At 46.3% G+C, this 117346-nt stretch overlaps 3 protein-coding genes, 1 long non-coding RNA gene and 5 pseudogenes across 7 annotated transcripts; 3 read left to right on the forward strand and 6 right to left on the reverse strand.

The window, feature by feature from the left end:
- Positions 1-5455: 5455 nt before the first annotated feature.
- Positions 5456-9454, reverse strand: LOC117724200 (H-2 class I histocompatibility antigen, D-B alpha chain-like). Of its 2 annotated transcripts, XM_034523887.2 has the most exons (7): positions 9335-9454; positions 8866-9135; positions 8454-8729; positions 6627-6902; positions 6383-6499; positions 6171-6203; positions 5456-5779 (listed from the first exon to the last, which is right to left on the reverse strand). In XM_034523887.2, exons 1-7 carry the CDS (start codon positions 9396-9398, stop codon positions 5775-5777), a joined length of 1041 nt encoding a protein of 346 aa, XP_034379778.1. In that variant the 5' UTR covers positions 9399-9454; the 3' UTR covers positions 5456-5774. The 2 variants fall into 2 exon arrangements, with proteins under 2 accessions (XP_034379778.1, XP_076772959.1); XM_076916844.1 differs by lacking the exons at positions 5456-5779; positions 6171-6203; positions 6383-6499 and having other exon boundaries at positions 6831-8295.
- A 6348-nt stretch (positions 9455-15802) lies between these two features.
- On the reverse strand, positions 15803-19626 carry LOC117724274 (H-2 class I histocompatibility antigen, TLA(B) alpha chain-like; annotated as a pseudogene).
- Positions 19627-29324: 9698 nt separating this feature from the next.
- LOC117724209 (H-2 class I histocompatibility antigen, L-D alpha chain-like) lies at positions 29325-45732 on the reverse strand. 2 transcript variants are annotated; one of them, XM_076916850.1, is made up of 10 exons: positions 44138-44612; positions 43682-43951; positions 43214-43489; positions 41340-41615; positions 41096-41212; positions 40883-40915; positions 39612-40511; positions 38729-39001; positions 34621-34668; positions 32238-34142 (listed from the first exon to the last, which is right to left on the reverse strand). In XM_076916850.1, the coding sequence occupies exons 1-7, from the start codon at positions 44199-44201 to the stop codon at positions 40507-40509; spliced, it is 1041 nt and encodes a 346-aa protein (XP_076772965.1). In that variant the 5' UTR covers positions 44202-44612; the 3' UTR covers positions 32238-34142; positions 34621-34668; positions 38729-39001; positions 39612-40506. The 2 variants fall into 2 exon arrangements, with proteins under 2 accessions (XP_076772966.1, XP_076772965.1); XM_076916851.1 differs by lacking the exons at positions 32238-34142; positions 34621-34668; positions 38729-39001; ... (1 more) ...; positions 40883-40915; positions 41096-41212 and adding an exon at positions 29325-30456 and having other exon boundaries at positions 41331-41615; positions 44138-45732.
- Positions 44760-80727, forward strand: LOC143435256 (uncharacterized). Of its 2 annotated transcripts, none has more exons than XR_013105392.1 (2): positions 44760-44899; positions 75505-80727. It is a non-coding gene; the product is annotated as an uncharacterized LOC143435256 (long non-coding RNA). The 2 variants fall into 2 exon arrangements; XR_013105393.1 differs by lacking the exon at positions 44760-44899 and adding an exon at positions 74368-74603.
- LOC117724205 (H-2 class I histocompatibility antigen, D-B alpha chain-like) lies at positions 63281-67354 on the reverse strand (annotated as a pseudogene).
- Positions 80728-82403: 1676 nt separating the features above from the next.
- On the forward strand, positions 82404-86307 carry LOC117724224 (GSK-3-binding protein FRAT2-like; annotated as a pseudogene).
- Positions 86308-94009: 7702 nt separating this feature from the next.
- Positions 94010-98096, reverse strand: LOC117724217 (H-2 class I histocompatibility antigen, D-B alpha chain-like). Its single transcript, XM_034523924.2, has 7 exons — positions 97968-98096; positions 97495-97764; positions 96994-97269; positions 95178-95453; positions 94939-95056; positions 94727-94759; positions 94010-94388 (listed from the first exon to the last, which is right to left on the reverse strand). Exons 1-6 carry the CDS (start codon positions 98038-98040, stop codon positions 94756-94758), a joined length of 1017 nt encoding a protein of 338 aa, XP_034379815.1. The 5' UTR covers positions 98041-98096; the 3' UTR covers positions 94010-94388; positions 94727-94755.
- Positions 98097-101133: 3037 nt separating this feature from the next.
- Positions 101134-104860, forward strand: LOC117724275 (GSK-3-binding protein FRAT2-like; annotated as a pseudogene).
- Positions 104861-106930: 2070 nt separating this feature from the next.
- LOC117724276 (H-2 class I histocompatibility antigen, D-D alpha chain-like) lies at positions 106931-114365 on the reverse strand (annotated as a pseudogene).
- Between the last annotated feature and the right edge of the window lie 2981 nt (positions 114366-117346).

Here is a 117346-nt window from a genome sequence, read left to right on the forward strand (position 1 = left end):
TGCTCCCTCTTAGCACGGATCTTTGAGAGGTGTCCCGTGATTGTGGAATCCCCAACATTTGAGGTCTCCAGTGAAATCCAGGCTTTATTTTCATAGCTTCATACAGAGGCCTCTCTGAGCCTCCATGCAGGGACACTCTAGCCCTACACTTGACCTCAGTGGCAATTCTTAGCTGGGGAGGGAGATTTCATAATCTTTTTCTTGTATTTTTGACTCTAAAGATACCAGAACCCTGTGGCTGAAGCTGCCAAGTTCTGCTGCTTGCTGGAGCTGAAACTTGACCGCTGGTTCAAATATGTTTTCAACTGCCTGCTGTTTTTGATAGTTTCGTTCACTGCTTAAACTTTAATTTCTTTTCACAAGTTGGAATCTGAGCTGGTGTGGTCTTGTCCTGGAGTATGCACTCCCTGTGTTCTGTTTATAACTTGAGATTTTTATTAAAATTTATCTCCTTGAGCACTGGTCTTAGCTTCATTACATTTCTCTGTGCTTCGTTTTTTTTTTCCTCTAACAGTACACATTGTGTTTTTCCTTGATTAACTGGTCCTTTTCATTATATATCTGCATAACAGTAACCACTGATAACCACAGGGCAGACTCAGTACTAGGCTGTCTTCAAATCTCCTCTGCCAATTCCATAAACTCTTCAATTTATTAGCCTTGGCAGTTTTTTTTTTTTCTTCAGACAAGGGAAAATGAAGTCACATTTTTTTTTGTCAAAATATCACAAGAATTGTCTGTGTGCTACTAACTACTATTTGTCCCCTCTGACACTGCTTGAGCTCGCCCCTCCTCCCACAGTTCAAATCACCCTGAGCTGTGACTTTCTCCCTCCTGCTCTCAGCTATTCTAACCTGACAAATACTGGTGTAAGTTCTGCCATGTGACCTTTACCTCTCTCTCACACAGCCCTGGTAATCTGTCCTTCCCCATTTGATGCTCGTGAATCCTCCTGCCTCTGATCCTTTCCTCAGAGGCCCAGAAGTCCCACCTTTACTCTCCTATTTAGACATTACCATTCAGGCTAAGCAAGGGTCATAGGAGGGGTGATGGATGGAGAGCACTAAGAGGAAATTTGATTGCATCTCCAGAATGGGGGTGTTATAGTTTGTATATACTCAGCCCAATGAGTGGCACTATTAGAAGGTGTGGCCCTGTTGGAGTAGGTGTGTCACTGTGGTGTGGGCTTTAAGACCTTTATCCTAGCTGCCTGGAAGCCAGTATTCTCCTAACAACCTTCAAATGAAGATGTAGAACTCTCAGCTCCTCCTGCAGGGTGTCTGCCTGGATGCTGCCATGCTCCAACCTTGATGAGAAAGGACTAAACTTCTGAATCTGTAAGCCAGCCTCAATTAAATGTTGTCCTTATAAGAATTGTCTTGGTCATGGTGTCTGCTCACAGTGGCAAAACTCTAACTATGACATGGGGTAAGAAGGATTATGTCTGGAGTGTGGGAGATCCTTTAGGGCTTCTCTTAGTATACCATGTCCTGTGATTAAAGTCAATGGAAAACTACAACAGCCTAATCCAGGCAGAATAACAAAGGACACAGACTCTTCAGGAATGGCAGTAAGGTCACTCCTCCAAGAAAGGAGGTAAGTCCTGCTTGCTAGAAGAAGGGAAATGCAGAATGGGTAGTTGAGGAAGGTATTTATAAATATCATCAGGAGAGTGGGAGTTTCACCTCAGGACACTGCAGAGGACAGATACATGAAGCAGAGGAGCACTAATTAGCCATGTGGCAGAAAATAGTGTCAAATAAATGGGATTATATAAATTATGAGCTAGCCAGGGAACCATCCAAAGCTATTTGACCAAGGCCTTAGCAAATAAGATAAGTCTCAGAGTCCTTATTTCTGGAACTAAAGAGCTCGGGGAGTGGGGGACACATGGTTACAGTTGTAAACACAAGCTAAAGCCATGTGACCAGTTGTAGAAATGAGGATTATGCTTGACATGCACATTTCTGTTATATTTGATTAAGAATGTGTTTGTACAGATAGTGGTGGTTTCTGTTTATCATATAATGTAGCATCAATTAAGAGAATTATAAATGGTTATGATATTTAAATTTGAGATACTACAAGAATGTCCCTCAAGAGACATTGTTATTTTTTCTAATTTTATAATGCATTTGTGATTGTATGTGGGAACAGTTATGTCATGTTTCAGCATTATTATGACCTGGTTATTGACTTCATTTGGAAGTTAACCAACACACAAGTAGATATAGTTGTGTGTCAAGTTATATATCATGAAAATAGTAAGTGGAGGTTTTTCTCTAACCCAGCTTGCTCCAAATAATTGGCACAGAGAGACTATGGTTTATTCACTTAGCTTTAAAGCACAATAACTAGGCATTACTGTTCTGTTCTAATCCTCTAAGCTAACCTAGCTTCCTCCAGCCTAAGTCCCAGTCATACTTTTAATGTAGACATGGTTCTGTCTGTGGCTCAGCTGTTTTCTCATGGTGGCTTCCCTACCTCTCCTCATGGCTAAAATCCCCCTCTCCCTTTCTCTCCTCCCCTCTATGGAATCAGAAGTCCCACCCTGTTCTCTCTGTTGCTCAGTTATTGACTGATCAGCTGTATTGACAAAGCAAACAATAGACGGGGAGCAATGTTTGCACACACTTGAGACAGGAGGTTCTTAGAGTAAGCATTACTTATAACACCATGCCTGGTTTAAAACAAGACATGCAGAATAGAGAAATCATCATTTGAATAACACAAAGGTAATCTTTGTAAGGGAGCCAGTGGAGATAAATAAGAGAGTTAAAAACAGCTGTAGCACAGTACAGGCCTGCTGCCCCTTGTACACAAGCTTTATTGGATGTTTTAAATGTGGAGGTTTGGGTCATTTTAGAAATGATTGTCCCAGGAGCAAGGGCACTAGCAGACTGTTTTAGGCCCATATTAAGAACATTTACATTTGAGTTAATGCAAAGCTCAGAGTGGGCTCAGCAGAAGCTTGTGTGGCCTTCCTTTTGTCTTGGTCATCCTGACTAGCTCCTAAATCCCCTAGAAAGGTGTAAATTGTTCCTTTTTTAGATACCGCTAATTCTCAAATTTTAGTTATTTATACAAATACAGCTTAATTTAAGAAACATGTGCTGTTTCTTAACTTTATAAGACATTTAAGAGCTCATACTGAATTGCCTGGACTCTAGGGCAATGCCACAGCAGATTTGTACATCAGGCAGATCACAGGCCATCCAGGAACAATTGGCCATACAATCTCATTCCTTTATCATCAAAATAGTAACAGCTTGAGACAACAATTTGGTATTTCTAGAGAATGTTCATGTCAGTTGTAAAAACTTGTTCTCGGTGTCCTCAATTTCTTCATAATGGTGTTAATCCTTGAGGATTTATACCTAATTAGTTATGGCAAATGGATGTTACTCATTTCTGATTTTGAAAAATTAAAATATATACATGTAACTTGACACCTTTTCAGGCTTTCTAGTTGCAACTGCTTTAAGAGGAGAAGCAACTAAAAGTGTAATTAGTTATTGCTTACATTATTTTTTTTATGCTGGTTGTTCCATATTAGATTAAGACAGATAATAGAACTGGCTGTTGCTGGCGTGCATTTGAGAGTTTCTGTTGACAATTTAATACCCATATTACTGGGATTCCTTATAATCCTCAAGGTATTGTGAAATGGGTATTGTGGAACTTTAAAATAGCATCTTTAAAAACTAAAGGGGGGTAATACCCTCCAAGGTCTGTGAAAGCACACCTTGCCTTTGTTTTATTTGTTTTAAAGTTTTTGCAAACTGATGTTAAAGGTCAGTCTGCAGTGGATCGTCACTGGCATCCAGTCACTTCCAGCTCATTTGCCAGAGTCAAATGGAGAGACCCCCCCCAACAAATTCATGGAATATTCCTGACCCTGTTTTAATTTGGGGCAGAGGTTCTGTCTGTGTTTCTTCACAAAAAGACAATGGAGCCTGATGGCTGCCTGAGAGAATTGTCCATCAAGTGGACACAGATCCTGAGCCCAATGGTTATGATACTAACGATAAAGGTGGCTCAAAATCTCTATCAGTCAGCTGAATTAACCTGGCGTGTAGTCTCCACTCTTACTGGAGAGCAAGTGTTTTTTTTTTTTTTTTTTTTTTTTAATCAATACTCAAAACCACCCCCATATACCTGGTGGCCAGACTTTGTGTTTGAGCCTTGCCAATTAGCAGTGGGAATAGATACCTGGGACATTCCCACTTACAACTTTAATTTCTACACTGCTTGGACCATTAATTATAATTCTGTTGCCTTTAACTTTTGGACCTTGTATATTAAGCAGACTGGTTGCCTTCATACAGGATTGATTTCAGCCAGCTCAGCTATTCACCATGACAGTTATCCATCTCTATGAAGAAATGCATTGAGTGCATATTCATCTGTCCTTCGTGGCTTTGGTCTGAATGGGAAAGAGTTTGCTATAGAAGGCCTGTAGTCAGAGACGGGTAAGAGTGTTCTTGAGTTCCTACAGACCTAAGGCAGAGGCAAACATCAATACTGCTATGTTTGTCCTCCTGAAAGGAGCTAAGACCTGCTGAGGTCCTTGCGGAAAGGGAAGAAATGCAGAATGGGTAATAGAGGAAGGTAGTTATAAATATTGGTCAGGAAAGCAGAAAATCTGTCCCAGGACACTGAAGAAGACAGACACATGAAGCAGAGGAGCAGTAGCTATCCACATGGCAGAAAATAGTGTCAAATAAATGGGATTATATATTGTGACCTAGCCAGGGAGCCAGCCTGAGGTATTTGACCAAAGCATTAGCATATATAAGTCTCAGAGTCCTTATTTCCCTAAATAAGGATTGGCAGAAGACTGGCAGAGCCATCTCCCACACTGGCGTATCGTTGAACTGAGCAGCGGCGATATGCCGCCTCTGCTAGTGGCCACAACCTAGGCTAGTCAGGAACATGGCTGCTGATTAAGAAAAGCCCAATTGAATGCCACCGCTTTAAATATCCCCCCGCAACAGAAAACCACATCCTAGACCTGAGAACCCTGGAAAAGATACTGGAAAGAAAGAGAAGCAGAAGTCACCACAGTAGCATGGCTACAGGGAGTACCCAGGGCAGCTTCAAGACTGCATCATTAGTGTAGGATGTGATCTGTCTGTTCATCTCTCATCCCTGTGTCCTTGTGATCACAGACTCTCAGCATGTGCTTCATAGTGATGGAGAGAGCAGAGCCAGAGGTGACACAGCCCAGGAGTGACCCCATCAAACATAACAGTGGACTGAACCCACCTGGGCACAGTCCTGATCACACTCAGCTCCCACAGCCTCATCCTGTCCCAAGAGATACACACAGCTTAGGGACACAGACTCTGGAAGGTTCTCCAACTGCTATTTATTTCTTAAAAAAAAAAAAAAAAAACCTCTAAGTATTCTTAATCCATGAAATCAACAAACAATCAACTCTCAAGTCAAGATGTTAACAATAAAGTTCACATTCAGATTTTTATTCTCAGTGTGGAAGTGAGAAGCTGCAGCTCAGGGCAGCATGGAGCTGACAGGATGCAGGTGTCCCCCAGTGCTTGGCTAAATCAGGAAGGTTGGCTGTGGAAAGGAACACAGGCAGTGCAGGAACAGAGTCTTTTGCAGGGGTGGACTGGGCTCCACAGTTCTTCACATTGAGCCCAGAGGATCACAGGGAACACTTGACACTGTTGTCTAAAGAAAACTGAGGGCTCTGGACACAGGAAAGACCTGAACACACTGTCTGTCACATAGTCCATTCCAGGCTGCTTTCTTCATGCTAGAGAATGAGAGTCATGAACCATCACTGTGAAGTCAACATACCAAGAACCCACCACTCACAAGAGATTCTGGGAGTCCCTAAAACTCAATCATGTCTACATTGCCCCTCCCCAGTCAGGCCCCAGAGTGTCACCTTTACAATCTGGGAGAGACATATCAGAGATCTCAGAGCTGTCCCTGCCTAGGGTAAATCAAAACAAATGTATGTGTATGTGTATGTGTATGTGTATGTGTATGTGTATGTGTATGTGTATGTGTATGTATTCAAATCAAAGGTACAAATGAAACCTACAGATTTCTCTAGAGGAGCTATTATGGATTCCCAGAGCTCCCGGTTTCACTCCAATGGCCTCAGGACATTCCCGATTCCTCCCCCTCCCCCCACTAACCTGGAGCTGGGGCATAGTCTCCTCCTCTTCCACCTGTGAGAAGAAAAGCTGTGAGAGTTCAAGGAAGATCTTGACACTAGGAAGTTCCCAGAACTGACAGTAGACCCAGTTGGAGACAGCAGCAATGCCCAGTGTGGACGTGTTTCCCATTAATGAGCAGAGCACACTTCTAAAGGAGGCTGAGAGAAAACTCAGACCCTGCTATTTCCTACCTCCGTTTCTCATCCTTATCATCACAAAAGCCACCACAGCTCCAATGATGGCCACAGCTCCAAGGACAACCAGAACAGCAATGATCACCATGTTAGAGTCAGTGGATGGAGGAGGCTCTGGGAAGGACAGGGACAGGAAATGAAGGTGAGAGTCATGACCCCAGCTCTCAGCCCTGACCAGCTCAGGGTCTGCAGAAGCCTCTAGCTTTCCCTAATCCCAACTCTGAAGCCATATTCTCCTTACCCCATCTCAGGGTGAGGGGCTCAGGCAGCCCCTCATGTTGCACATGGCATGTGTAATTCTGCTTCTTCCCAAGAGGTACCACCACAGATGCCCACTTCTGGAAGGTTCCATCTCCTGAAGGCCTGGTCTCTACAAACTCCATGTCCTGGGTCATGTCCTCCCCATTCAACTGCCAGGTCAGGGTGATGTCAGCAGGGTAGAAGCCCATAGCCCAGCACCTCAGAGTGACTTCACCTTCAGATCTGGGGTGATGGGCTACATGTGCCTTTGGGGGATCTGTGTGGGGAAGATTCAAGAAATCCCACAATTAACAAGGCAAACAAATGTACACAAGACACAGTTAAATCAATGATGACACTGAACTATGTGTCTACTTGACACTTCAACTGTCACTAATGACCAATAGGTAAAACTCGTCTCCTCAGCACAGAACTGCACATTTTTCTGGGAGACTCAGAAGCTAAAAGTGAGTCCACATGAGCCAGTGGGTCAACATGGCCGTCCTTATGTGATGTTCTACAGCATGAGATAGGAAGTCAAAGAATGGAACACAGAATGGGAAATAAGTAGTTTAATATGTACTTGAGTTCATATCAAAATCAGAAATTAGAGCTATGTGCTGCTGGTAGTCTGCCACCACTGAGACTCAACCACTGTGGTCATCTTGCTGACCAGCATAACTGTCAGTCCTAGTGAACAGCCATCACAAAGTGTGTAGCAGAAATGTGGTGAACCTCTGACACTCAGCCAGAGAAAATGACTCCCAGACCCTGCCTCTGAGAGACAAGGTACAGGTGTGTTACACAGGATCCCTGGAGTGTGCTGTGGACCCCAGTGCAGCACTCACAGGAACACAGCAGGCTCACAGGGTGTGTGGATCTTCCCTCTCACTCCAGCCCTGGATTGCAGAAGACCCTGTCTCTCAGAAAGTCCAATTCCTGATTCACTAGGGGGAGCACTGTAACTTGTGGGGCAGAGGAAGAACAGGAGGCTTCTGGATGTTTAGTTCTGACAGGAAATAGTGTAAGCTCACAAGAATCTCTCCTTTAATGAGAACCCCGATTTAACTTGTCTAATTATCCACGTTAGCAGTCTCCCTTGGCACCTGTGGAGACTGATACAAATGATAATACAAGGGCATGGAGAAACAGGATCACTCCAGTGCAGACAAAAACTGACCAGAAGCAAAATAATGCCTTTTAAAAACAGAAAGAGAAGAAAAGAAGAAAGAAACAGAGAAAAAAACCCCTCACAATTTCTATTCCTCCAGGGTACCCCATCAGGGCTTATGTGACCATTCACCACTGTAGGAATAGATAGAATTGTGTTGTTGAAGCCATGCAAACACCACAGACAGGGAGGGATCTGCGAGATTGTGTTCTTTGGAAAGTTCTAGAAATTTGGTGAACCATCCTAATGTAGGAGAGCCCATGACTCCAATCAGGTAAATGAGACTTCCGGTCCTGAGGTGTACACTTCCGGTCTTGAGGTGTAAGTGCTGACACACTCAGCTTCACAGGATTCGGTGTCCACAGACAGTGGGTGTGGGCGGAGAACCAGGCCTGGGAGAGGCCATGGCTGACAGCAGGGAGCCCCTGCTGTTCTGTCAGGAAATTCTCTCCTTCCCTCCTGAGACAGACTGGGAACTGTCCAGGGAGAAGGCTGAGCCCTGGGAGAGTCAGTGCAGTCATTGTGATGAGGATCAGGAGACCCAGGGACACTCTCTCCCCTCTGAGACAGGGGCATCACCCCAGCTGAGGGTTTCTTCTTCCCCAGAACTGAGCCCCAGCCCGAGGGCAGAGGGAGGAGCTGCCCGCGGCCCTGCACCTGTGCGCAGCAGCGTCTCCTTCCCGCGCTCCAGGTGTCTGAAGAGTGACTCCACGCACTCGCCCTCCAGGTAGGCCCTGTCTCTCTCTGCTTCACCAGTCAGCTCCCACTTGCGTCCCTTGATCTGCGCCGCCATGTCCGCCGCTGTCCACGTTTTCAGGTCTTCATTCAGGGCGATGTAATCACGGCCGTCGTAGGCGACCTGCCAGTACCCACGGAGGAGGCTCCCGTCCGACCCCACTTCACAGCCTTTCATCACCTGTATGGTGTGAGAGTCTGCGGGACCCCGCGGTCAGCCCCGCCCACCCGGTACCACCCACACGGCCCTGCCCCGTCCACCCGCGAACTTCTCCAAATTGAAAGGAAAACCTGTCCAGGGTCGGTTCTGCCCCCCGGGTCGAGGGTCACTCACCGCCCTCGCTCTGGTTGTAGTTGCCAAGCAGGATCCTCAGGTTCCCTTGTAAAGTCTGCTCATCATTCTTGGAGATCTGTGTCTCCCGCTCCCAATACTCCAGCCCCTCCTGCTCCATCCATGGCGCGCGCGGCTCCATCCTCGGATTCTCCGCGTCGCTGTCGAAGCGCACGAACTGTGTGTCGTCCACGTAGCCGACAGCGATGAACCGGGGCTTCTCGAGACCGGGCGGGGACACCGCGGTTTTGAAAAACCGCAGCGAGTGTGAGCCTGGGGGAGGAGGTCTTGCAGTGAGACTCCGAACTTCTCCCGGGACGCCGGGCGGGTGCGCGGGCCGGGAGGGGAGCAGGGCGCCTGAGCTCGGGACGCGGGTGGAGAAGGGGTTGAGGGTCCGGTGGGCGACGCGGCTTCCCCAGTGCCACCCCCGCCCTCCGCGCAGAGCCCTTTTCCCTCCCGACCCTGCACTCACCCGCGCGGGTCTGGGTCGGGGCCAGGGCGGCAGCCAGCAGCAGGAGCAGCGTGCGCGGCCCCATCGCCCCATCTGGGATCCGGGGCCTCCGAGTCCCACAGGCTCCTTGGACTTTATAACCAGTGCCCGTAGCGACGCTGATTGGTTCCTCGGGATCGCTCCACCCAATGGGGGTGAGACCTGCCCGCGCGTCATCAGTGTCCGGGCAGAAGAACCTGACCCAGGTTAAACATAGAAGTGAAACTGGGGCGATGGGGACACCCCAGCCCTGGGCTTCCCTACCCCTGACCTCACCGACTGGAGACTAAGACTTTGCCTAAACCCTGTGCTGAGGACAGAGTGGTGTTTTGTCATGGTGTCTCCGAGTTCTGACCCAGGAGCTGTCTGGACACCAGGAGAGACCTGCAGGCCAGACTCTGTGTCCTCTCCTCCACCCTTCCTCTTCCTTCTTCTCTTCAGATGTCAGACCCTGGAGTATTCTAGAAGAAAATCCACTTCCGGGAATACAATTTCAACACAAGAAGTTGGGGATGCCCTGGGGAGATTCTTCACCTGAAAGCAGAGGCACTGGGCTGCAAGTCCCACATGGACCCCACAGAGACCTGGTCCAGTGTTCACTTGCAGAGAGTGGCTCACTCTGTCAAGTCTGAGTGCAGGAATCTTATCCATAAAGAGGAAATATTGCCTTGTGCCCCAGGATCTGTCTTCTCAGCCTCAGCCTTAGACTCCTCCAGTTTATTCACAGATGAAGCATCTATGGCTCCAGGCGTCCCTGTTTTACAGGATCTACGTTCCAAGTCCTGAAATTGCCCATGTGGATCTGGGTCATTGTCTCAGTACAGTAGACCCCCTTGTCCACTGAGGAGAGACCCCTGTGGAGACCACAAACAGCAGGGCCCTGATCCCTGTCTACACTGCACTTGCCCTGTGTCCCCACTTCCATGGTACAGTGGTTTTAGTGACTCAGTCACAGTAGAAAAGAAACCGTAATTAACTGTGATACAGAATAATGATGACAGTGTGGTAGAAGTTATGTAATCTGTGACTCTCTCACTCCCTCTCTGACCTTCACTTATACTTATGAGCTGATGACGTGAGGGACATGAATGTGACAGGTGTGTGGGACAGTGGATCTGATAACCGAGTTGGCTCCAGAGTTCCTCAGGCCTGTGCAGTGTGGACACTGGAAGAAAGATGATTCTGCTGCCAGAGAGTACACACTGGTGATGTGAGAGTTCTTTCCGGATCAGTGGTGTGGGGAAAAATTAAATTTATACATTTCTTTATTCTGTAGATCTCTTCAAATCTCAGCCACAGAACTGAATAGGAAAGAAGAACAAAGATGGGTGGGGACTCCTGGTGAGAGTCACTCATCACACAGAGCAAAAAATGTGCGTGACCACAGGTGTGAACTCCAGTCACCTCCCCATGCAGGTCTCCACAACAGCCCAGCAGCTTCACCAGGATTCAGCATAATCTGTTTCCTTGAACCACTCTAATCAGGTGCTGTAAGTATTTTGGAACTTGATGCTCTTAGGTTTCATCCTGACCAACCTAAGGTTGCTGTTAGGGATAGGCAGCTCCTCAGAAAGGATCTGTATCAGTTACTTTTCTTCTCATTTATTCTGTTTTATGAGACAAGGTGTGTCTGCACAGCTCTGGCTGTCCTGGAGCTTACTCTGTAGACCAAGCTGGCCATGAACTCACAGAGATAAATCTGCCTTCGAATCCGGAGTGCTGGGTGTCTTAGTTTGGGTTTCATTGCTCTGAAGAGACACCATGAGCAAAGCAACACTTTTAGAGGAAACATTTAATAGGGGCTGGCTTGCAGTTTCAGGGATGTAGTCCATTCTAACAGGAAGCATGCCAGTGTGCAGGTAGACATAGTGCTGGAGGAGCAGAGACTTCTACATCTTGATCCAAAGGCAGCCAGGAAGAAGCTCTCATTCCACAGTGGACAGAGCATGAGCATAGAGACCTCAGAGCCCGCCCCCACAGTGACACACTTCCTCCAACAAGGCCACGCCCACCCACTCCCACAAGGCCACACCTCCTAATAGTGCCACTCTTTGTGGGCCAAGCTTTCAAGCACATGAGTCTATGGGGGCCACCTTTTCAATCCACCACACTGGGATTGAAGGCATGTGTCACCACGATATTTTTAGCTAGTTTTTCTATTACTGTGATACGACACTGTGAACAAAACAACTTATAAAAGAATGTGTTCAATCTGCTCACTAGTCTCAGACGGTTTGAGTCCATGATGACAGAGGAGAGGTGTGGTGGAGGAACAGCTGAGAGCTCAGGACTTGATTTGCAAGCAACAGGCTGAGACACTGGGAATAGTGAAAGTCTGTTAAAACCTCAGTGCCAACCCAGTGGCACACAGCCTCCAACCATGCCACACATCCCAGTCCTTTCTGAACAGTCCCATCAGCTGGATATGAAGTATTCATTCCTATGAGCCTGTGTGGCTGTTCTCATTCAAATCAACACAACATTCACTATGAAATGTAAGATACCAGCAGGGTTCTGCAGATGTGTCCATTGCAGTCTGACAGAAAAACCGTCAAACAGAAGACTCGGCTGAGTGAGCATCTCCCCCTTTGCCTCTGTCTCCTCCTGCTCAGCCCCTCTCTGTCTCTGTCTCTCAGGCCTCACCCCATCAGTGCCCAGCACCCCTCCCTCCTGAGCTCTGCAGTGACCCTGTCTCTTCCTGTGCATCTAGTTTCTCTCAGTGCTCAGCCAGCATGCTATGAATCAGCTGTGTGGTTTCCTTATGTAAACATTCCAATAGTGGCTGGAGAGATGGCTCAGCAGCTGAGAGCACTTGTTGCTGTTGCAGAGGATCCAGGGTGAGTTCCATCAGCACATGGTGGCTGTCAACCATCTGTAATGGGATCCCGAGGGATCCAATGTTAGTGGATCTACATACTCATACACGAAAAACAAATACATCTAATAAAAATGAAATTTTAAAAAATATTATTTGAAAAACACTCCCTCTTTCTCTCTCTCCTCCCCATCTAAAGTGTGGGGCCAGGGGCTGAGGACACAGGCCTGTTTACACTGTACCACCAGGCAATGAAGCCAGCTCTGAACATGGACTGGAACAGATGACTAAAATACACTGTACTGAAAAACAATTTGTAAAAAGGCAAAAAAATTAAAAAATACAGAGTATATTTCATTTTTTGGACCTACTGTGCACAGTGAATCACAGCCTCGTTCCAGGAAAAAGACACAGTGTGTGCTCATCTTTGCACTTGAGCCAATGTCAGTTTTTGATTCCCCATGAACAAGATAAATCACACTCAGAAGTTTGGATGCTAATTTATAACGGGCCATGACATCCCAACATCCAGAGCATTCCTGCAGACAAAGGTATCCCCTTTTTCCATCTTCCCTCCCACTGCAGACCCTCCAGGGTCTCACCTGTTGAAGATGAAAGAGAAGCATCATATTCTTGGGCAACTCCGCCTGTCTGCACTTCTCCAGGGGTCTCAGGTCTCATGCTGCCCTGCTCTTATCAAACTGACATCCAGAGGAACTTTCCACGCTTTTCCACCCATGGGAAGAAAAAAAACTCCCTGTAAGAGAGGAGTCAGAAGGCAGAGCCATGAGTGCTAAAAGGAACAGCAATGCCCCAAACAGGGCAGTTCCAGAACTCTGACAAGGACTGTGATGTTGATTCTTGGATGTCAGCTAGATGTAGGATTAACTAAGACCTCAAAATGGAGGGGAACATTTGTGAAGCATTTTCCTGAATTTGAAGTGGGAAGACCAATTTCTGATCCTTTTCTTTGAGGTAGGAAGACACACCTGTAATCCCGAATATTTGAGCTGAAGCCCCTTTGTAATCTGGGACACACCTTCTGCTGAAAGCCTACATGAAGACATGGAAGAAGGAAAGGCTTGCTCTTTGTCTGCTTGTTCTTGCTCCTGGTCTTGCTCTTGCTGCATCTGTGGGACAGTCCTGCTTTCCTGTCATTGCTCTGAATAATGACAGCACACATTTCATGACTCAGCCAGCTCAGAGCTGTTTTTCTAGAGGGATGAGAATTTTGCTTTGTTTTGTTTTGTTGTTCCAGTTGTTTTCTTCCTTCATTTTTGCAGCCAAGATTTTCAGGAGGTCTCACTTGGTCAAATCTAATCTTAATTAATTTTGAAGGAATTCACAGCTTTCTTTCTGTTGTTGAAACAAAGGCAAAACACCTCCCTGAACTCCACACATTTCCTTCCTTCCATTCTGAGGTTCTCACATACATATGCTGATCTGATCCAGCAGTCCTTTCTCAACTCCAGTGTTTGTCAGCAGCTGTGTTTCATGTCTCTAGATCTATAACCAGACTTCAGACAAAGTAGATTCCAGGAGGGGAGGTAGAGTGTGTAGTCCATGAGGAGGAGCCCTGCACTTCTGTGCTCACATGTAAGGAGCTTGACGAGTTTGCTAATTCATTCAGCAGAAGTCTGGGGAATGTGTGTGAGGATGGATTTTGAGGGTGAGGGATAATGGTGGAAGGAACATAAAACTGGGTCGGGCTGATTTTTTTGTTATAGGAACACTGACTGGAGATTGTAGCTTTACTGTGAAAGATTTCACATTTTAAAAAGGTGTCAAGACTATGTTTGAAATGTTTATCAAAAGATGGTCTACAGAAAATGAGTTGAAGATGCCTAATATCTCTTGGCTTAGTGTTGCTGGAGGGATTTTAGTCTCAGGGAACTTGCAATGGTAGAGTGGTTATGCTGTGTAAAACCTAATTATTTGCCATGGGACAGCCCAGAAGACATGCCCTTCACTGATCCTGTCAGACACATAACATCGAGAGGGGCACCAGCACATGTGAAGAGCTTTGTCGTTGTTCTTCTCCTTGTGCCAGACCTTAGGGTTGGAGATGCTGCTGCTGAGTTGGATGAATTACATGCAGTGGGTTTAATTGTTAACAGAGGCCAGATATCAACACCCAATTTTTTTATTTTCGAGACAGGGTTTCTCTGAGTAGCCCTGGCTGTGCTGGAACTCACTCTGTAGGCCAGACTGGCCTTGAACTCAGAAATCTGCCTGCCTCTGCCTCCCAAGTTCTGGGATTAAAGGCATGTGCCACCACTGCCCAGCGCACCCAGTTTCTAAAGGCAGGGTGTTGTAACTATCATCATGGGGAAGCACAGACAAAGTAACGTCCACAGTGGACTACCCCACTCGGTAATGGTCGTCACAGGCAGAGTGAAGTTTACGGTGTCTTGACTCACATGGAAGTTTGGTTGTGGCTGATCAATCCTGGTGTTTCTCTGCATGAAATACAAAAGGAAATGTCTTACTCAGAGTTTATTACTGTGAAGAGGCCTCACGAACACAGCAAACCTTATAAAAGAAAGCATTTAATTGGAGCTTGCTTACAGTGTCAAAGGTAAGTTCATTCTCTTTATGGCAGGAAGCATGGCTGCACACAGGCAGCTATGGTGCTGGGGAAGGAGCTGAGAGTTCTACATATGGATCCACAGGTGAGAGAGACAGGGAGACAGGGAGACAGAGAGAGAGAGAGAGAGAGAGAGAGAGAGAGAGAGAGAGAGAGAGAGAGAGAGACTAGGCATGGCTTGGCATTTTGAAAACCAAAGCCTTCCCTCTTTCTCATGTCATCAAACAAGGCCACATTACTCTAACAAGGCCACACCTTCCACACCCTTGCCCAGCAGTGCTATTCCTTGGTGATCAAGATTTCAAAGTATGAGCCTAGGGGGCTTTCAGATTTAAATCACAACAATCTACTTCCAGGTCCCCATAAGCTTGTAGCAAAATCATAAGACAAAAATGCCTTCAGGCCAACCTTAAAAGTCTCCATAGTCTAATGGTCTATAACAATCTCAATATATTATAAACTTCAAAGTTCTGAGTTTCTTCTGAGACACATGCAATCCCTTAGCTGTAACCTCCTGTAAAATCAAAATAAAAAAGCAGAGAGGTCACATTCTTTCCCCACACCGTGGTACATGATGTACACCACCATTCCAAAATGAAGGAAAGGGACCATAGTGGGGAAATATTGAACCAAAGCAAACACCAGAAACCAGCTGGACAAACTCCAAACTCTGCATCTCCATGTCTGATGTGAAAGCACTCTTCAGACCTCCAACTCCTGTCAGCTTTGTTGACTGCGACACACTTCTTTCTCTTGGGCTGGTTCCTCTCCCTCTTAGCACTGATCTTTGAGAGGTGTCCCATAACTGTGCATCCCCAACATGTGAGGTCTCCAGTGCAATCCAGGCTTCACTTTCATAGCTTCACACAGAGGCCTCTGTGTACTTCCATGCATGGACACCCCTGCGCTATACCTGACCTCAGTGGTAATTCTTAGCTGCAAAAGAGATTCCATGATTTCTTTCCTGTATTTCTAACTCTGAAGACACCAGAATCCTGTGGCTGAAGCTGCAAAGTTCTGCTGCTTGCTGGAGCTTCAGCTTCACCACTTATTCAAATATGTTTTCATGGCATGTGTATTTCTGCTCCTCCCCAGAAGGTACCACCAGAGCCGTCCACTTCTGGAAGGTTCCATCCCCTGAAGGCCTGGTCTCCATAAGCTCCACCTCCTGGATCAGTTCCTCCTCCTCCTCCTGCCAGGTCAGGGTCATGTCAGCAGGGTAGAAGCCCAGGGCCCAGCACCTCAGGGTGACATCACCTTCAGGTCTGGGGTGATGGGTCACATGTGTCTTTGGAGGATCTGAGAAGAAGAGCTGGAAAGTTTGGGAATCATGCATTCTTCCTTGGACTCCAGAAGTCCCTGTGAGACCAGCTGGGAAGGAAATGCCTGGAGCAAAGGTCAAAATTTCCTAGAGGGTTGGATCCAGTGTTCTGGAAATTCTAGATCTTGTGCCCAAGGTCAGCTATGAGTCCCAACAGGGAAAAAGGTACCTAAGCTCCTGACTGGGAGGAGCTCAGAGAGTCAGCATCACTGATGTCAGACTTCAGAGGTTGGGTGTGGACAGAGAACACGGCCTGAGAGAGGCCATGGCTCAAAAGGACTGCAGACTCAAGGGAGCAGCTTTCTGTTATGTCAGGAACCTTCTCCCATTTCATCCTGAAGAGACTCTGAGCCCTCCTGAAACAAGGGTGCTCCCTTGGGAGAGCCAGTCTCTGATACAGTCAGGAAACACAGGAGTGCTCTCCTGACCCATACTGAAGAGAGAGGAAAAGGCTGGAACATTATGTCAAAGGAAGAGACACCCAGCGTTTCTGTTAAGATCAGGGATAAGAAGCGACTGTCCACTCTTCACTCTCTTCCTTGATATGGTGCTTGAAGTCTTAGCTGCTGCATTAAGGAAACCCAGGTGCACCAACACTTAAGTGAATAATGAAAACCAGGTATACACATAAAACAATCTGCTCAGCTCTACACAATGTAATCACAAATTTATTTAGGAAAATGGATGGACTTTGAATATACAATATGAAACGAAGTCACACAATCTCAGAACAACAGGAACTAAAGACCACATTGTTTTTGCTCATATAGGTGGATTAGCAAAAAAGAAAGTATACTTGCTAACAAATGCAGTTGTTACTTGTAACATGAAATAATGGAATCAGGAAAGGGTAATATTCGGAGATGAGCAAGGCCTAAATGTAGGTCAAAGACATCATGGACAATGGAAGGGAATAATTGATAGTTACTTCTAATTCTCTGTCTCTGTCTCTGTCTCTGTCTCTGTCTCTGTCTCCCCTCCCACTCTGGGGTAGGTGCTGGATAGCTATGAGTATATTTAGTGGAAAACATGTAAAATCCAATGAGAACCTCTACTGGGTTCATAATGGCGACTCTAATGTATCCAAGTTCACTGAGCTGGGTCTAGCCTTTGGTTTGCATAATTTCCATATGTTATTTTTCTGTGGTTGTTTTTTAAAATAAAGAAAAACCAGTAGGAGAGGTGGCATTTTCCCAGCTAATGGGTTTCTTCTTTCTCTGGACTGAGCCCAGCACAAAGGCAAAGGAAGATGGAGTTGCCTGCAGCCACGCACCTGCTCACTCCTGTGTCTTTTTTTATTCTCCAGGTATCTGAGCAGGGAATCCTTGCACGGGTCCTCTAAGTAGGTCCTAAGGAGCTCTGCATAACCAGCTTGCTCCCACTTTCCTCTGTTGATCTGCGCCGCCATTCAGGTCTTCGTTCAGGGCGATGTAATCGCAGCCAGCAGCCATCGTAGGTGTACCCATGGAGGAGGCTCCCATCTGATCCCATGTCATAGCCATAGGTCAGCTGGATGATGTGAGAGCCTGAGGGACGCCCCCCCCGTCAACCCCGCCCACCTGCCCATCGACCCGCCCCCAGGCCCGACCCGCCCCCAGGCCCCACCCACCCGCGGACTCCACCAAACTGAAAGGGTCCCTTTGTATCCTGTGCTTAGGTGGCCTAGGTAAGAGGGAGAGGAGTGGGCACAGATTGAGGTTCAGGACCCTCAGATTTGGAGGATTACTCACCATCGTGGCTCAGGTTGCAGAAGTCAAACATGATCTGCAGGTTCCCTCAGAAAAACTGTGCATTGCTTGTGATGATCTCAATCTCTCTCTGCCAGTACTCGGTCCCCTCCTGCTTCATCCGTGACGCACATAGCTTGTATCTCACAGTCTTCCCTGCGCTGTCGAAGCACATGAATTGTGTATTGTCCACGTAGCCCAAAGCGATGTACCAGGGCTCTCAGAGTGCACACTGGGACGAGGCAGTATAGAAATACCACAGAGTGTGAGCCTGGGGGCGGCACTTGGTGAGACCCCGATCTCCTCCTGGGACCCCCGGCAGGTGTGCGGACCTAAAGGGGAGCAGGGCACCACCAAGAGGAGCAAGAGGACACCAGACATCACGGCTCCCATCCTCAGGTTAGGGACATCCAAATGCAGTTGTATTAAGTCCTGGACTTTGTAACTTGCAACCACATCGAGATTCATCACATTCTCTATGCACCTGCTCTCAACAGGAATGTGAGGCCTTGAGAACAATCTGACAATGACACAGACAGCAAGAAGTAAAATTTCAGGTCTGCACTGCCCAACCCAAGCCCCACCTTTAGCCCTCAGACCCTGAAAGCCACTACTGGGGACTTGGGACTTTGTCCTGACTCCTTCCTCTGCACTGAGTCCTGTGTACAGATAGCATCCTCTACCTGAGCCTGGCTCAGGATGTCAGACAGTAATCAGAGTGGAAACCTTCAGGTTAAGAACAGTTGTTTTGCTCCTTCCTACCTCCACACCAACCCCACTGTGACGCCCTCAGGTGGTCTGGAATGCAGTGGACAGATGTTCTCTTTAAAGCAGGAGGCTTTGACCTGCAATCACTACAGTTTCCCACAGAGACCAGGGGGCTGTGTTCACCTGTAGTAGCTTAGGTTAGGATTAACTCACACTGCCAAGCCAGGGGGCTCAGGAATCTGTGTTCTAAATTCATTCCAAGGTCCCCAAGGTCTACATCTAACAGAATCTAAGGAACTGGGAGAAGTATTTTCTGGTTTATGCAAACCAGTCACTAGGAGACCCTCAGCTCCTCTAGATGGCAATGGTGGCTGTGTCAAACTCCTTCCTGGAGCAGGCAATGCTAAGTGGCCATGATCCTCTGTGACCATGAGGTGCTGGCTCTACAAGATGTAGGCCAAGCTGGAGCCCCAGCAGCAGGTGTGGTTCTCAGGGTCTTGTGCAACTGCCTTGATCGAGCCTGCATCCGGTATATAAGGTGGCAGTTTAGGCATCAGATGCAGCTGGTGCTTCCCAAGCACCTGGGAGGGCGGTGAGTGGGGACTCAGAATGGAGTTCTGGCTCATTTCCAGACTGAATGTCAGGCTGGGTCAGCTTCTGGCAGAGTGGAGGGTAGGTATTGCCTGTGCAGTGATGTGCTATTGTGCAGGAACCGGAGACTTGGATTGGTTCTCAAGGTCCAAGGAAGAGCAGGATCCCAGGGACTTTGAGCACTCTATCAGGTGGCTGTTCTGCTGCTGTAACTGGTGTGATTGGTGCATTGAGAAGGCTCAGGACTCCAAACTGGGAATTTGAGGCAAATCTTGTCTTCTCCCACCAGGAAACATGGAGGTCATCTCTTTTCTGTTCAACCTCAGAGTTTTGTGGACAGCTCTGACTGCATCAAATATCTCCATGCCAGGATGGCAGGTTGGCCTGCCAGGGATCAAGCTCAGCTCCTAGAAAGCTCACAAACTCAGAGCTCTCAGCGCCCCCTGCTGGTGCTTCTGTGTGCTTGCGGATCCCATTCCCACCAGAGCCACCTGCACCCAGTTTTTCTTTCCTCCATGACTTCATGGTGGATCACTAAAGCAGTGTTTGGTCTTGCTCCAGGGCCCCCAGTATGAGTCCTGCAGGTCTAAGTGTCTGGTGGCAGGACATGCCATGCCAACCCCTCCCCGTTCTTTGCCCTGTGTGTTCCAACCCTAGTAGCCAAGTGTTCCCTGTGTGAGTCACCAGGAGCCTCAGTGAATTTGAGAACCTGCAGGAAGACACTGGACAAAAGGATGGTTCACTGTCTGCCCTGAGCCTCCTCCACCTTCTGGATTTCTGTCTGTCTGTTTGTTTCAAATTTTTGAGACTGGGTTTTTTTTGTGTAACAATCTTGGTTGTTCCTGAATTCAGTGTGTACACCAGCTTGGTCTCAAACTCAAAAGTTCTGCTTGCCTCTGTCTCCCAAGTGGTGGGATTACAGGCATGCGCCTCCAGCACCTGTCACCTCCTGGGTTTCTGATCTGCCTCAGGCTGCCCATTCTCCTCCTGCAGTGAATACACTAGGAGCTGTTGTCTTTGCATGGGCTGACTGGAGTGCCAAGGAGGGTCTGGATTGGGTGGGCTCTGTTGGAAGACAGTAAGCTCTTTATTGAAGCTCCCAGCCCCCATCACATTTGACCTGGCCCACAGGTCACTCAACGTTGTCTGCAAGGGATAGATTGGGGATGGAGGGGGAAGAGACACGAAGAATGGAGACAAGACAGTTGTCTGATCAAGTCTCATTTATTAAAAGGTATTGAAATGGGTATATAAGCACAAGCAGGGGAGTGCAGCTGGAGACACTTAACCATGAGAACCTTGCAGCTGGGGGCACTAAACTTCAAGTCCAGGACATGCCTGAGAAAAACAAGATGTTTTTCAGAGTGTGCTTAGCTGTTGTAGGCTGCTTGCAAAAACATCATGCTAGAAAAACAAGTCTCTTGTCAGGGTGGAAAAGTATCAACATGCAAATACATGGTCTGAGATGGCTGCAAAGGTGATAGCTGCTTTCTGCTAGGAGTTGGCTCCCAACACACAGTTTTGTTTCTCTCTCTCTCTTTTTAGACAGTATTTCTCAGTGTAGACATCACCCTGGAATCACTTTATAGACCAGGCTGGCCTTGAACTCACAATTCTGCCTATGTGTCCTGAGTGCTGGGGATCAAAGTTATGTACAACTATACCAGGCTTTCAAGTTCTTTTTTAGCTGTTGCATAAAAAAGAGTTGTCCATATTTGTGGGCTATCCTGTGAGAGTTCCGCACCTGTATACACAGTATCAGGTCTGAATGGGAATTAAATACAGCTCCTCAAAGGTGTAATTTCTGCAGTGAAGACATTTAGAGTCTTGCCTTCCAGCTTTCTGAAAGCTTGGTTTTCCAGTTTCCCAGCCTTGCAGCTGCCCCTCACCTCCTCCGTCCTAACTGTAGCCCCTTCTCAGCCACCATCCCCCCACAGTCCCCTCTAGGTCTGTCAATGTGGCCTACTTATGTCACTTCACAAGCCTCACAGAGGTGGAGCTGTGGAGACCTCTGCAAGATTTCCTGCAGGTCTGTGGGGTTTTGTTGTTGTTGGGGCTTTTTGTTTGTTTTGTTTTGGCTTTTTTGTTTGTTTGTTTGAAACACAACCTTTCTATGTATCTCTGGTAGTTTTTTACCTCAGTATGACCATACTGGCCTAGAAATTAGAGAATCACCTGCCTCTGCTTCTAATGTGATTGATGTTGAGCAGTGGCTTTTGTTACAGCTTTCCTCTCAGATCAGCAGAAAGAGCCTCCTTTTCCACCCACCCTAGACAGTGTTTCTGGGTCCTGAGTTCTAGGCTATCACATGCTGGGACCCCAAAGAAGGATACCAGCATCATCTGAACAAGACCAGGCCTAGTCCTTCACAGAAAAGCCCACAACCAACTGAGCCCCAGCTGGGATGGGCCCTGTTCACATTCAGGGGCTGAGGGGCTTCTTTTTCCTTGGACTGAGCCCCAGCCTAAGGGCAGAGTGAAGAGTTCCCTGGCTCCTGAGACCTGTGAGCTGCAGTTCTTCCTTCCCATGCTCCAAGTGTCCATGCACTGGCTCTCCAGGTAGGTTCTGTATCTTTCTGCCTCACCAGCCTGCATCAACTTTCTCTGGATGATCTGTGCCTCTGTTTCCATCGCTGTCAGTGTTTTCAGATCTTTGTTCAGGGCGATGTAATCGCGACAATCATTGTGGACCAGCTTATACCCGCGGAGGAGACCACTGTCCCACCCAATGTCACAGCCAGACTTCAGGCAGATGATGTGAGAGCCTGTCCAAGTCCTGTAAGGTCAGCCTCATTCTCTGACCCCACCCACCCATGTCCTCCCTTAAAATAAATGGGAGACCAGTCATGGTTCCAGTTTCTGCAGAACCTAAGAAGCCTTGGAGACTTGGCTTCTGACCCTCGGAAACTTACCCTCTTGACTATGATGTAGTGGCTAGGCAGAGCCCGAAGGTTCCCTGGCTGTCCTTGACTCTCTTTGCATATCCATCTCTCAACAATCCCGGCCCACCTGTTTCATCCACCTTGCGCACAGCTCTTATCTCAGAGTCCCCACGTCTTAGTCGCCCATGTAGCAATTTTCATGTAGCCGATTACCATACACCCGGGATCCCTGAGACCGGGCAAGGACATCGCTGTGTGGAAATACCGCATAGAGTGTGAGCCTGGGTGGCACGCGGTGAGACCCCGACCTTCTCCTGGGACTCCGAGCTGGTGAGGAGAGAGAGAGAGAGAGAGAGAGAGAGAGAGAGAGAGAGAGAGAGAGAACGAGAACAGAAGGTAAAGTTAAAGAGGTGAGAAGAAAAATATTTTAGATGAAAATTTGAACGTTTAGGCTTATTAGTTGGGAGTGGGCCATCCCAAGACCAACAGAAAGGAAGAGAAGACCCCACCCTTAGGAATAAGCTGAATAGGCGGGAGCTGAAACAGGCTGTTGATTGACAGCACTTATCTGGAGTCCACTTGACCCGTGAGAGGTAGATTACAGTAGATTCTTTGAAGCTTAAAAGAATGTTTTAAGTTACAAAATGAGATAAATTTTAGACGTGTAAACATACCACTGTGTAATCTGTACTGAACTTCACATTGTAGAAAAGGCAGCAGACTCCTGCCTTTGAGTCATAGTGAAAACTGGGGGACCCCAAAATGATCTGGAGATAAAAGCATGAACACCCTTTCCTTTATCGAAAACACTGGGTATATACAGACTGGACAGGTGTTTTTAGCTCATGGAGAAGCACTTTTAAGTCAATACTTAGAAGACAACCAAAGAAAATTCATAATCTTGAGCTTGTGACGATGATAATAACAATAACTGTTTGTCATAGTTAGATAAATAATTCATCAGAACTCCATTGATTAATGTTAAAACTCTGAATTTTTTAGATCTTAATATAAGAATAGCATACAGAGGGAAGAAATCTGAAACATTCTTCATTTTTACATACACCTTAAATCACTTTCTTATACCTCTTGCATTTACACACCTTAAAACATCTCCTCAGACCTTTATAAATTGCAGTTAAACCACTCTTCTAGTCCTTTATAAGTCACATTCACAGATCTCAAAGCACGTTTTTTAAGATCCCTGCAGCTTACTTAAACTTTCATATCCTTAGAAGTTACATAAACGTTACAGTTTTTTTCTCCAGTTATTTACCACAAGACACAGGTGTTTGGTAACTATGAACAGTCCTGGTAAAACAACTTCCTTTTTGTAAAGGAATAGTAAAAAGTTACATTGAATTATGTTGTGGGAGTTTATCTCTTCTTAGAATCTGGTAACAATGTGATCAGTGTCTAGACCTAGTAGCAACTGTAGGAAAGTGTCCCCTGAGTTTTACACATGAAGAGACCTGAGAAGCACCTGAAACCTGTGTTGTTGTTTGCTGTTCAACTGACAAGCTCTCCCTAGTCAACACCATCAGAGATCTGCAAAGGATGAATTTCACCCGAGTAAGCAGGAAGTGCAGACCAAACAGCTTCCAAATCTATTAAAAATGACAGACTTATCCGTTACCTAGACAATCACTGAAGGTTCCACTGTGGTAGCCTTGATTTCATTGGGGACAGAGGACCTAGGGCAGCATCAGTCTTCCCTGCCCAGTCCAGAAGGTCCAAAAACTGTTCAGTGGATGAGGTCCCTGAAGGATCAGCCTGCCTTGTCTAAGCAAAGTAAGGTAATCAACTCCCCAGTGTCCTGCTTGTCCACAGTTCGGACAGGGTCCTGGTGACATACAAGATGAAGGGCAGATTTTCACCCAGTGGCTGGCTTTGCCACATTTAAATTAAGCTCAAGGTGGAGTTCTTCTCTACCCCTTCATTGTCTGTGAAGACCTGGGGGTCACTTCTAGTAATTGGTGGTCACGGTCTGTCACAGTAAGCTTTATCCATTAAACATTTTAAATGCCACATTCAGTAGATCTCTAAAAAGTTTTGAGGACTGTTAGCTACTAAGGATATCTACACTGAACAAACTTTCCTAGTTTCTAGCAACTTGTTTTAGGCTTAACTTTGGAAACATATACAGGAGGCTAAATGCACCTTGTTCTTGTTCTTAACCTGCATGTGTTAATTGTCTTCAACAGTTTACAACAAGTCAATAACTTTCATAATATTAAGATTTTATAACTTTATCTTTGTTATGTTTGAGCCTTAGTAATTTGAGGTAAAGATCCTTTATCATCGACATAAACCATAAATGCCTTAAACTTTAGTCTGTAGTAGCCTGGAATCTCTCTTTTATCATTTACCTTTATAGAATAGCATAGATTTGTATGACTCTGTTTCTCCAATTAGCTAAAGCTCAAGACATTGAGCAAGGACTACAGCTAGACAAATATCACTGTGAAGCTGAGTAGGCATTAGAAATATATAACTTATTAATCTGTATTCCTTATTAATCAATATAACTGGCTGGAGAGATGGCTCAGAAGTGAAGAGCACCAGCTGTTCTTCCAGAAGATCCAGGTTCAATTCCCAGCAACTACACCACAGATCACAATGGTCTGTAACAATAGTTCCAGGGATCTGACACAATCACACATATATGAATGTATATAATGCTCACATGCTCATAACATGAAATTTCACAATAAAATGCACTCTTTATTCATCTAACATATGTTGTGTTTATCTACATTTTATAGCACCTGGGTGCTGAACACTTAGCAAAGACATAGGAGGATAGACATACATCTTATACCAGCTTTTGCTAATCCAAGTAGATCTTTACAACCTTAAAAGTTTATCATCACATGTCGGGACCTCTCTGCCAAATGTTGGAACCCACACTGCTAAAAGCTTGGGGGCCAAAATTGTTAGAGCCCACACTGCCCCAAGCTTTAGGGGCTAAATTGTCCCGGCTCCTACTGCTGTTCCAGTCTGCAGGTCAGGGTTCAGCAAGAGAGAGAGTGAAGGCTGACATGAAGAATGGAGACCAGACAGAGTGTGATTCAATCCCATTTATTCTCAAGTCTCTCTTCTCTCTTTCCAAGTCCCTTGTTCCTAGTCCAAGTCCCAAGTCTCGGGTTCCTAGTCCCTAGTTCCTAGTCCCTAGTGCCTCCAAGTTCCACATTTCCAGTCCCTTCTGTCTGCCTCTCGCCTTTTATAAGTCTCACTTCTTAAGTCATGCCTTTAAGTCACACACACCCAAGGGAAAATCCTGGGTATATAAAACAAGATGTTATCAGAGTGAGCTCAGCTGTTGTAGGCTGTTGAAAACAAGTCTCTTGCCAGGGTATATGGCTCAAGATGGCTGCAAGGATGATAGCCACCTTCTGTCGACTCCCCACAATCACATACAGTCTATTCTAAACCAGAGTTGAATCACATATGCAGTATGTTGTAGCAAATATAACCTTAAATTTTTATCTTCATACAAAAATTTATGCCAATCAGAAATACTTGAGACTTGTTGATACTTCTTTAATCTACTAAGAGATATTATGATATACAGAAAACTCATTAAGTCAAAGAGGTTTTACAGTCATTGTTTTGTGACATGTGGTCAAGTGATGATATTAGTTAACTCACATGGCATGTACTCTTTAACCTTAGTAAAGATGGCTGCCAGTCATATGGGAACTTCTATTTTGATGAGGTCATCAGCCAGGATGGAGGAGAGCCACATAGTTGCTATTTCAAGATATCTGTTTTCATGGTATGTTGTTTTTAAAATCAAAATTCAAGTCATTTAATTTTACCAGTGAAGAAGAAGGGCCATATGTTGGGGTGAAAACCCACTGGCTCAATGAGGCAGGGAAAACACTCTCTACTCTACCAAGGTCTCAGAAGGAAAAAGCTCCTTCTCCACACTGTCTTCAGTTCCCTCCAACTCAATCTCCCTCCTCTCTACTTCCTGTGTTTTCCTATTTTCACCTCTGTGAACTGATTGCATGATCTGCCTCTTGTCCTATTGTTGATTTTAATTAATATTGTTTACAGAAAGCTCTTGAAAAAACAATGTGTGTAAGGTCTGAACCACACCACAACAGCCTGTTTACAATGAACTGAAAGCTCTTGGCTCAAAGGTGTCTTTTAAGACTGTGCCACTCCACAGCAGAAACAGGATTTTCTTCTTCCAAGTTCAGAATCTTGTGCTACACAATGTGATCAAATATCTTGCAATACGTCCCTTCTTTTGTCTGAATAATATCTATTTCTCTAATATAAATACACTATATACTACTATCTGCCAAGAATTATATTCATAGTGTCCAGTCCATTTGTATTTGGCAACCCTGGAGAAAGTATTGCACTATCTGTCTAATCTTGGCGAGTCCAATGGTGTGTATTCAAATCACTTTCTTTTATAACTTATGTTTTTCAACCTAAAAATCTCCCTTTAAACCTTAAAGCATTTTCTTATGTCCTAATCACTTAGTCTTAACTGTGAAAGTATAAATATCTAGTCTTGAGCCCCATCAGAGACCTGAGGAGAATGATTGTTATCAACATAGACAGGATGTGCAGAACAAGCAGCTTCCAGTTCTACAGAAAAGACAGAGACTGCTGGCTGCCTGGACATTCCACCCAGGGTTTCTCTGGAAGTTTGGGACATCCACATCTTCCTGCTGCTGGCCCAGAACATCTGACAGATTGTTTCATGAAGGAGGCATCATGAATGACTTCTCTACCTTGTCCTGGCAGAGTTCAGCATCTGACTTCCTGTGCTTTCTTTGTCCAGTTGGGACAGTATTTTGCCAGCAGTTGAAGCAAGGGCAGTTTCTTGCCCAGTGGCAGCTTGCCCCATGTGAAGCAAACTCCATAAGGAGGTTCTTCAGTGCTCATCATCTTCCTTGAAGCAGTATGGGGTGCTGACAGGAGCTGACACCTCTCATTATAAAAAAAAAATTCTTAAATTAATAAAACATCTTTAAATGACTCATTCTGAAGATCTCTGAGGTTTTTGAAGACTAGTACCAAACAAAACCAAAACAAACAAAAGTTTTGTTAACTGACTATTAACTTGCATTTAAAAATTTTTCTTAAACAGTTTGTAATAGGAGCTTTCAAAAGAGCTAGTACTTCCTATTGCAGTTTTAAGAATTACATAGGTATCTTAATACCACAGAGTATGTATGTTGTAACCAAAAATATAACCTTACTTTTGTATCAATATACAAGGATCTATACCAACGTAACCAACTGTAACCTTAATTTGAATCAATATACAAAGATCTATATTAATGTAACCAAATAAACCTCAATTTTGTATAAATATACAAAGATCTATACCAATGTAAACAAATATAACTTTAATCTGTATCAATATACAAAGATCTCTATTAATGTAAGTAATATATTTTTGTAAACATATACAATAATTTTGTATCACTCTATAAAGTTATATGTGAGAACAGATTAACTAATTTACCCATGTTTCCTATTATTCCTATGTTATTCCTATATCCACCTTTTTGTCTATGTAAAAAAGAAAGATTTAAGTGTAACACAGTAAAAGTGTTTTCAATAATGAAGCTATTTCTGCCAAGCTTTCCTCAGTGTCGAGCTTGGTTGTATTTGTCAGTCTTCAGATTCAGTATTTTGAGTTCAGAGGTTTATACAACATTCATGTCAGTTTCCTATGAACTCGGGAATTTGAATGTCCTGAGCAGTTTGTAGTCTGGAGCTGCTCATTGGGTGATGTTTGCCACTTTAGCAGCTACCCTGTCTATGTAGAGCATAGCAGTCAACCCAAAGATGTCCACTGTTTGCACAGGACCTGGCAGCAGAAGAGGAATGGGGCAGTTTATCCCAGTAGTTAGTGTTAACATAATCCAGGTCAGTCTGCCCTTGGTGGCCAGTGTCATCCTTCTTGCTCTTCCAGTCTAACATATTTAAATCTTGAGACCACATATGAACAAACGTGTGCAGCCACACATTCCTTCAATACCATTGTCTCCTTCTCTGCTGGGAAAAAGACTTTTAGTCTGAGCCCCTGTCTGAACCCTGCACAGCAGCAAACCCTGTCTGCATTGTGTGTTACTGTGTGCACACTCCTATGAAAAGGTTGCTACATCGACTGCAGTAAGAGATGAATAACAGTTGCCTGCAGAATGCTGACAACAGGGTAATGGAATAGATGTGATTCAGTTCCTCTTCCTCCCCACTGCCCTGTGCTCACCCCTGTGTTGGTGGGAGATGACAGATGAACTGAACTGAGGTGATGAATGCCTGAGGCATTAGGACAGTGAATGTATGCATCTGACAGATGATTTGGCCACTGAGAACCTCAGCCTTGTGCATTGTGAACACTGTGGACACTGGACAGAGGAGGCAAAGGTCTCACACCAGCTGCGACAGGATCTTCACCCCATGGAAAGAAAGATAAAACATATAAAAACATGTGTGCCACTTATTTTTTACCATGGTTGTCTTATTATTTTCAGATCATACCCCATTTCAGTAAAACTGTGGATGGTGATACCCCCTGATAAGAGTCACAGGTCAGTACAGTTTGTATCTGCCTTGGGCCATCACTCCAGTCCCTGGACTAGCTTTTAAAATAAACATAAATCTAAAGTAGACTCATTCATTCAACCACGGAATCTTCTCTAAAGTTAGCACTAGGATCCTCAGAGCCAGGGAAGGACAGGAGCCATGGGCACAGCACAGGTCCAACAGGACCAGATCTGAGATGACAGCCTGTGGATTTCTCCTCTGTGGGGATCCTACAATCCAGGGTTAGCTGGGGAAAGATGGGAAAGATGGGCAGAACTCCATGGAGGGCCCTGGAAGGAGGCAGGAGCTCAGGAGAGTTTAGTTCATCAGTGTAGCCCACAGTGTCCTGAGAGTAGAGCCATTGTTGTGTCTATTGTGACAAGAACATGAAAAACACTTCCTACTGGTGTCACTCTTGGGCATCAATGAGGACAGCAAAACAGGAAGCACTCACAGAAACAAGAATAGGCCCAGTCCTCCATACAAACTAAGAACATGAGAAATAAACACAGAAGACAACGTAAAGAACCACAGACTAGACAGCAGCCTGGGCTGCTCATAATCCCGGGGACAGGACAAGGCTCTGGCCATTCTGTGTCCCTGTGATCACAGACTCTCAGCATGTGCACCACAGTAATGAAGAGAGCAGAGCCAGGAGGAGACAGAGCTGGGGTGACCTCATTTTAGTTAACAGTGATCTCATCTGGGCACATCTTCACTTACACTCAGCTCCCACAGCCTCATCCTGTCCCTCCAGATACACACAGAATAGTGACACAGATTCTGGAAGGTTCTCCATCTGCCATTTATTTCCTCCACAAACTCTAAGTATTCTCAATTCCTTATTTACCTGTCAATCAACCCTCAGGTCAAGGATGTGAACAATCAAGTTCACATTCAGATTCTTATTCTCAATGTGGAAGTGAGGAGCTGCAGCTCAGGGCAGCATGAAGCTGACAGGATGCAGATGCCACCTAGACCAGAAGGTTGGCTGTGGAAGGGAACACAGGCAGTGCAGGGACAGGGCTCTGGTGTGCAGGGCAGACTGGGCCCCACAGTTCTTCACACTGAGCCCACAGGCTCACAGGAAACATCAGACACTGTTGTCTAAAGAGAACTGAGGGCTCTCGACATCACAGGAGAAAGAAACCTGAACACATTTTCTGTTACTCAGTCCACTCCAGGCTGCTGTCTTCATGCTAGAGAACAAGAGTCATGAGTGATCACTATGAAGACAACATTCCAACAACCCACCACTCACAGGGGATTCTGAGGTCCCTGAAACCCAATCATGTCCACATTTCCTCTTCCCAAACTGGATTCCTGGTGTCACCTTTACAATCTCAGTGAGACATATCAGACCTCTGGGAGCTTTCCCTGACTAGGATAAAACCAAACAAATGTATATGTAAATATACATTTATGTTTACATATGAATATGTATTTGTATATGTACATGTATTCATACCACTGTACAACTTAAGGCCCCAGAAGACTTCTCTGGAGGAGCTATTATGGATTCCCAGAGCTCCCAACATCCTAGCTTCACTCCAATGGCCCCAGGACAATCCCGCACCCTCACTAAAGTGGAACTGGAGCATAGTCCCCTTCTTTTCCACCCATGAGAAGAAAATCTGTGAGAGTTCAAGAAAGATCTTAACACTAGGAAGTTTCCAGAACTGACAGCAGACCCAGTTGCAGACAGCAGCAATGGATTGTGGCTGTGTTTCCCATTAATGAGCAGAGCACACTTCTAAAGGAGGCTGAGAGAAAACTCAGACCCTGTCCTTTCCTACCTGTGTTTCTCCTCCTCTTCATCACAAAAGCCACCACAGCTCCAATGATGGCCACAGCTCCAAGGACAACCAGAAAAGCAATGATCACCACGTTAGAATCAGTGGATGGAGGAGGCTCTGGGAAGGACAGGTGCAGGAAATAAAGGTCATGACCCCAGCTCTCAGCCCAGCTAAGTGTCTGCAGAAGGTTCCAGCTTTCCCTGACCCAAGCTCTGCACCCACACCCTCCTTACCCCATCTCAGGGTGAGGGGCTCAGACAGCCCCTCATGTTGCACATGGCATGTGTAATTCTGCTCCTTCCCAAGAGGCACCACCACAGATGCCCACTTCTGGAAGGTTCCATCCCCTGCAGGCCTGGTCTCCACAAGCTCCATGTCCTGGGTCAAGTCCTCCCCATTCAACTGCCAGGTCAGGGTCATGTCAGCAGGATAGAAGCCCAGCGCTCAGCACCTCAGGGTGACATCACTTTATGTTCTGGGATGATGGGCTACATTTGCTTTTGGGGATTCTGTTTGGAAGATTTAAGAAATTCTACAATTAACAAAGCAAATTGAAATCTACAGTAGGCACAGTTAAATCAATGATGACACTGAAATATGTGTCTGTTTGAATACTTCAACTTTCATTACACTAGTGACTAGTAGGTAGAACTGGTCCCCTGAGTACAGAACTGCACATGTTCCTGGGGGACTCAGAAGCTAAGAGGGAATCCACATGAGCCAGTGGGTCAACATGGCACGGGGGCTGCTGGTGAAGAAGGGGCGGAGGGTCCGGTGAGCTATGTGGGAACGCTGCTTCCCCCGTGCCGCCCCCGCCCCTCCCGGCAGAGGCCGTTTCCCTCCTGACCCCGCACTCACCCGTGCAGGTCTGGGTCGGAGCCAGGGCGGCCGCCAGCAGCCAGAGAAGCCTGCGTGGTGCTATCGCCCCCATCTGGGATCCAGGATGTCTGAGTCCCACGGGCTGCATGGACTTTATAACCAGTGCCCGCGAAGATGCTCATTGGTTCTTCAGGATCACGTTACCAGGAGAGACTTGCCAGCGCATCATCAGTGTCCCAGCAGAAGGACCTGACCCAGGTTAAGAGCAGAAGTGAAACTGGGGAGATGGGGAATCCCCAGCCCTGGGCTTCCCCACCCCTGACCTCACCGCCTGGAGACTAAGACTTTGCCTGTCCACAAAGGCACTGTGGACAAAGCACTGTTTTTCATGGTGTCTCTGAGTTCTGACCCAGAAGCTGTCTGGACTCCAGGAGAGACCCGCAGGCCAGACTCTCTGTGTCCTCTCCTCCACCCTTCCTTTTTCTTCTCCTCAGAAGTCAGACCCTGGAGTCTTCTAGAAGAAAAGCCACTTCTGAGAATATGATGGCAACACAAGCAGTTGGGGATGCAGAGGAGAGATGCTTCTTTTTAAAGCAGAGACTCTGTCCTGAAAGCCCCACATGATCCCCACAGACACCAGGCTGTGTTCACCTGCAGTGTTGAGCTCACACTGCCAAGGCTGAATGCAGGACTCTCACCTGTAAAGAGGAGACTCTGCCTCTTCCCTCAAAATCTGTCTTCTCAGCCTCAGACTTAGACTCAAACTCCTCGTGTATCTTCCCATATGAAGTCTTTCTAGTTCCAGATGGGTGTGTTTTATTTACAAGGATCTTCATTCCCAGTCCTGAGATTGATCGTGTAGACCTGAGTCATTGTCTCAGCACAGGAGACCCCCATGTCCACTGAAGAGAGATCCCTGTGGAGACTCCAGAGAGCAGGGCGCTGATCTCTGTCTACACTGCACTTGCCCTGTGTACACACATACAAGACACAGTTACTGTAATGACTCAGTCACAGTAGGAGAGCAACTGTCATCGACTATAACACAGAATAATGATGACAGAGATCCCTGTGGAGACTCCAGAGAGCAGGGCGCTGATCTCTGTCTACACTGCACTTGCCCTGTGTACACACATACAAGACACAGTTACTGTAATGACTCAGTCACAGTAGGAGAGCAACTGTCATCGACTATAACACAGAATAATGATGACAGTGTGGCAGAAGTTATGTAATCTCTGACCCTCTCACTCTCTGTCTGACCTTCACTCACACTTATGAGCTGAAGAAGTGAGGGACATGAATGTCACAGGTGTGGGGGACACCGGATGTGATCATCCTCAGGCCTGTGCAGTGTGGACACTGGAAGAAAGATGATTCTCATGCCAGAGAGTACACACTGGTGATGTGAGGTATCATCCCTGATCAGTAGTGTGAGGAAAGAGTAAATTTATACATTTTTTGATTCTGTGGATCTCTTCAAATCCAAGCCATATAGAATTGAATAGGAAAAAAGAGCAGAGATGGGCGGGGACTCCTGAGGAGAGTCACTCACCACACAGAGTGACAAATGTGCAAGAGCACAGGTGTGAACTCCAGTCACCTCCCCATGCAGGTCTCCACAGCAGCCCAGCAGCCCAGCAGCCTCACCAGGATTCAGCAGAACCTGTTTCTGGGAACCACTCTTATTAGGTGCTGTGAATATTTTCCCTGGGAACTTGATGCTCTTAGGTTTCATCCTGACCAACCTAAGGATGCTGTTGGGGTCAGGCAGCTCCACAGAAAGGATCTGTCTCTATTTCTTTTCTTCTTCTTTTATTCTGTTTTGAAACAAGGTGTGTCTGCACAGCTCTGGCTGTCCTGGAACTTACTATGTAAACCAAGCTGGCCTTGAACTCACAGAGATACATCTGCCTTTGCATCCGGAGTGCTGGGTATCTTAGTTTGGGTTTCATTGTTGTGAAGAAACATCATGAGCAAGGCAACACTTCTAAGAGAAACATGTAATAGGGGTTTGCTTACAGTTTCAGGAATTTAGTTCATTATAACAGGAAGCATGCCGGTGTGCAGGTGGACATGGTGCTGGAGGAGCAGAGACTTCTACATTTTTATCCAAAGGCAGCCAGGAAGAGGCTCTCATTCCACACTGGGCAGAGCATGAGCATGGAGACCTCAGAGCCCAACCATACATTTCCTCCAACAAGGACTCGCCTCCTGATAGAGCCACTCCTTGTGGGCTAAGGTTTCAAACACTTGAGTCTGTTGGGGCCACCTGTTCAGTCCACCACACTGAGATTGAAGGTATGTGTCACTGCACTGCCGTTAGTTAGTTTTTAATGGGTATGATAAGACACTGTGACCAAGGCAACTTATAAAAGAATGTGTTTAATCTGTTCTCTAGTCTCAGAGGATTTGAGTCCATGATGGCAGAGGAGAGGTGTGGTGGAGGAACAGCTGAGAGCTCAGGACTTGATTTGCAAGCAAAAGGCTGAGACACTGGAAATAGTTGAAGTCTGTTAAAACCTCAGTGCCTAGCTGGGCAGTGGTGGCAAATGCCTTTAATCCCAGCACTTGGGAGGCAGAGGCAGGTGGATTTCTGAGTTCAAGGCCAGCCTAGTCTACAGAGTGAGTTCCAGGACAGCCAGGGCTACACAGAGAAACCCTGTCTCAAACAAAACAAAACAAAACAAAACAAAACAAAACAAAACAAAACAAAAAACAACAAACAAACAAAAAACCCTCAGTGTCCAACCCAGTGGCACACAACCTCCAACAAGCCACACAGCATGCTGGGAATCAGCTGTGTGGTCTCCTTATGTAAACATTCCAACAGTGGCTGGAGAGATGGCTCAGCAGCTGAGAGCACTTGTTGCTGTTACAGAGGATCCAGGGTGAGTTCCATCCGCACATGGCGGCTGTCAACCATCTGTAACGTTTGTTCCATGGACCCAATGGTTGTGTACCTATACTCATCAAAAATACATCTAAAAAACAAATTTTAAAAATATGATTTGAAAAATACCCCCTCTCTTTCTCTTACACATCTAGAGTGTGAGGTCAGGGGCTGAGGGCTCAGGGCTCTTTAGACAACACTGTATCACCAGGCAATGAAGCCAGCTCTGGAGCAATACAGGAATAGACCACTAGAATACACTGTACTGAAAGACAATTTGCAAAAAAATAAAAAATAAAATTAAACTAGAAATAAAAAGTATATTTCATTTTATGGACCTACTGTGCAAAGTGGATCACAGTCTCATCACTGGAGGAAGACACAGTGTGTCCTCATCTTTGCACTTGAAAGGTTGTTTTTTATTCCAGATGAACAAGATAAATTCCATTCAAATGTTTGAATGCTAATTTATAACAGTCCATGAAATCCCAACATCCAGAGTGTTCCTGCAGAGAAAGTTGTCCCCTTTCCCCATCTTTCCTCCCACTGCAGACCCTCCAGAGTCTCACCTGTTGAAGAGAAAAGAGAAGCATCACAGTCTTGGGCAACAGCGCCACCTTGTGGAGGCAACAGGGAGCAATGAGTTTGAGCCCACAGAGCTGAGGGTAAAGGGGATCCAGGCTGGCTGAGCTGCCCCAGGGCCTCCTTCCTGTCTGCACTTCTCCAGGGGTCTCAGGTCTCATGCTGCCCTGCTCTCATCAAACTTACATCCAGAAGAACTTTCTATGTTTTTCCACTCGTGGGAAAGCCTACATGAAGACATGGAAGAAGGAAGGGCTTGCTCTTTGTCTGCTTGCTCTTGCTGCATCTGTGGGACATTCCTGCTTGCCCTCCTTGCTCTGAGTAATGACAGCAGACTTACATTTATTTATGAATGCCTAGGCTTTATGCTAGGCCTGTTCCCAGCTATCTCATATTCAGTTATCCCATTTATACTATTCTAGTTCTGTCATGTGGCTGGTCACCTCTCCTCAGTTTCACACATCCGGCTTCCTCAGAGTCTGGATGGTGAATCCCCCATGCTTCTCTCTTCCCAGAGTTCTTCTCTCTGACCAGAATCCTGCCTTCTACTCTCCTTTGTACATAGGCCTTTTATCACTCTAAAGGTGCTTTAGGTAGGCAAGGTAGGACAGAGACTCATCTTCACACAGTGTACATCAACATTACTTCAACATTGCCCCCTTTAGTCCTAAAAAATGCTCTTTCTCTGACATCATAAACTATATGCAATGAGAACAAGTATAAAAACTTAACTTGCGGGCTGGAGAGATGGCTCAATGTTTAAGAGCAGTGACTGCTCTTCTAGAGGTTCTGAGTTCCATTCCCAGCAACCACATGGTGGCTCACAACCATCTGTAACGGGATCCGATGCCCTCCTGTGGTGTGTCTGAAGACAGCTATAATGTGCGCATCATATATGTGTGTATGTGAGTGTGTGTATAATAAAGAACTAAAATCTTTTTTAAAAAACTTAACTTTAAAAAATTAGGAATTTAATTAATTAGGAATCCCTAATTCTTTATTAAGAATTATTATGGGCTGTTGGAATGGCTAAGAATTATTATTAATTCTTTAGTTATTTAATTATTTATTTAATTAGGAAGAATTAATTTTTAAAATTGAGTTTAATCAAGTTATAATATAAAAGTATAAGAATTACATTCATAATGTCTGGTTCATTTGTGTTTAGGAACCATTGAGAAATTACTCTATTATCTATCCTATGAATCCAAAGTTCTAGCTATCTTATTAGTTCAATGTTCTGTGCCTAATTACCTTTGTAATGTATCTTGAAATTATCCACCTAAAATAAATCTTCCTAGACCTAAATATTTCTCTTAGATCCTAAATATCTTAAGCTTAGTATGAGACTGTAACTCTCTCATCTTCTCCTGCATCAGGGACCTGAGAAGGATAAATATTCCCTGAGAAAACAGGAAGTGCAGAGCAAGCAGCTTCCAAAGCTACAGAAATGGCAGAGATCACTGGCTGCCTGGACCAAGTCACCCAAGATTCTGCTTCAATGTTAGGGCATACATCTTCAGGCCACTGGCCCAGTAAATGACAGACTTTTTTGTGAAGCAGGAATATTGAAGGACTTCCCCAACTTGTCTTGGCAAAGCTCACCAGTCAGCTTCCTCTGTGTCCTGCTTGTCACTGTTAGGACAGCATGCTGTCTGCAGCTGAAGCAAGGGCAGGTGTTTGGCTGGTGTCTAGCTTTGCCACATTTGAAGCAAACTCCATATGGAGGTTCTTCACTGCCCGTCATCCTCTCTGAAGTAAAATGGGGGTTGTCTTAGGGCATTACTGCTGTGAACAGACACCATGACCAAGGCAAGTCTTATAAATGACAACATTTAAGTGAGGCTGAATTATAGATTCAGAGGTTCAGTCCATTATCATCAAGGCAGGAACATGGCAGCATGCAGTCAGGCATGGTGTAGGCAGAGCCTGGAGTTCTACATCTTCATCTGAATGCTGCTAGCAGAATACTGACTTCCAGGCAACTAGGATGAGGGTCTTATAGGCTGCACACACAGTGACACACCTACTCTAACAGGGCCACACCTTCTGACAGTGCCTCTCCCTGGTCTGAGCATATGCAAACCATCACATTTCACTCCATGGCCCCCATAGGCTTGTTCAAACATGAGTCTATGGGGCCATACCTAAACATACCATAATGCAAAATACATTTAGTCTAACTTGAAAAGTCCCTGTATTCTATAGCAGTCTCAACAGTGTTAAAAGTCCAAAGTTCACAGTCTCTTCTGAGATTCATCCAATCACTTAATTGTAATCCCCAAAGCAAGACAGGAAACCAGCTGCGCAAACCCCAAACTCTGCATCTCTATGTCTGATGTCAAAGTGGTCTTCAGATCTCCAACTCCTCTTTTTCATCTTTGTTGACTGCAACAAACTTCTTTCACCTGGGCTGGTTCCACTCCCTGTTAGCAGCTTTTCTCAGCAGATAGACCAGGGCTCTAGCATCTTGAACATCTTGGGGTCTCCAAGGCAGCTTCAGTGTTATAGCTTCTCCTTTTAATGTCTGAGATCCACACATGATCTTCTGGGCTCCTCCAAAGGTCTAGCATCCAGCTCTGCCCTCTGTAGAACTCTAAGCTCAGGTTGATCTGTTCCACTGCTGCTGCTGTTCTTGGTGATCATCCTATGATACTGGCATCTCCAATACGCTGGGGTCTTCTGCTGCAAGTAGGCTTCACCAACAGCCTCTCATAGGCTCTCTTCATGGTGCCAAGCCTCAAATCCTTTGCATGAAGCCTTCAGTCCTAGGGTGTCAACTGCAACTGGGGCTGCACCTTCACCAAAGGCCTCTCACAGTGCTAAGCCTCAGCCGTTCACGACACCTTCATCCCTTCAACACCAGGATGCCTGGGTGACTCTTACACATTACCAAGTATAGCTGCAGCAGAAGGTACAACCCTGACTATCTCGGGAACACAGCTTTTTGTGCTCTCAGAAAACACTTTGTAGAAGATTTCACTGCAGTTATGCTGGTCTCTACATAATCACTACTAGTTTCTTAACTCCAGTTAATCAACATGAATTGTCCCAGTAGTTCCTTCTATTCTGGGCTCAAAAGCAAGAGCCACGTGATCACAGCTGCCAAGTTCTGCTGCTTGCTGGGGATGAAACATGGCCCCTTGTTCTATCACATTTATCATCAGCTTTCTGTTTTCCTATTTCTTCTCTACCTAAGCTAGGCTGTCCTGGAACTTGCCTTGTAGATTGACCTTGAACTCAAGAGATCTACATGCCTGTCTCCAGGGATTAAAGGTGTGGGCCACCAAACCTGGATATAACTTTTTTTTTTTTTTAAACCTAGAATTGCTCTGTTCTAGGCTGGCCTTGAACTCAGAGATTTGCTTGTCTTTGCTTGCTGAGATTAAACAATTGTAGTACTGAGCTTAGGTCTAAATTAACTGTGTGAAATCTTTCCATGTCTTTACTCCCTTATTTTTGCCACAAGGTCAAAACTCCCTTAATTCAATTTAATATTCTTGAACACAGGAGTCAGCTTCATTTCAGTTCCTGGGGCCCCTTTAATATTGGAACCATATATTTTATATTATTCCTTTCTCACCTTGCCTCGCTTGTTTAAAATGATCCTCATGAGATTTAACCAGAGAAGAAAGTCTATGATGGGCATTTCTGAGACGTCCTTTGTCAATGTAATTAATCCAAGTCTCTTTACCTTAGCCTCAGGCAGACTCTTCCAACAAGAGAAAAAAGTAACCACATTCTTCACCAAAATACCACAGAAACAGTCTCTAGGTCACATACTGAAATTCTCCACTGAAACCCCTTGGGCCAGGTCTGCACAATTCAAATCACTCTCAGTAAGAAAGTCTTCCATAATCCTACTAGGTTAGCCCATTAAGCCCCATTTAAAACATTTAAAACATTCCACTGCTTTCCAAATCCAAAGTCCCCAAATCCACATTCTTCCAAACAAAAGCATGGTCAGGCCTATCACAGAAATACCCCCAGTCACTGGTACCAATTTCTGTCTTAGTTAGGGTTTTACTGCTGTGAATAGACACCATGACCAAGGCAAATCTTATAAATGACAACATTTAATTGGGTCTGACTTACAGGTTCAGAGGTTCAGTCCATTATCAAGGAAGGAACATGGTGGCATCCAGGCAGGCATGAGAGCTGAGAGTTCTACATCTTCATCTGAAGGCTGCTAGCAGAATACTGACTTCCAAGCAGCTAGGATGAGAGTCTTAAAGCCCACACTCACAGTGACACACCTACTCCAACAGGGCCACACCTTCTAATAGGGCCTCTCCCTGGGTGAGCAGAGGGAAACCTTCACAGGGGTGCTGCCAGGCACAGTCCTGTCTCATTGTTGTGGAAAGCCTCCTGTTAATAAAACATTTTTAAATGCCATATCCTGTAGATCTCGGAGATTTTCAAAGACCACCTATCTCTCCACAGTATATCAGAATAGGCAGATGTCACTTGTTTCCAGCTATCTACTATCTGTTCAACTTTGGAAACAGCTACAAGAGGCCAAAGAAAGCTTAGTTTTGTAATTAACATAACTAGTACCTGACATGTCCATGAATTTGGTTGACTGACTACCCACTTGCATTTCTTAATTATCTTGAATTCTTTGCAATAGTGACTTTCAAGGACTAGAACTTTGCATTACATTATAAAATGAGTCACATAGGTACAATACTGTAAACAAGAGATGAAGCACATATACAGTATGTTGTAGCAAATATAAGCATAAATTCCTCTCAATATACAAAAATCCAAACCAATGTAAAATATTTGAGACTAGACTCTTTAGTCTAAATTATATCCAACAATCTACCCTTTTATCCTCTTATTCCAGTGTGACTTTAATTTTTTCAAATCCTATTTTTAATGATGGTTCTTAAAAACATTAACTTTCCTTGTAACCCACCACACACCAGAAATAGTGGAAAAGAAAGAATACAGGGGGTTGGGAGGATAAGTGGACCTGTTTAGAAAGGTTCTTCGGAGCAACTCCCATCTGTGTTGTCTGGAAATCAGCAGTTCAGTTCACAGGTCAGCAGTGGCAGCTCCATCCACTCACAAACGCCTCATGGATACACCAGCAGTCTGGTTTGATAGACTCTGGTTTGCCACATCTGTGACACAATCTAGCAGAGACAGCCAAGCCTTGGCTCCAGTCAGCAGGAGGGCCCAACAGGAACAGCAGGAGAAGTTCTCAGCTGTGCCTCTCTCAGAAAAGGGAAGATCAGTGAAGAGGCAAGACCCACAAGTGTTGCACAGCCAGCAGTACCAGGAAGCCAAGCTCTGTCCCTGTCACTCCATGGAGTCCTGTTTAAACCCTCCAAACATCACGTGATCTCCACGGGTCTTGCCTCAGCACAAGCATTCAATCAGCCTGAGTCCTTGGAGGTAGCAGCAGACTGCAGCACACCTCCAGAAGGTTTTTGGTGCGCTTCTCTCTATGACACTCCGGCAAATGAAGTTCAACTACACAATGTAAGGCAGACCAATATAAGTGTGTCCTTACCAAAGAATCCTTCATCCCCTGTCCTTTCATGTGCTTGCTTTAGCAGAACATCCTCTCTCCTGCTTCAGCAAAATGTTCCTTCACGAATCAGGCTTAGCCTTTCACACCTGTATCCACTTTAATATTTCACATGTCTGCATGAGCAAAACACCATCCAACCAACGTTATAAAGAATCCTTAGTTTCTACTTCAGCCCAGGAAGGTTGGCTGAGGAAGGGAACATAGGGCAGTGCAGCCACAGGGTTGTGGTGTGCAGGGCAGACTGGGCTCCACAGTTCTTTACATTGAGCCCATAAAATCACAGGGAACATCAAACACCATCTGTCACTCAGTCCACGCCAGGCTGCTGTCTTCATGCTAGAGAATGAGAGTCAAGACCATCAATGTGAAGAAAACATTCCAACAACCACGAATCACTCACAGGAGATTCTGGGACCTCCTGAAACCCAATCATGTCCACATTGCCCCTCCCCAATCAGGCCCCAGAGTGTCACCTTTACAATCTGGGGAACATATCAGAGGTCTGGGAGTTGTCCCTGTATAGGGTAAAACAAAACATGCACACAAAAACACACACACACACACACACACACACACACACACACATATCAAGGTACAGCACAGGCCCCCAGAGATTTCTCTAAAGAAGCTATCATGGGTTACCAGAACTCCCCACCATCTCAAGCTTCACTCTAATCACCTCAGGACAATCCGGCCCCCACACTTACCTGGAGCCAGAGCATAGACTCCTCCTGTTCCACCTGTGAGAAGGAAAGCTGTGAGAGTTCAAGGAAGAGTCAAACTCTAGGAAGTTTCCAGAACTGAGAGAGGACCCACACTGGAGACAGTAGCAATGTGGGGTGTGGGTGTGTTTCCCATTAATGAGCAGAGCACACTTCTAAAGGAAGCTGAGAGAAAACACAGATCCTGCCCTGTCCTACCTGTGTTTCTCTTTCTCTTCATCAAAAAAGCCATCACACCCCCAATGATGGCCACAGCTCCAAGGACAACCAGAACAGCAATGATCCCCATGTAAGAGTCAGTGGATGGAGGAGGCTCTGGGAAGGACAGGGACAGGAAATGAAGGTGAGAGTCATGACCCCAGCTCTCAGCCCTGACCAGCTCAGGGTCTGCAGAAGGCTCCAGCTTTCCCTGACCCCAGCTCTGTACCCACACCCTCCTTACCCCATCTCAGGGTGAGGGGCTCAGGCAGCCCCTCATGTTGCACATGGCATGTGTAACTCTGCTCGTTCCCAAGAGGCACCACCACAGATGCCCACTTCTGGAAGGTTCCATCCCCTGAAGGCCTGGTCTCCACAAGCTCCATGTCCTGGGTCAGGTCCTCCCCATTCAACTGCCAGGTCAAGGTGATGTCAGCAGGGTAGAAGCCCAGGGCCCAGCACCTCAGAGTGACTTCACCTTCAGATCTGGGGTGATGGGTCACATGTGCCTTTGGGGGATCTGTGTAGAAGATGTAAGCCATTCCACAATTAACAAGACAAACTGAAAACTGTAGAAGACACAGTTAAATCAATGATGACACTGAACTATGTGTCTGTCTGACACTTCAACTGTCATTGCACTAGTGACCTGCAGGTGGAGCTGGTCACCTCATGACAGAACTGCACATTTTCCTGGGGACTCAGGAGCTAAGAGGGAATCACACATGCCCATGCGCCAACATGGCCGTCCTTGTGTGATGTTCTATAGCATGAAATAGGTAGTCATGGCATGGACAATGGAATGCAAAATAAGTAACTTTATGTGTTTGAGTTCATGTCTAAATTATAAATTATGGTCATGTGCTACTGGTAGGTTGCCACCACTGAAACTCAACCACTGTGGTCATCTTGCTGACCAGCATAGCTGTCAGTCCAAGTGAACAGCCATCACAAAGTATGTAGCAGAAATGTAGTGAATCTCTGACACTCAGCCAGAGAAAATGATTCCCTGGCCCTGCCTATGGGGTGACAAGATACATTACACAGGATCCCTGGAGTGTGCTGTGGACCCCAGTGCAGCACTCACTGGAACTCAGAGGGCTCACAGGGTGTGTGGATCTTCCCTCTCATTCCAGCCCTGGATTGCAGAAGACCCTGTCTCCCAGAGAGTCCAATTCCTGATTCACTTGGGAGAGCACTGTAACTTGTGGGGGCAGAGGAAGAGCAGGAGGGATCTGGATGTTTAGTTCTGACTGGAAACAATGTAAGCTCACAAGAATCTCTCCTTTAATGAGAACCCTGATTTAACTTGTCTAATTATCCAGATTAGCAGTTTCCACTGGCACCTGTGGAGACTGATACAAATGATAATAAAAGGGCATAGAGAAACAGGATCACTCCAGTGCAGACAAAAACTGACTAGAAACAAAATAATGCCTTCAAAAAAAAGGTAAATAAAAAAGAAAGGAAGGAAGGAAGGAAGGAAGGAAGGAAGGAAGAAAGAAAGAAAGAAAGAAAGAAAGAAAGAAAAGGGAAAACAAAAGAGAAAAAAAGAAAAAAATCCACAGTTTATATTCCTCCAGGGTACCCCATAAGGGCTCCTGTGACCATGCAGCACTGTAGGAATAGATGGAATTGGGTTGTTGAAGGGATGCAAACCCCACAGAGAGCAGGGATCTGCGAGAATGTATTATTTGGAAAGTTCTAGAAACTGGAGAACCAGCCTTTGTGTAGAGGAGTCCATGTCTCCCATCAGGTAAAGGAGACTTCCAGTCCTGAGGTGTAAGGGTTGACACACTCAGCTACACAGGAGTCAGTGTCCACAGACAGTGGGTGTGGGCAGAAAACCAGGCCCGGGAGAAGCCATGGCTGACAACAGGGATCCACTATTATTATATTATGAAATTCTCTCCCTCCCTCCTGAGACAGACTGGGGACTGTCCAGGGAGAAGGCTGAGACCTGGGAGAGTCAGTGCAGTGACTGTGATGAGGGTCAGGAGACCAGGGACACTCTCTCCCCTCTGAGACAGGGGCATGACCCCAGCTGAGGGTTTCTTCTTCCCCAGGACTGAGCCCCAGCCCGAGGGCAAAGGGAGGAGCTGCCCGGGGCCCCAGAACCTGTGCTCAGCAGCGTCTCCTTCCCGAGCTCCAGGTATCTGAGGAGCGACTCCACGCACTCGCCCTCCAGGTAGGCCCTGTGTATCTCTGCTTCAGCAGTCTGCTCCCACTTGCGTCGGGTGATTTGTGCTGCCATGTCCGCCGCCGTCCACGTTTTCAGGTCTTTGTTCAGGGCGATGTAATCGCGGCCATCGTAGGCGAGCTGCATGTACCCGCGGAGGAGCCTCCCGTCCGACCCCACGTCACAGCCATACATGTGCTGGACCGCATGAGAACCTGCGGGACCTTGTGTTCAGCCCAGTCCAACAGCCCCGGCTCCGCCCTCCCCCAGACTCTTCCAAACTGGAAGGGAAACCGGTTCCGGGTTGGTTCTGCTACTGAACCTTGGACCTGTGACCTGGGATTTCTGCAGCCCCTGTGTCGGACGGGACTTGGAAGAGTCGTGATCTCCGACCTGGGGTCACTCACCGTCCTCGCTCTGGTTGTAGTAGCGGAAGAGGGTCCTCAGGCTCACTCGGAAAATCTTCTCTGCGTTCTTGGCTCTCCGTGTGTTCCGGTCCCAATACTCCGGCCCCTCCTGCTCCACCCACGGCTCGCGCGGCTCATATCTTGGATTCTCCGAGTCGCTGTCGAAGCACAGGAACTGCGTGTCGTCCACGTAGCCGACAGAGATGAACCGTGGTTTCCCGAGGCCGGGCCGGGACACAAAGGTCTCAAAATACAGCAGCGAGTGTGAGCCTGGGGGCGGCTCGCGGTGAGACCCCGACCTCCTCCTGGGACCCCGAGCCGGTCAGCAGGCCAGGAGAAAGCAGGGCGCAGGGCTCCGGATGCGGGTGGAGAAGGGGCAGAGGGTGGGGTGGGCTTCCCTGGTGCCGCCCCCGCTCCTCCCCGCAGAGCCCGTTTCCCTCCCGACCCCGCACTCACCCGCGCGGGTCTGGGTCAGGGCCAGGGCAGCCGCCAGCAGCAGGATCAGTGTGCGCGGCGCCATCGCCCCCAACTGAGATCCGGTGTGTCTGAGTCCCTAGGGCTGCATGGACTCTTAACCAGTGCCAGAGGTGACACTGATTGGTTCCCCGGATTTGCTTCACACAATGGGGGTGAGAACTCCCAGCATGTCGTCAGTGTCTGGGCAGAAGAACCTGACCCAGTAGGAGCAGAAGTGAAACTGGGGAGATGGGGAATCCCCAGCCCTGGGCTTCCCCACCCCTGACCTCACTGCCTGGAGACTAAGACTTTGCCCAAACCCTGTGCTGTGTACAGAGAGCTGTTTGTCATGGTGTCTCTGAGTTCTGACCAAAAGCTGTCTGGACACCAGGAGAGACCTGCAGGCCAGACTCTCTGTGTCCTCTCTTTCATCCTTTCTCCTCCTTCTCTTCAGAAGTGAGACCCTGGAGTCTTCTAGAAGAAAGGACATTTCTGGAAATACAATGGTGACACAAGTGGTTGAGGATACAGTGGAGAGATGCTTCTCCTTAAAGCAGAAGCTCTGGCCTGCAAGTCCCACAGGGACCCCACAGAGACCAGGCTCTGTTCATCTGGAGAGAGTGGCTCACACTTCCAGGCCTGAGTGACTCTCATCTGTAAAGAGGAGGCTTTGCCTCTTCCCTCAGGATCCTGTCTCCTTAACCTTGGACTGAGACTCAGACTCCTCCTGTTTCCTCACAGATGAAATATCTGTAGCTCCAGGTGGGTGTGTTTTACAAAGATCCCCATTCCTAGTCCTGGGTTTTTCCATGTGGACCTTTGTCTTAGCAAAGCAGACCCCCTTGTCCACTGGAATGAAACCCCTGTGGAGACCACAGACAGCAGGCATTGGTCCTTGTCTACAGTGCACTTGCCCTGTGTCTGCACTACCATGGTACAGTTGCTTTAGTGACTCAGTCACTGTAGGAGAGAAACTGTAACTATAACACAGAATAATGATGATAGTGTGGTAGAAGTTATGTAATCTCTGACCCTCTCACTCTCTCTCTGACCTTCACTCACACTATGAGCTGAAGAGGTGAGGGACATGAATGTCACAGCTGTGTGGGAGAATGGATCTGATAACCGAGTTGGCTCCACAGTTCCTCAGGCCTGTGCAGTGTGGACACTGGAAGAAAGATGATTCTCATGCCAGAGAGTACACACTGGTGATGTGAGGTATCAGCCCTGATCAGCAGTGTGGGGAAAGATTAAATTTATACAGGTTTTGATTGTGTGGAGTTTGACCTGACCTCTTCTCTGTTTCCCTGGGAACTTAATGCTCTTAGGTTTCACCCTGACTAACCTAAGGATGCAGCTGGCCTTAGGCAGCTCCACAGAAAGCATCTGTCTCTGTTACTTTGCTTCTTATTTTAGTCTGTTTTGAGACAAGGTCTGTCTGCATGGCTCTGGCTGTCTTGGAACTCACCATGTAGACAAGGCTGGCCTTGAACTCACAGAGTTCCACCTGAATCCTGAATGCTGCATCTCTGCATCCTGAATGCTGGGATTAAAGACCTGTGTCATCACACCTGACTTCAGTGACATTTTAATGACTATGATAAGACACTGTGACCCACAGCAACTTATAAATATGTTTAATCTGTTCTCTAGTCTCAGAGGGTTTGAGTCCAAGATGGCAGAGGAAAGGTGTGGTGGAGGAACAGTGGGAGCTCACACCTCTATCTGCACACCAAGGGAGAGACACTGGGAACAGTGGGAGTGCCCCATCGCCCACCCCTCCCAGCAGGGATTTACTGGCCTGCTATCCTGAGGTCACAGTTCAGTGGAGGCAGCCAGATCCCTGCACCCACACTGGTTCTTGGTCTCTTCTGAGTGTCCTGAGGCACAGGTCTTGGTCACATGTTGTCTTATTACCTCTGCATTCGAGAGTTGTAGGCATAGTTCACAGTGTTCAAGGCACATGTAGTGGTCTATGCACATAGTGATACATTTCTGCTCCAAGTTATCCAAAATGCCCCAGGATTCCAGATGCATTTCCTGAAACACCTGTCAATCATTTTCTTCACCAGGTCCTATGCATTGGCTATTAAAAAGAAAAAGACAATTAGATAACATTATAACATGACTGCAGCCAGTGCTGAGGCTGAAGCAGCTTTATTTTTCTCCAGCCTGCTTTTATATCATCACAGGTACATCCAAAAACACATGGTCAGTTCTTAGGTCAAAGCCAAAGGAATCAAGCAAATTAGTAAGCCAAGAGATGACACAAGGTAATAATTAAGCAAATTAGTAAGCAAAGCTCCATGGTCACTGTTTCTAATGTTCTTACCTGAGCCTACATAGTTGTCTGAGCCCAGTGACAAATGCCAAATTCCTAGAAGTGGCACCAAGGCTCTCAATACCATGGCCTCCTTCTGTGTATTTCAGGCCACATTCCTTACACTTGGCCTTGGCATTCATGTTGGCATGGCAACCGCACCATCTCAGTTCCCAGCAGTGGGTTTAGGACCAATGATGTGCCACTCCAGAGTCTTCACAAACAAGATGTGGGCTGATCTCCCACACAGATGCTTTCAGAGTCTCATTTGTGGAATTCCCACAGGGGCAGCCATAACCATGGCATTGGTCCTGTCTTTTTGACTCCAGCTTGCAAGGACACCTGAGAGTGAGCTTCCATGACTCCCTGCTTTTGCCTGTGTTCCAACCACAAGGATGCTGACCCAGGATCCTGGGAAGCCATGGGCAGGACTATTCCGCGCCCCCTCCGAGTCCCCTTCGCCCGCGAAAGAGACACGTGAGGCAGTGTTCGGGTAGTTACTACAACAAGGCTTTATTCTTGTATCAGCAGAAGCAGAAGACCCCAAGCCCGGGAAAGGCACTGCTATATGTACCCTAGAGTGGTGTGTTCACTTATGATTGGCTGTTCACTCATCACCCCCTATTACGCCCCGGGATGGGCAGTGGCGTGGCGCGCTTTTGCCTTTTGCACCTGCGCAGTTAGTTGTTTACTTGTGGGAGCACAGGATGCCCGTGCCATCTTGTAATGGCGAATGCTGTCACGCTCACCTCGGCTCCTAACATCTCCCCCTTTCAATTTTATTAAGATGGAACAGCCTTTTGTCTATCAAGCGCGGCACCAACTCAGTGAGGGAAAGCAGAGGCCTGATACCTTGTGCAAAATGAGATATTGTAGTGGGTTTCTTCTCTTGTCGTCGTGCAATGAGTAATACTTCCCATACCCATCTCGATGCCTTTTTGTTGGGGAAAGGGAGCCTCCACTCTGGAGTGCCCGTCGGCCGTCCGTGCACAGAGAGGAGGTTTTGGCATCAAACCTTTGTGCAATCAGGCATACTTTTGGGAAATCTATCCACACTCGTGGAACATTCCCTGTCGAGTACCCACTCACAAACACCTCTAAATATTCAAGTACCACAGTTATTCAGGCAAGGGCTGGCTAGACTTAGACCTCTCATCGACCCAGTGCAATGGGCTGAACCCTTGGGGTGCATCGACTGAGGGTCTCAGTCATCAGAAACTTTCTTAGCATTGATAGCCAAATTTCAGGGGAAGATCCTTGCTCAAGCCTATGAGTGCTTGGGCAATAGCAACCTTGTCACGTTTTTGTTGGGCTCTGAGCTTGCAGACCAACCATAACATGAACACTAATCCACAACATAGGGCTGCACCAAACAGACCTATCCCCACCCTTTAAGAAAGAAAGAAAAGGCAGAGGTAAGCCAAGAAGTAAAATCGCCAGGGGTAACAGGGTCCACTCATGTTCCATTAAGGCTCAAAATCCGGATCTGCAATCGCTGCTGTATCTGGTCCAGCTCCTTAGTCCAATTCCCTTGTAAATAAGCAGAAAGATTATGGCTTTGAATAAATGTATCATTCATAAATCTCAGAGGTGTAATACATAGATGTGGGGCTGCTGACACGCAGCTCATTTGAACCACATCTGTGAGTTGTTCTACATGGGCTTGGAGCAAATCAACTCTCTGATTGACCAACAGAATGTCTGATGCCAAGTGTGCATCCACTTTCTGTAGAGTGGTCAAAGCCTCAGAAGTCTTTTCTGAAATTTGATTAACAACAGTAGCTGCTGTAACTTGATTAGCCAAGGCTATGCCGGCTGTCACAGCTATAGCTGCAGAGATGGTAATAGCAGTGATAATGGCTGCGGTTATATCAAAATCTCTCTTCTGTCGAAATAAAATCAAGGTTCCAGACGTCTGAACGGGGATAGGGATCCATAGTGGTATACTGGCTATTAGGGCCTGCTTATAGACAAGAGCAGACCGGCATTGGGACATAAAGCAAGTTACATAGGTAGAAGTATTTAAGGAGTTGTTGGATAAGATGAAAAGAAATGGAGGATACACACAAACTGGAGTGAGGCACTACAGTTAAGGGTATAGGAGAAATACTGTTTAGCAGAAGCAGCACCTTTTAAGAAGGCAAGGGCATAGGTTTTGGAAAAGCAGATAGGATAGCCATCTAAATTCACTATATATACTAGGAACCCAATTTAGGAGAGTCCAAATGAGAACTGAGAGCGTCTGTAGATGAATCCTTCGGGGGGTCATTTTCAGGAACCACGAGTCGCCGCGTCAGTCACTCTGGCAGCCAAAATGGGATGTCTTCTTCCTGTGGAAAAACACAAACCACTCCCCTGGATCTTATTAAAATAGGATCCGGGCCTTTCCATTGACCAGTCAAAACATCTTTCCATTTTATCATTTCTTTTGGCCTAGTTGGTTCCAGGCAATGGCGATCAGCTGCCATGTTGCCCCGACTGTCCAAATTCAAAAAGTTGAGAGTAAAAAGTGCCAGAGAAACAGTAACCCGTGGCACCGTGGGCAGAGCTTCCTCAACTTCTCCTTTTTGTTTTATCAAATAAGTTTTAAGGGTACGATGAGCACGCTCAATGATGCCCTGTCCCTGAGGGTTGTAAGGAAGACCCGTCAGGTGTGTCACCTCCATTTGGCGACAAAAATAGTTGAAATTTTTGAGAAGTGTAGGCTGGTCCATTGTCAGTTTTAAGGATTTTAGGCTTTCCCCAGGCACTTCAAGGCTCGAGACAATGTTGAATAACATGGGCCGCCTTTTCTCTGGTCAATGGAGAGGCAAACATAACTCCAGAACAGGTATCAATGGAGACATGCAAATATTGTAATTTGCCAAAGGATGGGATGTGAGTAACATCCATTTGCCAGATCTGTAATGGCCTAATTCCCCGAGGGTTAATTCCGGTATGGGGAACAGGTAGGAATTGACAGCAATTTTGGCATTGAGTCACGATATCTTTAGCCTCCTTTCTAGTGATGTTAAATCGACATCATAGCGTCTCAGCTGTCACATGAAACCTTTTATGAAAGGCTTTAGCCAAATCCAATTTTGGCGAAAGGGCAATTGCAATCAACTTTGTGGCTCGATCTGCCAGGTCATTTCCACGGGACATAAGTCCCGGTAAGCCTGAGTGAGCCCTAATATGAGTTATAAAGACAGGGAATCTTCGCTCAGCCAGGGCAAGCTGAATCTTTTGAAAAACTTCTACAAGTCTGCTAGATGTCTTAATTAACCCAGCAACTTCTAATGCTTTTACTGCATTAACCACATAGAAGGAATCTGAAACAATATTTAAGGGACCTGGAAAGATTTCCAGAACCTCTGACACCACTAGGCATTCCACAATTTGAGGTGAGGTTTCATGGTATTGTTTGGATGTAACCTTATCATTAACCACATAGGCACCCACTCCTGTTTTTAACCCGTCTGTATAAACTACCATTCCATCTGGGAGTGGCTCCTGAGACACAATATGTGGAAATATGATAGCTTGAGTTAAGGCAAATTGTAAGATGGGATGCTTAGGATAATGATTATCTATTTGACCATTGAAGGAAGTAACCAGCACTGCCCAAACATCAGAGGTCGCCATTAATATTTGGACTTGATGGGCAGTATAAGGCACTATCAAAACCTTAGGCTCCCTTCCAAAATGGGTAATGGCTGCTTTTAGTCCACGAAGGGCAAGCTGAGCGACTGAATCTGGATACCTTTCAATAATCTTTGTGGGAGAAGCATTGGGATGAATCCATAACAAAGGCCCTTCTTGCCATAATACAGCGGTGGGTAAGCATCTAGTTTTAAAAACACATAAGTCAAAGGTTTTGGTTTCATCTATGTGTTTCAACTGGGCATCTTGTAAAGCATTTTCTACTACTTGTAGAGCACGGCTCGCAGCCGGTGTTAAGGCCCTTGGTGAGGAAATATGAGCATCCCCTTCCAAAATATCAAATAAAGGTTTCAGCTCGGTCGAGGGAATTTTTAAAAATGGTCTTAACCAATTTATATCACCTAATAATTTCTGAAAATCATTCGAAGTATGTAAATGGTCTCTACGAATCTCCAATTTCTGAGGAATTATCTTTTCTGGATAGATAACCGTCCCTAAAAAGGAGCCAATTTCTGAAAATTGAACTTTCTCAGTAGCAACATGCAGACCCCACTGTTCCAAGGTGTTTAATAATAAGGGGTATGAGGTCTGTAAAGTACTTAAATCCTTATGACACATAATAATGTCATCTATGTAATGGGCCAGTAGCAGAGAGGGAAATTGTCTCTTAATTGGCTCGAGGGCCATTTGTACATACAGCTGACATATAGTGGGGCTGTTGGCCATGCCCTGAGGCAGAACTTTCCACTGATATCTTTTATCAGGTTCAAAATAGTAGGTAGTGTAAATGCAAATCTTGGTCTATCTTTGAACACAAAGGAATTGAGAAAAAACAATCTTTAATATCTATAATTATGATTTTCCACTGTTTAGGCAAGGCAGAGAGTAAAGGCAAGCCTCATTGCACAGAGCCAAATAGTCGCATCTGTGCATTGATGGCTCTTAAATCATGTAAAAGTCTCCACTTTCCGGATTTCTTTTTAATGACAAATATGGGTGTATTCCAGGGAGAGGTAGAAGGTTCTAGATGACCGAACTGCACTTGTTCTTTAATTAGTTTTGTAGCAGCTTCCAATTTTTCAGAGGATAGGGACCACTGAGGAACCCACACGGCCTCCTCTGTGAGCCAGGGTATGGGCATAGAACCCTCAATGGCAACTAGGGAAAACCCAGGCCTCGTCTTCCTGTGTTTGATTCTTGTGAGACGGGATCTAACCTTCCTTGTTTGTTCCTGCCAAGACCCTTCCCTTCTTTGAATCCCATTCTCTTTATAATGTTTATAGCTTGTGGGGAGTACTCACTGGTCAGAACTAGCCCTAGGTCTTGTAAGATGTCTCTTCCCCAGAGATTGACAGGGAGAGGAGGCACATAAGGTATAAAACTTCCTGCTTGACCTTCTGGTGCCTGCCAAGTCAACGAGCAAGAACTGACTGCGGGGTTGGCCTCATATCCCAATCCTTGTAGGGAGTGGGACGATCGTGTAACTGGCCATGCCTTAGGCCACCAATTAGAAGAAATAATACTTTTATCCACTCCCGAGTCCAGAATTCCAGTAAAGTTCTTCCCCTCTATTGCTAGCTGTAAGGTGGGTCTAGTTTTAAGGTCAACCACCAGATGAGCGAAGTCAGTTCCTGAGGAACCAAGCCTGTGAGCACCTCTAAGCTTCTCGGTGGATGGAAAACAATCATGCAAGCTTGGAAGGACAACCAATTGAGCAATCCTGTCCCCAGGGGAGATGGAGAATACGCCTTGTGGGCTAGAACAGAGAACTTGAAGTTCTCCGGTATAATCCTGGTCTATTACACCGGGGTGTACCACGCGCACTTTTAAAGTAAGAGAGGAGTGGCCTAAAATAAGGCCGACACTTCCCCCTGGCAGGGGGCCTCTATAATCAACCGGGATCGGCTGCACCCCCATGTGTGGCATTAGTAGGACTCGGGAGGTGGAACGGAGGTCCATTCCTGCGGAACCCCTTGTGGCTCTGCAGCGAAAAGAGTCCCCTGAGTGTTCAGCAGTGTCCCATATCTTTTGGGGCCCTGGGATCTTGGGCCCGTATATCCGTTTTTTGAAAAATTTTCTTCCTTAATGGCTGAGGGATTTGGAGGGAGGATCTGACCTCTTATATCTCTAACAGAGCGGCAATCCCGAGCCAGATGATAGCCCTTTCCACACCTGGTGCACAGTTTTGATGGTATTTGATTATTTGGGCACTCTTTCTTCATATGTCCCGCCTTCCCACAGGCAAAGCATCAGGCCATATGTTTTGAAGGGAATTTCCATGATTCTGACCCTTAAGGAAGACTTCAGCCATTTCTAAGTTTGCCGCTGCAAGTCCGGCATTAGTAAGGGGACCTCCCAAGCCGCAACAGACTCTTAACCAGTCTTGTAGCCCCTTGGCTCTCCGAGGAGCTATGGCTGCACGGCATTCAGCTGTGGCATTTTCAAAGATCATCTGTTCAATTAATGGCATTGCTTGCTCTGGTTCCCCAAAGATTCTGCTAGCTGCCTCAGTCATGAGGGCCACAAAGTCAGAGAAGGACTCACTGGTCCCCTGAGTTATTTTGGACAAATAAAGATTACTGCTTTCCTTCCTAGGGAGAGACTTCCATGCCTTTATTGCAGCTGATGCTATCTGTGCGTAGACCTGCCCGGGATGAGTGGTCTGGTTGTTCGTGTATACGCCAACTCCAGCCAGCATGTCAAAAGTCCATAATTGTTGTCCCTCAGTGTTTGCATTAATCCTGGCTTGTGCTTGCAGTGCCTCGTGCCACAAGGCCTTCCACTCTAGGTATTGGCCCATATTGTTAAGTACCGCCTTCACTGTGTCCTGCCAGTCTCCTGGCATCATAGCAGCTGCAGTTAACCTCTCCACTTGGGATACAGTAAAATTAGCCCCAATTCCATATGCGTGTACTGCCTCAGCTAATTCTTTGACCTGCCTATACTCTACTGGGACACGAACACGGGCTCCCTCTGCCCCTTCAAAGACCGGAAATGCCAGCTGTAGCTGTCTCTGATCTCCTGGGCTGAGAAATGAATTAGAGACGCTGCCCAGGGCATAGGCCGGAGGCAAGGGCAGGGCCGAGGGACTCAAGGTCTTTCTTAGTCTTATCTCAGAACGGTTATTTTTTGCATAGGCGGCTGCCTCCTCCTCTAGGCTTTCTTCTTCGGAGCTGCTAAGGTCTATGGCGGCAAGCTCCTTAATGGGGTATAGGAGGGTCCTTTTGACCTCCACTCTCTCTTCACCAGCCGGTGAAGGGTCCTTAACCTTAACAGGCCCTGCAGTGGCCCCTGTTCCTTTTGAGTACTCTTTTCTTTGACCAGGCTCCTTGGCCTATCTCTGTTGCCCAGGCTTTTTTGCCTGCTTCTCCTTTCCAGGCTCCTTGGCCCTATCTTTTTCCCCAGGCTCCTTGGCCTGATGCCGGCTAACACGCTCTGTTTCTGATACACTGGAGTGGACCTCTCCTGAAACCTCTTGACTTGCACTAATAGCTGTGCTGCGAGCTGGATCCCCACAACACAAATAAGCTAAAAGCAAAAGCAACACAAGCAAGAGGCCAACTAGTGCAGTGGTGGCAATGGGTTAGAATCCGCCCGCAATGAAGGCTTCCACCTCAAACATATCTCTCAGAGATGTACCTTGATCCTGTAGTCTTTTAACATGCCCCGAATCTTGGGGGGTTTCCGTGGTGCCTTGAAATTCCCGGGTTTCGGCACCAGATATTCCGCGCCCCCTCCGAGTCCCCTTCGCCCTCAAAAGAGACATGTGAGGCAGTGTTTGGGTAGTTACTACAACGAGGCTTTATTCTTGTATCAGCAGAAGCAGAAGACCCCAAGCCCAGGAAAGGCACTGCTATATGTACCCTAGAGTGGTGTGTTCACTTCTGATTGGCTGTTCACTCATCACCCCATATTACGCCCCGAGATGGGCAGTGACTTGGCGCGCTTTTGCCTTTTGCAAAACTAACTAACTGCGCAGTTAGTTGTTTACTTGTGGGAGCACAGGATGCCCGTGCCATCTTGTAATGGCGACTGTTGTCACGCTCACCGCGGCTCCTAACACAGGACAAAGCACTGAGCCTGTCTTTCCCCTGACAGTGAGTCCATATTGCCTTCTGCCTCAGAGCTGCTGTTTGTCCTCCATAATCAATCCATTTGCACAGAGTCCAGCTGTGGCTTACATAGGCCCTAGAAGGCTGCTGTTTGTTCTGAAAACCTTATAGAGAAACAGGCTGTTGGAGTCCTTGCAGACAGGCCCTGAAATGCAGTGGAGGGGTGACACACATGGCACTGTTGTCCCTTCAGACTCAACAGTGCTGAGCACTGGGACAACCCTTCTGTACCCTCACTGTCTGGTGTGCCATGTTTGCGCAGTCCTGCTCAGGTCCATCAGTCAGGATTCATGTGGCTTTCACTCTCTCACCCTGACCTGTGCCTCTGCTCCATGTCATCACTGCAGTGGGGACTTGCTTAGGTGTCCCTGGTGGCAGGCAGAAAGGCAGTGGTCTGAGAAAAGGAGCGAGATGTTCCTTCCTGTGGAATGCGATCCTTGTCTCCCACTCTCAGCTCTCCAACGCTATCCTTTTTATTTTATATTTTAATATTTACTTTGTATGTTTGACTGGAGCCCTTGATAATCAGAAGGGGTGCCAGACCCCCTGGGGCTGGAGGTATGGGTGTTTGTGAGACAGCATGTGGGTGCTGAGAACCCAACCCAGTCCTCTATAAGAGCAGCAAGTGCTCTGAATCACTGAGCCAGCTCTCCAGATTCTCCAAATTACTCTGTAAATAATTATCTTATTGTGAGTAAACAGAGTCAGTATTTTGTTTGAGAAATCAATTCAGAATCAAACAACAGTGTGAAGTGTGGATCTTTTTACACTTCACGTTTCTCATGTCCTCTTCTTGCCGTTTTGTTAGAAGATCACTGGATTTTTCTTGTCTTCTTTATTTAACCATGTTTTTGGCTGAAATATATGCATACATAAATAATTTAAAAATAATCAAGAAAAAGCAACTGTTATGTCTAATGTCTTCAGATATTATGGACACTCAGGCTTGCTATCAGAGACCCTACAAATATACTTTAAAGCTTTCAGAAATATTTATGAATTTTATTTTCTGCATGTGAGCGTGTGTTTTGCCTGCGTGTAGGTGTGTGCAGCACATGGTGCCTGCTGCCCTTGGAGGTCAGAGAAGGCACCAGGAGCTGTACAGGTCAACATTAGCAGCCTTGTAGTGCTTCTCCAGGGCAAGGGAAGAACCTGAGGTGAGCTGCAGGAGAGGGTGGTGTCTGCAGGGAGCAGAGTGAGGCCCTTGTGCACCTCTGTCTTAGTGACGGTTTCTATTGCTGTGTTAAGACCCCATGAACAAAAGTAACTTGAGGAAGAAAGGGTTTATTTCAGTTTACAATTCTACACCACAGTCTGTCATTGAAGAAATTTAGGGCAAGACCTTGAGGCAGGAATCTAGAGGTAGGAACTGAAGCAGAGACCATGAGGACCAGTGCTAACTGGCTTGTATCTCATGGCTCTCTCAGGCTGCTTTACTTATGCAATCTATGACTACCAGTGAAGACCACCTTCAGGGAGCTGGGATCTTCCATATTAAATGATGATGATGATGATGATGATGATGATGGTGGTGGTGGTGGTGGTGGTGGTGGTGGTGGTGGTGGTGATATTTTAGAGACTTTCCTAAAGGCATCTTGGATGGCGGCATTTTCTCAATTCAGGATCCTCTCCCCAAATATGTCTCAGTTTGTATCAATTTGACAAAATGCAGACAGCACATCTTTCTGGTGCTAGGTCACTCAGTGAGAGCTGAGGGAAGAGGATGTGTCCCCCGACCTGGAGTCAGAGACCTGCCCTGTGGATGGAGGACCCCTGATAAAATAGTTGGAATGCAAGGAATGGGACCAGAGTGGTTTCCAACTCCATTCCTGTCCCTCAGTCTTAAGAACCTGTTCCTCTCCTGCCAGTTGGGTGCTGCTGCTGCTATAATCACAAGAAAGACTGATTAAGTCAGAGCAAGAAGAGAGGGAGAGAGAAATAGGGACATTTCCTTTACCTCAGAGCAGGATAATTTGATTTTGGAAAGAATGAGGTGAGGTAGGTAGGTAGGTTGGTTGGTTGGTTGGTTGGTAGGTAGATAGGTAGGTGATTGATATACAGACAGAGAGACTGACAGACATAGAATTAAAAAGGAATGAGAAGAAGCACTCTTCCACTCTTTGGACATTACAATTTTCCTTCTTGCTCTGACTTCACACAGCTTCAGGTCCTGCTCCAACAGACACCTGCCCAGCTGGGGAAACATTCAGGGCTGACCCTGTGGGGCTTGTTGGGGTTCTCACATGGATCTGAGGGCTAAGGGATGATAAATGAGCAGTCATGGTAAATCAACTTCCTTTACACGAGGGAATCATCAAAAGTTACATTGAACCTGCTGTGGGAGTGTATCTCTTCTCAGATCTGGTAACAATGTGATCAGTGTCTAAACCTAGTAGCAACTCTAGGAAAGTGGCCCCTGATTCTTACACATGAAGAGACCTGAGAAGCACCTGAAGCCTGTGTTGTTGCTTGCTGTTAAACTGACAAAAGCTCTCTCTAGTCAACACCATCAGAGATCTGCAAAGGATGAATTTCACCTGAGTAAGCAGGAAGTACAGACCATGCAGCTTCCAAATCTATTAAAAATGACAGACTTATCTGTTACCTAGACAATCACTGAAGATTCTGCTGTGGTAGTCTTGATTTCATTGAGGACAGAGGACCCAGGGCAGCATCAGTCTTTTCTGCCCGGTCCAGAAGGTCCAAAGACTGTCCAGTGGAGGAGGGCCCTAGGGGATCAGCCTGCCTTGTCTAAGTAAAGCAAGGAAAGCAACTCCCCAGTGTCTTGCTTGTCCACAGTTTGGACAGGGTCCTGGTGACACACAAGATGAAGGGCAGATTTTCACCCAGTGGCTGGCTTTGTCACATTTAAAGCAAGCTCAAGGTAGAGTTTTTCTCTATTTCCTCATTGTCTGTGAAGACCTGGGGGTCACTTTTAGTAGCTGGGATTCTGTCTGTCATAGTAAGCTTTTTCCATTAAACATCTTAAATGCCATATTCAGTAGATCTCTGAAAAGTTTTGAGGACTGTTAGCTACTAAGGATATCTACACTGAACAAACTTTCCTTATTTCTAGTAACTTGTTTTAGGCTTAACTTTGGAAACATACACAGGAGACTAAATACACCTTGTTCCTGTTCTTAACTCGCATGTGTTAATTGCCTTCAACATGTTGAGAACCGCACTAGCCCCACGTTCGGGCGGCCAAAAAATATCTCGGCCCGAGCAAAATGTTGAGGCCCGGGCTGCCCTGCGTTTGGCGGCCACTGTATCCCAGTCCAAGCTGCCGCTCCAGTCCGAGGGTCGGGGTTCAGCAAGAGAGAGAGAGTGAGGACGGACTCGAAGAATGAGAACCAGACAGAGTGTGTTTCAATCCCTTTTATTCTTCAGTCTCTCTTCCTCTAAGTGTCTCCTAAAAGTGTCTGATTCTCTGCTGTCTGCCTCTGCCTTTTATATGTCTCACTTCTAAGCCATGCCTTTTGGTCACACCTTTAATCATGCCCTTAGGTCTTGTCTCTAAATCTGATCTCTACACTTCTAAGTCAAACTCTTAAGTTATGCATCTTTAATCTCACACACCTTTAATCTCACACACCTTTAATCTCACACACCTTTAATCTCACACACCTTTAATCTCACACGCACCTTTAATCTCAAGGTATCTAAACTAAGATTATCGGAGTGTGCTCAGCTGTTGTAGGCTATTGTAATTCAAGTCTCATGTCAGGGTATATGGCTCAAGATGGCTGCAAAGCTGATAGCTGCTTTCTGCTAAAAGTCGGCCCCCAACATCAACAGTTTACAATAACTCAATAACTTTCATAAGATTGAGATTTTGTAACTTTATTTCTGTTATGTTTGAGCCTTAGTAATTTGAGGTAAAGCTCCTTTATCATCGACATAAACCATAAATGCCTTAAACTTTAGTCTATATGAGGCTGGTATCTTTTATAGTTTACCATTATAGAATAGCACAGATTTGTATGACTCTGTTTCTCCAAATAGCTAAAGCTTAACAAGGTGAGCAAGGACTAAAGCTAAACAAATATCACTGTGAAGCTGAGTAGGCATTAGAAATATATAACTTATTAATCTGTATTCCTTATTAATCAATATAACTGGCTGGAGAGATTGCTCACAAGTGAAGAGCACCAGCTGCTCTTCCAGAAGATCCAGGTTCAATTCCCAGCAACCACACCACAGCTCACAACAGTCTGTAACAATAGTTCCAGGGCCATGACACAATCACAAAGACATGAATTCATATAATGCTCACATGTTCATTACATAAAATTTTACAATAAAATACCTACCTTGTTCATCAAACCTGTGTTGTCCTTATCTACATTTTATAGCAGCTTGGTGCTGAGCAGTTAGAAAGACATAGGAGGTTAGACATACATCTTATATCAGCTGTTGCTAATCCAAGTAGATCCTTATAACCTTAAAATTTTATGATCACATACAGTCTATTCTAAACCAGAGTTTAATCACATATGCAGTATGTTGTAACAAATATAACCTTAAATTTTTATCTTCATACAAAAATTTATGTCAATCAGAGATACTTGAGACTTGTTGATACTTCTTTAGTCTACAAAGAGATACAATGATATACAGGAAACTCATTAGGACAAAGAGGTTTTCCTGTCACTGTTTTGTGACATGTGGTCAAGTGATGATGTTAGTGAACTCACATGGCATGTACTCTTTAACCTGAGTAAAGATGGCTGCCAGTCAGTCATAAAGTAACTTCTATTTTGATGAGGTCATCAGCCAAGATGGAGGAGAGCCATATAGTTGCTATTTTAAAACATCTCTTTTCATGGTATATTGTTTTTAAAATCAAAATCCAAGTCATTCAATTTTACTAATGGACATGAAGGGGCCATATGCTGGGGTGAAAACCCACTGGCTCAATGAGGCAGGGAAAAGTCTTTCCTCCTCTAGCAAGGTCTCAGAAGGAAAAAGGTCCTTCTTCTCCACACTGTCTCCAATTCCCTCCAACTTAATTTCATTCCTTTCTACTTCCTGTGTTTTCTTATGTTCACCTCTGTCAACTGGTTGCATGCTCTGCTTCTTGTCCTATTGTTGAGTTTAATTAATATTGTTTACAGAACGCTCTTGGAAAAATGGTGTGTGTAAGGTCTGAGCCACACCACAACAACCTGTTTACAATGAACAGAAAGCTCTTGGCTTAAAGGTGTCTGTTAGGGCTGTGCCACTCCACAGCAGAAACAGGATTTTCCTGTTCCAAGTTCAGAATCTTTGGCTACACAATGTGATCAAATATCCTGCCACATTTCTTCCCTCTTTTTCTGAATAATATCTATTTCTCTAATATCAATAAACTATACACTACTATCTGCTAAGAATTACATTCAGAGAGTCCAGTCCATTTCTTTTAACGACCTTGGAGAAAGAATTCCACTATCTATCTAATCATGGCGAGTCTGTACTTAAATCACTTTTCAAAGCAGACCAGCCTTGTTGGTAACCTAGAACCACCCACATTCTGTGCTATGGGTGAGAGGCAAGGAAACTCACAATGTGCAGGCTCAAGGAGAACAAAGAGAGACAGCAGGTAGCAGAAAAATATAGCTCAAAATAAAACCTAACCTAGGGGAAAATGTCCAGAGCAGGGATGGGTATGTTGGCCTCCAAGAGTATGGAAGGGAAGCACTGGGGCCACAGAGAGGGATCACTGACCCATTGCTGGTGATGGATAAAGGGACAGGAGGTGGGTCTGTTGTGGGTGGACTGGAGATAAGATACAAAGTCCCCATGTAGCTTCAGTCTTCCATGGGGTGCACAGGGCTGAGGATAGCCTGCAGAACCATGACACCAATGTTAGGTTATGGGTTTTGGAGTGTGTGTGTGTGTGTGTGTGTGTGTGTGTGGCAACCAGGGAGCTAAGGAATGCCTCAAAGATCACACACACACCCCCAACAGAGCTCAGGAGTGAGACTGTGTGTGGAGGGGCATATAAAATGGCTGCCTCTGAACAAGAATGGAAGAGAAAGTGTTTGTGGGTGCAGTGGTAATGTGTCCCACTTGTGGCTGGTGAAGACTTGGCTGCTGGCGCTGAGTGTCTGAGGGCAGGCTGGGCCAGCCTCTAGTTCTGGGATGTGGGTGGTTCTAGGTTTACCACAAGGCTGGTCTGCTCTGAGGAGGTGACATCAGCAGAGAGGCAGGGATGGTGCCTTGGGTTTGGTCTTAATGAGCATTAGGGGCCATACTGTTTCTAGCTTTGGTGACTGCTGGCTGAATGGGGACAAAGATGACAGAGACTAGAAAATGATAAGATGTGCTTAGACACTGTTCTATTGTTGTGCAGAGCCACCATGACCAAGGCAGTTCTTAAAAAGAAAGGCTTTAATTGGGGCTTGCTCATGGTTTCAGTGGCTCAGTCCATTCTCATCATGGTGGGGAGCATGGCAGCAAGCAGGCAGGCAGGCATGGGGCTGGAGCAGCAGCTGAGAGACTGATTTACAGGCAGCAGACAGACAAACACTGGCCTTGGCATGAGATTTTGAAACTTCAAAGCCTGCTCCCAGTAACACTCTTCCTGCTATAAGGTCACCCCCTGTCATTCTACTAGTCTTTTCAAAGTGCCCCACTCCCTAGTGACTAAGTCTTCAAATATATGAGCCCACGGGGGCATTCTTATGCAAAGGATCACAGAATGTTCAAAACTTAACCACAGCATCTGCCACCATCAGTGCAGACTGAAGTGGAAAAGTGTGAAGGGGACCCCATGTCTCTGTCCTTTGGGACTCGCCATCTTGTGGTACACAGAAGGAAGTGCTCTTCTTGCTCAGTGATCTCAGATCATCCTGGGAAGGCAGTGGTGGCAGCAGGTGACAGGACTCCTGTGACAATGCCTGAGCCATTTTCCAGTGTTCTCAGTGGCAGGAGTGGACATGGGGTGCCCTGCAAGGAGAATATAAGACACTAAGGTATCCGGTTCCCTCCATATGTGGGTCCCTGGTAGAGTTGGCAAACGTTTATCCATAAGATCTCTGTCCTGTAAACCTTGTGCACACACAAAACTCCTGTGTAATAATCTGGGTGAGCTGTGAGTCTCAGCTCAGGTGCCAGTTCTCTTCTTCCAACCACTTCTCACATGGTGCTCCTCTGTGTCTGCATGTTCCCAGGCAGGGCCCTAGGTGTCCTAGGAGTGTGGTCTCACAGCAGCAGGGACTGCAGGAAACAAGCTTTGAACCTCTAATATTCTGGATTTCCCTATAGGGTTCCCGGGTCAGCAGCACAACTCTATGCTCAGCTAGTTTGTGGCATTTACACACATGTAAATCATGGCCCTCTAGTCTCCCTGTCCTGCCTCTCCTGCTGCCCCTCCCCAAGTGCTTCCCTTGCTCTTCCAGTCTAACATATTTAAATCTTGAGACCACTTATCAACCAACATGTGTGCAGCCACACATTCCTTCAATACAGTTGTCCCCTTCTTTGCTGGGAAAAAGATTCTTTCTGGGAGCCTGGGTCTGAACCCTGCACAGCAGTGACCCTGTCTGCATTGTGTGTTACTGTGTACACACTCCTATGAAAAGGTTGCTGCATCAACTGCAGTAAGAGATGAATAACAGTTGCCTGCAGAATTCTGAGAACAGAATAATGGAATAGGTGTGATTTAGTTCCTCCCCTACCAGCTGCCCTGTGCTCACCTCTGTGTTGGTGAAGACAGATGAGTGTATCTGAGCATCTGACAGCTGAGTCTGCCCTGGAGCCCCTCAGCCCTGTGCATCATGAACAGTGTGGACACTGGACAGAGGAGGCCAAGGTCTCACACCAGGTGTGACAGAGTCTTCATCCCATGGAAGAAAGATAAATGATGTCAAAACATGTGTGTCGGGCTAGAGAGATGGCTCAGCGGTTAAGAGCACAGACTGGTCTTCCAGAGGTCCTGAGTTCAATTCCCAGCAACCACATGGTGGCTCACAACCATCTGTAATGGGATCTGATGCCCTCTTCTAGTGTCTGAAGACATCAACAACAGTGTACATATAATAAATAAATAAATTTATAAAAAACATGTGTGTCACTTATTTCTACCATGTTTGCCTTATTACTTTCAGATCATAGTTAACCTGAGTCAGTAAAACTGTGGAAGGTGAAACTCCCTGGTAAGAGTCACAGGACAGCCCAGTTTGTCTCTGCCCTGGGCCATCTGTCTAGTCCCTGGATCAGCTTTTAAAATAAACATAAATCTAAAGTAGACTCATTCCATCAACCCTCGAATCTTCTCTGAAGTCAGCATCAGGATCCTCAGAGCCTAGGAAAGAAGAGGGGCCATGGGCACAGCATAGGTCCAACAGGACCAGATCTTTGATGAGAGCCTGTGGATCACTCCTCTGTGTGGATCCTGCAATCCAGGGTTAGCTGGGGAAGACGGGAAAGAGGAGAAAGATGGGGAGAACTCCACAAAGGCATCTGGAAGGAGGCAGGAGATCAAAAGAGTTTACTTCATCTGTGTAGGCACAGTGTCCTGAGACCAGAGCCCTTGTTGTGTCTGCTGGGGACAAAAATGGGAAAAACACCTCCTACTGCTGTCACACTTGGACATCTATGAGGAGAACCAGACAGGAAGCACTCACAGGAACAAGAATAGGCCCTGTCCTCCATACAAACTAAAAACACAAGAAATAAACACAGAAGACAAAGTAAAGAACCACAGACTAGACAGCAGCCTGGGCTGCTTGTAATCCTCGTGACAGGATAAGGCTCTGGCCATCCTGTGTCCCTGTGATCACAAACTCTCAGCATGTGCTTCACAGTGATGAAGAGGACAGAGCCAGGAGGAGACAGAGATGAGGGTGACCTTGTCTCAGATAACAAGAATCTCATCTGGGCACATTTTTATTTACACTCAGCTCCCACAGCCTTATCCTGTCCCACCAGATAAACACAGCATAGTGACACAATTTTGGAAGGTTCTTCATCTGCCATTTATTTCCTCTACAAACACAAAGTATTTTCAATCCCTTATTCACCTGTCAATCAACCCTCAGGTCAAGGATGTGAACAATCAAGTTCACATTCAGATTCTTATTCTCAATGTGGAAGTGAGGAGCTGCAGCTCAGGGCATGGCGCTGACAGGAGGCAGATGCCCCCTCGACCAGAAGGTTGGCTGTGGAAGGAAACACAGGCAATGCAGGGACAGGCTCCTGGTGTGTAAGGGCAGACTGGGCTCAACACTTCTTCACATTGAGCCCACAGGCTTACAGGGAACATCAGACACTGTTTCTGAAGAGAACTGAGGGTGTTCGACATCACAGGAGAAACCTGAACACATCTATTGTTACTTAGTTCACTCCAGGCTTCTGTCTTCATGCTAGAGAACAAGATAAATGAACAATCCCTCTGAAGACAACATTCCAACTACCCAGCACTCACAGGGGATTCTGGGAGTCTCTGAAACCCAATCATGACCACATTGTCCCTCCCCAGTCAGGACACAGAGTGTCACATTTACAATCTGGAAGAGACATATCAGAGCTTTGGGAGCTGTCTCTGCCTAGGGTAAAACACAGCAAATGTATATGTTTATGTATATGTTTGTATATGTACATATATATGTATTCATATTACGGTACAACTCAGGACCCCAGATGATTTCTCTGGAGGAGCTATTATGGATTCCCTGAGCTCCCCAACATAGCTAGGTTCACTCCAATGACCTTGGGACAATCTCGCCCCTCAAACTAAGTGGACCTGGAGGATAGTTCCCTCATTTTCCACCAATAAGAAGAAAAGCTGTGAGAGTTCAAGGAATACCTTGACACTAGGAAGTTCCCAGAACTGACAGCAGACCCAATTGGAGACAACAGCAATGCAGTGTATGGATGTGTTTCCCATTAATGAGCAGAGCACATTTCTAACAGAAAACTTAGACCCTGCCCTTTCCTACCTGTGTTTCTCCTCTTCTTCATTATAAAAGTCACCACAGCTCCAATGATGGCCACAGCTCCAAGGACAATCAGAACAGCAATGATTGCCATGTTAGAGTCAGTGGATGGAGAAGGCTCTGGGAAGGACAGGTACAGGAAATGAAGGTGAGGGTCATGACCCCAGCTCTCAGCCCTGACCAGCTCAGGATCTGCAGAAGGCTCCAGCTTTCCCTGACCCCAGCCCTGCACCCACACCCTCCTTACCCCATCTCAGGGTGAGGGGCTGGGACAGCCCCTCATGTTGCACATGGCATGTGTAATTCTGCTCCTTCCCAAGAGGCACCACCACAGATGCCCACTTCTGGAAGGTTCCATCCCCTGAAGGCTTGGTTTCCACAAGCTCCATGTCCTGGGTCAGGTCCTCCCCATTCAACTGCCAGGTCAGGGAGATGTCAGCAGGGTAGAAGCCCATGGCCCAGCACCTCAGGGTGACATCGCCTTGTTTTCTGAGGTGATAGACTACATGTGCTTTTGGTGGTTCTGTTTGGAGGATTTAAGAAATTCTACAATTAACAAGGCAAACTGAAATGTACACTAGGCACAGTTAAATCAGTGATGACACTGAACTATGTGTCTGTTTGAACACTTCAACTTTCATTGCACTAGTTACTAGTAGGTAGAGCTTGTCCCCTCCACACAGAACTGCACATGTTTCTGAGGACTCAGAAGCTAAGACGGAATCCAAGTGCATCAATGGATCAACATGTCTTCCTTACTTCATGTTGTATAGCATGAGACAGGTAGTCAAAGAATAAAAGAACGAAAAATAATTTAATGTGTCCTTGAGTTCATATCTATATTAGAAATTAGAGCTATATGCTACTGGTAGGTTGTCACCACTGAGACCCAATCACTGTGGTCATCTTGCTGAGTAGCATAACTGTCAGTCCAAGCGAACAGCCATCAAAAAGTGTATAGCAGAAATGTGGTGAACCTCTGACACTCAGGCAAAAAAAAATGACTCCCAGCCCCTGCCTGTGGGGTGACAAACTACAGGTATGTTATACAGGATTTCAGGAGTGTGCTGTGGACCCCGGTGCACCTCTTTCTGGACCACAGCATGCTCACAGGGTGTGTGGATCTTCCCCCTCACTCCAGCCCTGGATTGCAGAAGACCCTGTCTCTCAGAAAGTCCAATTCCTGATCCACTAGGGGGAGCACTGTAACTTGTGGGTCAGAGGAAGACCAGGAGGCTTCTGGATGTTTAGTTCTGACAGGAAACAGTCTAAGTTCACAAGAACTTCTCCTTTAGAGGGACCCCTGAATTAACTTATCGAATCATCCAGTCTGTGGAGATACAAATGATCTGATACAAATGATAATACAATGACTTGGAGAAATAGCATCATTGCAGTGCAGACAAAACCTGACCAGAAGCAAAATAATGCTTTAAAAAAAAAAAAAGTAAGAAATAAGAAAAAGAAAAGAGAGAGAGAGAGAAAAAAAGAAATTCCATAGATTATATTCCTCCAGGTTACCCCATAAGGGCTCCTATGAACATTCCCCACTGTAGGATTAGATAGAACTGGGTTGTCTAAGAGATGCAAACCCAGTGGCGGGGGTGGGGGTGGGGGTGGGGGTGGGGGGGTGGGGGTGGGGGTGGGGGTGGGGGGGGGTGGGGGGGGGGGGGGGGGTGGGGGGGTGGGGGGTGGGGGGTGGGGGGGAGATCTGTGAAAATGTATTTTTAGGAAAGTTCTAGAAACTCGGGGAACCAGCCTTGTGTAGGGTGTCCATGTCTCCCATCAGGTAAAGGAGACTTTCTGTCGTGAAATGTAAGGGCTGACACACTCAGCATGACAGGAGTCAGTGTCCACAGACCATAGCTGTGGGCAGAGAACCTGGCCTGGGAGAGGCCATGGCTGACCGCAGGGAGCTCCTGCTGTTCAGTCAGGAAATTCTCTCCTTCCCTCCTGAGACAGACTGGGAACTATGTAGGGAGAAGGCTGAGCCCTGGGAGAGTCAGTGCAGTCATTGTGATGAGGATCAGGAGACCCAGGGACACTCTCTCCCCTCTGAGACAGGGGCATCACCCCAGCTGAGGGTTTCTTCTTCCCCAGGACTGAGCCCCAGCCCGAGGGCAGAGGGAGGAGCTGCCCGGGGCCCCTGCACCTGTGCACAGCAGCGTCTCCTTCCCGAGCTCCAGGTGTCTGCAGAGAGCCACCACACACTTGTCCTCCAAGTAGGCCCTACATCTCTCTGCAGCACCAGTCTGCTCCCACTTGTGTCGGGTGATCTGTGCCTCCATGTTCGCTGCTGTCCACGTTTTCAGGTCTTCGTTCAGGGCTATGTAATCATGACCTTCGTAGGCGAGTTGCAGGTACCCGCGGAGGAGGCTTCCGTCGGACCCCACATCACAGCCAGATATCCCCTGGAGTGTGTGATAGCCTGCAGGACCTGCTGTCAGTCCGGCCCACCCGACCCTCCCTGGGAAGGCCACGCCACACCACGCTACACCCACCCTCGATTCCTCCAAACTGAGGGGAAACTGGTCCTGGGTCAGTTCTGTTCCTGAGCCTAGGACTTGGGACCCTGGATGTCTCTGGCCTCTGTGTCTGGTTGTGGAGGGGTCCTGATCTCCGACCCGGGGTCACTCACCGCCCTCGCTCTGGTTGAAGTAGCCCATAATGTTCCTCAGGGTCACTTGGAACCACTGCTTGTTGCCCTTTGCTCTCTGTGTCTCCAGCTTCCAACACTCAGGCCCTTCCTGCTCCACCCACGCTGCTCGCGGCTCCATCCTCGGATTCTCCGCGTCGCTGTCGAAGCACACGAACTGCATGTCATCCACTTCCATGTACCGGGGGCTCCCCGAGGCCGGGCCGGGACACGGAGGTGTAGAAATACCACATCGAGTGTGAGCCTGGGGGCGGCACGCGGTGAGACCCCGACCTCCTCACAGGACCCCAGGCGAGTGCGCAGTGGTCGACGCGGGGAAGCGGCTTCCTCAGTGCCGCCCCCGCCCCTCCCCGCAGAGGCCGTTTTCCTCTCGACCCCGCACTCACCCCGGTGGGACTGGGTTGGGGCCAGGGCGGCCTCCAGCAGCAGGAGCAGCATGTGCAGCTCCAAAGACCCCATCTGTGATCGGGGCATCTGAGTCCCATGGGCTGCTTGAACTGTATTACCAGTGCCTGCTGAGATTCTGGTCGGTTCCCCCAGGATCCAGTCATCCAATGGGTGTGAGACCTGGCTCTGCATGACCAGTGTTCAGGCAGAAGGATCTAACACAGTAGGAGCAGAAAGAAAGTTGAGGATATGGGGAATCCCCAGCCCTGGGCTTCCCCACCTTTGACCTCAGGGCCTGGGGACTAAGACTTTTCATGAACTCTGTGCTGCATGACAGAGTGCTGTTTGTCATGGTGTCTCTGAGTTCTGATCCAGGAGCTGTCTGGACACCAGGAAAGACCCGCAGGTCAGACTCTGTGTGTCCTCTCCTCCACCCTTCCTCTTTCTTCTTCTCTTCAGAAGTCAGACACTGGACTCTTCTAGAAGAAAAGCCACTTCCGGGAATACAATGAAAAACAAAACAAAACGTTGAGGATACAGTGGAGAGATGCTTCTCCTTAAACCTGAGGCGCTGTCCTACAAGCCCCACATGGACCCCACAAACCAGCCTTTGTTCACCTGCAGTGTTGGGCTCACACTGGAAGCCTGAGTGCAGGACTCTTATCTGTAAAGAGGAGACATTGCATTTTCTCCTAGGATCTGCCTTCTTAGCTTCAGGCCTAGACTCAGATTCCTCCTGTTTCTTCCCAGATGAAGTGTCTGTACTTCTAGATGGGCGTGTCTTATTTACAAGGATCTTCATTCCAGGTCTTGAGATTTTCTGTGTGGACCTGGGACATTGTCTCTGCACTGTAGACTGTCTTGTCTACTGGGAAAAGGGTTTAATATCAAAGGGAACACAAATCACCCCATTCTCCATGGTTTGTTCCAAGGTTCTCCAATGATTGTCCAAAAGTGGTTAACCTTAGAAACTGTGGAGTAGTGTATATCTGTAGTGTGGGGTGTCCCATGCATTCATTTTAACTTACAAGACCAATAGGGAAATTCTTCATAAGTCTTAACGTCCTTAAGGCATGATGGGTCTGATTGTCAAGGAAAGCAAGCAAAGGAATCAGCACTGGAAGTGGCATTTGTGTGTATAGGAATCATAATGGGTTTCTGACATCCTGGTCGTGAGCAGTCTCCTGTCCTGAATATCTGATTCTTCCCATGTTATGTTTCCATGACATAAAATAAGGAAAGCATATGTTAGCAGGAGTGGGGCTTGCCCCAGTATGGTGTTAATCCGGGTAAAATCAGCCATGAGACTAACAGAAGGAGTCATATTTGGTTGGGTCTGGGGGGAACAGCTGCTTTGAGCTGTGTCCATGAGGACATGAGTGTCCTTCCAGGTGATCTGGTTTTGTGTGTTCAGGTGCCTGCCTGGTCTCCTCTTTGTTTTCTCAGTGACCATCAGGTGCGCCATATTTCTGACTGGAGAGGTCTCATCAGACATTGAAGGCTCATAGGCAGATAGGGTGAGGTTGGTCCTCCAGAAAGATACAAACAAATCCCGTTCCTACTGTTAATAGGGAATCAGGTTCCTTGCAACACCTGTCAAATGGTCTTACCATTTGACCAGGATGGGTGGCATACTTGATGGTTGACTCTAGAGGGTTTGTCTTACATTCAGTGTGAATAATGCCATGTCTTCTTTTGTATTTTGTGGTAGACAGCCTTGTGTTTAATTAATTTTTTTTAAGTGTTTGACTTGTTTTTTTCAATGACAGCTTATCCCTGAGAGTTGTGAGGGACACCAGTGTGGTGGACAATTTTCCAAGTCTTGCAGAAATTTTTGAATTGATGGCTCTCCAATGCTGGTCCAGTGTCAGCGTTGACATGGAGAGGGACCCCCATAACAGCAAAATTGGAGAACATGAGATTAATTAAGGTTTCTTTTTATGGGAATTGATATCAGTGATAACGAATACAAATTTTTATGGACTGAATGATGATATGTAGTGACATCATACTGGCAAGAAGGCAATGCTAGCCTTAGGGCTCTGAGGTTGGTGCCCAATTGTTGTATAGCAGGGATTCGAATTAGGGAGGGACAGAAGGAGCAAGTTCTGAGGATGTGTTTGAGGTATTTTAGGGGGGCATTGAGGAATTTGAGCTTTAGCCCTTTGAGATTAATATGGTTGTCTTATGGGAGTTCTTTAGCAGTGAGGGGTGACAGAGTAAAGGCCTCATTTGTGACAATCTTACTGGCTGAAGTGTTGCCATCACAGGCATATCTGGTGAGGGATGAGTGTGACCACACATGGCTGACTAAAAATGGATATGTTCTAGTTTAAAATATTTTTGAAATCTTAATAGGTGGGAAAGAGGATTGCCACCAAGTCTGAAATAGGAACAGACTAGCAACAGGAGTGAGCTGACCATATAAGTGCTGTCTGAACATAGACTACCTGTTTGTTTGTTTTTCAGGTACGTTAAAACCAGAAAGATAGAATACAGTTCTTTAAATCAGGGAAGTTTTTCTGTGAGAGGGAAAAAATGTAACTCAGAGCTGGTGTCTTTTTGGTATACTGTGTAGACACCATCCTGTGGCTCTCCATCTGTAAAAGCTGTGGGCCTTGGGATAGAAGACCAAGAGAACAGTGGAGAAGGAAGTAACCTAAAGACTGGTGGGGCTGCAAGAATTTATCTTTGAGGTAATGATTGTCTGTCTATCCTGGGAATCAAATGAGGCTGTTAGCAAAGGAGGTGTGGTTTCTCAGGAGCCATTGGATGTCTGAGATGGGGAAGGAAAACAGTTAGATCAGGTTCTTTACCTACAATTTATAAGGTATGTTCTCTTCCTGTCCTTATAGTGGATAAAGTGTCAACCTCGGTTAGTAGTTGAGGAACTACCCCTGTTGGAGCATGGAGCCATTCTAGGACCCCCTGAGGTTGATGTAAGGCTCCAAACACTGTGGGGAAGAACTGAATGTAAAGACCTGGATTGGGTGTTGTGGATCATAACACGCCAGGTGTTTCTAATGTGGTGTTTAATAGAACAAAGGGCCCCTCTGGCTGCTGGCATCAGGGAGAGAGGAGAGAAGGGGGTCCTTGTCACCTTTAAGAAAAGCAAATAAAGGCTGTGATTGCCTGTTTGGTATGGTGAGCCAAGACCTAACCAATTAATATTGCCTAAGAAGCTTTGAAGGGTATTCAGGGTGAATGCACTGGGGAAGTCACTGACAGGTGTAGCTGGCCAAACTGAGGGTATACTGATTTCTCTCCCTAGGAATGTGATGTGTCTGATAAGTTGAATCTTTCATTTTTAAAGATTTATTCTCTTTTATGTATATGAGTACACTGTAACTTTCTTCAGATATACCAGAATAGAGTATTGGAACCCATGACATGGTTTTTAGCCACCATGTGGTTGCAGGTAATTAAACTCAGGACCTCTGGAAGAGCAGTCAGTGCTCTTAACTGCCAATCCATCTCTTCAGAGACACCAGAATAAAGTATTGGAACCCATGACATGAGCTCATGCTGAACCCATGCTGAGCCATCTCTCCAGCCTGAACAAGTTGAATCTTATCTTTGGATAATATAAAGCCTCTTTCTTTTAGGGCTTTTATGGCTTCCTGTTTAAGATTCTCTGAGGTTAGTTTTTAATTTTGCCTTTTAGCTTGTCATATTAACAGGTCATCCAAATAATGAAATATACAGAGGCCTGAGTTTAAAACTGGTTTTAATGCACCAGCTACAGCTTCTTAACAAATGGTGGGTCTGTTGGTCATGCTTGAGAGAGTTCCCTCCACTCAACCCTATCAGCTGGTCCTGAGGTATTGACTTTAGGTATGAGAAGGCAGTTAGGGGGTTAAATGGTCCCAGGCTTGGAATGTACATAAACAGATGGACTGAAAGCAGCCAGCAGGGAGTAAGGCTTACTGAATACCTGTGGAGAAGTTACACTGGCCAAACAATTGGTCATAGTTCCAATTTATTAATGGAGGGAGGTTGTCCTTGTTAGAGTCCTATTTCTTGTTTATGTGTGTCACTTTTTCTAGCCTGCACCTGACATTCATCTCCAAAACAATACTTCCCACTGTGCAAACAGGAGACTAAGGAAGGTAGCTAGGCACATATCTCTCCAGTCTTGGGAGTTAAAGGTCGCTCCTGAAGCTTAGTATAATAGATTTCATGTATGGGGCATGAATTCCACCCTCACAGATGGCTTTGCATTGTTTTTTTAAGTCCATTATTGGGAGGAGACACCAAGCCAGTGGAAATTGTCTTGAAACCTGTAGATTAACAGGGGAGGTCCCTGTGGATGGAGGTTGTTCCCAGTGTTTCTGAGATTACAGAGCTGCTCTGGCTGATTGGGGGTTTGGGGGAGGTGCTGTAGATGTGTTTCTGCTCAGATGAAAGGGGATCTTGAGACTTGAAAGCCCAGGAACCACAGAGCTCTGAGGTGGGACAGTGTCCCAGTGGAAGGGCATCCTGAGACACAGGGCCCAGGAACCACACAGCACTGAGAGGAAGCCTCCTCAGCAGAGGCATTGTAACTCCTGGGAGAGGGTCTCCACAGCTGAGCTAGGATCTCAGGAGCCTCAGTCAGCTCCTTCTTTTCTTTTCTTCACTGCTGCCTTTCTTCTTGGCTTCTTCTGATGAGAGAGTCAAACCAGGCAGCAAATCTCATGAAAGAGGTTTATTGGAAGATCCAGGGTGTGGAGGGATGGATCCAGGAATGGCTGCCCTTGGCTCTTGGGAACAAACAGCAGGGAATCAGACAAAGGGCAGTGTTTATATAGGATTTATGAGGGTAGAAAGCTTCTTGGGGCAGAGATTTCCAGAGTAGAGATTGGTAAAATTTCAAGTCCTGAGCTTGGGGGTGGAGGGATGCTCAGAGATTGGTGGGTTTTCCTGCCCAGGAAATGGTGCTTTCTTTTCACACCCTGTTTTCTCTGCATTGAGGCCAAGGCTTAGGCTGGAATGTCCTTTCCAACTGTAGCTGTTTTTTTCTGAGGCTCCATCTCTGTGGGGCCACTCAGGGAGTCTAGAGAGGAGGCACTAACACTGTGGACAGCTCCTGCAGTGTTTAACCAAGGCAGTAGGCTGAGGCAGGAAAGAAGGTGTCATCACCATGGACTGCTCCTGAGAGACATTTTACTCCTTTGGGTTGAGAAGGAGGGGCCTGTTGCTGCTTTGATGGCTTTTGTGGTACAGAAGCTTTTGAGGTGAGCCCCTCAGGGACTATTGCTTCAATGTAGTTCCTGCATGTCTCCACTGGGAAAAAGACTCCCAGTGGTAGCTTGTGTATTAATCCAGGACAGCAGGGAATCTCTCCTGTCTCTGTCTCTGTCTCTGTCTCTGTCTCTGTCTCTGTCTCTGTCTCTGTCTCTGTCTCTCTCTCTCTCTCTCTCTCTCTCTTTCTTTCTCTCTCTCAGCTTTGAAAAGCCTTCATGGCAGAAGCTCCAAGTAAGTCATAGGCATTTTCTCTTTGGCCTTTCAGGAACAAAAGAGAAGCATCTGGCAAGATATAAATGAAAAAAAAAATCTAGGAAAGAGAGCTAAGGACCCTTCTTGGGTTTGGAGGAGCTCAAGAGAAAGGTAGACAGGCTAGCTTGGTAGAATGACACACAGAGAGATTTCTGAAGAGCTGGCATTTTAGTTGTAGAACCAGGCTTGTAATAGATATCTCATATATAGTTTAGAAAATAAAGTTTCCTCGCTGCAGTCGCAAGTTATTGCCTCAGTTTATTCCTCCTGTGTTTTTAGTATTACAAATATTAGTTAATTTAAATGGTTACAGGCCTATGAGGAGGAATTTGGTCTCCTGCAATGCAGAGCCATCCACAGTGCAGAGCAACAACAGGCTTATGAACAGGACTTTAAGACAGACTATGCTGAATACCGCATCCTGCATGCCCAAGGCTGGGCTGCAAGTCACAGGTCCATAGAGCTGGCAGTGGAGATTAAGATTTTAAATATAAGACAGTTCATATTCAAATATCTGCATCCAAGTTTCAGGAGAGAGAAGCACCGATGTTAGGTCTTATCTCAGCTGTGGATGTGCTCCTGAGAGAAGAACAGACAGATCACACCAGACACCTAAGATCCCTGGAAAAGACACTGGAAAGAAGGAGAAGCAGAAACTACCACAGTAGCATTAAAGTGTGGAGTCCCAGGTCTGCCCCAGCATGGGGCTAGGGCCACTGCTCCAGAGGCAGGAGGCAGGACTTGGTAAGTTTGACCATGCTCTTGCCCCATGTAGGCGCCAGGCAGTTGTCCGGCTGTGAGAAACCACTGTGGGGACACTGCTCCGGGGGTGGACAAGTGCTGTCTGAAGTCTCAGGGGAGCCTCTGGGCCTGCAGGACTGCTGGCGACTGTCTGGATCTCAGGCTCTTGGGTACCCAGGTGCCACTAGAAGCTGAAGAAGAGCCGAGAATGAAGTGGGGGGCAACGTTCTGGACTGGCCCATGGCTGAAGGTGAGAGGTGGAGAGAAACACTGGCTGTGCCCCACAGGGAGAGTCCTTGGCTTGGCTTAGTCGTGGGCAGCTGGCTTGCTTGGGTTGGTGGTCACTGTGGTTGGGAACACATAGAGGTTTTCTGCAGGAGATTAGATGAGACTCTTTAGACAAATGCCTGTTCCACTGTTGCCATGGTGGATCCCAATGCAAGAGAAACAGTCCATGGTTTTAAGAAGTTTATTGTCATGGCAGAAAGTAGATGAGAAACTATTCCCTGTTTTCTCAGGGCAGGCCTGACGTTAGATGCATTTTGTAGGGAGGAATATCTGGGGAGGAAACCATAATTGGCTAAGCTCTTCTGTCCTTTAGGTACCTCATTAATATGGAGATCTGGCTTGAGACTATGTGACCTGTGGTCACCCCTTCTACCTGTGGTGGCGCTAGTAGGGGCAGGTTAGGAGCAGAAGTGGCACTGGGGAGATAGCCAATCCCCAGCCCTGGGCTTCCCCACCCCTGACCTCTCTGCCTGGAGACTAAGTCTTTGCCTGAACCCTGTGCTGTGGACAGAGCTCTGTCATGGTGTCTCCGAGTTCTGACCCAGGAGCCATCTGGACACCAGGAGAGACCAGCAGGCCAGACTCTCTGTGTCCTCTCCTCCACCCTTCCTCTTATTGTCTTCAGAAGTCAGATCCTGAAGTCTTCCAGAAGAAAAGCCACTTTCAGGAATATAATGGTGACACAAGCGATTGGGGACACAGTAGAAGGTTCTTCTCCTTAAAGCAGAGGCACTGGCCTGCAAGCCCTACACAGACCTGACATAGACCAAGCTCTGTTTTCCCTGCAGTGGGTGCCTCACACAGCCAAGCCTGACTGCAGGACTTTCATTGCCTCTTCCCTCAGTGTCCACCTTGTCAGCCTTGGGCTGAGACACAGATTCCTGGTGTTACTTCCTAGATGAAGAGTCTGTGGCTCCAGGTCAGTATTTTTTTTTTTTTACAAGGATCTTTATTCTGAGTCCTGGGTTTGTCCATGTGGACCTGGATCATTGCATCAGCACAGTAGACCCTCTTGTCCACTGGGAAGAGAGACCCCTTTGGAGACAACATAGAACAGGGGGAACTGGTTTCTGTCTACAGTGTACTTGTCCTGTGTCTACACTTCCATTGCTTTAGTGACTCAGTCACAGTAGGAGAGGAACTGTCACTGACTATAACACAGAATAATGATGATAGTGTGGTAGAAGTTATGTAATCTCTGACCCTCTCACTCCCTCTCTGACCTTCACTCACACTATGAACTGATGAGGTGAGGGACATGAATGTCACAGGTGTGGGGGACAGTGGATCTGATAACCAAGTTGACCCCAGAGTTCCTCAGGCCTGTGCAGTGTGGACACTTGCCAGGAGCCAAACCCAGGAAATTACCTGCTGTTTTAGAAAGTCTAGTCAGTACAAGGTTAAGAAAGGACATTCACAGGTCTCAGGTCCCAGAAACCTAAAGAACGTCTGGCATTTCCTTGGAGCTGGTTATGACAGTGGGATGGTCTAGGGTGATAAGGTTATGACAGTGGGATGGTCTAGGGAAATAAGGTTATGACAGTGGGAAGGTCTAGGGCGATAAGGATTCCATAGTAGGATAGCCCTAAGCAATGACCCTCACCCAAACTTCCGGGTTTGCTGTGTCTTTATAACCTGCTCCCAAAATTAAAGTTTCAGAGCTTGATCAGAACCCAGACTTGCTCTCATTCTTTGTGTCTCTTGTCCTTTCATTCGTTCGCCCCCTTCCCTAAGGTCTCGTCGAATCCCCTGGGCCGGGGCACTTGGCGCCCGACGTGTGGCCTATGGGTCAGGGGTCTGATCGAACGTTGCTTCCACAGGGACGTCCCGAAAGCATAGGATCGATGCTTCTCTGGAGAGAAAAGAGAAGATCCGCATTGTGATCGCCGCAGAGTCACCCGCCTGTGAGATTGATCCGGTGAAGGTAAGAAAAAGCAACGCAATTCTGGGACAAGCATTGAGCAAACATGATTTGTTCTTAAAGGGTCTCAAGGAGTCCCTCAAGGCATGAGGAGTAAGGGTTAAGAAAAAAGGATCTTAAAAAATTCTTTGGAATTTTGGTGTGAACTTGTGATGAACCTTGTAACATGTGACCATGTACTCTGAAAGATGTACAAATAGAATAGAGTTAGTTAGAATAGTGAGTTAGGTTAGTTAGAATAGAGTTAGAATAGAAGACAGAAATAGAGATAGAATAGAATTTTTCCCTTTTCCCAAATAGAAAAGATTTCATTGGTGATGTTTGTCGATGTTTCCCCAAGAGGAGACTATTGATGAAAAAAAAATGCTACACCTCCTAAGGAGGAGATAAAAACGTTAAACCTTGGAGATGAGGGAGAGAAAGAGCTAATGCAGTTGTCCGATCTCCGGCCTTCAGCCGTGTTAACAAAAGAAAAGAAAAAGGCCATTTTAGAGCCCTCCTGGGAGCAGGAGAAAATCAGGAGCCTGTCCTGCCTTTTCTCTGGCTCCTCCAGGAGAGACCCTCAGTACTGCTCTCTATGTCTATTTTTTGTCCTTGGTTCACCAAATCTGTCCTTGTCTGTCAGTTTATGTCTGTGTTTTTGTTTTGTTGCTTGAATGTTGTTCCATGTTTCATGTTTAAAAGAAAATAGTTAAAACTTTATCTGCTGGTTGTTCAACCCTTGATTTAGTTTTTAACTAAAGAGAGAGAGGAGAAAAAGTAAAAATAAAAAGCAGTTTCAATTGGCCTTTGGAGTCCTGTACCTGTGGTTAGGAGTCTAGCACAGATGGAGGAGCCCTGCCATGGTCTCATTGATGTAAAAGCTGCTCTTAAAGTGACCCACAGGTTTTTATGGCTTTATGGTAAGGAGCTAATGGATGTTTCTCCTACAAAAATCTGTGACTATGATTATTGGGTTCAACAGGTGGCAAGGTGCTTCTCTTGAAATTACAGCTAGAAAAAGCAAGAAAAATTTGTTTAGTTCAAATAGATGTAAATATATGTACACTTCATTTTTGTTTCAGACTGGTTTCAGAAGTATAAAATGTTCTGCATGTCTTGGATATAGATTATTTGCTTATAAGTTATTGGGTATGATTAAAAATATTTTTTGCAACTTTGGTAACAGAAAGTTGGCTTAAAACTGGTAACTCAGGATTGGAGTCATTCAGAAACCAGATGTATAAAGATAGGATTTAAAACGATGTCTCTTTAAGAGGTATTAAAAGCTGCACTATCATGCATTCATACATAAGAACTGACAGCCAAACTTAGTAACATGAAAGTAATGTACTTGATGTTGATTTTAGAGAAAATAAATTGTTTACATTGTTAAAAATCGGTTTTGTTTCCCAAAATTATGGTTACGCTCTAATATTGCAAAAGAAACTAAAAAATATAGTTAAACTGAGATCTCAGTGGGAGTTTTATCTAGAACACACACGGCTCTGATAAATCATTTTAGGAATTTGTAGGTTGGCTGCTAAAAGGGCTGGTAGAATTTTTAGAGACCCCAGGCAGGAGTTGTTTTTTACACAATTGGCTTGTGAGAATGCTAACTTCAGTCCAAGCCATGCTTTCACAGCACTGAGGTGATAAGGAATGTTCTAGGTATGAGGACATGGGTCATTTTCGGAAAGACTGTCCAAAAAATAGAGGCATAGACAGACAGCAGAATCACTCCCCTGGAATTTGTCCTCAGTACAGGAAGGATAATCGTTGGGCCAGGCCTCAAGAAATAGGCCCAGATTAAGAACTCTCACACTTGAGTTAAGACAAAGCTCAGAATGGGCTCAGCAAAAGCTTGTGTGACATTCCTTTTGTCATGGTCACTCTGACCAGCCCCTAGAAAGATGTTTTCCGAAATTAGTTTATTACATTGCTTCTTCCTTGGGGAAGAAAGGTTAGCCTCAGACCCAAAGACATTCATAACAATTTATGGGCCAAGAGTTATATAATGATCATGCTGGAGAAATTAAAGTTATGCCTGCTTTCCTCTATAGCATAGCTGTGCCTGCTAATAAAAGAATTGCTTAAAACAAAGAATTAACTCAAAACAAAGTTCAAACTTAAGATTTATGAAACTTGTGGGATATTGCAGCCTGATTTGCCTACTCTAACTGCCATTCCAAAAAATGCATATAGAATTATTATAAATTTAGAACAGTGTTTTTATACCATTTCTTTACATCCTAGTAAAGGTGAGGGGTTTGCACTCAGTAAGTATGCTTATAATTTTTGAGAGCCCATGAAGTGATATCATTAGAAAGTTTTGCCTCGAGGAATGACTAATAGCCTTACATTATGTACAAAATTTGTTGTTGCTTTAATACAAAAAGTTAAGAGTTTGAATCTTTCAGTGTATATTGTTCATTGCATGGTATTTTATTCGTTGATCTCTCTGAAGGAGTTTTAATGCAAGCCTTCACACTCATACAACGAGCTTTAAATTTTTGGGGAGTGCTTGTTGCTCCAGAAAATATTCAAAGGCAGAAAATATTTACAGACAGCTCACCTAGTGGGAAGACTATATATATATAATTGGATCACATGTTCATTTTCTTAAGTTTCCCCTGCTTCAGCAGAAATAATTGAATTATGTGCTATAGCCACTGTTTGAAATGTTTAAAAAAATCTAGCTTTCAATTTGTATACTCATAGCCAGTATATTATAGCTCATGGTTTATAATTGCTTAAAATTGTTCCTTTTTAAAGATATTGCTAATTCTCAAATTTTACAAATACAGCTTAATTGAAGAAATATGTACTTTTCCTTAACTTTATAAGACATTTAAGAGCTCATGTTGGATTGCCTGGACCCCAGGACAATGCCACAGCAGATTTGTATACCAGGCACATTATAAGCCTTACAGAAACAATTGGCCATACAATCTTATTCTTTATATCATCAAAATAATAATAGCTTGAGACAATAATTTAATATTTCTAGAGAGTGCAAGTTGGTGCAAGTCAAATTGCAAAAACTTGTTCTCTGTGTCCTCGATTTTTTGATAATGGTGTTAATCCTTGAGGACTTATACATAATCAATTATAGCAACTGGATGTTACTCATTTCTAATTTTGGAAAATAAAAACATGTACATGTAAATTGACACCTTTTCAGGCTTTCTAGTTGCAACTGCTTTAAGAGGAGAAGCAACTAAAAATGTAATTAGTTACTGCCTACATTATCTTTCTATGCTTGGTGTTCCATATCAGATTAAGAGAGAATATGGAACTGGCTATTGCAGTCAGACATTTGAGATGTTTTGTTGACAATGTAATATTACCCATATTACTGGGATTCCTTATAATCTTCAAGGACAAGGTTTTGTGAAACAGGTATCGTGGAACTTTAAAATAATGTCTTCATAACACTCTGAGTGTGGGAGGAGCAGCTACTGGTGGTTTTGGCCTGGTTTTGCAAAAAAAAAAAAAAAAAAAAAAAAAAAAATTGGCTTTTAAAAAATAAAGATTGGGAGTTATACCCCCAGAAGGGGTCTCCTAGAAATATCTCCATCATGCCTTGTTGTTCTCAATTTTCTAAATCTGGACGCTCATGGCAAATCTGCTGCCGATCACCTCTGGCACCCTGAGACTAATAAAAATTATGCCACAGTTATGTGGAAGGACCTCCTTACCTTTAAATGGAACGGCCTAGATTCAGTTCTCATATGGGGCCCGAGGATCGATACGTCTGTTTGATATCAAAGAAGGCGTGGCTAAATGGCTGCCAGAAAGATTGTCGAAACAGATACCTCCACAAAGCCAGACCCAACTGTAGATAAAATGGATAACAATTGAAATCCAGGGAAGAGAAATCTCCCTGAGAATTCCCTTCTTTTTCCTTTCCAGATAAAAATGAGCCACCCATGGTATCCGCTGTTGGAAGTTCTGATCCTGATGCAAGCCTCGGGACTTGTACTACTCAGAACCTAGACGGGCCATTGACAAGGACATCGAACAGCTAGAGATTGGCATCAGAGAAAAATCTCTCATCTGCTTTTTATTCAGCAAAGGGGGCTCTGTGCCGCCCCCAAGGAGGAAAGCTGTTTTTATACTGACTACACTGGGGTAGTTAGAGATAGTGTGGTCAAGATCAGAAAGAGATTAGAATGTCAAAAGAAACAGCGAGAACAAGAAAAAGTAGTTTTCTGCCTCTCCTTGGCTTACTACCCTTCTCCCTTCCATCCCGGGCCCTGTGATCAGTCCCCTTCACCTTTTGTCTTTCTACCCGTGGGCCTTTAACAGACTCACTGGCTTTATAAAACAACAAATTGACTCCTTGGCATCTACAACTACATTATCATAGACTTGATTCGGCTGATAGAGGCTTGGCTGAGCCTTGCGATGACACATCTCCTTTAGGAGCTGCATAGAACTCAGATCTATGCACGTTGGTTCGGCATGGCACGGACACAATGTGGGTACCTGCAAGGGGTGCATGACGAGGTACCGCAGGGGGAGGACCCAAATTGTCTGCTTCTGAGTCCCCTGAAAAGCAAACCTGATTGCATAGAGGTTGGTGTTGATTTCTTGTGTCTCAAAGGAGCCGACTAAGACCCTCGATATCCTACATGGCCCATGAGATAAATAACCCTCTCCTCCCCAAAAAGACACCATTACAAATGATACTGGGAGGATCAGGTCAATGCTTTCCCCCTCTGGTCAATGCCCATTATCTGCCAATGAGATTTCTTAATGTCCGAATTTGCCTGCCAGCCTCGTTTAAAATTGCTAAAAGGGAGCAGATGCCAGGAGCCAAACCCAGGAAATTACCTGCTGTTTTAGAAAGTCTAGTCAGTACAAGGTTAAGAAAGGACATTCACAGGTCTCAGGTCCCAGGAACCTAAAGAAGGTCTGGCATTTCCTTGGAACTGGTTATGACAGTGGGATGGTCTAGGGCAATAAAGTTATGACAGTGGGATGGTCTAGGGCGATAAGATATTGACAGTGGGAAGGTCTAGGGCGATAAGGATTCCATAGTAGGATAGCCCTAAGCAATGACCCTCACCCAAACTTCCGGGTTTGCTGTGTCTTTATAACCTGCTCCCAAAATTAAAGTTTCAGAGCTTGATCAGAACCCCAGACTTGCTCTCATTCTTTGTGTCTCTTGTCTTTTCATTCGTTCGCCCCCTTCCCTAAGGTCTCGTCGAATCCCCCAGGCCGGGGCAGACATTGGAAGAAAGATGATTCTCATTCCAGAGAGTACACACTGGAGATGAGAGGCATCATCCCTGATCAGTAGTGTGAGGAAAGTAAATCTATACAGGCTTTGATTCTGTCGAACTTGACCTGATCTCTTCCCAGTTTCCCTGGGAACTTCATGCTCTTAGGTTTCACCCTGACTAACCTAAGGAAGCAGCTGGCCTTAGGCAGCTCCACAAAAAGGCTCTGCCTCTGTTACTTTTCTTCTTATTTTATTCTGTTTTGAGACAAGGTCTGTCTCCACAGCTCTGGCTGTCTTAGAACTCACCATGTAGACAAGGCTGGCCTTGAACTCACAGACTTCCACCTGTCTTTGCATCCTGATGCTGGGATTAAAAGCCTGTGTCATCACACCTGGCTTTAGTTATATTTCTATGACTATAATAAGACACTGTGACCCTCAGCAACTTATAAATATGTGTTTAATCTGTTCTCTAGTCTCAGAGGGTTTAAGTCCATGATGGTAGAGAAAAGGTGTGGTGGAGGAACAGTGTGAGCTCACACCTCTATCTGCACACCAAGGGAGAGACACTGGGAACAATGGCAGTCTCCCCTCCCCAACCCTCCAAACAGAAATTTATTGGCCTGTTCTCATGAGGTCACAGCACAATGGGGGCACCCAGATCCCTGCACCCACAGTGGACATTGCTCTCTTCTGAGAACAATGTCAAGAGACACAGGTCTAGGTCACATGTCCCTAGGCTTGTTCCCTCTGCAGTCTAGAGTTGTAGGCATAGAACACAGTGTGTAAGCAGACACGTCATTGAATTTAGAGAATTAAGACAAAACTTACAGAGCAGAAATGAGGAGCAATAGTCCCTACTGTGAATGGTCTGTGCCTTTATTTATCTCTTCTTTTTCTGTTCCATACTTAAGTGGATCGCCTGATATGGGACAGAGATTTTGGAGGAAACATTTATACTAAGATGCTTGGGTGTAGAGGAGGGGGAGCCATACCCCAAATGCAGAGCCAGCTTTTACTTGAAGTAGGAGAGCTTAAAACAGTCTAATGCCACTCATACCTAAAAGATACCTGGATTCCTGTAAAACAGAATCCAGTGAGATGAGAACACAGAAGGCTTGGAGACAGGGGGATTATGAGATCTGACTATGGACAGAGGACACTGCAGGAGGGAGCTGAGAGATTCACCAGCCAGGAGGAGTGTGTGCTGGAAGTGCACCTGCTGCAGCTGGCCTGCTCCTTTGCTTTCTCCCATGTTGAGGTCCACACTCTGCCTCAACGCTTAGTTGCTTAGTCGCTAAGTGCTCTGGTCAAGAGAGAGAGAGTGGTGCTAGAGGGGCAATCAACGCGAAGAATGGAGACAAGACAGGGTGTGTGGTCAGGTCTCAAGTCTCTAGTCTCTAGTCTCTTTTCTCCTTTATTGAAGGGAAATCTGGGATATTTATACGCTTTTGCCACATGCAATGTAGGTGCGTGGATACCACGTGCCTTGTAGGTGTTGATATGACGTAAGCCTTACAGGCGTGGATACCACCTGCACCTTACAGGCATGTATGGCATGGATAGCACGTGGACAGCACGTGAACTGCATGCCTTGCAGGCGTGGCTACCACGAGTGCCTTGTAGCTGGGGGCAGTAAACAGCAAAACAAAATATGTTGGATATCAGAGTGTGCTTCAGCTGTTGAAAACAAGTCTCACGTCAGGGTATATGGCTCAAGATGGCTGTAAAACTGATAGCCGCTTTCTGCTAAAAGTCGGCTCCCAACACTCCCATTCCTGTTAGGTTGACTTCTGGCTCCCAAACTGCAACAAACTTACAGAGCCATGGATGTTACTTAGAGGACAGCATGGTTACATTGTGTGAGGGTGGGGGAGAGACAAATGGGGTTTCCAGAAAAGATCAATTGGGAATGGAGGAATCTCTCTGCACTTCCCTGAGTGCTTGTAGTATTTGTAAAGATGCTTAATAACATCAGGATCAGAGGTGCCCTTGAGTGGACATTCATGTTATTTATCTAAGGGATATTGAGGCCAATTTTGACTGGACAGGTGAGTAAATGTTGTGCTCTTCAGGTTTGGTTTCAGATGTACATGTTGGAGGTTTTTAAGAGTCATCCCAAGAGAATGAGAGGGCAGAAAACATACTGTCCCAGGGTGAGAAAGGGGAGGCAGAATGTCACTGCAGGCTGTAGCCATGGGTGCCCCCAACTCAGGGAGAACAAACTGGGGACCAAGCTGCTCAGTGGGTCATCACCACAACTCAGCAGACATCAGCGTAGCCTGGCTAAGCTTAGGAGTCTTGGTACCTCATAACAGGACTTTCATAGAAGCCAGAAGTGGAATGAGAACCAGATCACATATAGGATCTTGTCCATAGGTAAGGGTTGGGAATTGGAATCACAAAAGCCATGAGGGCCTAGAGAAGTTTTGGAATTTACAGGCAGCTTCAAAGTAAAAGTGGTAGGAGAGGCAGTAAGGAGCCAAGCAGGGCTTAAGGAAGCTGCAGGGTTGCAGCTCTGAGGGTGGAGGGATGGGGTCAGAACCAGAAAAGTCACAGTAGCCAAGTAGGGCCTAAGGAGACTGCACCAAAACCCACAAGGGCCTAGAGGAGCTGTGGGACAGGCAGCTCAGAAGGAAAGGTGAGCAAAGGGCAGGTAGGGGGCGCCCTGGCCCTTGGGACCTAAGGGAACTGCAGATAGCAGCTCCAATGCTAGGAGAATGGGGTCAGGTGATGAGGGTCAGGCATAGCCTTAAAGACTGTGGCTGGAGGTTCCTCCATCTCCAAGACTACCAGAGGGGTGCTGGATACTTCCTCAGAGTCAGGGAAGCATTTACACTGACCAGAAGTTGTAAGCTTGGATTTTTCCAAGCCTACTTTCAATAAGGGCTCTTAAATGCTTTAACCTCCCTTCTAGCCCACCACCCACCAGAGATAGTTGAAAAGAAAAGTTATTAGGATACGGGGGAGGGGGGAGTAGAATGGTTTAGAAATAATTCTTGAGAGCAATTCCAATCTGCATTATTCAGTTTTCATGAATCAGCAGCAGCAGCTCGATCCACTCGCAAAAACACCTTTCAAGAAGAGAAGTATCTCCTTGGGGCAGTTTCAGTCTCCAATTGCCAGGATACCAGCAGTCCAGTTCAGTGTTTTCAGGATAACAAACAGGAATCAGCAGTGATGGCACAATCCAGCAGAAACAGCCAGGCCTTCTCTGAATCAGCATGAGTCTGCACTGGAGTGACAAGGACCAGCAGGGACACCAGAAGTTCTCTGCCAAGACTGACTCAACAAAGTGAAGATCAGAGAAGACAAAGACTTGAGACCAACAAACTGTTGCAAAACTAGCTATGCAAGCCAGCCATCACTGTCCATTGTGTCCTATTATACTCTCTCTAAGCTCAACAAAACTCTGTGACTCTGTATCAGGTGACATATCCAGAAACTTCCACTTCATTGGGCCAATTGGCCTGAGTCCACAGAAGTGTCAAGAAGCCTGGAGAACACCACCAGACAAATTTTTTGGTGCATTTCTTTCTATGAAGTCATGACAAAGGATGACCAGTAAGGAATGGCCTGGTAGCATCCACCATCTTCTGGGTTATATTTATATTCCTTGAAAACTTCATGTGTCCTTTCACATGTCTGCTTCAGCAAAACATACTCTCACCTGTGTGCCCCAGAAGAACATCATTTGACATAACTGACTTTCCAAAGAAGGTAGAATGTTCCCCTTCAAGAAGAAGGAGCTTTCCTAATTGTCACTGGTAGATGGGGAGTCAAGCAATCAGTGACCAGAAGGTGAGACTCCTACAGGCCAACTGGAGATGGGGGACAGGGTCCTAGTGTGGCTCAGACTCCAGGACTAGGGGGAGCACAGGCACCAGGAGACAAGGAGTTTCCCCTAGGTAGAGAGAGAAGGAAGAGTGTCAGAGGGCAGTCAAGTCAAAGCAAAAGCAGGATAGTCAGATGAGACAGCCATGTTCAGGAAACAGCCTCACACCTTTTGAGGACAGGCTGTCCTGGGTCACAGAATCACCAACAGCATTCCAAGTACTTATACATGATTTGCTTGCTAATGAAGATAATCCACAAGTTTATGACAAGACAGGATGGCCTCCTGTATAAATAACAGACCTAAAGCATTTCCAGGAGGGAGTGATATCTTATGAGATGCACTTATCCTGTGTGAAACAGGCACTAAATAATTGGACTACTCAGGATAGGATTATTTCCCAAGACTGGGGAGGATTGGTAACAACTGTACCAGAGGCTGGTCCTCAATTGCAATGGTTGCCATGGTGGAGCAAAGCCACGAATTTGCACAAAGGAAGGAGGGGAACATAGCACAGGTCCAGTTGATAGGGTTGATAGGTGCTATGTGCTGCTACACAAGAATAGGTTCTGGCTCCTGAGGCTCTAAGGTGAGCAGTGCCACTGCCTGGTGGTCCCGGCTTCGAAGTCCCAGGCTAGGTCCCGGCCCAATCTGACCCGGGCTCGCTCCTGTCCCAGCCTTGGCCCTTGGAGCCCGCGGACAATAGAGCCGCCAGGGACGCCCACACAGCCGGGGGGGGGGGGGGATCAGTAGGGGAGGAGGAGGAGGAAGCCGGTGACGGTGACGAGGCAGAGGTGGAGGAGGATGATGACAGCTTTCTTCTGCTGCAGCAGGCAGTGCTTCTGGGCGGCTCGGCCGACATGGACCGGCTCATCGCCCAAATAGGTGAGACACTGCAGCTGGAGGCGGCACACGATGGCCAGTCCTCTCCCTGTGCTGCCCTGGGCCCCCTGCCTGCGCCCCCGCGGGTCCTGGCAGCACTGCTGGCGGACAAGGCTGGGACCCCAGCGAGGCGGCTGCTGCAGCCGGCGGGATCAGCCAAGGCCAAGGACCTTGCTCCCCAGGGGACCATGCGCAGCCTCTGGGGGAACCCGGGAGCGCGGTGGCCGGGCGGCGCCCTACTGCGTGGCGGAAATCGCCCCGGGCGCCAGCACGCTTCCCGGGCGCCAGCACGCTTCCTGGGCCGGGGGGGGGGGGGGGGGCGAGTGTGGTTCCCAGGCTTGGTGGCTTCTTGGCGAATCCAGCAGTGGCGGTGGACCGCAGGCGGAGCGCGCGCGGCCAACGATGACTCCTACAGCAGCTAGTATTCTCAGGGAAACCTCATCAAGGAGAAGGTGCTCCAGCGAGCGGTCGCGAGCTCCGCGAGCGCGCCGGTGTCGGGGGTGGGAGGGTGGCCAAACTGAACCGGACTCAGTCACCCCGTAGCCCTCGGGCTCCTGGCTCTGACCCGGGGTCCCTGAAAGAAGAAGAGGACACGGCCATGAGGATCCAACAGAGTCTTGGTCTGGACAGTGAAGAGCTGAAGCTGTCGTCTATCCCTCTAGTTACAGCCTCAAAGTTACAGAAAATGGACTCAATTGAGCAGCACTGGCAGCTGAGGACCTGCGATCTACCTGGAGAACTGTGGCAGCTACTAGGTCCACTTGGACCCGACTTAGCCCTAGGCTTCGATTGTTTATAGATGTGGCTCGCCTGAGCGGGAATCGGGAGGGCGTCTAACAATGCTTGAAAACCAAAAGTAGACACATATGATCTCGTTATTTTCGGATAGAGAAGCTTTCTGCATTGGTGCTACAGTTGCAGAGCAGAGAGGTTCTAGGGTGAAGAACATAAAGTTGGCAGATGGGTGGCTTGGCGACACGTTCTTTCTCCTGCTTAATTTGTGATTGTGAAGGTGGGTGATGGGACCTAGTTGGTGAGTTCTCAAAGGTGGGGAGAGCTGAGCTTAAGTGGGGACACACAAACGACTTGACCTTGCCAACTTGGACTCAAGGTCAGGTTGGTTGAGTCGGGTGTTGTGGGATTCTTGGGAGCATTAGCCCCAGTGTCTTCTTCTGGATCCATGCACAGACCAGTTTCTCTTTGCCACCACTCAGAGTCTCCAAAGGACAATCAGGCCCAAAGGGCTGTGTAGGGAGAGTTATTTTGTGTTTTCTGTGCTTTTCTTTTCCAGAACTCCTCCTCCTGATAGGCTACTCTTGGCCTTAGCACCAGCTTTCTCAGAATGGTCATAAGCGACCTCCTGACCTCCTGCCGCCATTGTGTTTGTGATGTGTGTGGTGTGGGGTGAAAGCAGTGAGCACACTTCAGGCTCTTTTGGTCCTCTGCAGAGTTGGAGAGGGCCTCTCCATCTTCCTCACCTGCCAGTTCTTGGTGAGTGACTGAAACTGTTTTTTAAAATGTGACTCTGGGAGGAGACAGTGCTTTTCCCCTTGTGAAACCCAAGGGCACCCTTTCTGAGGTGCCACCCCCAAATTTCAAGGTAGCTAAACTTTTTTAAAAAAGATTCAATGGCGCATTCATCCTCCAGATGTGGCTGTTGCTGTACACTTTGCAACAGAGTGTCTGAAATTGTGGTGGTCCTGATTTATAGGATTCATAATTTAAATGTCTGCGGAATAAATTTGTTTTCTGTTTTGAAAAAAAAGAATAGGTTCAATTTGAAGAAACAATCTTAGAGCAATGTTGTTTAGCAACTTTAAGAGCAAGGAACAAAGTTGAGGAGCCAGGGAAGAATCCCACATCTCTTAGAAAAATTATGCAAGTCTCAGGGGAAACCTTCACTGATTTTTTTTTTTTTTTTTTGCAAAGATTAGTTCCAGGTATGAACAAAGCCATGTCAGACATTGATGCAAAACAACTGCTAATTGAGACCTTGGCATTTGAAAATGCAAATATGAAATGCAGAATGTTATCAGGCCATTAAAGTTGAGGGCAGCACTTATGAACAGAGAAGACTAATATTGTCTCTAGCCTGTATAATGCCACAATAATTGAGCAAGCCATATCTAAAGGCTTAGGTCTCAAAATACGAGGTGCTTTAACTGAGGAAGATATAGTAAAAAGACTGTGAACAAGAAGGTAAAGTTCTCAGATCTCAAGTGCCCTGTGCTTTAACTGTGGGAAGCATGGTCATCTGAAACAACATTGTGAACAAGCCATCTCTAAGGGCAATGGATTTCATGAATATAAACCAGAAAGAAGGCCTAGGCTTCCAGGGGTGTGCAGGCAATGTGACAAGAGTTGCCTCTAGTCTAATGAGTGTAGGTCCTAGAGAGATATCCAAGGCAATTTCTTGCCAGCAGAAAATAAAATCAGGGACCTAGCTTGAGGCCCTAGAACAGAAAGTACAAGCTGTTTGCCTCAGGTCAGCCAGGAAATTAAGAAGAAGGCAGAAAAACCCCAACTGAGGAAAAATTGCCTTCATACTACAAACATAATAATGCTCAACCTGTAAAATGATATCAGTGTAAAGTTCTTCCACAGGGAATGCTGAACACTCCAACACTGTGTCCGTATTTAATGCCAGAACTGCTAGAAATAGTTTGTAGGCAGTTTCTTTAAGCCATTATTTACCTATACATGGATGATATTCTTTTTTTGTTGTTGTTATTTTGGTTTTTTTGTTGTATATTATATTTACATTTCAGATTTTATCCCCTAAGACCCCACCTACCCACTTCACTCCCACCTCCCCACCCTCGAATTTCCCCCCCCCCCCATACTCCATGTTCATCCTTCATGGGACCAAGAATCTCCTCTCCCACCTATGCCAGACAAGGCCATCCTCCCCTTCATGTACAGATGGAGTCATGGGTCCCTCCTTATGTGCTCCCAGGCTGGTGGTTTAGACCCTGGGAAGCTCTGGTTGGTTGGTATTGTTGCTCTCTTCATGGGGCCACAAACCCTTTCTGCTCCTTCAGTCTTCTCTCTAACTTCTCCATTGGGAAATTCTTGATAAGATCAGTGGTTAGCTGTGAGTATCAGCCTCTGAATGTGTCAGCCTTTGGCAGAGCTCTAAGGACACAGCCATATCAGGCTCTTGTCAGCATGTACTTCCTGCCATTCACATCAGAGTCTACTTTTGGTGACTGTACCTGGGGTGGAGACCCAGGTGGAATGGTCTCCAAATGGCTCCTTTTTCAGTTTCTGTTCCACACTTTGTTTCCATATTTGCTCCCTTGAGTATTTTTGTTACTCCTTCTAAGTAGGACTGAGGCATCCACACTTGGTCTTTCTTCTTCATCAGCTTCATGTGGTCTGTGTGTTGAGTCTTGGCTATTCCAAGCTTTTGGGCTAACATCCACTTATCAGTGAATAAATACCATGTGTGTTCTTTTGTGATTGGGTTAACTCACTCAGGATGATAATTTCTAGTTCCATCCATTTACCTAAGAATTTCTTGAAGTCATTATTTTTAATAGCTGAGTAATACTCCATTGTGTAAATGTACCACATTTTTTGTATCCATTCCTCTGTTGAAGGACATCTGGGTTCTTTCCAGCTTCTGGCTATTATAAATAAGGCTGCTATGAACATAGTGGAGCATATGTCCTTGTTATATGTTGGAGCATCTTCTGGGTATATGCCCAGGAGTGGTATAGCTGGATCCTCAGGTAATGCTATGTCCAATTTTCTGAGTAACCACCAGACTGATTTCCAGAGTGGTTGTACCAGCTTGCAATCCCACCAACAATAGAGGATTGGCCACCACATCCTTGCCAGCATCGACTAGCACCTGAGTTTTTGATCTTAGCCATTCTGACTGGTATGAGGTAGTATCTCAGGGTTGCTTTGATTTGCATTTCCCTGATGACTAAGGATGTTGAACATTTCTTAAGGTGCTTCTCGACCATTCAAGTTTCTTCAGTTGAGAATTCTTTGTTTAGCTCTGTACCCCATTTTTAATAGGGTTATTTGGTTGTCTGGAGTATAATTTTTTGAGTTCTTTGTATATATTGGATATTAGCCCTCTATAGGATGTAGAATTGGTAAAGGTCTTTTCCCTAACTGTTAGTTGCTGTTTTGTTTTATTGACAGTGTCCTTTGCCTTACAGAAGCTTTGCAATTTGATGAGGTCCCATTTGTCAATTCTTGATCTTAGAGCATAAGCCATTGGTGTTCTGTTCAGGAAATTTTTCCCTGTGCCTAAGTATTCGAGGGTCTTCCCCACCTTCTCTTCTATTAGTTTCAGTGTATCTGGTTTTATGTGAAGGTCCTTTATCCACTTGGACTTGAGCTTTGTACAAGGAGATAAGAATGGATTTATTTGCATCCTTCTACATACTGACCTCCAGTTGAACCAGCACCATTTGCTGAAAATGCTGTCCTTTTTCCACTGGATGGTTTTAGCTCCTTTGTCAAAGATCAAGTGATCATAGGTGTGTGGGTTCATTTCTGGATCTTCAATTCTATTCCATTGATCTTTCTGCCTGTCTCTATACCAATACCATGCAGTTTTTATCACTATTGCTCTGTAGTACAGTTTGAGGTCAGGGACGGTGATTCCCCCAGACGTTCTTTTATTGTTGAGAATAGTTCTCACTATCCTGGGTTTTTTGTTATTTCAAATGAATTTGCAAATTCCTCTTTCTATCTCTATGAAGAATTGATTTGGAATTTTGATGGGGATTGCATTGAATCTGTAGATTGCTTTTGGCAAGATGGCCATTTTTACTAAATTAATCCTGCCAATCCAGGAGCATGGGAGATCTTTCCATCTTCTGAGATCTTCTTCGATTTCTTTCTTCAGAGATTTGAAGTTCTTGTCATACAGATCTTTTACTTGCTTGGTTAGATTCACTCCAAGGTGTTTTATACTATTTGTGACTATTGTGAAGGGTATCATTTCCCTAATTTCTTTCTCAGCCTGTTTATCCTTTGAATAGAGGAAGGCTACTGATTTGTTTGAGTTGATTTTATATCCAGCCACTTTTCTGAAGTTGTTTATCAAGTTTAGGAGTTCTCTGGTGGAAGTTTTAGGGTCACTTAAGTATACTATCATATCATCTGCAAATAATGAAATTTTGACTTCTTCCTTTCCTATTTATATCCCTTTGACTTCCTTTAGTTGTCTAATTGCTCTGGCTAGGACTTCCAGTACTATATTGAATAGGTAGAGTGAGACTGAGCAGCCTTGTCTAGTCCCTGATCTTAGGCAGTTTGCTTCGAGTTTCTCTCCATTTAGTTTGATGTTGGCTACTGGTTTGCTGTATATTGCTTTTACTATGTTTAGGTATGGACCTTGAATTCCTGATCTTTCAAAGACTTTTACCATGAAGGGATGTTAAATTTTGTCAAATGCTTTCTCAGCCATGAATGATATTCTGATGGCTGTTTCTGATGCAGATACTTTAGAAAAAACTGTTTTGTGAAACAAAGAGAATTTTGCCTTGTTGAGGTTTGCAGATTGCTTCTGAAAAAAAAATATATGGAGGGAATTCCATTCACTATTTACATTGTAAAATAAGTCAACAAAATATTAAAACTCAGAGGGTACATATTGGAAGAAATCAGTTGTGAAATCTCAAAGAGTTTCAAAAATCAATCAGAGATATCAATTAACTCTGGTCCATCATTGGATTAGCTGCTCAAGAATTAAGTAAGTTGTGTCAAATGGTACAAGAAGAAGATTCAGACATAGACAGTCCAAGACAGCAAACAAAGGAAGCATAGAAAGAGTTAACCTTTATAGAAAAGAGACTGGAAGATTATATGTGAATAACATAGTTCCCAAACTCATTTGTATTTTGGTTATTTTGCCTTTAACTCATTTTCCTACTGGGATCATTATGTCAATGGAAGCAGTATTTTAGGATGGATCATCTTAGCACACAATCAAAGTAAAAAATTAAAGTTTACATAGAAAATATTTCTGATTTGATTATTAAAGCATGAATATATCAACTGTCAGGAATAGACCCAGCAGAAATTGTAGAGACTTATACTAATGCTGAGATTACTTCATTATGGGTGATCAATGAGATTAGCAAAGAGTTTGTAACAACTATTTGGGAAAAATTAACAAATATCCTAAAAGCAAGCAACTTCAGTTTATAAAAAAAACTAATTGGATTGTCCCATGTGTTGTAAAGGGAACACCAACTGCTGAAGCATCTACAGTATATACGGATGCAAGAACCTTTGGAATGGCTGCTTATAAATCAGGAGAGAAAAACAGCAAAGTAATTCAAATCCCACATGCTTCATTCAGAATCAGAATCCAGTAAGATGAAGAAATTCTCTCTATACTATAAAGCACATTACAGCTGTACCACACAATTTTGAAGGTCAAGCAGTCACAGAGAAGATCTAATCATACCTTAAAGAACACACTTACACAACAAAAGGGAAAAATAAAGATCCCGGGGGTTAGACCATTAACAAGAAAAGAACAACAGCAGCTGAGAGACACTGGATCAAGGAAAAAATTGGAAGTATATCATGCTATATACTATAAGGATGTGTTAACATCAGAATGGAAATCAGCAAATATGTGGTGTTGGGAATGCTTTGATTTTCCACAGTACACAAGAGGTGTGGATACCGTCAAAACTAAAAACACTCAGAGTTGACCAGGAGGTCCTCCGAAAACCTTAGCCACTGACCCAGAAAGAGCAAAGAGGAGAGCCTGACCAGCCACTGCCTTCCCCTGCCAGCCAGAAAAGCCTGGACAAGAAATGTTCAGTTCCTAACCACTGACAGGCCTACATTACAGAATATTATTATACACATAAAACATAATTGCTAGCAAAATATAAAAGCCTAAATATATATATTGCATTTGGCAGATGCAGTTATAAGTGTCCTGAAGAGATGTGGTTTGGGTGCCTCTAAGTTCTCCATAGATAACACTGCTAAAGAATGGAAAGATCCTGCCGACTTTAAGGCAGGTGCGTGGGAGAGGTCTTCTGTCTTTGCTCTATGACCCGAGGCAAAGTCAGCAGGTGGTCTTGGTCTACACCCCTGTAAAGGGTGAAAGTGTTAAGCCTCTACAGGCTTGCCATGGATCCCCAACCCTACCATGGCAGTGACAAGGATCAGCCTGCCAAGGGTGTGGGGGAGGAGCTACAGACTTAAACAGACTTAATTTATAAGGCATTAGACCTTTGACAGAAACCTCTCTCTCTCTCTCTCTCTCTCTCTCTCTCTCTCTCTCTCTCTCTCAACTTTGAAGAGCCTTTGTGAAATAGAGATTTTTCACTCAGGGCTTACAAGAACAACAGAGAAGCAGCTGGCAGGACACAGGTAAAACAAATCTACGAAACAGAGTTCAGGATCCCTCTGGAGTTTGAAAGAGCTCAAGAGAAAGGTAGACTAGCTTGGTAGAATGACACACAGTGAAACATCTAAAGAGCTGGCAGTTTAGTTGTAGAATCAGATTATCAATAGGTAACACACATATAATTTAGAGAATAAAGTTTCCTCACTGAGGTAGCAAGATGTAGCCTCAGTTTATGCCTTCTGTGTCTTTAGTGCTATAAATATTAGTTAATTTAAATGGTTACAGGCCTATGAGCAGGACTTTGGTCTCCTGCAATACAGAGCCATCCACAGTGCAGAGCAACAACAGGCTTATGAAGAGGACTTTAAGACAGACTATGTTAAATACCGCATCCATCATGCCCAAGTCGGGGCTGCAAGCACCAGGTCCACACAGATGGTGGTGGAGATTAAGAGACTTGAGGGAGTTAAATCCAGGACACAAGGTGCTTCAATAACATATTCCAGGGTCAGGAATTGGTACCCAGGTTACAGGAGAGAGAAGCATCCCTGTAAGGTCTTATTTCAGCTGTGGATGTGCTCCTGAGAGATGAACAGACAGACCACACCAGACACCTGAGATCCCTGGAAAACACAGTGGAAAGAAGGAGAAGCAGAAATCACAACAGTAGCTTGGCTACAGGGAGCACCCAGGGCAGTTACACAGCTGCATCATTGGTAGCTAAATCAAGTGGGTGAGATGAAATGTAGTATGAGTTATTTGTGCACCCAGCAGGTTGTGTCTTGGGACACAACTCATGATTCTTCTTAACCTGCTGGGTTAATCATAATCCTGGGAAATCATAATCCTGGAGACAGGTCAAGGCTCAGACCTTTCCTGTGTCCTTGTGACCACAGACTCTCAGAATGTGCTTCATAGTGATGGAGAAAGCAGATCCCGGAGGTGACACAGACCAGGAGTGACCCCTTCAGAGATAATAACACACAGAGCCCACCTAGGCACAGTCCTGTTCAAACTCAGCTCCCACAGCCTCTTCCTGGCCCACCAGATACACACAGCTTAGTGATACAGATCCTAGATAGTTCTCCATCTGCCATTTATTTCTTCAAAAAAAAAAAAAAAAAAAAGATCTAAGTATTCTCAACCCATTAAATTAACAAGCAATCAACCCATATGTCAAGATGTTAACAATCAAGTTCACATTCAGATTCTTATTCTCAGTGTGGAAATTAGGGGATACAACTAAGAGCAGCATGGACCTCACAGGAAGCTGACGTCCTCCCAACCCCCACCAGGCTGAACCAGAAAGGTTGGCTGTGGAAGGGAACACAGGCAGTGCAGGGACAGGGACTTATTGTGCAGGGGTGGACTGGGCTCCACAGTTCTTCACATTGAGCCCATAGGATCACAGGGAACATCAGACACCATTGTCTAAAGAGAATTGAATGATCTGGATGTCACAGCAGAGACCTGAACACGCTGTCACTCAGTCCATTCCAGAAAGGTGTCTTCATGCTAGAGAATGAGAGTCATGAACCATCACTGTGAAGTCAATATCCCAACAACCCACGACTCATAGGGGATTCTGGGAGTCCCTGAAACCCAATCATATCCACATTGCCCCTCCTCAGTCAGACACCAAAATGTGACCTTTACAATCTGGGAGAGACATATCAGAGCTCTGGGAGCTGTCCCTGCCTTGGGTAAAAAATATACAGAGATATATTCATAGAAAGTGCTGACACACTTTCTGGACGATTACAATGGAGAAACTATTATGGATTTCCAGAGCTCCCCATCATCTCCAGCTGAACTCCAATGGCCTTAGAAACAGTCCTGTCCCCAACACTTACCTGGAGCTGGAGTGTAGTCCCCTCCTTGTCTACCTGTGAGAAGAAAAGCTATGGGAGTTCAAGGAACATCTTGACAATAGGAAGTTTCCAGAACTGACAGCAGACCCAGTTGCAGACAGCAGCAATGCACGGTGTGGATGTGTCTCCCATTAATGAGCAGAGCACACTTCTAAAGGAGGCTGAGAGAAAACTCAGACCCTGCCCTGTCCTACCTGTGTTTCCTCTTCATCACAAAAGCCACCACAGCTCCAATGATGGCCATGACTCCAAGGAAAACAAGAACAGCAATGACCGCCATGTTGGAGGATGGAGGAGTGGATGGAGGAGGCTCTGGGAAGGACAGGTACAGAAAATGAAGGGTCATGACCCAGCTCTCAGCCCTGATCAGCTCAGGGTCCAAAGAAGGTTCCAGCTTTCCCTGACCCCAGCTCTGCACCCACACCCTCCTTACCCCATCTTAGGATGAGCGGCTCAGGCAGACCCTCATGTTGCACATGGCATGTGTAATTCTGCTCCTTCCCAAGAGGCACCACCACAGATGCCCACTTCTGGAAGGTTCCATCCCCTGAAGGCCTGGTCTCCACAAGCTCCATGTCCTGGGTCAGGTCCTCCCCATTCAACTGCCAGGTCAGGGTGATGTCAGCAGGGTAGAAGGCCATAGCCCAGCACCTCAGGGTGACTTCACCTTCAGATCTGAGATGATGGTTCACATGTGCCTTTGGGGGATCTGTGTGGAAGATTTAAGAAATCCCACAATTAACAAGACAAACTGAAATCTACACAGACTCAGTTGAATCAATGATGACACCGAACTATGTGTCTGAACACTTCAACTGTTATCTCACTAGTGACCAACAGGTAGAGTTGGTCCCTGAGCACAGAACTGCATATTTTCCTGGGGACTCAGAAGCTAAGAGGGAATCCACATGAGCCAGTGGGTCAACTTGGCCGTCCTTATGTGATGTTCTACAGCATGAGATAGGTAGTCAAAGAATGGAAGATGGAATGGAAAATATCTAATTTATATATGTGTTTGAGTTCATATCAAAACTAGAATCATATGCTCCTGGAAGGGAGCCACCACTGAGACTCAACCACTGTGGCCATCTTGCTGACAAGCATTAACTGTCAGTCCAAGTGAACAGACATTACAATATGTGTAGCAGAAATGTGGTGAACCTCTGACACTCAGCCAGAGAAAATGACTCTCAGCCCCTGCCTCTGAGGTGACAAGGTACAGGTGTGTTACACAGGATCCCTGGAGTGTGCTGTGAACCCCAGTGCAGCACTCACTGGAACACAGCAGGCTCACAGGGTGTGTGGATCTTCCCTCTCACTCCAGCCCTGGATTGCAGAAGACCCTGTCCCTCACAAAGTCCAATTCCTGATTCTTTAGGGGGAGCACTGTAACTTGTGGGGGCAGAGGAAGAGCAGGAGGCTTCTGGATGTTCAGTTGTAACATGAAACAGTCCAAGTTCACAAGAATCTCTCCTTTCATGAGAACCCTGATTTAACTTGTCTAATTATCCAGGTTAGCAGTCTCCCCTAGGACCTGTGGAGACTGGTACAAATGATAATACAAGGGCATGGAGAAACAGGATCACTCCAGTGCAGATAAAAACTGACCAGAAGCAAAATAATGCCTTCAAAAAAATAAGGAAAGAAATTTAAAAAGAGGGAGAGAAAAGAAAGAAAAGAAAAAGAAATTTCACCGTTCATGTTTCTCTAGGTTACCCCATAAGGGCTTGTGTGACCATTCACCACTGTAGGAATAGATAGAATTGGGTTGTAGAAGGCATGCAACCCCACAGACAGGGAGGGATCTGTGAGAATGTATTCTTTGGGAAGTTGTAGAAACTGGGGAAACAAGCCTAGTGTAGGGGAGTCCATGTCTCCCATCAAGTAAAGGAGACTTCCGGTCCTGGGGTGTAAGGGCTGACACACTCAGCATGACAGGAGCCAGTGTCCACAGACCATAGCTGTGGGCAGAGAACCTGGCCTGGGAGAGGCCATGGCTGACAGCAGGAAGCCCCTGATGTTCTGTCAGGAAATTCTCTCCTTCCCTCCTGAGTCAGACTGGGAACTGTGCAGGGAGAAGGCTGAGCCCTGGGAGAGTCAGTGCAGTCATTGTGATGAGGATCAGGACACCCAGGGACACTCTCTCCCCTCTGAGACAGGGGCATCCCCCCAGCTGAGGGTTTCTTCTTCCCCAGAACTGAGCCCCAGCCCGAGGGCAGAGGGAGGAGCTGCCCGGGGGGCCCCTGCACCTGTGCGCAGCAGTGTCTCCTTGCCAAGCTCCAGGTATCTGCGGAGCCACTCCATGCAGTCGCCCTCCAGGTAGGCCCTGCGTTTCTCTGCATCACCAGCGAGCTCCCACTTGCGTCGGGTGTTCTGTGCTGCCATGTCCGCCGCCGTCCAGGTTTTCAGGTCTTTGTTCAGGGTGATGTAGTCGTGGCCATCATAGGCTTCCTGCATGTACCCGCGGAGAAGGCTCCCGTCCGACCCCATGTCACAGCCATACATCCTTTGGAGCGTGTGAGAGCCTGTGGGACCCGCAGTCAGCCCCGCCTACCCCACCTCACCCTGCCTACCCCCTCTCGCCCTGCTCACCCCCTCGCTCCGCCCCGGCCCCGCCCACACTCGAACTTCTCCAAACTGAGAAGAAACCACGTTCCTGGTCACTTCTGGTCGGACTTGAGACACAGGACATCTTCAGCCCCTGTGTCGGGACGTGGAGGGGTCGTGACCTCCGACCCGGGGTCACTCACCGCCCTCGCTCTGGTTGTAGTAGCCACGGATGTTCCTCAGGCTCACTCTGAAAGTCTGCTCCGTGTTTTTACAGTTCTGTGTCTCCCGCTCCCAATACTCCGGCCCCTCCTGCTCCATCCACGGTGCGCGCGGCTCCATCCTCGGATTCTCCGCGTCGTTGTCGAAGCGCACGAACTGCGTGTCATCCACGTAGCCGACAGCGATGAACCGGGGCTCCCCGAGGCCGGGCCGGGACATGGCGGTGTAGAAATACCGCAGCGAGTGTGACCCTGGGGGCGGCGCGCGGTGAGACCCTGACCTCCTCCCAGGACCCCGGGCGGGTGCGCGGGCTGGGAGGTGAGCAGGGTCTGGGGCTCGGGATGCGGGTCGAGAAGGGGCCTAGGGTGCGGTGAGCGAAGCGGGGACGCTGCTTCCCCGGTGTCGCCCCCGCCCCTCCCCACAGAGCCCGTTTCCCTCCCGACCCCGTACTCACGCGCGCGGGTCTGGGTTGGGGCCAGGGTGGCCACCAGCAGCAGGAGCAGCGTGCGCGGCGCCATCGCTCCCATCTGGGATCCGGGGCGTCTGAGTCCCGCGGGCTGCGTGGACTTTATAACAAGTTCCCAGAGGGAAGCTGGTTGGTTCCCTGGGATCACTTCACACAATGGAGATGAGGCCTGTCAGCATGTCATCAGTGTCCAGGCAGAAGGACCTGATACAGTAGGAGCAGAAGTGAATCTGGGCAGATGGGGAATCCCCAGCCCTGGGCTTCCCCACCCCTGACCTCACTGCCTGGATACTAAGACTTTGCCCAAACCCTGTGCTGTGTACAGAGAGCTGTTTGTCATGGTGTCTCTGAGTTCTGACCAAAAGCTGTCTGGACACCAGGAGAGACCTTCAGGCCAGACTCTCTGTGTCCTCTCCTCCACCCTTCCTCTTCCTTCTCTTCAGAAGTCTGACCCTGGAGTCCTCTAGAAGAAAGGCCACGTATGAGAATACATTGACAACACAAGCAGTTGGGAATGCAGTGGAGAGATCTTCTCCTTAAAGCAGAGGCTCTGGCCTGCAAGCTCCACAGGGACCCCACAGAGATCAGGCTCTGTTCACCTGGAGAGAGTGGCTCACACTGCCAGGCCTGAACGACTCTCATCTGTAAAGAGGAGGCTTTGCCTCTTCCCTCAGGATCCTGTCTCCTTAACCTTGGGCTTAGACTCCTGTTTCCTCAGGGATGAAGTATGTGTAGTTTCAGGTGGGTGTGTTTTACAAAGATCTCCATTCCTAGTCCTGGGTTTGTCCTTGTGGACCTGGGTCATTGTGTCAGTACACCCCTTTCTACACTGTGAACAAACCTCTGTGGAGACCACAGACAACAGGCATTGAAGCCCTGTCTACACTGCACTTGCCCTGTGTCTGCACTTCTATGGGACAGTTGCTTTAGTGACTCAGTCACAGTAGGAGAGGAACTGTAATTAACTATAACACAGAATAATGATGATAGTGTGGTAGAAGTTATGTGATCTCTGACCCTCTCACTCCCTCTCTCACCTTCAATCTCACTATGAGCTGATGAGGTGAGGGACATGAAAGTCACAGGTGTGTGGGACAGTGGATCTGATAACCAAGTTGGCCCCACAGTTCCTCAGATCTGTGCACTGTGGACACTGGAAGAAAGATGATTCTCATGCCAGAGAGTACACACTGGTGATGTGAGGTTTCATCCCCGATCAGTAGTGTGAGATAAATTTATACAGGCTTTGATTGTGTAGACTTTGACTGATCTCTTCTCTGATTCCCTGGGAACTTGATTCTCTTAGGTTTCACCCTGACTAACCTAAGGAAGCAGCTGGCCTTAGGCAGCGCCACAGAAAGATCTGTCTCTGTAACTTTTCTTATTTTATTCTCTTTTAAGACAAGGTCTGTCTCCACAGCTTTGGCTGTCTTAGAACTCACCATGTAGACAAGTGTGGCCTTGAATTCACAGAGTTCCACCTGTCTCTGCATCCTGAATGCTGGGATTAAAGACCTGTGTCATCACACCTGGCTTCAATTACACTTCTATGAGTATAATAAGACACTGTGACCCCAGCTATTTACAAATGTGCATTTAATCTGTTCTCTAGTCTCAGAGGGTTTGAGTCCATGATGGCAGAGGAAAGGTGTGGTGGAGGAACAGTGTGAGCTCACACCTTTGTCTGCACACCAGAAGCAGAGGCTCTGGGAACAGTGGGAGTCTCCAGTAGCCCACCCTCCCAGCAGGGATTTATTGGCCTGCTATCATGAGGTCACAGCTCAGTGGGGGCAGCCAGATCCCTGCACTCACATTGGTTCTTGCTCTCTTCTGAGAACAGTGTCCTGAGGCACACGTCTCTGTCCTGTATTGACTTGTAGGCTTAGGACAGTGTTCAAGGCATCTATTTAGAGCTCCATGTACATGGTGATGCATTTCTGCTCCAAGTTATCCGAGGAGCCCCAGGCTTCCCGATGCACTTCCTGAAACACCTGTCAGTCATCTTCAGCAGCTCCTACACATTGGCTATGGTGATCTGCACTTTCTTCTGCTCTATAATGGCTCCTGGGTCAGCTTCCCACCTCCTGTGCCATTAAAGTTCAGTCACCCACTGCCCATGGCTGCACAGTCAACTGGGCACACCCTACCACAGGTGCCAGAAGCCTTGAAGTGTTTTAAACCTCAAAGCCCAGCTGCAGTGACACATCTCCAATCATGCCACACATCCAATCCTTTCCCAAGAGTTCCATCAGCTGGATATGAAGTATTCATTCCTATGAGCCTGTGTGGCTGTTCTCATTCAAACCAGCACAGCATTCACTATGAAATGTAAGATTCCAGCAGGGTTCTGCAGATGTGTCCAGTGCAGTCTGATAGAAATACCCTCAAATAGGGGACTCTGCTGTGTTAGCATCTCTCTCTTTGCCTCTGTCTCCTCCTGCTCAGCCCCTCTCTGTCTCTGTCTGTCAGGCCTCACCCCATCAGTGCCCAGTACTCCTCCCTCCTTAGCTCTGCACTGACTCTGTCTCTTCTTGTGCATCTAGTTTCTCTCAGTGCTCAGCCAGCATGCTGTGAATCAGCTGTGTGGTTTCCTTATGTAAACATTCCAACAGTGGCTGGAGAGATGGCTCAGCAGCTAAGAGCACTTGTTGCTGTTGCAGAGGATCCAGGGTGAGTTCCATCAGCACACGGGAGCTGTCAACCATCTGTAACTTCAGTTCCAAGGGATTCAATGCTAGTACACCTACATACTTATATACAAAAATTATATATATCTAATAAAAATAAAATTTTAAAAATATGAATTGAAAAATACTCTATTTCTCCTACACATCTAGACTGTGAGGCCAGGGGCTGAGGGCACAGGGGTCTTTAGGCAACACTGTATTGCCAGGCAATGAAGCCAGCTCTGGAGCAGGACAGAACAATTGATTGAAATACATCTTACTGAAAGAAAATAGGCAAAAAGTCACAAAATTAAAAAACAAAAGCTATTTCATTTTTGGTACTTACTATGCACAGTGGATCACAGCCTCATCCTATAAAGAACACACAGTGTGTGCTCATCTATGCACTTGAGCCAATGTTAGTTTTTGATTCTCAATGAACAAGATAAATTCCACTCAGACGTTTCAATGCTAATTTGTAACAGACCATGACATCCCAAAATCCAGAGTGTTCCTGGATCTTCCATTCCACTGCAGACCCTCCAGGGTCTCACCTGTTGAAGAGGAAGAAGCATTACATTCTTGGGCAACAGTGCCCCCTGGTGGAAGAAACACAGAGGAATGAGCCTGACCCCACAGAGACTGAGGGTAAAGGGGATCCAGACTGGCTGAGCTGTCCCAGGGCCTCCTTCCTGTCTGCACTTCTCCAGGGGTCTCAGGTCTTATGCTGCCCTGCTCTCATCAAACTTACATCCAGAATAACTTCCTATGCTTTTCAACCCGTGGGAAGAAAACTCCCTTTAAGAGGGAGGCAGAAGGCAGAGCCATAAGTGCTAGAAGGAGCTGCAGAGCCCCAAACAGAGCAGTTCCAGAACTCTGACAGGGAATGTGATGTTGATTCTTTAATGTAAGCTACACGTGGGATTAACTAAAATCTCAAAATGGAGGGTAACATCTGTGAGACGTTTTTGCTTAATGTGAACTGGGAAGATTAATTTCAGATCCTTTTCTTTGAGGTAGGAAGACACACCTGTAACCCCGAATGTTTGAGCTGGAGACTCATCCCCATTCCTAATCTCTGCCACACCTTCTGTTGAAAGCCTACAAGAAGTCATGAAAGAAGGAAAGGCTTGTTCTTTCTCTGCTTGCTCTTGCTCTTGCTCCTGCTCCTGCTCTTGCTGTGTCTGTGGAACATTCTGGCTTGCCCACCTTTGCTTTGAATAATAGCACACATTCGTGTCTCAGCCAGCTCAGAGCTGTTTCTATGTAGAAGGATGAGAATCCACGTTCTGTTTTGTATTGCTTTGGTTTGTTGTTCTTGGTTTTTTTTTTCCTTCATTTTTTCCAGCCAAGATTTTCAGGAGGTCTCCCCTGGTCACATGGTAAAGACCATCCTTTCAAATGCTAGCAAACACAGCTGTCAGCAGTGTGGCTGCCTCCATTCTGATGAGGGGACAGTGGATGAGATGGCAAGAAACCACATGGTTCTTTAAGATTCCTATGTGTAGATTTTAACTATCTATGCTGATGTCAGGAATTTAAGTTAACTTTTTTCCTTAGAGATTTTACCAGGTTTTAAGCAGACACATCATTGAATTTAGAGAATTAAGACAAAACCTACAGAGCAGAGATGAGGAGCAATAGTCCCTACTTCGAATGGTCTGTGCCTTTATTTATCTCTTCTTTTTCTGTTCCATAGTTAAGTGGATCACCTGATGTGGGACAGAGATTTTGGAGGAAATGTTTATACTAAGATGCTTGGATGTAGAGGAGGGGGAGCCATACCCCAAATGCAGAGCTAGCTTTTAATTGAAGTAGGAGAGCTTAAAACAGTCTAATGCCACTCATACCTAAAAGATACCTGGATTCCTGTAAAACAGAATCCAGTGAGATGAGAACACAGAAGGTGTGGAGACAGGGGGATTATGAGGTCTGACTGCAGACAGAGGACACTGCAAGAAGTAGCTGACAGATTCACCAGCCAGGAGTGTGTGCTGGAAGTGCGCCTGCTGCAGCTGGCCTGTCCCTTTGCTTTCTCCCATTCCTGTTAGGTTGGCTTCTGGTTCCCAAACTGCAACAAACTTACAGAGGATAGTAACTTAGAGGACAGGATGGCTACATTGTGTGAGGGTGGGGGAGAGACAAACAGAGTTTTGAGAAAAGATCAATTGGGAATGGAGGAATCTCTCTGCACTTCCCTGATTGCTTGTAGTATTTGTAAAGATGCTTAATAACATCAGGATCAGAGGTGCCCTTGAGTGGACATTCATGTTATTTATCTAAGGGATATTGAGGCCCATTTTGACTGGACAGGTGAGTAAATTTTGTGCTTTTCAGGTTTGGTTTCAGATGTACATGTTGGAGGTTTCTAAGAGCCATCCCAAGAGAACGAGAGGGCAGAAAACATACTGTCCCCAGGGTGAGAAAGGGGAGGCAGAATGTCACTGCAGCCTGTAGCCATGGGTGCCCCCAACTCAGGGAGAACAAAATGAAGACGTAGTTAGTCACATGTCTGCTTCAGCAAAACATACTCTCACCTGTGTGCCCCAGCAGAGCACTATTTAACATAACTGACTTTCCGAAGAAAGTAGAATGTTCCCCTTCAAGAAGAAGGAGCTTTCCTAATTGTCACTGACAGATGGGGAGTCAAGCAATCAGTGAGCCAGAAGGTGAGACTCCTACAGGCCAACTGGAGATGGGGGACAGGGTCCTAGTGTGGCTCAGACCCCAGGACTAGAGGGAGCACAGGCACCAGGAGACAGGGAGTTTCCCCTAGGTAGAGAGAGAAGAAGGAAGAGTGTCAGAGGGCAGTCAAGTCAAACAATGGAAAAGCAGGAGGATGGTCAGATGACACAGTCATGTTCAGGAAACAGTCTTAAACCCTCAGCACCTTTTAAGGACAGGCTGTCCTGGGTCACAGAATTACCAACAACATTCCAAGTACTTAAACACCATATGCTCACTAATGGAGACAATCCACAAGTTTATGACAAGATAGGATGGTATTCTGTATAAATGACAGACCTAAAGCATTCTCAGGAAGGAGTGATATCTTATGAGATGCACTTATCCTATGTGAAACAAGCTCTAAATAATTGGACTACTCGGGATAGGATTATTTCCCAAGACTGGGGAGGATTGGTAACAGCTGTACCAGAGGCTGGTCCTCAGTTGCATTGGTTGTTATGGTGGAGCAAAGCCAGGAATTTGCACAAAGGAGCGAGAGGAATTAACATAGCACAGATCCAGTTGATAGAGTTGATAGGTGCTACACAAGATAGAGTTGATAGAGTTGATAGAGTTGATAGAGTTGATAGTGTGGCTACACAAGAATAGGCTCAGGCTCCTGAGGCTCTAAAGCGAGCAATGCCACTGCTGGGTGGTCCTGGCTTCCGCGTCTCAAGCTAGGCCCCCGCCCAGCCTGGACCGGGCTTCCAACTCGTTCCCGCCCCAGCCATGGCCCCGGGACCCCGTGGCCAACAGAGCCGCCAGCGACGCCCGCACAGCCGCCGGGGCCCGGGGCGAGGGGGCCCTGCCATGTCGGAGGGTTGAGGAGGAGGAAGCTGGTGACAAGGTGGAGGTGGAGGAGGTCTAAGACAGCTTTCTTCTGCTGCAGCAGTCGGTGATTCTGGGCGGCTCGGCCGACGTGGACCTGCTCATCGCCCAGATAGGGGAGATAGCTGCAGCTGGATACAGCGCAGGATGGCTGGTCCTCTCCCTGTGCCGCCATGGGCCCCCAGCCTGCGCCCCCGCGGGTCCTGGCGCCACTGCGGGCGGACAAGGCCAGAACCCCAGCGAGGCGGCTGCTACAGCCAGTGGGGTCAGCGGAGGCCTAGGACTCTGCGCCCCCAGGGGCCATGCGCTACATATAGGGGAGCGGGGAGGGGGGGGGAGGAGCGCGCTCGCGGCTGGGCGGTGCCCTACTGCGTGGCGGAGATCGCCCCGGGCGCCAGCGCGCTTCCGGGGCCGAGGCGGAGAGGGTGGCTCCCGGGCGCTGTGGCTTCTTGGCGAATCCAGCAGTGGCGGTGGACCGCAGGCGGAGCGCACAAGGCGGACGACAAGTGGCTCCTATAGCAGCTAGTACTCTCGGAAAACATCATCAAGGAGAAGGTGCTCCAGCGAGCTGTCACGAGCTCCGCGAGCGCGCCGGTGTCCGGGGGTGGCCGAGGCGGACCAGACTCAGTCACCCTGCAGCCCTCGGGCTCCTGGCTCTGACCCGGAGTCCCTGAAAGAGGAAGAGGACAGGGCCATGAGGATCCAACAGAGTCTTGGTCAGGACAGTGAAGAGCTGAAGCTGTCGTCCATCCCTCTGGTTACAGCCTCAAAGTTACAGAAAATGGACTCGACTGAGCAGCACTGGCAGCTGAGGACCTGCGATCTACCTGGAGAACTGTGGCAGCTACTAGGTCCACTTGGACCCGACTTAGCCCTAGGCTTCGATTGTTTATAGATGTGGCTCGCCTGAGCGGGAATCGGGAGGGCGTCTAACAATGCTTGAAAACCAATAGTAGACACACATGATCTCCTTATTTTCGGATAGAGAAGCTTTCTGCATTGGTGCTACAGTTGCAGAGCAGAGAGGTTCTGGGGTGAAGAACATAAAGTTGGCAGGTTCTCCTGCTTAGTTTGTGATTGTGAAGGTGGGTGATGGGACCTAGTTGGTGAATTCTTAAAGGTGGGGAGAGCTGAGCTTAAGTGGGGACACATAAACGACTTGACCTTGCCAACTTGGACTCAAGGTCAGGTTGGTTGAGTAGGGTGTTGTGGGATTCTTGGGAGCCCTAACCCCAGTGTCTTCTTCTGGATCCAGCACAGACCAGTTTCTCTTTGCCACCACTCGAAGTCTCCAGAGGACAATCAGGCCCACAGGGCTGTGTAGGGAGAGTTATTTTGTTTTTTCTGTGCTTTTCTTTTCCAGAACTACTCCTCCTGATAGGCTACTCTTGGCCTTAGCACCAACTTTCTCAGAATGGTCATAAGCGACCTCCTGACCTCCCTGCTGCCATTGTGTTTGTGATGTGTGTGGTGTGGGGTGAAAGCAGTGAGCACACTTTAGGCTCTTTTGGTCCTCTGCAGAGTTGGAGGGGGCCTCTCCATCTTCCTCACCTGCCAGTTCTTGGTGAGTGACTGAAACTGTTTTTTAAAATGTGACTCTGGGAGGAGACAGTGCTTTTCCCCTTGTGAAATCCAACGGCACCCTTTCTGAGGTGCCACCCCCAAACTTTAAAGTAGCTAAACTTTTTTTTTTTTTAAAAAAGATTCAATTGCACATTCATCCTCCAGATGTGGCTGTTGATATACACTTCGCAACGGAGTGTCTGAAATTGTGGTGGTCCTGATTTATAGGATTCATAATTTAAATGTCTGCTGAATAAATTTGGTTTTTTGTTTTAAAGAAAAAATATCAAGTTCAGTTTGAAGAAACGATCTTAGAGCAATGTTGTTTAGCAGCTCTAAGAGCTAGGAACAAAGTTGAGGAACCAGGGAAGAATCCCACATCTCTAAAAAAAAAACTGTGCAAGTCTCAGGGGAAGCCTTCACTGATATTTTTTTCAAAGATTAATTCCAGCTGTGAACAATGACATGTCAGACATGATTTGATGTGAAACAAGTGCTAATTGAGACCTTGGCATTTGAAAATGCAAATATGGAATGCAGAATGTTGTCAGGCCATTAAAGTCAGCACCTATGGAACAGTGGATCAGGGAGAAGAACAATATTGTCTCTGGAATCATTAATTGAGCAAGCCATATCTAAGTGCTTAGGTCTCAAAATCCGAGGTACATTAACTGAGTAAGATATAGTAAAAAGACTGTGAACTGTTGGGAGCCAACTTTTAGCAGAAAGTGGCTATCAGCTTTGCAGCCATCTCAAGCCATATACTCTGACGTGAGACTTGTTTTTCAATAGCCTACAACAGCTGAAGCACACTCTGATATCCTACATATTTTGTTTTGCTGTTTACTGCCCTCAGCTGCAAGGCGCAAGTGGTATTCATGCCTGCAAGGTGCAGGATGCATGTGCTATCCATGCTATAGATGCCTGTAAGGCTTATGTCATATCCACACCTGCAAGGCACGTGATATTCACACGCCTACAAGGCATGTGGCAAAAGCCTATAAATACCCCAGATTTCCCTTCATGAGAGAGAATACAGGAGAGAATACAGGAGACAATGAGAGATACAATAAAGGAGAGAGAGACACAATAAAGGAGACTTGAGACTTGATCAGACCCTCTGTCTTGTCTCCATTCTTCGAGTCGCGTGCCCCACACTCTCTATCTCTAGACCCGGACCTGTGGAACAGAGCGGACCATTACATTTTGGCCACCCAACGTGGGGCAGCTCAGTCATTACAGTGAACAAGCTGGTAAAGTTCTCAGATCTCAAGTGCCCTGCGCTTTAACTGTGGGAAGCATGGTCATCTGAAACAACATTGTGAACAAGCCATCTCTAAGGACAATGGATTTCATGAATATAAACCAGAAAGAAGGCCTAGGCTTCCAGGGGTGTGCAGGCAATGTGACAAGAGTTGCCTCTAGTCCTGAAAGACCCCCGCAAGGGGACCCTCACCCAAGTCCGGACCTGCACGAACCCAAGGACACACGAGAGACCTTCTTGATGCAATTGCAGAGGAGGTTTAATAACGAGGGCCCTCGGGTCAGAACATAGCTCACGCAGGAGATAGAGGTTCCGACCCAGAACCCAGGAAACTTGGGATATTTATGGGTAGGGGTTGGGGAGAGCAGGAAAATTTGTGGCGGTTACATATGATTGGATATTTCAAACATCAGCAACTTGCAGAAGCGGCTACTTGTGAGCTGGCAGGATGACTAGTTACTTTTGACCATGAAACCTTGGACTTCTCTAAAAGGGGGAGAGAAAAGTAAACACCAGATAGCCCACTACTCACTTGGGCTTGTTTGGACTTGTCTGGGCATGTGTCCTTGCATGTCTTTTCATTTTTGGTCACCCTGCCCCTGGAGATGTAGAGTGAAAAATTATAAAGGCCATTTTATGAAATATGTGTAGATTTCTTTGCCCTTAGACCTGGGCAGAAAAATGCAAGTTCCAGAAAGCAGAACTGAATGTAAGATTTTCACTACCCCAGGACACATTCCAGGTGAAGGACACTTGCTGGATTACATTCCTCAAGCCTCAGGCAGCAGGCCCACCTGTGGGTGTGAGGGGGGCCCCGAAGCAGGAAGACACATTCCTGACCATAAAAAAAATACAAGCCATCTAGGTGGGGCTGTGACTGGAGGAAGCGAGAAATATTTTGTAATGACAGTATAGGGGACAGTGACATGGTAAGACCACATTTTTGAGAAGAATGAGTGTGCAGAGTGATTTTCACATGACTCTAGATCATTTGGGCTAGATTCCTCTGAAATGTTCCACTGTTCTTGGTTACCCCTCCCTCCCTTGGTCTTCCCAGTGCTATGTTCAAAATTTGTAAAACAACCAGTCATGTGTAACCGCACAAAAATGCCTTCCTGTCTCCACCCCATGCTATAAAAGACCCCTTAGCCCTGCCACTCGGGGCCAAATCTGGCTCTTGGAGCTAGAGAGCTTGTGGTTTGACCGCCGGCTAACTTCCCTAATTAAGCCTCTGCTGATTGCATCCAGGTATGGTTTCTTGTGATCTTTGGGTGGTCGTGATTTCCTGAGACTTGAGGAAGGGTCTCCCGAGTATGGGGGTCTTCAGAGGGACTTAATATTTTATTATGACTATATTTAACAAATTGTTGGTGGTCTTTGCTGACCATGAGTTTTTGTTATTGTTACAATGCTGCTTTCAAATTTTGTTCTCACAGTCCAATGAGGGTAGGTCCTAAAGAGATATCCAAGGCAATTTCTTGCCAGCAGGAAATGAAATCAGGGACCTAGCTTGAAGCCCTAGTACAGAAAGTACAAGCTGTTTGCCTCAGGTCAGCCAGGGAATTAAGAAGTAGGCAGAAAAACCTCACTAAGGAAAACTTGCCTTCATACTGCAAACATATAATAAATAATATTCAACCTGTAAAATTATATCAGTGGAAAGTTCTTCCACAGAGAATATTAAACTCTCCAAAACTGTGTCAGTATTTAATGCCACAACTGGTAGAAATAATTTGTAGGCAGTTTCTTCAATCCATTATTTACACTTACATGGATGATATTCTGATAGCTGTTTCTGATGCAGATACTGTAGAAAAAAATGTTTTGTGAAACCAAAAGAATTTTGCCTTGTTTGGGTTTGCAGATTGCTTCTGGAAAAAAAAAATACATGGATGGGATTCTATTCACTATTTACATTATAAAATAAGTCAACAAAATATTAAAATCCAGAGGGTACAGATTGAAAGAAGTCAGTTGTGAAATCTCAATGAGTTTCAAAAATCAGTCGGAGATATCAGTTGATTCTTGTCCCACCATTGTTGGGAGCCGACTTTTAGCAGAAAGCGGCTAGATCATCTTTGCAACCATCTGGAACCATATACTCTGATAAGAGACTTGGTTTTCAATAGCCTACAACAGCTGAGCACACTCTGACAAACATCTTGTTTATCCCACATAGCTTGTTTTGCTGTTTAGTGCCCCCTGATGCAAGGCGCATGTGGTATCCACGCCTGCAAGGCATGCAGTTCACGAGCTGTTCACATGCTATCCATGCCATACATGCCTATAAGGTGCACGTGCTATCCACACCTGTAAGGCTTACGTCATATCAACACCTGCAAGGCACATGGTATCCACGCGCCTACAAGGCACATGGCAAAAGCGTATAAATGCCCCAGATTTCCCTTCAATAAACGAGACTTAAGACTTGATCAGAACCTCTGTCTTGTCTCCATTCTTTGAGTCTCTTCCCCTTTATCCCCACTCTCACTCTCGATTGACCCTGACCTGCAGACCGGAGCAGCAACTTGGGCCGGGAAACAGTGGCCGCCAAGCGTGGAGTGGAGAGGGCCTCAACATTTTTGGCGCCCAACATTTTTGGCACCCTACACACCATTGGATTAGCTGCTTATTAAGTAATTTGTTTCAAATGTTACAAGGAGATTCAGACATAGACAGTCTAAGACAGCTAACAAAGGAAACATAGAAAGAGTTAACCTTAATAGAAAAGAGACTGGAAGATTCTATGGGAATGACAGTTCTCAAACTCATCTGTATTTTGATTATTTTGTCTTTAACTTATTCTTCTATTGGGATCATTATACAAATGGAAGTGATATTTTAGAATGGCTCATCTTAGCACACAAAGTAAAAAATTAAAGGTTTGCATAGAAAATACTTATTTAATTAAAAAAGCAAGAATATGTCAATAGTCAGGAATAGATCCAGCAGAAATTGTAGAGACTTATACTAATGCTAAGATTACTTCATTATGGGTGATCAATGAAGATTGGCAAAGAGTTTGTAACAACTATTTGGGAGAAATTAACAAATATCCTAAAAGCAAGCAACTTCAGTTGGGGTAAAAATAATTAAAAACAACACACACTCAAACCCTCAAGAAGATTTGGCTGCAGGGGGAATTCCAGGCTGACTGAGTTCCCTCTGGCTCCAGCTCCAGCCCAGAATGCCTCAGGGACACGCCTTCTCCATACAAACCCCTACCTGGAGACTGAGTATAGTATCCTCAGATTTCACCTGTGTGAAGAAAAGTTGAGATAGACCAGAGAAGCTCTGGACCACAGGAAGTTTCTAGAATTGTCAGCAGACCAGGGAAGGGTCAGGAGACATGAGGAAGCAGGTATTCAGGGAATGAACCCCTGCCAGGAACATTCTCCCCTGACCTCTGACCAGTGAGACATCACATCCAGGTGACATCTGTCATCAGTGTGATGAATCTGATCTTCATTTTCCTGTGCTTTAGAGTAAGGTGAGTGTCAGCACACAGATTCAGAGATAGGCACAGTGTGTGTGCACATGGTGTCTGTAGCTTCCCATTCACTATGTATTCCTTCTTGAAGTTGATGAAAGAAAACAAACAAATGCCCCACCCCCAAATGCAACCTCAGACCATGCCCCTTCCATATCCGCAACAGAACACCTCTGATGATCTTATCCCGAATTAGCACAGCTCCAAGGACAGCACCAACAATGGTCATCATGGAGATGGTAGACTGAGGAGGCTCAAGGAAGGGAAGGGAAGCAAGGGGACAGGGGAGGAGAAGGAAGGGAAGGTGAAGGTTATGATCACAGCCATCATCCCTGTACACAGGTCTGCAGAAGGCTTCAGCTTTCCCTTAACCCATCTCAGGGTGAGGGGCTCAGGCAGCACATGGCATGTGTATCTCTGATCCTCTCCAGAAGGTACTTCCACAGCTGCCCAGTTCTGGAAGGTGCCATCCCCTGCAGACCTGGTCTCCACAAGCTCTATCTCCTGGGTCCATTCCTCCTCCTTCCTTTTCCAGGTCAGAGTGACATCAGCAGGGTAGGATCACAGGGCCCAGCACCTTCATGTGACATCACCTTCAAGTCTGGAGTGATGGGTCACATGCATCTTTGGAGAATCTGAAGAGAAGACTGTAGTAACAATTTTGGCATTTTGGTTTCTTTAAAAATAAAACCACAGAAATATTATGTTTTTGTTTTCATCCCAGATGTGTCAATAGGAGGCTGCTTCAGATTGTCCAGATCATCTGACAATGATTTGCCTGGGACTCTATCAGGGGCATGATTTTGCCAGCAGCCGATAGTTTCTGGGATTGTGTTACATTTGGAATTCTGGGCACTTTGTGAGGTTATAGAAATTCTAGGGTCCTGGAGGGGGGAGGTTGTTTGCTGTTGGTCACAGTTTGTTAAGTAATGATACATAAAGAAAAAGAAATTAGGTATCCTGATATCAAAATTGCCCCAAGGAACTTGATACTCCAAATCAGCAGGACATTGCCCCCTTTTTCTCTTCCTTTTTTTCCTCTTTTATCTAGTGTTAAGGGGTTGAAAGGGTGGAAGAAAAAAAGAACCCACAGTCTTCTGTATTATCTCCCCTTTGGGAAATTCTAGATATGAGTGAAAGAGACTAAAGTCAGAGACTCTAAGTGTCAACTAGGAAAAGTGACTTCTTCCCTGACCAAGTGAGGCAGAGACCCAACATCTTTGGAGTCAGACACCAAAGACCTTGTTTGTAGGCTGAGGATGAGCCCTGAACAAGACCATGGCTCACAAGGACTGCAGATGAAAGGTTAACTGACTCCTTGTTTTTTCCCCCTCCTAAAACCCACTCTGAGCTGTCCTGAGAGAAGGCTGAGCCAATCTCTGATAATGGGTAAAGAAACCCAGGATGTCTCTCTCCTCCTCCCAAGAGGAGGAGAGGGAGAGGGCTTGACCATTCTGTGGAGGGGAGGGGGGGGCTGGACCATTCTGTGAAGTGGAGTGAGGTGGGGAGAGGGATGAAGAGAGAGGGCTGGACCATTGTGTGAAATGGAGAGAAGGACAACCAGTGTGTCCTCTAAGTTCAGGAGGAAGAGACAAGACTGTCCACTCTCTGCTCTCTTATCTGAAACCTCAGCTACTCAGTTAGACAAAAGAAAAGCATTCAAATAGGAAAGGAAGAAGTCACATTGTCTCTTATTCCAGACAACACAATTTTTAGCTTAAAAGTCCCAGTTGAGACCACAGGGCAACTCTTGGACCTAATCAACCCTGATAGTTTCAGGATACAAAAATCTATATTAGAAAGTAGCCTTCATGTACACAACAGTGTAGTCTCAGGGAAGGACATTAGGAGAAACATGCCATCCTAAGTGAGTCCCCAGAATTAAGTGCTTAGGGCTCTGTCTAACCAGGGAAATGAGAGAACTCTACACTGAAAACTTCACTTCACAGTAATGTAAGGGACACCACAGAGGACAGTGTTAGACATGGGACAGAAAACTCATGCTCTTTGGGACAATGATAATTCTTTAGATTTCTGTAGCAAGAATGTGGATCTATTTATGTAGCAGTCGTGGTGATGGGCTGCCTAGGAATGATACTTTGCTTTGCTGTGGGAAAGAGTGTCAGTCCTTGTAAGTTTGGTTTCAGGATGTCTTTTTCACTCTTAAAAAATTATTGAGGCTCCTAGAGAATTTATTATTATGCTGCTTATTGATATTTTCTTAATAGACTTTAAGACTAAAATATTTCCAAAATATTTATTTATCATTCATTTAAAGATATCAATATAGTTGGATTGTACAAATACACGATGAATGGTTACTGGAGTCTGGGACGATGGTTGGTGGGCATTGGAGTGCAGTTCAGTGGCAGGAGTAATATTTTACAGGACTGATCTGATGACCACACGTCATATATATGTATCAGAATAATCATGCTGTGCTCTATAAATGTGTGCAGTTGTTACATGTCAATTAAAAATAAGATTCAATTTTAAAAAAGAAATAGAAAACCCATGCTTCTGCACTGTCAAAGTTAAGATTGTGAAAACGGCCATCCTACTAAAATTAACAGATTTAATGCACTACTATCAAAATCTTAATTTATTTCATAGGTTTAGAAAAAATGCAAAAGACTAAGAACAGTCGATCAATCTTAAGCAGTAAGAACTGGAGGTGTTGCAATCCCAACCTCAGATTTTACTGCAGAGCTGTAGTGACCAGGATGTCCTGAAATTGGTATAAAGTAGACAGGAAAATCAAAGGCATAGGATAGAGGTCCTGGAAATAAAATGTCAAAGCTATGCACAGTCAATTTTCAACAAAGAACGTTCAGTGAACCAGAGATGTTGCTGCGACATGGGTTTACACCTGAGAAGACGAACTTCTCACCTTTTACCTTGCACAAAAGAAAACTCAAAATGCAGCAGAGACCATGCATGGGTTCAAAATGCTTATTCTAACTTTGATCTGGCTAATTTCCTTCTGTGATTCTTTTGCTACGTGTTTTTGTAATAATATTTAAAAATTAAAAACAAGGTGAGATGGACATTATTACATCTGATACTTTTCTTCTTTCTCAGAATTAAGCTCCAGCTTGCGGGTGGGGGAGTCGGGTGGGGGGCGAGGGGAATAGGGTAGCTGCAAAGGTTACCTGTACACTGCAGCCTCTCCTTCCTCTTCTCCAGGTATCTACATACCCACTCAACCCAAGCACCTTCCAGATTGGCCTTCTGTCTGTCTGGTGATCTGCACCATCGTGTCCGCCGCCGTCCACGATTTCAGGTCTTCGTTCAGGGCAGTGTAATCGTGGGCCATAGTGGCGAGCTACCAGTACTCATGGAGAAGGCTCCGGTCCGACCCCACTGTCACAACCTTACGTGCGCTGGATGGTGTAAGGGCCAGCAGGATTCAGCAGTCAACCCCGCCCGCCCATCCTTCCCTAGGAATCCCCTCAATTGAAAGTGAAAGTGGGTCCCAGGTCAAGGGTTCCCGCGGGTCCCACAGGTTGGGGAGAACCTCGGACTTGGTTCACGCGGTATCTCAATCATGTCCATAGTGAAGCAGAGTGGTCATGACCTCCGACCCAGGGTCACTCACCGCCCTCGCTCTGGTTGAAATAGCCTAGCAGGGCCCTCATGTCCACTCCGAACGTTTGCTCCTCATTCTTGACACACCATGTCTCCAGCTCCCAACACTGCGGCCCCTCCTGCTCCACCCACAGCGCGCGCGGCTCTAACCTTACAGTTTTCGCATCTCTGTTACACCACAGCGCTCGCGCTCGCGCTCGCGCGCGCGCTCTAACCTTAGTGTTTTCGCAGCTCTGATAAGATCGCGAACTGCGTAGCATCCCGGTAGCCCAAAAGGGTGAACGGGAATCCCCTAGGCGGGGCAGCAAGGCGGCGGTGATGAAATACATCAACAAATGTAAGCTCATGGTGAACCTCCCAGGACCCAGGGCTGGTGCACGGGCCGGGAGAGGAGTGGGGCGCGGGGCTCTTGACGCGGGTGGTCTAGATCAGATCGAGGTCAGGGCCAGCAGCAGGAGCAGTGTGTGCGGCGGCGCCTTCCGTCAGATCTAGAGACTAATCAAACTAAAAATGCCTGTTGTTTGAAGTCATTCTAAGATGAGCTAGGGCGAGGTGAGTTCCCATGACTGGAGTCAGGGTCCTTCTTGTCCTCCCAGATTGCCATTCCCTGGAGAATGGTGGCATGCTTGCCCAGCTCAGCACCAGAAAGCCCAACCCTAGGTCAGCTCAGTGTGCAACAAAAATTTCAAGTAACCCCTGAGATGGTTACTTGAAGTAGTTTCTATATTAGTTACAATAGAAAAAAAAAAAGAAAAAAAAAGAACAACAAAAAAAGTTACAATGAAAAGTTACAAGATTTCTCGATAACAAGACTCTGTGGTCTGTGTCTTCGAAGCCTACACCAAACTAATTTCCTATGTGGTTTACAAATGTCACGAGGGGCAGAGGAAACAGTTCTAAACCTTCAGTCGTAGACTGCACACTGCACTCAGCGCAGCACAGGACAAGTGATCTGCAGGGAACAGAGAGTTCTGCTATCTAGAGCCAGAGCCGTTCTAGTGCAGGGTGGAAGGATCTAGTCTTCACCATGAACCAGAGCCTCTTCTTCTTGGTAAGCAGATCTGGGGTTTATATCAGGTGGGAAAGCCAGGAAGAGATGGTTTGGGGAGGAGACAGGTCAAACTCCCATGTGGCTGAGCTCTCATTGTTTATGGACTCAGAGTGGGATGGAAGGTCTGGGAGTGTAGAATTTTTCCTATGGGAGGACTTCCTCCTGGCACCCCGATCGGCACCCCTATCGGTGCTCTGGTGAGAAGGGAAGTAGGGCTCGAAAGGGTGGAAAGGGGGCAGATGGTCTGGTGGCAAACGCAGGGATGAGGCTTATAGATGGAACCTTGGCTCCTCTGGGCAAAAGCCATTTTCCTTTGTAACCTGCACTCACCCGTGAGGTTGGGGTCCAGGCCAGGGCAGCTGCCGTCCCGAAGCTAGTAGAAGCAGATCTAGAGACATGGGGTGTATTCGATTCCTGGGGATCTGGGCGGACTTTATAACCAGTGCTGGTGAGGACGCTGGTTGTTTATTTCAGGATCTCACCATCCAATGGGAGTGATAACTGCCAACTTGTCACCAGTGTCAGGGCAGAAGGACCTCACACGGGTTGAGGGTGGGGAGTCAAACTAGGGAGATGAGGAAGAGCCTGCAAACTAGGGAGATGAGTAGCCTGTGGCTACTCCAACCACATATCAATAGCTGACTTGGCCCTGAACCCTGTGCTGCTTGACTGAGCACTGTCATTTCAGCCTCTCCCCAAACCCTCCTTAGTCTGGAATAGAGAAGGGACCTACGTTCGAGTCTTATTTCTTCATCTCCTTCCTCCTTCCTATTCTTAATAAGACCCCAAAGTCTGGCATTTTAAATATTATTACTTTCACTGTGTGAGCATGTGCGTCTCTCTCTCTCTCTCTCTCTCTCTCTCTCTCTCTCTCTCTCTCTTTGTGTGTGTGTGTGTGTGTGTGTGTGTGTGTGTGTGTGTGTGACAGAGACCTTGTGCTTCTGTATGCATGTGTTCCCAGCCATCTTCTGGCCTCAGCACAAATGTGGAGGTCAGAGAGAAACTTACAGAGAGAGACTCATGCTCTCCTTCCACTGTGTTGGCCTCATGGATAGCATTGGTGGCAAGCGCTTTTCCCACTGACACACTGAACTTGTCTTCCAAGCTCCATAGGTGTTTTCCTTTAGAGCTGGAGGGGTTGTCCTTCAAGCACCAGAGACCAAGTTCTAGGTTTACCTAGGACACCTGCTTATATGATAAGGTTTAATTAACTAATCACACTAAAAATAACTACTGGTTGAGGTCATTCTAAGATGATATAGGGTGAGGTGTGTTCCCATGACTGGGGATTAGGGTCGTTCTTGCCATCCCAGGCTGGCATTCCCTGGAGAATGGTGGTATGCCTGCCCAACTCAGCACCAGGAAGCCCAACCCTAGCTCAGCTCAGGAAACAAAAGAAGATTTGAAGTTACAGATGATCAGCTTCTATCATGAACCACAAACCACAGAAAAAGTGAAGAAGTGGTTCAAAAGCTTTGTGGGAAACATGGTGATCGACCAATGAAAGATTGAATATTTGGTTACTAATTATCCGCAGTCTACAGTTGTCATTGGATGGAGTCCAACTCACATATTCTAATGAGGCTGATGAATATCCGGGCTGCTGGAGTGATATTACTTTTAGACAATCAGTTACAGACAGCACACTACATTCAGTGCAGCACAGGGCAGGTGATCTGCAGGATACTGAAGGTCCTGTTATTTAGAGCTGTTCTAGAGCAGGTTGGAAGGATCTAGTCTTCACCATGAACCAGAGCCTCTTCTTGGTAAACAGATCTGGGGTCATATGAGGTAGGAAAGCCAGGATGAGATGGTTTGGGGAGGAGACAGGTCAAACTCCCATGAGGCTGAACTCTTATTTATGGACTCAGAGTGGGTTGGAAGGCCTGAGTTGGGTCCTGGGAGTGTTGAATTTTTCCTAGTGGGAGGGGTTAGCATTTCTTTTCTGTAATCACCATTGAGTGACAGGGCACAGCTCTCATACCCTTGCCTTATCTTGTCCTGAAGATCTGAGCCTCGATGCAGAACCCTCACTTTCTATATAGAAGACACCATGGGCACTCTTAATAAAGCGGGTGGTTCTCTAATGCCAATCTTGCAGGGTACCACATCCCTTCATTTCTATTTTTAAAGGTGGCTCTTTAATTTTCAATTATGTGGTGCTGTATGAAAATCCTTGTGGGGGTTGGG

This window comes from Arvicanthis niloticus, chromosome 20, assembly GCF_011762505.2.
Source record: "Arvicanthis niloticus isolate mArvNil1 chromosome 20, mArvNil1.pat.X, whole genome shotgun sequence".
NCBI lineage: Eukaryota > Metazoa > Chordata > Mammalia > Rodentia > Muridae > Arvicanthis > Arvicanthis niloticus.

Excerpts from the sequence above, each read along its gene's own strand:
- LOC117724209 (XM_076916851.1), bottom strand. The coding sequence starts at position 44,201 with ATGGCGCCGCGCACACTGATCCTGCTGCTGGCGGCTGCCCTGGCCCTG. Across the intron at positions 43,952-44,137 it reads CCTGACCCAGACCCGCGCGG|GCTCACACTCGCTGCTGTAT; the intron begins GTGAGTGCGGGG and ends AGCCGCCCCCAG. Across the intron at positions 41,616-43,213 it reads GGAGACGCTGCTGAGCACAG|ATCCCCCAAAGGCACATGTG; the intron begins GTTCTGGGGCCC and ends TCTTCTACACAG.
- LOC117724217 (XM_034523924.2), bottom strand. The coding sequence starts at position 98,040 with ATGGGAGCGATGGCGCCGCGCACGCTGCTCCTGCTGCTGGTGGCCACC. Across the intron at positions 97,765-97,967 it reads CCCAACCCAGACCCGCGCGC|GGTCACACTCGCTGCGGTAT; the intron begins GTGAGTACGGGG and ends CGCCGCCCCCAG. Across the intron at positions 95,454-96,993 it reads GGAGACACTGCTGCGCACAG|ATCCCCCAAAGGCACATGTG; the intron begins GTGCAGGGGCCC and ends TCTTCCACACAG.
- LOC117724200 (XM_034523887.2), bottom strand. The coding sequence starts at position 9,398 with ATGGGGCCGCGCACGCTGCTCCTGCTGCTGGCTGCCGCCCTGGCCCCG. Across the intron at positions 8,730-8,865 it reads CTACAACCAGAGCGAGGGCG|ACTCTCACACCATACAGGTG; the intron begins GTGAGTGACCCT and ends GGGGTCCCGCAG. Across the intron at positions 6,204-6,382 it reads GATAAGGATGAGAAACGGAG|GTGGAAGAGGAGGAGACTAT; the intron begins GTAGGAAATAGC and ends TTCTTCTCACAG.